The 140,102-nt window shown below is 53.9% G+C and overlaps 2 protein-coding genes across 4 annotated transcripts; one reads left to right on the top strand and one right to left on the bottom strand.

Annotated features, from left to right (window-relative positions):
* Positions 1-50,030: 50,030 nt before the first annotated feature.
* DLGAP4 (DLG associated protein 4) lies at positions 50,031-121,707 on the top strand. 3 transcript variants are annotated; one of them, XM_086474907.1, is made up of 12 exons: positions 50,031-50,981; positions 52,392-52,562; positions 58,267-58,484; positions 61,879-61,993; positions 64,930-64,980; positions 66,121-66,367; positions 114,622-114,983; positions 116,399-116,490; positions 116,942-117,351; positions 118,841-118,932; positions 120,540-120,692; positions 121,463-121,707. In XM_086474907.1, the coding sequence occupies exons 1-12, from the start codon at positions 50,031-50,033 to the stop codon at positions 121,676-121,678; spliced, it is 3,078 nt and encodes a 1,025-aa protein (XP_086331033.1). In that variant the 3' UTR covers positions 121,679-121,707. The 3 variants fall into 3 exon arrangements, with proteins under 3 accessions (XP_086331033.1, XP_086331035.1, XP_009947995.1); XM_086474909.1 differs by lacking the exon at positions 52,392-52,562 and adding an exon at positions 51,611-51,664 and having other exon boundaries at positions 66,121-66,364; XM_009949693.2 differs by lacking the exons at positions 50,031-50,981; positions 52,392-52,562; positions 58,267-58,484; ... (1 more) ...; positions 64,930-64,980; positions 66,121-66,367 and adding exons at positions 106,242-106,267; positions 111,168-111,172.
* Positions 121,708-129,414: 7,707 nt separating this feature from the next.
* TGIF2 (TGFB induced factor homeobox 2) lies at positions 129,415-134,960 on the bottom strand. The gene is made up of 3 exons (XM_086474832.1): positions 134,921-134,960; positions 133,682-133,920; positions 129,415-129,999 (listed from the first exon to the last, which is right to left on the bottom strand). Exons 1-3 carry the CDS (start codon positions 134,958-134,960, stop codon positions 129,415-129,417), a joined length of 864 nt encoding a protein of 287 aa, XP_086330958.1.
* Positions 134,961-140,102: the final 5,142 nt, after the last annotated feature.

Below are 140,102 nucleotides of genomic sequence, written 5' to 3'. Positions count from 1 at the left end.
CATTCTCTCCTAGAGTTGGAGGTAGCAGAGGGCAGGGCAGTGAGGTGGAAGGTGTCCAGCCTGCATTTGGGCAGGGAGCATCTGTAGCCTCCCTTTCATCTCATCCAAGTCACCCCCAGCAGCCACCCCTGGAAGGGCCCTGGGTCCCACACTGTCCCCCAGACTATGACAGGTTTTTCACAAATCTATCATTCTTCATGGAAATCACACTCTTCCTCCTCCAGTGCTGGCAAAGCGGGGCTGAGAGAATGTTTCTGCTCCCTGCTGCACACGTGAGAGCAGCAGGAGCACCAGCAAATTCGGGGCCATGCAGGAAAAGCAGATTTTTAATGACTTGATGGGTCTTTGATTCCAAATTTATATATATAAATATATATAGCATCATGAGTCATGACAGTGCTCTGGGACCACAGGAGGATGGTGAAAAGTGTGTCTGACCATTAGCTAATTTGAAGATCTCCCCTCGTGCCGGATGCTCACCAGTGCTGAGATACTGCTGCCCTAATGGATTGCAGAGAGGTTTGGGAACTCAGCAGATTCCAGGAGTCAGCCTGTGCACTGCACTAATCAAACAGCAACCTGAAAAAGCCCCCAGATGCCCGGGCCATGCCAGGCACTGAAGACTGTCCTGTTGCCTTTCATTGTAAAGCACCACATTAGTTTTATGCTGCAGATACGGGAAATGACACTTCAGAAATGACCAAGCACCTGTTCCCTCCGACTCCTCTCTGTAGAGCGAAATGTCCACCTTGCAGGGGGCTCACACAAGGACCGTGTCCCTCTTTCATCTCATGTTCACCCCTCTGTGTTGTAGACTTTTGGCAAAACCGCAGTGGGTGTAGTGACATTTACTGTAGGCACACCAGTTGATATTCCTCCTGCCCCAGTGGCTTGAAAGCCCAAATGACTTGCCCAGCCGAGGCGTGGCTGTACTCTTGCAGAGACAAATTACAGAGACGTTAAAGCGAGCAGGTGGGAGGAAGGCACACCAATCTGTGCTCCACTGGGAACACGCAGAGAAGTAGGACTTCTTAAGGAAATGTCTGCAGGTGGCTGAATTTAAATTCCCAGGGACTAGGACAAGCAAACAGACCACGGAAGGCATGGTTTAGACATTTATCTTGTATGCAGAAGCAAAGCCAATTGCAAAAGTTGCAAACTGCAGAATTGGCAATGCCGAATAAGCCAATTTCTGCCTTCGGTCAGATGGGTGTGCAGCTGTAGTAAGGCTATGATGGAGGAGGCAGACTTAAACCCAAGCTGAGGTTGCTGCACCTTTGCCTGCCAGATTTCAGCCCACAGCTGACTGCTCCAGTGGGCCCAAATGCTGCAACACCCTACGTGGCAAGCAGGGAGCTTTGTAAGACACGAGCAGTTGGTGCCTCCCTGTGTCTCCTTGCCTCTGCCAGCAGCTGCAAAAGCTCTGTGGAGATTGTCAGCGGAGTATTTCTTGCCATGAGGAAGGTTATTTTCACTCCTAATGGAGACCCAGATGCCACAAGGCTCAGAGCCACCTGGCAGGATGAAAGGCAGCATGTGGGCAGCCCCGGGTGTGCTGGTGCCTCCAAGAGCACCCAGAGAGGTGCAGAAGGCTACTTTGCTCCCATTCAAGGACAAATGAGTGAAGTGGACGAGCTCAGTTACTCACAAGCTATTGCCAGGCAATGCTCAGCATGCTTAGACAAATTGGATTGACGTGTTTGCTAGAGAACAATAATTTGCCCATGTTGCCAGGTCTCTTCCTCTCACTTCTCAGTTAGTACTTTTACAGTGCCCAAAAAGGAAGAATGAGCTCAAGTCTGTCAAGAAACTGCTGAGGAAAGAGGTCTTCTGAAGGTCATAGGTGATAGTTTCCTTTACTGTTTACTAGTTATGTATCTTCCCAAGAGATTCCAGATGATGTTCTTGTCCTTTGTCATCTTTTGGGGTGAAACACTGCGAGGAAGCACAAGCTGCAGTGGCTCCTTTCTCCTTATTAATCATTTCCCTTGCTGCAGCTGATGTATATACAGCACAGGGCAAAGGTTTAGTAGACCATTTGCTGAAGGGCCTGTGACCAGAGAGACCTCTGGGTCTTGCTGACGTGATTGCAAGGTGGATTTCTGTAGGAGACCTGAGGAGGCAAAGCCCGTGGGAGAAATCACCTGGAATAAATTCCTGCCAATAGACAGCAAGACAAAAATAGTGCATTTTCTGAGTTGTTGAAGCAGGAGTTGATTGGCTGTGTAATACAGCGCTATTTAGCAATCTACAACAATGGCACACCCCATTTATTCTAACACAGCGTTGTCCTAATGGCAGGAACAACACAGGGCACACCATCTGCGCCACCTTCAGTGGAGTGTGCAGACTGCATATGCTGTGCTGTGATACCTAACCATCCCTGTGCCTCAGAGGGCTGGGTGCTGCGCGTGCCTGCGACCTGGTGCCATGGGATGAGCTGGGTCCCTGAGACAACTGGCCCCTGCCCTGCTGCTAGCATAAGGCAAGGCTTAACAAATGGCTCCCCTACATGATGAGTTTTCATGGCTCGTCCTGGGCAGGGGGTTATTGCAAAGAGCCCAAGGATATGTGCCATCAGCTGGGGCTTTTAAAGAGGAAGGTCAAGCCAAAGACTCAGCAAAGCTCCAGCATCTCACCCCTGAGGCCGAGCAGGAAGGATGGCCATGGTTGAACTAATGACCATGGTTGAGGCTAATGACATTGGCAAGCTGATCTGAGTGTGCCTGGGTGTCTTGCTAGCATGACCATCACCAAATCTTGAAGAACAGCAGCTTGTGGAGATTGCGCCTTGCCAGGGCAGCTCCATGGCATTTCTTCACAAAGGAGACAACACAGGGCTTCTGTGAGAGCCTCCGGGCTGGGCTGCTCAGTCGTCATTACCGGGTATTTACATCTGTTTGCTGTCTCCTCTTCGCAGTCGCTTTGATTGTGCGAGCCATTAGCAGGTCTGGCGCTAGGAAAAGGTGTTGTGGCGTGCGTGCGCTGCGGGACAGGAGCAGGAGTTATTTTTAGGTCTGTAGAGTTGCTACGGTAGCAGCCCTGTGCTGCACTGCTACCCGAAGCAGCACCCTCCTGTCTGGCTGGATAATGCTCTTCCAACCAGGACAGAGGGCTGAGCCAGCCATCCCAGCACCACTGAGCCACTTCCTGCTTGCGAACGCCCATATCCTGCCGCACAGCTGGCACATGCTGCCACACTCACTTCTTCCCACACCGAAACTGGCAGGCAGGTTGACTTTCAAGGGAACAACCAGGGCCAGCCAGGTAGGTCACTGGAAAAAGGCATGTTCATAGCCAAGGAGCCAAGGAGCAAGTCAGCTGGTTGGTCACCACTGTGAACGTGGAAAGACTACAGCTACATCGGGTGGGGTTTTTTCTTCCCATTTGTAAAAATAGATAGAAGTCTCTGAGCTCCCTGCTGCAAACTCTATGCAAAATTAGACCTCGTGCATCTGAGCCCATAGTTCTGAATGTCAGCAGATGCCCCTGGAGCTGCTGCTGGTTCAGGATCAGAGGTTTGCAAGCCTTCAGCACCTCTCACCCCTGGAGCTGCAGAGTGCATGGCTGCTCAGCTCAGTCTGGTCCAAGCACGTCTCAAGAAGGTGACTCTGAACATGCTTTGACCCGTAGAGCTGGCAGGAGCAATGTGGCATCCTGGGGATGGCTCAGCAGACAGGACCCTCAAGCATGATGTTGGATACGGTCCCAAATGCAGCCAAGCAGTGAGCTGGAGATGACAGCTGTCTGCAGGGGCTGGGGAGCCTCAGTGAAGGAGCCCCTCAGCCATCCAGAGGAACTGTCATCATCCCTGTGGCTTCAGTAGACTCCCACAGCAGCCCTCTCACACTGTGGTAACGATTCACCAGTGATGCCCTGGCCTCCGTTCTGGGTGCTACATGGGATGTGACATGCTACGTTCTGCCCCCAGGACTTGAGCTGGCTTTGCCCTGAGTGCCGAGACTCAGGAATAAAAAAGCAAAACCAGCTGGAGAACACCGGAGACCAAGGACAGGCGTCCCTGTAGGCACAGTGCAAAGCCTTTCCCACTTCCACCAGCTAGTTGTGGCACAGAGGAGCCCAGCTGGGAGCTGGCCCTGCCCCATCCTGCTAATGGCGTGGGCACCCTTTGCCCAGGCAGGGGATTGAGCTGGGGGACATACAGATCACAAACTGTTTGTTAGAACACCTTTATTAATGAACTGGTTATTATTTATGGAATCAAGCTGTTAGTAACAGAGCAGTGTCACTAGCTCACACACCTGCAGTTCCCTGGCTGCAGCCACAGCAGGCTGGCCCTGGAGAGTTGTGGTGATGTGCCCATGGCTTTCAGGCTCAGAAAGTGCTTCGGGGTCCCTACTTTCATCAGATGTATACATAACCTGTAGTCTTGGTCTGCAGCAGCACACATGGCACAGCCCAGAGCAGGCACATGCTGCTAGCCTCTGGGAGAGAAAGGCCTCCGCACCATGCCTGCTCCTCTGACAAGACTGATGGGGCAGCTAAAAGCGTTTGTAGCTGCCTCACAGAAAACAAGGGAGCGTGGCGTCATCTTCTGTGGCTCTCACAGGACCTAAGGACCTGACCTTCCAGCAGTCCCTGCTGCAACTCACACAACATGGGCTTAATTCCTCCTCCCTACATAGGCCCTTGTGTTGCTACTGCTGTGAGTTAGTGGAGTGCTACACTCCCAGATAAACCTCCATACAAGGTGTGATGTGACTCACAAAGTGACCTTGATTCAGGGAGCATGTCATGCGTGCCATCTTCAGGTCGATGGACTGTCCCCTTCTAGGTTGCCGAAATCTGCAACTCTTGCTGCTCCCAGAAGGTTTGAGCCCACCCTGGACTTTTGGGCCAAGTTCTGCCAAATCCAAGGTAAAAGTCAGGCAAGCACACTGCTGAGTTGGAGAGGGGAAAACGAGGCAAATGGTGGAAGCAGCGGTGTCCACAGGGCACCCCAGCACTGCTGCAGGGCAGCCTGCATCGCAGCCAGCCTTGTGCTCCAGCAGGCGAAGGAGCAGCTCTGCTGCAGGAAGGACACAGGGAGTAGTAGACGGAGGGGAAGCAGCAAACATGCCTCTTGGGAAGCAGGCTCCAGGAGTCAGGAGCAAGCATAGCAGTTCCTCTCCCCCACAGTCAACCTAGTTGCATCTGTGAATCAGACTGTCCTGAAGGACATCTGTCATGGCTTCTGGGGGGTCATGCCATTATTTACTTATTTAGCCTTGTACCTCACAAGTCACAAGTATAAGATATCTAGGAAAACCATGCGCCTTTGTGAGCCTGTCAGTTTGATTTTCTAAGGCTGCAGGTCAAAGAACAGCTCTACCTTCCAGGAGGTTGGAGACATCACAATAAAGTAGCCAGAGGTGAGCTGTAGTCAGGAGAACAGGTGAAGAAGGTAAAGGAGAACTGGATATTAAACATCTTGAAGTGAGCCCTTGTTTCTTGCCCACATAAGGCAGGCCCAACAGAGCTTCACATGGAGTTTGGCACCATTGATTTGGACTCCTTGCACCCAGTGATGAAGCAAACCAGAGGTTATGAGGAGAGAGTGGTCTCAGGACCACCTAAGTGGGACTTTGAAAGGAACCATCAACTCTGGGAAAATTAGTGCTGGTGGCCAAACTCCCAGCAGATCAAACCCACAGCCTCAGCAGGGTGTTGGATCTGAGATGACTGGAGGGACTTTTCCCATTTGTTTGATCAGTCCATGCCATGCTAAGGTGGTACAGCGAGTACCACCACCCAGGAGGATGGCAATACAGCGGCAGTTGGGTCAGGATTAGGATTCCTGCAGTCAGTCTGTGGTGGCACAATAGCGATAGTGATGTTCATCGCACTAACGTCAACGCTGAGCTGACGGGACAGCATGCGGCTGATGATGCCAGTGTGAGGGGTCAGGCTGAGCGCTGCTCCAAGGGAAAGCAGGAGCGTGTAGCAGAGGTGCAGGATCAGTGCAGTGCTCCAGCAATACTGCGAGCACAGGGGATAGCCTCCCCCGGTCTGTGTCGATGGCGGGCCCTGCAAAGCCCGCAGTGTGGGTTGACAGCACTGGGACGAGGGTCCCAGCCCTTGCAGGGTGGAGGGAGGGGAGGGACCAGGGCTCCCATCTGCAGGGCTGTGACACAACAGGGTGCCAGCAAGCTGCAGGCGCTCTCTCATCGCATCTGTGCGTTCATGAATGATTGCTGAGGCAGACAGAATGAAGGCTGTGTAGTCCGTGGAGCTCTGCCCCTCTTCTCTCCCTTGCCAGGCAGGCAGAAGACGCGCTGTGCTGCACACATCGCAGGCCTCTGAGCCGCTAAGTCCCTTCTCCCCTGCACAACCTCCCCCAAGTGGTAGATTAAATGATGGCGGAGGGAAAAAATTCCACTTCATCCAGGCAATGCATCTCGGCCAGAGATCTGTCATCTAGGGCCTGACTTTCCTCCTGATTCGCAAGCTGGCCACCTCCCCGTCTCAGCCTGGGCACCAGACTCCTGTCCGCACTGCTCTTTTCCAATGGTCAGACGCTTTAACAGGGATCCAGTGACATTTGCTGACAGAAAAGTGTTTTCTACAGGAAGAAGCTTTTTTAAGCAAATTAAGAGTGAGGCGTTATTTAGCACTGTCAATGCCACAAACTTGCTCTGTGTGTTTCTGTGCAAAAATTGCACAGACAACACCAGGCTTTCCGTCTTCCCCAGCTTTGCCATGCCAGCTGGCCTGCTCCCATCCCGCTCCGCCTCTCAATTCCCCAGCAGACCCAGGGATCCTATGTTGTAAAGGTAGAAGCAGGCTCTGCTGCCATCCCCTCATGCTGCCTGCACTCTTTGGGATGCTGGTCCTCTGCTTCTCAAATGAGGCCAAGGGATCAACTGCACCACTCACCTACCAGTTGGCCAGGTATGTTCTGCTGCTGGCAGGCTGGAGCCCATGCCATGACAGCAGTGGGACCCCAGGAGCCAAACAAACCCTAGCCTTTCTCCACAGGGCCTGTGCCAGTGGCTCTGTTCTGACTGGGCTCACCCAGTCTGCAGTGAGCAGCCAGGGACACCCTGAACTAGTCTGTGTCCCCAGCCCTGGCAGGGAGAAGGGGATGGGTGGGTAGTGTGAGGCTGCCTGGGCACTGGGACAAGGGTCATTGCTGGCACTGGGGAGAGCATCATGGACCCCCTCAGCCCTGATCCCTGGCTCACCCACCAAAGTAGCTCAGAGGTGCTGGATTTTTTCTGCAGGGAAGCGAAACGCCCTGCCTGGTCCATGCTGCCCAGGCCGGAGAGGCTGGCGGCAGAGCTGGGAGCTGACAGTGAGACTGGGGCTGATGGGGACAGGGATGACATCAGGGACAGGGATGATGGCAGTGCTGGGGATGATGGAAGGGCTAAACTGGTGACAGGGACAAAGCTGATGGCAGTGACCGCAGAGAACCTCTTCCCTGGGTCCATGTGCCCTTCTGGGAAATAGCGGACTCTGTGAGCACCAGTAAGCACGGCTTCGCAGAGGGGCTCAGCACCGGTGCTGTGCCAGGTCACTGGGGAGACAGCCAGGACAGCGTGTGCTTCTTTGATGAAGATGAATGAACACGTTTATGCAGCTACAGAAAAGTAACATCTGCATGGGGCCTTAATGAAAAGCCAGGTACCTGGTAATACAATTACCTCCTGGATTGTCAGCAGCAAATTAAACCCTGTTTAGGCTGGGTGCTGCCTTTTCTCTGGGGTGGTTTTCCACAGGTAGGAAATCAGCAGAGCTCTTGGGGCTCAGGGCTTTGTTTTTATTGGGTGGGGTGGAGGTGGGGGGTGTTGTTTACTGTCACAGACCTAAATTTCTCCTGTCCCTGGAGCATTCAGCCTCCCGCTTCTGATGTGGCACACGCACAGGTGTCAGCTTCATCCTCAATGCCCTGTCCTGCAGAGTGATGCTGCTGCAGGGGCAGTCATGCCTCTGTCTTCAAGGGAACAGATTTGCAGATCCAAACCCTGTTCCCAGTCTGGGCAATTGGTCAACTGCAAGAGAGGCCTCAAGGCACATCCCAAGGAATGCTGAACACCTTCAGCCCCTCATGAAGGCAGAGGCTTGGTAGGCACCAGAGCTCAGGCTCTGGGTGCTTACGCAGAGGGTGACTGCTCTGCTGCTTTGCTGCTGGACCCTGCAGAGAGATCTCAAAGCAAAGGAAGGTTTAATGTACCAATTGCGGTTCCAGTAGCTCCTGGGTCATGGTAACACCAAGCCTAGAACGAGCTAAACTCTCTAGGTCCCAGCTTGCTAAGTTAAAGCTGGCATCAGTGTCTCTCTGGAGTGGAGAGGTGCCTAAGCTAGGGCCATACAGGTTCCCAGACAGTGCTGAGCAACATGGCAGGACCATGCCAGCCTTGGGACCTGAGCTTACAGAGGGATGCAGTGTTCCTTGTTCAGGAAAGATAGTCACGGGCTTCCACTGGGCTCAACCTCCCTGGCCCCGTCCACTTCCAACATCAGCATCTTCAAAAAACCCTTCAGCTGATGGGGATCTCAGTGGCCTCCAGCAAGGGACCCTCAAAGCTGGGAGGGATTTGCTGCAGCCGCGCTGCTCAGGGAGGTGGGAGGAGGCGAGCAGGCAGCAAGAAACAGTGTGTCTTTGCCCCTTGCACTCTTCCATGCTCCTCCTTGTGCTGCTGACTCCCTTTTTTGGCCATCCATGACATTGACAGCTGTTCTTAGATAACCACAGATGCACGGGAAGCTGAGGCAGCTGACCACACAAGCATCCTGTTTCTGCCCAGCACTTTTCCTTCCCCTGCTGGATTCTGCTCTCCAGCCCTCTCTGAGGTGAAGGAGACTGGGGAAGTCTGATGTGCACGTGGCCTCCCTGACAAAAAACTATTTTATCCTCTCAGTGGCAAAAAAATGCTTCCAAACATGCCTTCCAGTGAGTTAAGCAATGTTTTTAGAGTGGGATGCAGTCATGGGGTGAACGAGGGGGGCACAGCATAGCCTGTCCCATGTCCTGGCAGTAGAGCACGCGTATCCCCAAGCAGTGTGAGTGGGGTGGCTCTGGTGCTTGTTCATCATGCAGAGTGTGTTCCTTTTGTGTGGTTTTGCTGATCAATCACTGCTGACCACGTTTCCCCAGAGGAGCTGCACTAATAAGTGCCACGGCCTTTGCCTGCATCTCCCACCAGCCCTAGTCCCGAGTGCAGCATGAGGGGTTTCAGCAGGAGCCCAGGCTACAGCAGGTCTGGAAAGAGCAAATCACCATGTCCTGGTGTCCCTTCTGAAGGGCTCAGAAGCACTTTGAGATCTGTGGATCGAAAGAACTTGTGGGGGGGAGGCCAGTCAGGACTGCTGCTGCAGAGCACTCGGAGGTCGGCTGTACATCGTGCTCTCGGAGCAGCTGGCAGAGGCAAGCTAGCGGGCACAGACACCCAGGACCCTACCAAAGGGCTGGAGCATACAGATCAGTGCAGAGCAATGCTGCCAGCTTCCACCCTCCCAGTCCCTCCAGCCACTAGCAGGACACTGACCCTGGGACAGAGCAGCCCCACAGGCTTGATGAGGGGCTGGACTCAGGTTACAGGGGCGTGAATTTGCCCTCCCAAGTCCATCACATGCTTCTCACAGCATCTTGAAGGAGCCACTTACTGCTAAACCTGTGTAAAGCAAGGGTGGAGCATCCCTGCCCCATGGAAGAGCTGAGAAAGAAAAATCCTCGACACTCGAATGCAGTGGGATGGCCATGTCAGCTCCTACAGGGACAGTGCTGTGTGTAGAGCCGCAAGTGGGAGATGGTCAGAAGCCATTTTAGGCTGGTGCTCCATGGCATCCTGATGTTGGCTTGTCCCTGGACGTGTTTGTGACAATAAGGCGGCTCGTCCCGCCTGGCAGCACGTTACACTTACCAGCCGGCAGCACAAGATGCTCTGATGATAAATAGTTTCAAATGCAGAACTAGGTAGGGCTCAATATATTATCATCTTACTATTAACACACCACGTCAGGTGCCAAAAAGCAGCTTTCCTGGCACGCTTTCAGGGCTGTTATGCCAGACCTGCATCCCAGCTGCAACTTCAACAATGACACTCTTGAGCTGTACTTATTCAGGTGCAGCACGCAAACAAACCACAGAGCAACCAAACAATTAATAGAATTCTCAGCCTGTCCTGTCCCAGATGTTATTTCTAAGCATGTCCTTGGCCAGGACTGTTCAGAGGAGGTCAATCCTGAGGACTGAAAGTCCCAGGGATCTGGTGGAGATAAGGAAATGCTTCCTACCACTGTTGCCAGGTCCTGCCAGGAGCAAGGCTGAGCCAGATCCCTGCTGGGCTCATGCTCCGCAGGCACAGCCGGACACAGGCAGACCAGTGCAGAGAGGAGGGCAATGCCCGTGGGGGGATATAGGTAGCATGAACAGCCCCATCCTGTTCCTGAGGCTCACAGCTCAGGGAAAAAAAACCCTCATGAGTCTCCTTGGTATCCGCCTCCCAGGCCCTCAGTCTCTCGGGGATCTGACTCCAGCACTGCCTGTTGCACTCACTGGCTCGTCTGGCTTGAAGTTCACTAGTGGATCTGGATCACATGCACACACAGGGATGCACCACACAGGAAAATAAGAAGGCAGGACAGACTGCCTGCTTGTTCCTCCCTGTTCTGCCTGGATCCTGCTGTTTCCCCACCTTTGACCCTTCTCCAAACCATATTATGACAAGTATTGTACAATGCCCAGATTCCCTGCTTCAGTCCCCAAACTTTCCCTAGGAGCCCCCAGGAAGTCCTGGGCACTTTGTGCAGCAGCCCCATGAGGGTGCACACCTTTCCGGAGAGTTCCTGCTGCTCAGTCCCCATCGGGGGGATGTTGCTAGAGCAGCGAAGTTGTGAATGCTCAGCCGTGATGGTTTTAGGGATGTCTGAGGGTTAGCTGAGGTCGGCACCGCCTCCTTTCCTCTGGTCACTCTCAGTTTATTTGCATCGTGCTTACACAGCTGTCCTTGAGGGACAGGCACAGGGATGCAGCAGGGAAAGTGCGAAAGAAGGATGTTCACCACAGCTTTAGGTGTGCACAACTCTCATTTGAGGTGTTGTGTGAATAAGTGTGAACACACAAGTGCCATAGCAGCCCTGCCTTTGAAGGATATTTGTGACCCGTCCTGACCCCTTAGCAAAGAGGTTGTCAAATAACAGCAGAAGATAAATCGGTGTCAGTGAATGCCTGAGCTGAGACTGCCACACTCATTACATGGGAGTGCAATCTGGAATGACACGGCAGCCTTGGGAGCATGCGTCGTGTCATCCCTGCTAAACTCCCGTCTCTGAGCGCAGGAACAAGCACCCACAGCATCGTGTTTCTCCTCGCTAGACACAGCACAAGTGATCACATTAGTCCCTAATGAGCCCAGGGCCCTGCTGTGCAAGCCAGATGCAAATTCGTATTCAGAGACTTTTCCAGTCCCAAATGGCTTATGAGCTATCCTGGTAAGACAGGCAGAGGAAATATATCATAAGCCTTGCTTTACGGATGGGGAATTGAAGCACCAAAAGGTTTAAGTGACTTAATAGGGATTTGGAGAGGACTATATCCAGAGCCAAAGTGCAGAAGCATCCCTGGAAGAAGGTCTGACCTTTCAGCATTCATCTCATCAAAAATACCATGCGGCACAAAGTGAGAGGTGTCAGCAGCTACGGACGAGCACTTGTGCTGCCAGCCCAGCTCCAGCGTACCCCCAGCTCCTCCCCGCTGCATCAGGCTGGTGGATGCGGGCAGCCCCTGGGGACTGCGCCCTGCCAGAAACCTGTGCCCCCTCCTGCTGTGCTCTGGTGGGATGTCCCCTGCTCCAGGCAGGGCGCACAGATGCCACACACGCTGGCACACAGGACACCAGCAATGCTGGTGCAAGGCTGATGCCTAGGCTGGAAATGTAGTTAACCTACTGACATGAGTGAGGTTCACCAAAGCAGCCCACATCACCACATGCAAGCCTCCGGCACCCATTGGCACATGCAAGGAGAGCTCTGGAGATAGAGAGGCAGTTAGAAGATCCCAGGGAGCCCTTCCTTCAGGGGCTCTGTAATCCTGTTTGCCCCTGTTGTGATAGGACAAGGAGTAATGGTTTAAACTGAAAGAGGGGAGATTTAGACTAGATATAAGGAAGACATTTTTTACCCTGAGGGTGGTGAAACACTGGCACAGTTTGCCCAGAGAGGTGGTGGAAGGCCCATCCCTGGAGACATTCAAGGTCAGGCTGGACGGGCCTCTGAGCAACCTGATCCGGCTAAAGATGTCCCTGCTCATTGCAGGGGGGATGGACCAGATGGCCTTTAAAGGTCCCTTCCAACCCAAACTGTTCTATTATTCTATCATCCTCAGCTTGCCACTGTCACCTGAACACTCCTGGGATCTTCTCAACAGATTTGTCTCCCTCTTCTTTGCTCCTCTTTCTCTCAGGTACTTTCAGTGGCTCTGGCATGTTGTGTTGCAGCCTAGGGAATTGTGAGCACCTGCACACGGGTATGTGTGTGAGTGCCAGCACGTGTGTGCATGCATGTGCGTGCTTGAAAGAGGAGAGGCAATCCTGTAACCTGGCATGACGTCTTACCAGCACTGCTCTTGAGAGTGACTGGGCTTTGGGGAGCGTGGGCATGAGCATCAGTGTGGGCGGGAGTGTCTGGGGTGCATGTGAGGGGGGGTGAGCTGAAGGAAGGGTGCCGAGGGCATACGCTGCCCGTGCTCGCAGCTGGCCGGGGTGAAAGTCAGTGCTCCCAAGCAGGAGCTGTGCACCGCCAGTAGGATCCATCCCTGAGGACGTTCAGGTCAGGGCTGACCCACCAGACTTGCCCGTGGCTCCCTCCATCTTCAGCAGGGAGAGGCACACCTGGAAAGAGTGAGCCATGAGCCCCCTCCAGCACAGCCAGGAGCCTGCGTCCCCCCCAGGGACAGGTCACACAGGGACCCTTGTTAGCCCTGGCTTCCTCCATCCTCACTGACACAGACCAGCCCATGGCCCCAGGTTTCTTGTGCTCTGTAAGACTTTGGGAGGAGGTCTGCTGGGGGGTACTGAAGTAGTTTTAGAAACACCTCGTGTTTCCAGCCGTAGGAGACCAAGACAGTCACGGGTGCTCAGATGTCACGTTTGGCTTTCTCGAAAGCCAGAAGTTGAAGATTTTGAAAACGCCACATGCTGAGATTTATTTGCTTCTTTCTGATTTTCCAGGCTATTTGGCCTTCCGTCATACCGCTGCAATCAGAAGGCCAGAGCTTTGCTACTTAAAATACAGGGAAGCAAGCTGGGTTTTCACATAAGCCCCGTGGCTCCTGGAGCTGCAGTGCGTTAAGCCCACACCGACTCCTGTGAGCTGAGAAGTTCACACGAGCTGGCCAGGTGCTGTGTGTGTCTGTGAAGGAAGAAACCAGCTGCTGAACTCTGAGCTGGGGGAAAAGCTTTGGAAATTCCCTGCAGAAGTGCAAAGTGGCACTGCAGCGTGTGCAGCCTCGGCTGGCCGAGAGGCTCCTGGCTTTGTTCAGGAGCAGGGTGGGGGGAAGCTGTGCTGCCTGTGGGGATCCAGAGGGGCTCTTGCAGGCTCAGGTGCGAATTGCTGTGCGGCAGAACAGCCCCCCCGCCTGCTTCACACCATCCCTAAGTGGGGTGGGAGACTGGCCAGGCTGAAGTGGCCTCAAGGCCCTACAGCTGCAGGGTCGTGGGCCAGTTACCCCATCACACCCAGCAGCAGCAGCAGCTTTGGCTTTGCCAGCCAATATTTGCCAGCAAAAAAGGTCTTTGCTGCTGGGTTGGTTTTTTTTCTTTTCTTTTCTTTTCTTTTTTTCTGAAGGAAAGATGTAAGGTGCTTTGGCAATAGCGGTGAAAAGAGGACTTGAGGAATTGCTTGTGGGAGGAGGTTTGCAGCAGTGTAAATTGTAGCTGTGAATCCCAGTTCTGCAGGCAGTGTTGAGGGGGATTTGAGACACATCTGCTATAAATTTTGGGTAAAAAGGCTTTGGTGTTTATAATCTCCTTCTCCTGCAAGGAGTTTGTGTCTCAGGTTTGTCTCAGTGAAAGTTTGTTGCCCCTGCCCTGTTCGTAGTGAGCCCAGGACTGCTTCCGATAATCCCTTTCTGTCTTGTTCTCTGTGTTTCTTTGGGACTGCGCGAGTGTTTGTCTCCGTGGATCTCCATTAATATTACATACTGTATGCTTTTGAAGCTACTCTGTGGTTTGGCTGAGGGCCTCACTTAATACCCGGCTCATCTCCTGGCTCAGAAAGATCACTGTTAGGTTTGCAGGCATGCAGTACATACTAGCATCATGCTTGGGAGCAGATATCCTGCGTTCAAGGAATGGGATGTCAGAAGTGCTCTGCAGTAGGGTAAAGTCTGAGCCCCCAGACACCACAGGAAGATTTGCCTGAGTGGAACAGATGGCTCCACAACGATCTGAGGCCTTGATGCCCTGGGAGCTAGGGATGGGCGCAAGACGCTTAAAGCCAGGCGTGGCAGAGGCCTGGGTAGCAGCGCTGCCAGGGAACCCCTCTGACGCGACCCCAAGAGGGTGAACCTGAGGCGCAGTCCAGTGGTCAGGAGAGTCGCTCCGCTGGGACTATGCCTAAGCACCCAAAGAGGGAGCATCTCACCGAGCTCCTGCGGCAGGCTGGGTGTCAGGGGTTGCATATCCCCCGTGGTTTACACAGTGAGGGTCTCCTTGCTCTGGGCTGCAGCGAGGAGTCGTTCCCAGGACTGCAGCCATCAGTGCTGCGGGGTTTGGAAAGTGACTGCCCGGTAAGGAGCTGGGTGCATGGTGGGACAGCCGCAGTCCCTCCTGCATCCCACACCCCTGCTCTCCCAGCTGTGGGTCTCCTTCGCCCAGTGGTGTCAGCCAAGGTGCTGTGCCCACCGACTTGTCAGCTCTTGCAGGGCATTAACCCCTGGGGAGCTGGTACGGGAAGATGTGATGTTCATGCAGGGAGTCAGCTGGTGGTGGCTGCACTGGCCCTGTTCACAGATGTCTGCGGGGCACACAAGCCCAGCGCAGCTGTCCGCCTGTCCTGTCCAGTTTTATGTCTCAGAAAGAAGGAAATAAATGACCCAGAATGAGATTTTTAAAGCTGAAGGGCAACCATGTCAGATGCAGTCCTTTCTGAGGCTTTCGTGACATCTGCAGCCTGGAGTGATGGCTTTCGTGCAGGATTTGCTCCAGCTGTACCTGGTGGGTGGCTGTACCCCAATTTCCAAACCAGAGCAGCGTGCCAGGCTGGCTGCCCCACACTTGAGCTGTAGGATGCCCAGGTGGCCCCAGCCTCATCTCTGCTCCAGTATAAATGGCACTCATGCACAGCTCTCCAGGGGCTGCTGGGAAGCCAACAAGGGGGTTCATGAACCTGGTGTTGGTGGACCCCACAACTGCATACTAGGATCAGCGTTCTGGTAGACTTGGGTTTTCCTGTTTCTTGCCATAAAACAGGCTGAAGCAGTTTTCTGGTTTACTGGGGTGACAGTTGAGTTACTCAACCAGGCAGGGGTGGTGAGAGAGCTGGGAAGTTGGACGTCTAGTTGCAGCACTTCAAAGCATGCCTGGGTGTGCTGCTGGGCCTCGGTTTCTCCCTTTGTGAAGGCTGTTCTTAGCTGTTTGCATGAGGCATTGCTGCCAGACATGCACCCAGAGCAGGGTGCTGAGCTCAGCAGAGTACATGGGTGACTTTAGCCACCCAAAGTCCTTGGTAGAGACCTCTGAACAACAGGCCATGCTGGGAAAGGCTCTCATTTTCCTGCATCCCCTTCCAGATGGGACACAGCCGGTGTGAGAGCAGAGGGGAGCCCCAGTGCTGCTCCTGCTGCAGAGACCCCCTTCCGGGGCTGCATCTTGCACCGGGGGATGCAGAGAGGTTGCAATGGGCCCGTGGGCCTGGCTGGTGGCTGGGGAGCGTGGCTGCAGCACGCCGTGCTCACCATTGGTGATGTGTGTGCTTTGTGTTAGGAAATGGCAAGAATGGGATCAAGCTGCTAAAAAGTGACCTGTTAGAGAGAAAGGAAAGCCTACAGCTCCCTCAAAAAGGCCTCGGATGCCTGGAGCCTGTTTGCTTGTCATCAGCGTTAGATATCATTTCTGCTTGGATTTTTCTTTAGAAACAGTGGGGATTTCAGGTTTCATCACACTCTGCTTTGGTGAGGAACTTCTCAGGCTGCTGGAAGATCAGGGCATAGCGTTTATCACCTGGCAGCTAGCTGCCCGTGGAAAGGGCTGCCCTGCCATCCCTGCTCATTTTTATCCTTCTCTTTCCCCTCTTAGTACCCACTGGGCTGGGGAATTCTCATGCTCTACCAGAACAGAGACTTAAGATCCAACCTCATGGGGAAAAACCCAGCATTTTCTGGTAGTCTGGGTCCCAAACCAGCTCCCTGGGGGATCAAGCAGGCTCAGGTTTTATTCTTTCTCCTTGGGCTCCTTCTCCCATTACTTGTATTGGGGTTTTTCCCAGGGCCGCCCAGCAAGGGCAAAGAGACAAGGGAGCCCCATCTCCGCGTGAGCGGTAGCGCAACCCAAAGTGGCACCTGGTCAGAGCAAGGAGCGCGCTTTCCCAGAGGGGGGCTGCACGGCAGCTCCAGCATCACTGAGCTCCGACAGAGGTTTGGCAGGATGGTGGACACCTGCCTTTCCAAAACACAGCCTCGCAAGGCTGCTGTGAGACCCGGTCTGGGTTTGGCAAGGAAGGTGTCCCGGAGCTGTATGCGTGACCATCGCCGAGTTGGCCACAGTTTTTTCCAGACCTCCAGAGGACGATGCCTGGGGAGGGTGGAAAGCCCTGGGCATCGCGCCTGCTTCCATCTCCATCTCGCTCCGGGACGACACTCCCTGCTGCCGGCTCCTGCCGGACCAGCCGGCGCTGCCGCCACGCTCACCTGATGCCGGTGGGCCAGGGCAGCACGGGGGCTGCCGCCAGCCCCTTTCCCCACTGCCGGCCGGTGGGGCTGGGCGGGATGCCCACCACCGGGATCCGGCAGATCCAGCGCCTCATCTCCTGGCAACGATCCTTCCGTAGCAACCGCCGGGGGAGCGGGAGTGGGAGGGCTGCGGCCGGGGAGGAGGAAGAGCGGGAGGCCTTGGCGGACGCCCCCCAGGTACGTGCGGCTCTGGCCGGGCAGCGGCTGTGGCCGGATGCTGGACGGGTCCTGCCGGCACCCTCCAGCCGGTGCGGGGGCACCGGGGCAGCGTGGGGCCAAGTGTGGCCGCTGGGCTGGGAGCAGCTCGCCCCGCAGGCTGGGGGGCAGTTCACCCCATAGGCTGGGGGCAGCTGGGAGCAGGGAGCAGCATGTGCAGGGGCTGCTGGCTCTTGGGCAACAGAGGGTGGGTAGTGGGGCTGGTAGGGGCTCTGGCTTGTGTCCCCCAGGCGTGCCTGGTCAGCCTGCCCCGTGGAGCAGGCACTGGGCTGGTGGAGCTTCCTCCGAGGACATCCTTCCCCTGCCCTTCCCTCAGCTTTGTCCAGGCCAAACTGCCCGCTGTACTGACTGGTGGTGTCAGCACCTGGCCCCACCGGGGTCTTCTCCAGCTGCCCCTCAGGAAGGAAAACCAGCGCCCATGGACCAGCTCTCCCAGCAGCCAGCCAAGCCTGAGCCCCAGTGCATGGGAGCTCCCCACCTGGTGCTTGCCAAGGTCCCTTCAAAACTGGTCCTCCTCGGCCCTTGGCCCATCTTGTTTTTTCAGTTGCATGTGAGTCACAGAGTGAACATCTCTGTGACGTGCCTTTGCCCTTGTTCCTTTTTTTGCTGCCAGCCTGTTCTAAGCTGCTTTGCTTTGCACTCCTGCTTGCCTCCCCTTGGTCTCAGCAGTACCTGTTGACTGCAGCCTGGTGCACTCTGCCGCTGTAGTTTAAGATCAAGCTTTTTGGTGTTCCCCCCACCTCCCCAAGACCTTCCCCATGCACATCCCCTCGACACCATCCTCATGGGTGGCTGCATGACTTGAGCTGGGGACATTCCCCTCCCTGGGACCAGGGGGCTGGGCACCAACGTCTGACTAAGGCTGAGGGCTCGGTTGTAGCATGGGGATGGTGGGGACATGGCCAGGTAACCCATGGGGAACTTTGCACCTCTCTGCAGACCACAGGGATCACACAGAGGACAGAAACCTTTGCTGCTGCTTGCACTTGGGCATACTGCTGCCCTATAGCATCCCCCCCAAAGATTTGCTATAGGAGGTACCTCTTCATTAGGTCTGTGGTTCCCACCCTTTCTGCTACTGCCACTGTTCTTCTGCCATCCCTGACAGCACTGCAGGGCGCAGGAGTGCTCCCCACAGGGCTGCAGGCTCAGGCTGCCCCATCTCGTGCCACAGCCAGCTAAATATGTACGGAGAGCTAGCGTGCGAGCTGCAGTTTGCACTGACATGGGCTGCTGACGTGCCTCTGAGGCAGACAGTGTGCAGGCCCCTGCGGTAGTTGTCATGGCCAGAAATGCTGCTTCTTCTTTTTCCTGTAACAACAAATGGCTTTCACATGAATACAGTGCGCAAATCAGGCACTTGGAGAAGCACGGCCAGAGAGAGCAGGTGCCAGAGGGCATGGGCAGAAAGCGAAGCTGGGGGGGATCCACCCACTGCGGGCAGGTGGAGGGGGAAGGAGTTAAGATGCAACAGGCTCCTGCAGGCATGAGGTGGCTGTGAGCATGGGTCTGGTGGGAGAGCAGGGCTGAGTCAGCTCTCCCCCCTTTCTCCCACCCCTGTGCCTCTCCCCTCTTACAAGAAAAGCCCTGCGGAGCCAAGGTGGAGTGATCGAGGGATGAAGGGTGTAAACAGGCAGTAAGCAATGTCTAGCCATCACTCAGTGCTGCTTTGGGGCTGTTGTGTTTCTGGCCAGCATTTCTGCCAGGAGGGCCCCTGCACTGACTGTTGATGCTTTGTCCCATTGACTGGGGATCACAGGACTTGCCTGTCCCTGCGCCCTGCAGATGCTCACATTCGTCAGACACGGCAAGCCCCCAGAGACCCAAAACCTGAGCCCAGACACCCTGACCATGAGGAGTTTCTTGTCAGGAATTCTGGTGTCATCCTCAAACGACAAATTTGGTCCAGCTCTCCAAACTGGAGATTTCCAAACTCAAAAGTGACTTCTAGGACCCCTCAGATTTCAAGCTCCCTGCCCATCCCAGGTGAACAGAGTTCTTGTGACTCACTTTCGGTTTTGAACTTTGGGTCAGCTCTGCCTGGAGCAGGGAGAGCAGTCAGCTCAGCTTGCAGAATGCAGTCTGCCCCATAAATTCAGCACCTTCCCTCCCTTCCTCATCTTCTGGCCTCTCTGAGTCAGAGTGGCAAGGAGCTGGCTCACCAGAGGCAAAGGCAAAATGGGGCGTTGAGGTCCCATGCCCACAGGGCTCCTCCTTGTAGCTAAATGTTTGCACAGTCCCCTGATGGGGCAGAGCTCTCCAGGCAGGGAGAGCTGGAGACAATCAGATCTGGGGCTGTTGTAGGAAAGACAGCAGAAGAACTAGTGAGGTATCTCTGGGCTAGGGGCAGCTGACCTGAAACCTTCAATTAGTGCTTGATTGGTGCAAGCCCCCTTGGAGGAACAGGAACTAATTATACTGGAATCTGTTTCTGTATGCGGAGGGACCGGGAAAAAACATTCTTCTACCAAGTGCATCTGTGTCTGTAGGAGATGGGTCCAGATCTACCCCAAAAGCACAGCCTGCTCTATGGCAGGTTTTCTCCAGCCTTGTCAAATTGAGCCTCCCAGAACTGCATGTAGCCGTCTCCAGAAAGTCTCCGTGAAGAAACGGCAAGATTTTATGCAGACGGACTGTGTCTTCCCAGACCTGTGGGCAGACGAGTGGGAAGAGCCTCTGATCTCTGTTTTTGGCCTTCGTATGTGGCTGTGTTTAAAAATTTAGCAGCTATAATTTCAGGCACAGCATGTAAGTCTCTCCATGATGTGATTGGACTGGTCCAACTGAACTCAGCTCCCAAGAAAACAGCAGGACCTTGGCTTGACTTTGGAGATCACAGGCCTCTGGGGATCCCCTGAAATAGTTAGGCTGGAGAAGCCCAGGAAGCCAGACGCAGAGAACAGGGAGCAACACCGGCTGTCAGCGCGTGGCCTGGTCCCCCACCAGACCCGGTGGCAAACGTGGCTCGGTTTCACAGATGGATCCGCATCGCTTGGCACGGAGGTTTTGTTGCAGCCCATGTCCTTTCTAACAGCCAGCTGTAAGGAGCGCTGAATGCAGGCCACACTTTACAGGACCAGGGAGTGGTATCTTGGCATGCGGTGATCTCGAAAAGGATTTAGGGATAAAGATAGAGGAAGCATTAAATTCAAGATTGCAATGAGGCCAATCCTAAGGGAGTAGAGTCAACCTGCAAATTCTGAGGATGCCAGGCTTGTTTGGACTGTTGAAAGGAAGGGGATGCGACAGCTGACTATTGATGCATTACTGGGTAAACACTAGAGTACAGAAGAAAGAGAGTTCAGCTAAAGGACACAAGAAATGGTGCAATGTTTGGAGGTGTTCAAGCTGGAAATTCAGACAAAAGCACAGTTCAGCACTGGGGGGAGGTGCTGCAGGGAGAGCAGGGCTGTTATGCCCAGGGGTTCCTTACATCTCCCCCCTGCAATGTGTGAACAGGAATGGAGAGATGGCTGCCTGCTTGTACCAGGCCTCTCAAAACCACTGTTAAAGCAGCTGCATTTCTTTCTGGGCTCCGTGTTGCAGATGGGACACTAAGGAATTGCAAACAGAAGTTGCTTTACAGAGCGAGAATGAAGATGCTTGATCATTTTATTATGTTCCAGGCAGGATAAAGAGTGTCATGATCAGAAATTACAAGAACCAGCGTACAGACAAGGTATTTGGCTCAGGAGCATTGTAGAAGACTGACAGAGGGTGGGAGTTAAGAAGTGAGGCTAAACACGGCCATAGCTAGGGATATGATGGCTTCTTCATGTAACATCCTGGCCCAACCCAGACTGTGGGCTTATAGCAAGTGCAGATGGGTGGCATCCTCCAGCCCAGGTCCCATGGGACCAGGTATGGGAGTAGAAATGGTCCCCTTGCTCCCACTAGGTCTTCAGGCCATGGACACAGAGGCCATGTTGTGTTATTGCTTCATGAATTCATAGTGCCAGGGTAACCATGCTCCAGCAATAATAAACTGCAGCAATAAGGATAGATCATTGCAATTAGAACTACTGTGCTGTAATTAGGGTGTTTGATATTAAATGGCAGAAGAGGCAGTGCCAACAACATGGGTGGATTCAGTCTTGAAGCCACACATGGCAGAAGGGTCTCAAAGGACCAGGAGACTCCCCTCAGCATTCATCAGCCATGGAGAGGGCTTGAGGGCTTGGCAGGCTCTCCAAGATGTGCTGAACACCGATCTTCTGTAGATGTTGGAGAGGCCCAGCCTACGCTACCCTGTCCTGTCACCGATTGGTGACTGTTTCCTCTCCCAACCCTTCCTGCTGGCCTCAAGGAGCAATGCTGCACCCCTTCTCCTGAGCCCAAAGACTTAACACTGGCCTGTCTGCCGTCAAGAGTTGCGGAGCAGTGGGTGACCTGGGGTTTACCAGCCCCGGTCCCCACTGGACCAGCCAGCAGCTTCGAAGAAGGCAGCTGCTCCCGCAGCATTTGCTCACCAGCTCTGCCACGCTGCATTGGCAAGAGCTGGCTGCCTGTCCCCTGCCAGCATGTGGGCAGCAGAGCGTGGGAACGGGCTCCCCTTGCCTTGGCTGGGGCACGCCTGGGTGCCAGCCCCGGGCAGAGCAGAGCCAGCTGCTGGGCTCCTCTGACCCTGTCCCCTGGCCCTTCACTCTTCATCGGCACAGGCAGCTGCCAGTGTGCCTCGGGCTGCCCACTTCGTGCCCTGCAGGCATCACCAGCCTGTGCTGCTGGTGGTGGTGGTGGTGGAGGGTGCCTGGGCTCCACGCAGTCCTTGCTGTCACTGTACAATTCAGGCAGGTGCTGAACAATGTCCCCGTGTCACACCAGGCAGGAGAGCTGTGACAAGGGAGTTTTTCAGCTAAAAGCTTTTTTTGAAGTGGGGAAAAAACCCCAACCTTTTGATTTTTTTAGATCTTCTGGGGAACTCACCTGCCAAACTGAGAAGCTAAAAATCCGTATTTTTTTTTCAGTCAAAATACTTTCTCTCAATATTTCCTCCAGGATGCCTCAGCAGCAGTGTCAGAGTTTCTTTTCACTTTAGCCTAATTTTATGATACTTATAAAGTTGGAACTGAAAGCTCTTGCTTGGGCCCAAATAAAATTGCTTTGGCTTTCCAGGTTGCTTTTAAAATGTTAATTTTAGTGCTGCTCATCTCAAAATTATTTTTTCCCAGTTTCTGTCTGTGCACCTGCCCCCTTGACCTCTCCCACTGCAGGAAGAGCTGCTGGAGTGCCAGGTATCTGTGGGGCAAGCTGCCTGGGTGAGGGGGTCTTCCCAGTGAGCAGCCAAAAGAGACCCTGCACTCGCTGCAGTGCAGTGCCGCCCTGGCGTGCTTCAGCAAGCACCAGCATCTCTCTGCTTCGGTGGTGCATTTTTCCAGGGGAGAAGGGAGGTCACTGGAGACGGATAACTCTGAAGTTCAGGCAGTGCAGACTGAGGAGGGAGGGTCTTTTGGTGACAAAGTGTCAGCCTTGGCTTACCACCTCGCCCCTCAGCTCTAGGGGATGTCCCTTGCATGTGCTCCTGCAGGTCCCCATCTCGCCTGCCTCTTCTTCCAGAGGAGCTGCTGAGCTTCCCATCCTCCAGCATTTGCCCTTGCAGCAGTTTGTCTGTGCAGACAACAGGGCTAATCTTCCTCCTGTTCTGCTCTGGTTTTACTCTCTCTTACGTATTTCTGCAGCACTCCCTGTTCTGCCCTCCACTCCACCTCCTCCGCTTCTGTCCACCCTCCAACACATGAGTACACCGGCTAATTGCCTGGGACACATCCACTGACTCACAAACCCTGCAACATTCAACAGGAAGAACAGAGCAACTGGCATGACCTGCCCGTTTTGCCTGTCTGGTATCTCCTGGCCCATCTATCCTTTGTATTTATTAGGCATCTAAAATAAGAGTCATGTTAATATGTCTCTTCCTCCCAGGAGTGTTATAAGGATTAATTAGTTAATGTTTGTACGGTGCTTTGAAGATAAGTGCCAAGCGGGATGATCATAGGAGTAGAAATGGATTCTTTCATCTTGTCTCCTTCCTTTTTTTCACATGGGCTAATGTGAAGAGCCGACGTGCTCTTCCTTCGCTAGGTCACCTGGTGGGGATAGTGTTACCTCTCATTGCAAACCAGGGTGAGGAGATAGCATGTGAGCAGAAATCACCAGCAGGGAGTAAATAAAAAAGCAGAGAGAAGGTGGCCAGCTGAAGAAAGCAGGGTTCAGCTCTGGTAAGGTCTGGGTACGCAGCTGCATGCCGTAGCCCTGGGAGGTTGCCACCAGCTTAGCTCAGCTCAATGGGTATGAACTGTGCCTGGGATCTCTCTGGACTGGGTGGGAAGCGGGATTGTAGCACTACCCCCTGATATGAAGCCCAGCTCACTGACTGTCACAAATTTACTACTAACAGCTCAGTGGAGGCATCTACCCTTTGGATACAGCAGAGGCAAACCCTCAGGCCAGGAGGGCATTTGACACTTCTCAGACAGTCAAGGAGTTGTCGTCTTACTGTAGATGGACTGGTGCGAGGCCTCACATGACTCTAATTCTCCCCAAACCAAGGGAACGTCCCACTGTCATCCCCATTAGGGAACAAGCCATTCTTGTCGCACTGTGAACGTCCCAACCAAGATGTCTCTGTCTGTCACTGTGCGTCTTACCACCAGGCAGGACGGGTTTTCAGATACCAGCCTCCCTGCTCCACTGGTCAGTCTGGTCTCCTGACTCCTTTCCTGGGCTCTGCAGCTCAAGAGGTTTGGTTTTGCTTTAAGCTTACTTTCCTCATAAAACCCACGTAGCAAAGGTGAGAACAAGGAGCTGAGTGGGAGACATGACCCCACACCTTTTGACTGACACGTTGGGAGGTCTAGTCCAAGGTCAAGTGAGTCCCTTCCCAGGAGCCAGAGATAAGACATGCCCCAAGTGTAGGACAACAGTGTTCTCTGGGCTCCCATGCCTAAGGTGGTGGTTTGGGTCTGATGTGGTGGCAAAGAGGGCTGGTGTAAGAGTGGGGATGCTCCTGGGACAGACCTTCCTGAGCACAGCAGGACAGCATGATGCTCATCCTCCCTTCATGGTGTGACTCGCTCCAGAGACTGCAGGGCAGCGCTGCAACTGAGCCCCACTGCACCGAGGTTGCTGGGACACGGTACCACTTTCACTACTCCTTCCCCCACCTCGGCTGCACCCAGACCCTAAACCATCCTGAGGGCAGGACCGATGCAAGAGCAGCACTCGATTTTCTGCACGCCACGTTGGTGCACGTGCCAGGGCGAGGGACTCCCCTGAGTCTGTGCTCAGAGCGGCTGGGCTGCTGCGCTGCTGCCCCTGCGAGCCCAGGGCTGGTGCTGGGCACCGCGGGTCTGCACTGGGCAGCCAGGAGCTGCCTCGAACCTGGATGACTGGGATGGCACCTCCATCGCACCGGGGAAGAGGAGGCCCTGGGTACCAGCAGACTGCAACGCTCACACCCCAGCACCCACGTGCTGCAGCCCTGCTTCACCGGCTGATACTCATCAGGCGGTGGGGCTTTGGTAGCTGGGATTTGGTGGCTGGGTCTTGTTCAAACTGCTTTTGGACACAGTGGCCATTTTCCATGACAGTTCCAGGATTATTATTGTCATTTTTACCAAAATGTCTCTGGCTAACACTCTTCACTTACCAAAACCACACTTTCTTATGGAAAACTGAGTATGATTTTCTCATGGAAAGAAAGGTATTTTCTTGTGCGGAGTGGTAGCACAGGAAAGTATTTCACCCACAGGGCCCTCTTTTCTTCAACTCCAGTTGTCTCACCAAATTTCTTCCAGTCATCCATGCCAACTGCCCACCCAAAGCAGCCAGCTCTGGGGAAGATCATGGCAGCTATCCCCTTCCTGGAGCAGTACAAGGGAAGATGAGGCAGAGCTTCCCTGCCTGAGCAGGACAAGTCCAGCATATTGGGCAGCCAGACTGAAATTTCAGGACAGAGAATTCCCGCCAGCCATGCCCCAGCCCCAGCTCCATCTTATTGTACATCAATAGTGGATGAGCTCCGGCTTTGTCTGGGCTGGGGAATACATGCTGTAGCTAGTGATGTTAATTAAGCGGTAACTAGACTGATGGAGATTTATTTTCAGGCTGTCTGCTAGAAACTGGTTATACACATCTGGGAAATTGAAAATTGACCTCCTGCTCATTTCCTGTCTTCTCCAAAGCAACAGTTAATTATTGCGGTAGCCTGCAGATGCTGTGGGGTAGGCTCCTCCACGCAGTGCTCTCTCGGGGCTGCCCAGACAGGCCTGGCAGGAAGCATCTCTTCAGCCTGGCTCTGGAGCCTGGTCCTCATCTCCCTTCATCCCAGGCCCAGATCCAGGCCATTAGCCCTGAAGCTGGCTGGGGGTGGCCTGGGGTGGTCTCCTAGCACCCCTTCCTTGCCTTCCTCCCACTCTCAGCCTGCGCAGCCCCGGGGGAAGGGAGAATGCTCATGGGTGTGGAGATCTTTAAGCCTGGAAAACGGGGGATGTGGTCAGCGTGGAGGCAGATAGGGCAGCACTGGGCCCAGCTCAGCACTCAGGGCATGCAACACTACATCCTTGGGTGCTCTTTCCACAGTGGGGGTGACAGGAGCTGGCACTGGGCAGAGTTCAAAAGACTGGTGGTCTATCCCTGTCTCCATGACTGACCTTCCCTATCCTATGCCTCAGTTTCCCCTGAGTGACAGTGACGGTTTGAGTAAGGGTGATGGTTTTTTGTACTGAACAGGGTTCATCCTTTGCTGCATAAGAGGGCAGTAGCCCTCACGCCAGAACCAGTGGCTCCAGTCGGTACAAGATGCTCTGGTTTTCCACATCTGTGAAACATGGACTGCTCCTTGACATGTTCTCCTCCATCTGGCTTTGCACACAGTCTTACTCTCCATCCATGTATTGCGCAGCAGGCTGGAGCCACTGGACTCCGGAGACCTGCTTGCCGGCATGGAGCCAACTGGGCTCCCCTGGGCCACCCTTGGGAATTCCCCTGTCTCCTGGGCTGGGTGGGCTGTGAGCCCCTGTGCCCCACACCGCTCGCTGTTTGCAAGGAGACAGACGATGTCAATGGGGTCCAGCCTTGGGGACATGCAGCAGCTGCCTGGAAAAGCACCAAGGGGCTTTACAGCCTGTCTGTTTAGGGCTGGGGCTACGTGTTCCATCTGCTCCCAGTCCCAGCCAGCAGCCTTGGCCAGCAGCAGAGGGGAGGCCTGCATGGGGAGGGGGGAGAACAAGAGGCACTTCGCTTTTAGGTACCTTTAACCCTTGAGTTTCAGGTGACCTGCAAACAAAGCCCACGGCCCCCACACAATCTCCTGGTTAGTGCCAAAAACCAGCACAGCAGTCACCCATAATGCTTTTATAATCTGCTTTCTTTAAGATGAGTATTCCCACAAGAAATGGAGGCGGAGGCATGATTAATTTTCATTAGCCTTGTAAATAATAAGCTTGTTTCCGCTAGGCTTGCCCAGTAATTAGGGCTCTGGTTCCAGGGCCCTGCAGAAGGAAGCTGAGATTTGCTGGTGACTCACGGGAAGCTGGACCAGCCTGGACATCCCACCCTGGGCCAGGAAAAGGAAAGTGGCTGGGGCCCCCTTGGAGAGACAGAGCTTCCCCTCTCTCTGGAGAGGAAGGGAGCAAGGGACAGCAGTCCTCCGAGGGGAGAGGGAAAAGCCCACCCAAAGGAAGTGTAGGCTGAGGTTTGCACATCTTCGTCATTCAAATGGAAATGAAAGCAAAACTGCTGGTTCAGGGCTGGTGGCATCTGCCCCAACATCTGGATGTTGAATATGGATGTAGGATGACCTCAGGAGGAGTTTGGAGGGGAAGGAGCACCTGGATATCTGCACTGAAGCTGGGGCTGAATGCCCTACAGCTGCCAGCCCCCAAGCACACAGCTTGTGTCCAAAGCACCATGGAAATACCCGCTCTTGAACCATGGAGTGAACAAGCCCCTACAGCTGAGGACAGCACCGTGTCTCTGTGAGAGGGACCACACAATGGTGATGTGTGGTCTTTTGGGTAGCTCAAAGCCTCAGATGAACTAGTAGGGAATTTTTGGATCTGTCATTTCTATTTTGGTGCCTGCTAAGCAAAAACATTGCAGTTTTTAATCTGAAAATCCTGGTTTGATATAGTTTAAAGAAAGAACGATATTTTACAGCAAAAAGATTGAACAGTTAAAAAAACCCAAATCAACCCGCAAACATTATATACCCCAAAAAACGGTCATGCTGATCCCCAAACACTTATGCCTATTCCTTGGGAAAACCAAACAAAACTTTAATTGCAGTCCTTTCCCAAGTTTAGCCAGAAACTGAAAAATTTCTACGCATGCAGCTCCACAGCCCTGGTCTCTGGGAGCTGTACTGTCTGCGGTGTGACCTTCCCAACTCAAAGCTCCTGTGGACAAGGTGGCACTCACCAGAGAAAGAACAGACCTGTCCTATGTGCTCCTCCAAAGAGGCTGTATGTGAGGTAGACCTCAAACCCAGCTCGGCTTTGCCCAAGCTGTGAAGACCAGGGCTGGAGCCTCATCCCAGTCCTGGCACACGTGTGGAGCACATGGCACAGAGGTTTGCATGGAGAAGTGCCTGGCCGTGCCACGTGACACCGCTTGTGCAGGATCACGTCAGACCTGCAGGGAAACAGCCTCGTCCAGTGAAGTTTTCTCTTCTGGAAGCTGCTGCCTTGTTCCTAAGCTGCCTGATCCATGCCCCTATCCCAGGTACCCAGTGCACGGCAAAGAAGCATGGCCTGGGATACAGTGTCCTTCATCACTGTGTCCTCAACTCGACACCTTCTTTTTGACAGGATGAGACTTGCCCCTACACTACCATAAACCCTACGCCGAGCAGTGGTGCCACACTGACCACAAACTCCTCTGTTCTCCACCCTAGGGAACATTTCACTGCCACTCCAATTTTATTTTTCCATACCTTTACCTAGGTTGCGTTATACCCTCCCTTGCTGTAAGCTGGATCCTACACCTCTGTCTGCCCCAAAATACCTACCCACTGGGACGTGTTTGGACACAGGATTTTGGCTTAGTCTGAGATGGAGGTGGCAGGTGAATGACTCTCTCGCAGTATTTGGCAGTGCATGATTCATTCCCTTCACCCAACATACTGATATTGGTTGGCACCAGACCTCACATCCAAGCATCACATTTCCCTGTTCCATAGCTCCCCCAGGGGCCGAGGTTGCAGGATATTAGGCCAGAGCAGAGGTGACACAGCCACCTTAGTAGAGGTGTGCAAGGAACTGTAGTTGGAGAATTTAGCGACTTCTAGGAGAGAGGCATTGGTTTTATTGGAAGGGGTTGGTGGACGATCACTCCCCTCTATGCAGCAGCATTCAGAAAGCACATGGGTGGCAGAGGAGACATTAGTGCTATAGAGGCAGGAGGGCTTTCAGTTGGTCCTGCCCCATGGTGTGGGACAGTGCTCAGCCCATCTCGCCCAGGGCAGCTGCACTCGTGGCTGAGCAGCAGCACTTTGTCCTGGCCCAAAAAATTCACATGGGAAGAAATAAAAAGGGACTCGTGGGGCTGAGACCTGAGAAACAGAGCACACCCCCAAGCAGGGAACCGCTGCTTTGGTTACTTTTCTCCCTAACACAAGGACATCATGGAAACTGATCAAGGTGGGATCCTTTTTCCACAAGCAAAATTCACCTGTGGAACTCACTGCCATGAGACATCAGAAGCACAAAGCTAAGGAAGTTTCAAAAGAGAAAAAACAGTCTGAAAGGGATGTGGATAAGGAGAAGGTCTCTGCCTACAAAAGGGGAAAGCCAGTCTTGGAGTCCTCTGGAAAACGCAATGTCCAGGATACAACTAGCATGGGGCACCCCCAGGAATGCCTCCATCCTGGCAGCATAAACATAATCCCCTCCCTGGGCTTGCAACGTTCTCCATCACCTCTGCGTGCTGCTCAGAGCAGCGTGAGAGTCATACTGTCCGCTCAGGCAGTCTGGGAGGTGAACTGCAAAGCCAGGCAGGAGCCACCAATGAAGGGCACATCTTCTCCAGTTTCAACGTGCAAAAACATGCACAGCTTCAGCAAGGCAACAGCTGGTTGTGGCTAAACACTACTGGGGCCAGGAAAACAGTCATCTTGCATTGGGGTGACCATCTGTTTTATAGCCACCCAAAAGTCTGAGAGCAGCAAGTGGCTTCTCTGCTGGGTGCTCATTCCTGGTGGGGGCCAGGGAAGAGCAGGTCCTATGCCATGCTCCGCACATGAGCCCAGTCCTACAGCCTCCGTGGGAGGAACCTTCTGCCGAAGAACTAAGACACAGTTCCTTCTGGGAACAGCGTTTCCCCAACATAGCAGATGCAGCAAAAACCCTTCTTGAAAGAGCTGTTTGCTAAGGAAAAAACAATTGGCACACTAATTAAAAGTGACTGATTAAAGGCCTGAAAGGGAATTACTCATCTTCTTAAAGGCAGGCACCTGCAGAGCTCTTCTTGCTATTGGAGTGGCAGCACCCTCCGTACCGCAGCGAGGACACTGCTGCGCAGCAGCGGCGGGCGCGCGAAGCAGCCCTGATCAACGTAGCACATCTCTCCCCCAGCACACACCCACAGCCGCCAGCCCGGTGCCTCCCGAGGAGATGCAGCAAATTGTTCCACCGCGAGGCAGTGCTGGTTGGTGGCTGTCGGTGTGACAGCAGGCAGCCCAGCCCAGCCCAGCCCAGCCCAGCCCAGCCCAGCCCAGCCCAGCCCAGCCCAGCCCACCAGAACAGCCGTGGGTCAGGCTGGTCAAACACAGCACCACCCGCTCCCAGCCACGCGACCCGAGCAGCACCACATTCAGAGGGGGGTGTGCACACACACTTGCCCCCTCTGTTTCTGGGCCAGCTGTTCTCTTCTAGCACCAGCGTGGTCTGCCCTGACTTGCGTTTGCCACAGGTGGCTTCTCCATGTGCTTCATCTTTTCCATCCCTTGCAAAGATGCAGCCAGCGGCCACACCAGAACAGGGCTCAGGCAAGAAGCACAGAGCAGTCACCTGCCCCAGCAAGGTCCAAGTGTTTCTGCCTTGGTGGCACCAAGTTAGGTGATGCAGATTATACCAGATGCCGTGCCAGGAGCTTTGCCGAAGCACTCAATAGCACAAGTCAGCCACCAGAGCTACTGAAGGCACAAGGCCAAGGGCTTCTCAGCGAGAGCTATGCAAACATGTGGCCTTCTGACATGAGTGGTTGTGTGGCAGACCTGGTTTAGGGATTTTTGGTTGAGATTTTGAGTGGTCGTATCAGGTTGTGTCCAGCCCCAGAGACAGATGTTGCTCTTTATCTCTTATTAGCCTGAGCAGACAAGCAGTGTCAGGGAGGGAGAGCAAGGAGCAGTGGCAAGGGCACATAGTTCAGGTCTTCTCTGCCACAGGAGAGTAGGTCTTCCTCCCGTGGGACTCAGCGAGTGTGGTCAGGACACAGGCACTTTGCAGCAGGAAACCTCTCCAGACCCCAACCAGAAACAGGTTCTCTGGGTGAGGAGAGCAGTGAGAACAGGCACTGCAGGGCCGCAGGCTGGGAACAGGCTGGGCAGCAGAGGAGGTGGCTCCAAGTCATCTCCTCTGGCCTCCTCTGTACTCTGCAGCCACATTTCAGGTCTGGCTGGCTATCCTACCTGTGCAACCAAACCCTGTGTCCTCTGGCTTCGCATGACCAGCCAAAGGTTAAAATAAGAGCCAGCAGAGACAACAAACACGTGCCAAACCGTGGCTGAATGTATGTGCAGCTGTAGGCACAGGGGAATCTGCATTCTTTGGCTTTAGGTCAATGTGCCTCCGTCCTTTTTCACAGTCATGTGTAGCCTTCTCATAAAACCTATTCCAGGTGCACAACTGCCACTGCAGCCCATGTCCTGCATAGGCTTGGGCTGTAGCCAGCAAATCTGTGATGCCCCAAACCTGCCCTGCAGCCCCCAGAGGGGTTTCACCTTATCCTCTCACCCCTGGCTCAAGCCTGGTCCTGCTGCACTGGTGAGCAGCTAGTGGAGATCCCTTTCTCAGCCTGGTCCATCAGCAAGAGGCTGGAGGCAGCTGTTTGTTTCCCTTGCATGCCTGGCGCTACTGCCGGCAGTGTTCACACCTTCCTTCGAGTTCAGTCAGGTGGCAGCCTGGAAGGAACATGGAGTTTCTTGGAAGAGGTGATGTCCAGGTGCCAGAGTATCACCAGTAGTGTTCTCACACAGAGCGAGACACTCTCTCCCCTGGCCTCAGCTCAAGGCTTTAGGGGAGGAAAAAACCTGCAGGAAGCATAGAAACTATCATGGGAAAGTGTTCATCATGCAAGAGAGGCTGAGAGCCTCCCACTGGCATTGAGGTTCTGTCTGTAGGGTGGACAGGTCAGGTTCCTAGGAGAGAGACAACAGGCTGGGCAAGTGCAGCTCCCTGAGCCGAGCTGTGCCTGGAGCCATGCATTTCCCAGCTGCTCCCAGGCTTTCTCCCATGCTGCTGGCTGCAGCTCAAAGCAGGGAGGCCACTCTAGGACCAGAGAGCAGGGGGATCCCAGACCTCGCCACACCACCTCACTGGAGCAGGGGAGTTCCCCACTGCCTCACCTGACCCAATAGAGGGTCTGCCACCTTCTGTCCATAGGACTGAGTGGTACCGGGATGACTTATCCATCTGATGCTGTTCTGTGCCTGGGGTACTCCCAGTGCTACTTTTAGGAAAAGAAATGCCATAATCTGGTCTGTCTCCTGGAAGGTGTAATCATGAAATCAGGGGCCCTGAACATGTGCAAGTATCCCACTTATCCCAGTGCCCCAAACCAGAGGTTCAGTCACTTTTGGAAAGGTAATAGCAGCTGAGGAAGAAATCCCTGAGTTTGTTTATCCTTGAGGTCTCAGAACTACATTTGAACTAAACATCTTGGGATAAACATCCCAGGCGACTTGAACTTTTACCCATGATGGAGAATGCACCGCTACACTCAGCAGAGCATAGTCCTTTTAACGGCCAATTGCTCTCATCTGTTAAAAATAAAACCTTTCTTTGCTTGTGGTCCAGACAGAACCATCTTTACCTGCCTGCCCATGGATGCACTTGGGGTCCTGGCTGCAGCACTGAAGAGCCCTCCGTAGTCAGCCTTTCAAGGACTGGTGGTCTTCAGTTAAGTTGCTTGTGTTCCTGGTGCCACCTCCAGTGCGAGCCACATCGTGCAGTCCTTGTGGCTCTCCTCTAAACCATCTCCAGTTTATCGACGTCCTCCCAGATATCGAGCTGCCAGAAAGGTACCTCTTTTCTAGTAAGATACTGTCCATGTCGCACATAGGCCCTGCTTCTACCGCGGTGTCCTTCACTGATCGAGGCAGAGTCTCATTTTAACCACCATTTTGTACAGATGTCTTATGTCCAGCTGTTTAGCCCCTATGTGCCTCAAGTGCATCTTGGGGTCATAGTAGGATACAGTTCTGAGCACAAGTCTCTCCAGTTAAGTTCATCATAACAAGGCGACCTCTTTTCCACACCTATCACAAAGATGCTTGCAGAGCAGGCTGTCAGGCTCACCAGGATGAGTTGTGGAAGGTGCCATAGACTCTCCATCTTCTGCTTCCTCTGCTAGGACCCAGATCTGTAAGCTTTACAGGTAGATGTGATTGAAAAAGCTGACCTTGCCTGCCATGACATTCAGTGTCTCTCTTTGCACCCTCATTACTCCTTAAAGGTGTTAATTTTAACATTTGCTGATTTTAACACTCCAATTATGTGATGTTCCTAGCCAGATTTCGGGAGCACAGCTAGGTTGAATTTGTGTCCATATGTTAGCAGAGTGTATTATCCAGGCTTCCTGGCATCACTACGGAGGCAATTAAAGAATTGTGTCTCTTCAAGTCCTGTGCGTCTGGACCAATTTAATTCTCAACATCATGATGCCATGCTAATGAAGGCTTCTCAGTCCCTCCTACTTGCCCTTCTCCATTGTTTCATATCCTACTGGGTCTGTCCCACATCCTCATTGCTCTGCATGCTCTCAGAGGAAGGTCTTCCATCGTGAACAGCGTCTCACAGACCACTGCACCGCAGCAGACCCTGCCAGCTCACACCCTCATGCAGAGCCTCCAGCGTGTCCTGCCCCACCACTGCCCTCTGCACAGGCAGGAGCTCTTGCCTGTGAGGTGCATCACTCATGCAGATGAATGGATCCCTCCTCAGCAATTACAGGCTGACCAGCCTCGTGGACACCCAGTGTATCTGGGTGCTGGGGAGAGAATGTGCCACCTCACTGGTCGGTGGGATCCCTCCGTAAGAGCATCCATCTTCCCTGCTGGGGCTCACTGTGGGCTTGATTATCTCACTACGTGGACTGGAGAGGCTCAGTTCTGCTCCATCCAACTCTGTCTCCTATTACTCTACCAGGAACCTTACAGCTGTGTTCTTCTGTTCCCATACTAAGAATTAGTAATCTCCACCCACAGGGAATTACGTCGCCTCCTCTTCTCTCTGGTGCTCCTGGCCTGCCCAAGCTTCAGTCTCTAGTCAGGCAGAGCAGACCCTAGTTGTTTGTGTTTATTCAGTAAATTAATGAAACAAAATTTAAAATGAGATCTTGCCGAAAGGGAGGGTGGCATTTCTTTCAAATGAAACAGATTTCAGTCACTCAAACTCATTCTCTCCAAAGTCTTTCTCCTTCATGTACTCGCAAGCTCCAAGGCTTATGTCCAGGAGGTCTTGCCAGGTTCACCTGTGTACAAAATTAAAGAGGAGCATTGCTGTCTGGTCCCTACTCTGTCTCTGAGGTTCCTCTTGATTGACAATGATGCGGGTTTTGGATTGGGTCTTTTACACCCTCTAGGAGTCAACAGTCATGATGGGTGATCTTTCGCTTCAGCCTCTTGCTTACTTCAACTTCCACAAATCTTAGGCCAGATTAGTGCGCATTGTCTGTGTGTTGAGGGTACCTTCCTGCTGGGAGAGCAGGAAGAGGAACAGCACATGCAGTGTGCTGTAACCTTGTTTCCCTCCTCCTGTGACCCAAACAGAACTCTTCTGCTGATAGGTCACCTGTGCGGGGACCTTTGCAGAGCACCAACCTTCTGGGCTTGCAGAGGAACACATTCCTCACAGTTCAGCAGGACTTTGCCACTCTTCCCACCTTTGCTGGATTGTTTCCTCTGGTGCTTTCACACACATATTTTTTCCATTCATTCCTCCTTCCGAAGAATGTTAATACTGGCTACAAATCACTTGCCAACAGCCATATCTCATCTGTGCTCTCCACTCTCTTCACAGCATCCTTTTTTCCTTTCTTGAACATAAGGCAGTGATAGCTCTCTAATCAGGCCCCAAGCATCCTTCATATGAAATTTAGTTCTTTCTGGGACACCCAAAGGAGGTAAATGTATTTGTTTTATCCAGACAAATGCTTATAAGATTAGAGGTACAAGAACACACATATACTTATTTTCATTATTTCTGATGATGGATTTGCACAGAATGATGCTATGGACTATTTCATAAAGGAGAGCAGCCAGAGGTTTGTCATGACTATACCTGAACTTACAGTCTGTAAATCTAAGTATTAGAAGGAGCTGATGTTAGGGATAATAGCAGGAGGAGGGGAACACCGCATTCAATAGTGCCTACCATCACTGGGAGCCTGCATGCCTGGCTGTGGTCTTCACCCATTTCTTACTGCCCCTGTGCTGGACCTGGTCATCTCCTCCATCGCTGCAGGCATCCCCACTGTGCTCACAGGATCTTCACTCAGGCTCACAGCCTTTCTCCCATACCAGAGCTCTGGATGCAACATGGGGCTGGCTGCTAAATAGAGAAGCCCAGGCAGATCTTGCTGAACCTTGCTGGTTCCCTGACACAAGGACTTCATTTCTTCTCAGGTTTAACAAGAAGCAGACATGGGCAGTTTGCTGAGGCTCTTTCAGGTTTGGAAGAGAAGCAGAAAGTCCCTGCAGCAGGAGGTGAGGGACTGGCTAGGGAGGGACCTCCCTTTCTCACACACACCCAGCCCAGAATGCTGCTTTTTGAGCCTGTAACATTTCACGTATTTTCACTAAAACTGAATCCCAGCACCACCAGCACCTTCCCAGGAACCCCTACCATGACTGCTCTGCTTGCCTTGCTCTGCTCAGGCTGTGGCCACACTGGTGTGGCCCCAGGAGTGGCCGGCTGGAAGGGAAAGACCATCCTGCCCTTTGTGCCATGCTGCCATGCAAGCAGGCTGTGCTTTCCGCTGCTCAGTCATGACTGAAACCCTGGTTGGCTTCATCTGGAGATCCCAGCGGGCAATAGGATCCTTTACTCAGAGTTGTCTCCTTCTGTCACTTAGCTGCAGTCATCTCTGCAGTGACAATACCAGGAATCACGAACACCAGATCAGCCTCTTCGAGCTCTTCTCCAGCCACACTTCAAGTCCAATAAAACCACATGGGCTACAAAAGGGCAGGCTGTGGCCCTCCTCTCCTAGACCAAGACTCAGAGAAACAATAGTCACGAGCTGATTCTCCAGTGAGGTTTGGCTGCAGAGCATCTGAGGCCCTAGTTCACGAAAAGCGTCTTGAATCATGCAGGGAAGGGACATCAGTTCATCAGCAGGACAGCCCTGAGCAAACAACAGCATGGGATCACGCAGACCACCCTGGAAGGACCCTTGGCTGCTTCCTCTGGCATCCTACACCTTCATTGCCTGGAAGCTCAGGGACCCCAACTTGCCCCCTGCTCCCCACCATTCCCCTTGGTCTGCAATCCACTTGCCTGAGGTTACACCACCTCTTGTAGCAGCGTGTGTCCTTCCACATGTCATCTTCAATCCCACCCCCTTCACACAGCAGCCATGACATAAGAAAGCTGCTCTAGAGAATGGGAGAAAGAAGCAGATGATGGAGGTGGATCTCTGGTAGTTAACAGAATGTAATTGTGCTAGTGGCACAATTGTTCATTCACATTTCCTTGGGGCATTGATGCTGATATTAATTAAAGGTAATTATAGCACTGCTTTCTCAGTGCAACAGTAGCATGCAACAACAAAAACAGCATTACAGACAAAAATGTTTTTTCCTCCAGAGCCTCAATGGCATTTTTTATTTTGAGAAATCTGCTGGGTGAGGGGAGGCCTGGAGCCCAGGCACTGCTCTTCCCACCCACCAGAGTCGCTCTGTACCAAGGGGCCCCAGGACTGGCACCATTCCTAGAGGTGTTCCAGGATACCCTGAGAGTGCTGGTTGACAGACACAGACATGATGGGTGATGGTAGTACTGAACAGATACTTCCAGCACAAGCAGCTACTGGTGGTGATACAGGATGCTGGGCACTAGTGGGATACTTGTGCACCCAGAAGGGGTGCTGAGAGCATTGCTAGCAGATGCTGATGACTTTCATGATGGACATTAGGGGCTCTAGTGATACGCAGTGCTATCCTTTATAACAGTAGTGGTGGCATTACAGCAGGAGAGCAACAGCTCTGCTGCTGGCAGATGGATGCTGATGCTATGGATGGCTGTAGGTAGCACGAGCCATGGATACTGGCTGCGCTAATGGCTATTGCAGGCTCTACGTGTCTACCACTACCTGGTCTTACCATATTCATACAGTGGTTTAGTGCTGGGAGCAGTGGCCTGTTGGCAGCAACCTGCAACCTCATTGACATCTCTGAGCTCAGGAATGTCTGAGTTTGAGAAGCAGAATTGTCCCTTGTCTTCAAGAGCTGATGCCTCCAAAACAGAGGCTTCCTTGGTTAGGCGGAAGCAATGTTTGCTTGTACCTCCTGGATAGAGCGTCTGTCTCTGGTTTTCACAGCTGAGTACCCGTCAGCAGCAAAAAACTCAAAACCCAAGTGTTCTGGTGTAGAAGGCAGGCGAGCTCTGGGGACAGACTGCCCTGTCTAAACAGCGGCTTTCCCAGGGCATGTGCCTTTACTTCAACCATTTCCTTTGTGTTGTTGGGGTTCAAGTGGTATAGAGCTAGTGGGACAGTGAAGAGGGTTTGTACCTGGTTTAGGAGGGCAGTCTTCTGATCTTTCCAGGCTTTCCATCCTGCTGTCTGTTGGGATATCCACCATGAGAGTCTCTGAATGCCTGTCAAACAAGTCCTCTTATTCTCTATCTGCACTGTATCTGTCCATCTATCTAGTCTTTGCTTCCTTGGGACAGATTATGAGGAGGGCTGTTGAGCATATTGGGAAGGAAACAAGGTGCTTGTCATAATCCAGGCATACATTGCAACTGGGATGTCCGTAAAGACCCCCCCAGGCATGAGTTAAACTGGAGAGAAAACCCCTCTTGCTGGGTGGTGGCAGGGTGAGAGAGCAGGATTTCATGGGTGCTGCACTGCCCATCCCTCCTTCCTGGGGACAAAGAGCTGCACCGGTTTGGTCTTCTGCTTCATCAGAGAGGGAGTCAAACCCACCACTCAGATCCAGCTTTCATAGAAAAATCATCAAGGTTTGTATCTTTTCCCCAGCCTTCTATATGTCCTCCCAGTCAAGAAACTGGGGCTCGCCTATTTTAAAGCCCCCTTGAGCTCTAGATAGGCCTTCTCAAGACCTCCTCTGCTCAGTTACGAATGAAAAAAATACTGTCATAGGAAAGCTGACTCCTCACTTTGAGTTACCATGCCATTCCCACCCCTTGCTTCTCAGCAGCAAAAGGCTGAACTCCCCAAATTGTCCCAGCACCGTGCCTGCATCTTCTCGGTGCAGAATAGAAAGCACATGCGCATACATACAAACCTACCTTGGAAATTAATTGATGTGAACCCCAAATAATATTTAATCTCACTGATAAAATAATTCAGGCTGTGTTCTCTGTTGTGGTGCATAGGTTTTTGAGGACATTAAGAAATATTGGGGGGGTTCCCCATGTTTATTTACTTTACTTTTCATACAGTGAGCATTTTTTTCAGTGGTTTGCAGCATAGTTGATGGTGAATAAACAAAGAAGTATGATGCTTTAGCTGCAATACAGTAGCACTTAGTGACCAGATGGAAGAGATTTACAGTGTGAGCCGCTCAAGCAAAAGTTTAATGAGCAGCATTGGTAGGTGAGAGCAAGACACAGATTTTGGCAGGTGTATAGCTAGGACACACCAAAGGTAACTGGCTGCCATCTGCCACCCCAGTCAGGGGGTTTATCCCCAGGATTGTCCTTCCTGCCTTAGCAGACTCTGTTCTCCCATGGATCAGAGAAAAGTGAACAGCCTAGAAGATGAGGCACAGAGGGTTACAGAATCACCCCTGCTCAGAACAGTAAGCTCCTGGCATAGCCAGGAAATGAAGATACAGCCATGGGAAGCAAGGGGGTTCCTTGAGGGATTATTTCATGACAAAGAAACAAGAGAAGGAAAGTCAAAGAGCACTTTCCCACAAAGGGGCTCGCCCCAGCCCTGTGCCCTCAAGCAAGGAGCCTGAGCATTTTGCACGTTCTCCTCCTCACCTAGCTGATTTCCCATCCATCCTTTCAGTTCATGTGCAACACAGAGGGACATGGGACCCGCTTCTGCATCTTCCCCTTCTCCCACGGCTATTGCCTCTGCCTCTTTACATAGGATGCTTTCTCACATTTGCCTTGTGCCTTTGCTAGGACTTAATGAAGACAATTTGGGTGTCAGTCAGAACTGTTGTGTCTTTACAGCATCAGGGTTATGGCCTGGGACACTCAGCATGAAGACACCAGTCTGCTCTTTGTGACCTTAGGATGTTTTCCCTTTTCTCTCTGCCTGGCAGGTCTTCATGAGGGATAGCTCTGGAGCCCAGAGGGACATGAAGTGCACAGGATGCTGAATCTGGCCTAGTCCCCAAGCCCAGCCAGCTGTGAGAGGTACGGTATGGCCCAGGGATGACTTTGAGCCTCTTCAGAAACAGCCAAGGGAGGGATGGGATGGACAGACACAGTTGTGTGTATATGGTACGAGGGGCAGCAGAGCAGGAGGGAGAAGGAGGCTGGGGAGGGGGAGCTGGAGAGGGTGTTTCCGTGACAACCCTCCCTCCATCTAGTAGTGAATCCTGCAACACTCCACTCACTAAAATAAAGTTATGAAATCTAATACTGATTGCTATAGTAACATCACACCTCCGCGCTGACCTAGTTTCAGACAAAGGAAGTGCTCCTGCAGCTTTGAGCACACGGGAGGCTGCAGACAAGCCTCAGTCTGTTCTCTGGAAAGAATGGCAGAGGGAGCTGCTGTTTTTTCCCCTGCCTGCTTGCCCTTGTCCCAGGCAATATGAGCTGCTTTGTCTCTGGCACTGAGCAAATCCACTGCTGGAGAGCATAGACTCATCGAATGTGTTGGGTTGGGAGGGACCTCTAAAGGCCATCTAGTCCAACCTCCCTACAGTAAGCAGGGACATCTCTAACTAGCTCAGGTTGCTCAAAGCCCCATCAAGCCTGACCTTGAAGGTCTCCAGGGATGGGGCTTCCACTGCCTCTCTGGGCAACCTGTTCCAGTGATCCACCATCCTCATATTAAAGAACTTTTTCCTAATGTCCAACCTAAATCTACCCTTTTCTAGCTTAAAACCATTACCCCTCGTCCTATCACTACAAACCCTTGTGAACAGTTCTTCCCCTGCCTTCTTATAGGCCACACTTTAAGCACTGGAAGGCTGCTATAAGGTCCCCCCGGAGCCTTCTCTTCTCCAGGCTGAACAACCCCAACTCTCTCAGCCTGTCTTCATAGGAGAGGTGCTCCAGCCCCATGATCATCTTCATGTCCCTCCTCTGGACCCGCTCCAACAGATCCACGTCCTGCTTGTGTTGGGGGCTCCAGAGCATCTCCATCCTGCATCCCAAAGGCAGGCAGGGCCCTGCCTGGCTTCATCTGGACCCACCTAGCTTCATCTGGGTGTTTAGGAAATGAGAACATCTGCCCTGGACCAAAGGAACGTCCTTGCAAAGCTGCACATACTTGGTGGCACAGCAGCAACAGCCATCGCCGTTCAGAGCACCCTGTTACTGTTGTGCCACAAACACCTTGAGCAAGAAGCCTGTCCTTACCCTCCCAGCTACCCCCACCTCCTCCTCACCTGCTTAGTCCTCCGTATCCCCAGTCCTGAGGCTGCTGCTCGTTCTGGTAGCACAATGAAGCAGGAGGTTTGGGGCAGGGTGGTAGCACAGAAGGCCAAGCAGCATGGCCTGCCTTCTGTGTGCAAGTGTGGATAACCTCCATCCCTGGGAGTCACAGCATAAGCAAGGTCGAGGGCAGCCATGTTAAGTGCTTTTCATCCTCTGCTTGCTCCATGGAGGGCTTTGCAAACACACACACCCCTCTAGGCCTCTTGAACAGCGCTGACCAGAACAAATCAGTGTTGGTCCCAAATGGTCTCATTAGCTGCTCTTCCGGAACACGCACCATGTTGTCACCAGCATGTGCCCAAAGTGCCTTGTAAGAGAGCAGATACTGCAGGTAGGTTTCAAAAGACAGTGACCCTTGCTCACTGCCCTGGTCCTTCCACTCCATCTCATCAGCTCTCCTGCATTCTTCCTGGAAACTCCCCTTTTCTTATCTTGCCTTCATTTGTATCACCTGACGTACTTAATGCTTTGCATTTCCCTCTTCAGAGCAGATCCCATCTTCTGGAGAACTTTGAGAAACTTCTATTTAGGGACAGATAAATAGGCTGTAAATTTTCTGGGGTTTTGTTCCCTTGAGAGTTGATTATATTACCAGTGACATTTGCATGAAGATAAGTTCTCTGTCTTTCTCTGCTCCTCCAGCTTAGTCAACACCTCCAGTCAAAAATCTTTGTCGTATAGCAGCCATTGATTTTCACAGCATTTGGCTGTGCTGCCACCAAAAAGAAAAAAAAAAAAAAAAAGTAGTATCTAGAGCATATAAGGAAGAAAAATTATTCTTTGTCTGTTTTGGGGTGTTTCCAGTCAGACTCCATGCCTCCCCATCACCCCAGTGGGCATCGATTGGCAGTCCCAGCAGAGATATCACTTTGCTTGAAGAACAAGCAGGAGACCACAGGTATGCACCAAGGCTCCCGGTGCTGCGGGGCACTGTTCAGCTACCATGAGGCCTCAGGAGCTGAATGCAGATTCCACATGAAAAAGGCAGAAATCACTTATTCACACATGAAGCGAGATGTGAGGTGATCCTTCCACTGGTGATGTGGGGCTCAGTATCATTGAGAAATCAGTGCTGCACACTTTCTTGAGCTCATACGCCAATGTAGCCTACACTGGGATTTGCTTCATCTAACGTTAGCTGCCTGGAAGTTGGATTTGCAGATAGGCTGGGAAAGCCCCTTGGGAAACCTTCAGGCAATGGGCAGACTGGCCCTCGTAAAGCAATCCACCCATCTCCTAAGGAGGTATCCCAGGTAGATGAGACATGACTCGCTGGAAGCCGTTGTCTCCCCTCCATTGCTGTACAGAGAGTGAGCGGAAAAGGGCGGGTGTGCCTCTATTCTGGTGATGATGTCACACATCTCAGTGGGAAAGTCCAGGTGACACTAACCCCACAGGTGCTGCTCAGGAGATCCTGGCTGAAGTTCTTCATCCTTGCCTGCTACTCAGACCTTGGTCCCCGCACTGCCCCAGGACGAAGCTCCCCAGCAGCAGTGGGAAACTTCCCGGCAAGAAGCGAGCGGCAGAAGGAGGGTGGAGGAAGGTCTGTTGTATAATGAATTGTTCTAAGTAGAAGCCAGCTATTTTTATCCCCTGCGATTAAATTCTGAACTCTTTGAATCATCATTAATGCAACGCCCTGGAAGCCAGCGGCCCCCCTCGCTGAATGCCACATGAAGTGTTCCTGCTAATTCAGGGAACATTTGAATTCACGCGTGTAGGCAGATCAACGTCACCTACACCACAGTATACAATTTTTAAGCTTCTTGCGGCAGGGTGAAGGGAGTCATTTTTCTTCTGCAGGTTGCGAAACATTTATTCCTTATCTAGCTTGTTATTAGCATACTGCTAGGTTTCTATATATAAAAGCCACCCATGTGTTTGCAGCCAGCTTGGATGGCTGGGCTGAGGTTTACGTGGGAGATTATGGTACGTGGAGCCCTGAAAGAGCTGAGCAGCAGAGGGCAGGACTAGTTGACTCCAAATGGTGCCTGCAGCCCTGTGAGGATGGAGGTTTCCTCCTTCTGGAGGACTTGTGACCTGAGCAATCCCATTTTACAGGCTGCTGCTTCCCCTGATGCTTCTACCTGTCTCTCCTGAGCAGCACCTGAATGGCCTCTTAGCTCTTCATGGCCAGCCCTGCCTCAGCAGTACATGTCCCTCCCCAGCCAGGCCTGCTCAGCAAACCCTGCTCTGAAGGCTATGATATCAAGAGATGCCTTCCAACCTAAACAAGTCTGTGATTGTTATACAAAAGCCAACCAAGAAGCCTGGTGAGAGGGTCTCTGGCTTCTTGCTGGCACCAGCACCACCTGGACCAAAGCCTGGTTATATGTCTGGTGCCTGGTGTTTTGCACAAGTGCAGTGATTTTGTGGTGCATTATGTTCTTTAGATGGGACATGACAGAGGCTAGGATGAGAGAGATGAGTTCTCCTGGCAGGTGGTAGATTCCTCCCTCCATTTAGCAAGGACGAGGGCCCCTGTGCTAGCATGCAGCGTGGGGGCAGCAGCTTTGGTGTTTCCACAGGGAACAAACTTAGAAACTGTTGGAAAGCTCTGCTGGTGGGAATAGCAGAAAATCTATGGCTAAGCTGTGAGGGGGAGGCAGAGAAGAGAGGGAAGCAAGGGAAGGGGGGAATGATGCTTTGGGCTGTGATTTTGGGGAGGAAGAAGAGCTCTTCAAGTGCCTGTTTCGTGACCAAGGCACCGATCAGTCAAGGTTTACAGAGGAGGGTGGCCAGGGAGAGGACGTGGACTTCTTGCATGGAAGGTGTGTGCCAAGGGTATGGAAAAAGGGATGGAGGTGGCACAGAGCCTGCACCCACTGCTGAGAGTGGGAGGTAGAATGCAGCCAGGAGGCCAGTGCTTGCAGCGCTGCCGTTTCTATAGGAGCAGAAGCACCCACATGCACATTGCAGTTCCCTGCACCACGAAAGCTGCAGAGGCAGCTCTGACCTCCCTCTTGGCCACCTCCAGCACCTGGCAGGGCAAGCCTGGTCCCTGCACCTGGGTCCTCACCATGCACACCGCTGGCAACAGCACACGAACACGCACAAAAAATCCACAGCCAGACAGACACGTGTGCGTGGTGACACGGAGAGTGGGCTCAGTGCACCCTCAGCCAGTTTGCCAACGACACCAAGCTGGGTGGTGCAGTGGACACACTGGAGGGAAGGGAGGCCATCCAGAGGGACCTGGACAGGCTGGAGAGGTGGTCTTGTGCAAATCTCATGGAGTTCAACAAGTGCAAGGTCCTGCCCCTGGGTCGGGACAGTCCCAAGCACAGATACAGGCTGGGTGATGGGTGGATCGAGAGCAGCCCTGGGGAGAAGGGCTTGGGGTGCTGGTGGGTGAAAAACTGAGTATGACCCAGCAACGTGCGCTCTCAGCCCAGGAAGCCGATCACATCCTGGGCTGCACCCAGAGCAGCGTGGCCAGCAGGTCGAGGGAGGGGATTCTCCCCCCTGTACCCTGCTCTGGTGACAACCCACCTGCAGGGCTGTGTCCAGCTCTGGGGCCCCCAGCACAGGAAGGACATGGAGCTGCTCGAGTGGGTCCAGAGGAGGGACATGAAGATGATCATGGGGCTGGAGCAGCTCCCCTGTGAGGACAGGCTGAGAGAGTTCGGGTCGTTCAGCCTGGAGCAGAGAAGGCTCCGGGGAGACCTTACGGCTGCCTCCCAGTGCTGAAAGGGGCTGCAGGAGAGGTGGGGAGGGACTCTTGGTCAGGGAGGGGAGTGACAGGACGAGGGGTAATGGTTTCAACCTGAAAGAGGGGAGATTTGGGTCAGATATTGGTAAGAAATTCTTGACTGTGAGGGTGGTGAGACCCTGGCACAGGCTGCCCAGAGCAGCTGTGGCTGCCCCCTCCCTGGCAGTGCTCAAGGCCAGGCTGGATGGGGCTGGGAGCAACCTGGTCTGGTGGGAGGTGTCCCTGCCATGGCAGGGGGTGGGAACTAGATGATGCTTAAGCTCCCTTCCAACCCAAACCATTCTATGATCCCATGTGTTTGCCCTCCTGCTACAGTCCCAACATGCACACACAAGGAGCAGAAATCCAGGTGAATGTCAGGGTGCTTTCAAAGCTCCTTGTGCCCTCCCAGGCTTGGTGAGAAGGAGTGAGCCCTGCCCAGTGACCCCCAGCATTGGCTGCCTCTGCCGTACATCAGACTTGTAAACAGGTAATTGCAAAGTGAAATCCTGGAAATGGACTGAAGCAGAAAGCGGCGAGGCAAGGCGAGGCGAGGCTGGCAGGGTAAGGTACAGCTTTTCCTCCTATTGTTCCCTCCTTGCTGAGGGAGGGCAGAGGGTTTGCCCTGTCCTCTGCCCTGACTTCTCCGTGCTCTTGGTACAAGCTGTTTTAAAGTAGGTTTGCAGAATTTAAGTTGGGAATTTGGCCTGCAGGAACTCAGAGACATCAGAAAAAGGGTGGTTTCTCCTGGAGTCCCACCTCCACCCCGAAAGTTAAAACAGAGGCATGGTGGACAGTCGCAGCTGGTCTTCCCAAGTCCCTTGTGGTGCAAAGCCCCAGCACAGAAGCTGATCAAAGCTGGTGGTCCTTGTCATGGTTGGCTTGCAGGAGGTGCGCTGCCTTCTCACAAGCACAGGAGCCTCCCAGGCTTCGTTGTTTTGTGTCTCGGGGCTCAAGCCTGTTCAGAACAGGCAAGGAGCAGCCCCAGTGGAGCAGGACTGCGAAGACAGACAGACATTTCCAGGACAGCTCATTGGACTTCTCATTAACACTTTCTGCTAGGAGTTACAAACTATAATTTCAAGGACTCACCAAACACTGCCTGGCTGGATGACTGGATGGATGGACAGCCATAAGCTGAGCAGGCAAGTGAGAGTCAGGACAGGGCAGACAGCTAGGAAATCATTGCTTTGCTAGTACCTACACTGCATTGCAGCTGTCTCCTCCATCCAGTTCCTTTTGGTTACCTCCTGCTCTGCCCAGAGTTCGGGCCAACTTAATCTCTTTGCTGTCAAAAAGAGAATAGAAAAGCAAATATTTGCAGTCACTGAAGTATCTCTTACAACAATGGAGGCTTTTCAGCTGGCAATGAAGATGTGATTCAATTCTCTGGAAGTGGAGTGAACCATCTCCCACCAGCTCCGGCAGTCCCTGGCCCAGCCCCATCTCCCACTCACAGCAGACAAGCGCAGCAGCTGTGGGTCCTACAGGAAGGAAACAGTGGCAGCGCTCAGCCAGGGGAGAAGAGGAGTCCCTGCTGAGCAGGAAGCTTCTTCAGGCAAGGCTATCATCTCCTCCACAGTTTAAGATTTCATACACTGCTCAGTGTCTGGAGCTGCAGATGTATTTTGCAGGAGGTGCTGCTCTAAGTGAATTCAGTGCAGCTGGTCCGAGCCTTCAAACAGGCAGCTCCAGTGCTGCTGCTGTAAACCATGCCCGAGAGGAAGCTGACTCCAGCCGGGCTTCAGAGTGGTTTGGGACACACAAAACTGCCATAAATCAGAGCAGGTGATTCACTGCACCTCAGAGACCTCTGAGCATCAGCAAAGCCACTGGGAAGAGGAAGGGCAACCCCAAAAAAAGACAACCTGAAGGGAAGGAAGGTAGTGGGGTTATGCAGCAAAACCAGCCCCTTCCCCTGGGCTCAGGGATGCATCCTCTCCACGCCCTGGCAGCCCCTGCTATGACCATCTGCTAACCAGGGTCTTCTCCTGCTGACCACTCTGGGTGCTCTCCAGGTCCATCTCCTTGTCATGGTGCCTGACTCAGGGCAGGGGGACAGAGCAGGGGCACTGGGCAGCTGTCCTGAAAGACAGACCTTGCCCAGTTTGCGAGCTGCAGGATCATGGATTTGGGAGATTTAATTTCAAGCTTTTTCATCCTTCCAAATTAAAAAGATGGCAGGGAAGAGGCTTGTTGGATTTTTCCCTTCCCTGACCCCATGTCTCAAGAAAGTGCCAAGGATTGTAGAGAGTAACTGAAATGTAATGAAAACAGTTTAATCTGTCTGAAAGGGAAAACAGCTCACAGAGGATGCAGCAAACACAGCATAGTGGGCACCAGGGACTGGGGGCATCCTGACTGCCCCACCAGCCCTGACCCGAGACATGCCCAGCAGCCGGACTGGCACCCCATGCTGTGGCTGACCATCACATGAAGGGATGCCCAAGGCAAGCAGGATGGGCAGGATGATTTGGACCTGTTCGCAGCCCTGCAAAGGAGGAAAACAGAGGAATAAACTCTCTGCCATATAGAAGCGAGTGTTCACCCTTAGCAAGAGCACACCTGCCTGGGAGACAGGGAGATCCCTGCCCTCCCCTGCTCTCTGCCTTCCCATTCCTTCTGCTCCTGCTCCTCCAGGTCCCCCCTGAAACTTCACTTTTCCTCCCTTCCCACTTCTCCCCACAGCCCCCCAGTCACTCCTCCCTGCCCCTCTGCTTCTTGAGCTGATGAGCCAGTCCAGCCCCTGGCCCCACTCCTCCCTTGCAAGCCAGGCTTTCATTGCATCTTATTTATTTTAATTTCATTTATTTAATTTCATTTCATTTCCCTATTTATTTTGAGTCCTAAGGCAGTTTTACTTTCTGCTGGAGCCCAGTGATGCTGACGTTCTTTATGGCGAAGCAGTCACAGGGCTGAAGTCTCTCTCAGGAGTGCCTGGGAGATTTCTGCTTCAAATATTCATTGGCCTGTGTAGGAAAAGACGTATTTACCAGCAATATCCATAGACATCCTTCATAATCAAATCAGCACTCTGTTGTCTCCTGAGGGACTGTCTGACTCCTGTAGCGTAATACAACAGGAGAAACACAGCGTCCATCAGAACCAGGATGGCCTTGGGCAGCCGAGCCCAAGTGAAGGACCTTGCTGGGTGTCTGGACCTGGGGTGTGGAAGGAAGGGAGAAAAAGGCCGTGGTGGGCAGAGCTGAGCCTGGGCAGATCAGGGTGGTATTCAGGGAGGATTTGGGCTCCCCGCTACCTGAAGAACTTTCTCTCCAAGTCGGACAGGGTTGAGCTTGCCCATTCATGGCCATCTGGAATTTAAAGGACCAGACAGATGGGTCAGTCTGGAGCCTGTCCTTCTACGCTCTGTCCTTCTCTTCTGCCCAGAGGGTTTCCTTTCAGAACATCTGCTGGGGCTTTTTGTCACCACTCTTTAACTGTGCTGATGCCAGCTTGCACAAAGCAGGAGCAGGGCTGCCTGGCACATCCATGAGTCTCTGTTCTGTGGCACTTCTCCAGCCAGCACTCACTGCTGCTCCACCACCTCGCATGGGTGATGTCCCACAGACAAGGGACTCCAGAAAGGCTGTTGCACCTAGCTGCTGAGGAGCACAACAAGAAAAGGATGGCACCCACAGGGACCATGAGCAGCTGGACACCAGTCAAGGGTGTTTTTGCAAGAAGGGCAGATTTGGTGTCAAAGTTCCCTCAGCTCAGGTCAGGATAACAGCCACGTCCTTGTCCCAAAAACGCATGGACACTGTCCATGTGGTGGAGAGGCCTGAGGGCCAAATCACCTCTCCCACACTGCCAAAGACCAGGTGAAGTGTCAGGGCACCAGGGTGTAGGTGAAGGCAGCTGGACCAGCTGCAAGGCCCAGGTCAGGCAGCAGGTCAAGGCGACCCACCCCATGGGGCCGTGCACCTTCTCCGGTGGGTTTCTGGAGAGGTGGGACGGGACCAAGCAAGCCTTGTGTGGGGCCACAGGATCCCCTGGGGACAAGAGCTGTGCAGGTTCACGTGAGTGTTGGGGGGCAGCTGGCAATTCCCAGAAGTGCACTCGGCTGAGTTCACGGCGGGGCGGCTGGCAGGACCCCCCAGGAGCAGGATTCATGGGAGGGGGAGTGGGAGTCTCTGTCGGAGCAGGGCGGGGAGCCCAGGCTGCACTTACCTGCTGTCTGCAAACCGCTGCTTTAGAGAGCCCAGCTTTGCTTTGCCAACCCGCTGGAAGCAACAGAGTTAGATGGAGACTCATCAAGCTATGGAATACATTGCACTACTTTTTTTTTTTTTTTTTTTTGTGCTTCCAAACAATTATTTAAAGCCCCAGCTGCTTTTCATTATTGATACATTTTTCCCTGTGTGAGGAAGGAAAACAAGCCTGATAATTCCTACCGTCCTTCAGTGATTGCTGACTCCACTCCCTGTACCAGTTCAGTCTTTGCTGCTTTGGCTGATCAGACTGCACGAAGGAAGACAAGCTCCTTGGGGAGACCAGAGTCAAACTTGTGGCTGAATGGGGAGAACCCAGGAGCCCAGACTACCAGCTCTGCTTCTGACAGGGACACACCGTTATCCTACTCGTTCTCTAGGAAAAAGCAAATGATGCTTTTCTTTCTCACAAAATCACTGGAGGCTCTGTGGGTCCAGGTACTATTTCCCCTTCCAGTTGCCTGTTGGGGAACATTGGATCATCCTAGTGTTGGAAAATGGCTCTTCTGCACAGACCTCTGTCGTCCCAGATCCCAGAGCAGCCCCTTCACCTTACCAAAGAGCAGCCATTCAGCTAAGTGTATATGGTTTGGGCCCTGGATTTTGAAAACGTAGTCTAAGAGCTCATTCTCTGGATTTTTACATCCGTAGGTTGCTTCAATGTTTGCTAGTTGCCTTTAAGCAACACTGAAATTAAAACAAAAAGGAAATAAGAAATTAAACTAAAAGATAAAAAGAAAGAAGAATTAGTTTATACACTACATGATTTCAAATAGTTTTTAAGTATGGAAAATTAACTCATTGATTGGCAACTCAACCCATCTATATGTTCATTGATTTTCTTTAAGCAGCCACAAAAAGTTTGTCTTTTTTCCCTGTATAACCCAGTGCAGATGAGGATCCCTCCAAGCCAAACAGGACAGGATACATGCACCAGAGAAACCTTCAGTGAGGTGCTCCCCTGCCCTAAGGGATTGTCTGTGTCAGGCTGCCCCCCTCCATCACCCCACAGGGATGCCAGTACCTTCTGAATGGGCCACAGATGGCCAACCTCCGCCCCTTGCTGTTGCAGAGGAGGACCACAGCAGCAAAGGACAGATAGCTAGGCTTGGAGGGTGACACAGCTCTCTCAGGAGCGATGCAGCAGGAAAGATCAACTGAGCAGCAAACAGCTTCTCAGGTCAGGCTCTGAGTGTTCAGAAACACCTCTGCTCTCATCATAGCTACTGAAACAATTTCCTCCAGGGTAAAACATGCCATAAAACGGGGCACTTGTTGGAGAGGAGACGTTTGACATCACATCGCATTAGCGCAGCTGCATGCAACACACAAAGCAGGGCTGCCAGCCCCCTTCCGAGATCCAGTAACCACAGAAACAGAAAGCATAATGCAGAAGATGGGATGCTCAGCTCCAGACTTCCCCTGGCTCAGGCAAGGCCCGTGTGCAGTGTTTGACAGCAGGTTTTTCTCCAGCCCCCTGAACAAACGGGACAGGAGCAGTGATTTGCTGGCAGCGCCCCTGTTAGCCTTTGTTATGCTGGCTGGGGAAGGGACTCTATTAAACAAACATGTGCAGAGACCAGAAAAATAGCAGCAGCATTATTTAAGCAGCGTGTGCTTGGGCACTGTGACACACAAGCACTTAAATTGCAGCTAGAAAGAATGAAACCTTCCCCTCCTCCTCTCCCGTACCCTGTTCTCTCCAGCCCCTAGTCTCATGCCCCTTCTCCTCCCCTCCTGCCATGTCAGCTCTCTCCCATCCTGCTTCTCTCCTTCGTCCCTTAACGTTGGTGGCATTTGCTTTTAGAGCTAGGACAGCCATCATGAGGATGTCCTGGCGAGGAGTGGGCTGTTAAAGAGGTTCTTGTCAGGCCCTGAGTATCTGTCCTCTTCTTCCAGGTGCAGGGAAGTCTCCGAGGGAGCAGGTTCGGCGCTTCTGCAGGGGCTCTGCAGCACCATCCCTGAGCGATGGTCTAGGAAACACTGGGAACATGAAGGGCTTAGGAGATAACAGAAGCCGCCACCTTTCTGATAACCTGGACTCTCCTCAAGACTCTCTTTATGCCCCCCAGGACAGGAACCCTTACCTCCTCAGCCCCACTGACTCCTTCACCATGGACCCCCGATTCCCAGCCCAGAATACCCTTCATGGCGACTGTCTCCTTCCACTCAACAACCAGATCTCCAACAGCAGCACTTTCCCCCGCATCCATTACAACTCTCACTTCGAGGTCCCAGATGACAACCCTTTTCCGAGCCATGCCCAAGCCACTAAAATCAACCGCCTGCCTGCAAACCTCCTTGACCAGTTTGAGAAGCAGCTGCCTATCCACAGAGACGGCTTCAGCACCCTCCAGTTTCAGAGGAGTGATGCAAAGCACCGGAGCGAGAGCCCTGGGCGGATCCGGCACCTCGTCCACTCTGTCCAGAAGCTGTTTGCCAAGTCCCAGTCTCTGGAGGGCCCCACCAAAGGCAACGTGAATGGCAAGAAGGGTGCAGATGACCCCAAGCAAAACCGGAGGAGCAAGAGCAAAGACCGAGCAAAGACCTCCGAGCCCAAGCGCAGGACCAGATCCAACATATCAGGCTGGTGGAGCTCAGATGACAACTTAGACAGCGATACCTGCAGTTACCGCAACCCAATGGGCCTCATGACGCTGGGCCGGCAGCCGGACCACAGCCAGCCAAAGTATTTCATGCATGCTTACAATACCATCAGCGAGCACATGCTGAAATCCTCCAAGAGCAATAACGACCTCAAGGTCACCCCTTGCACCAATATCCCCATCAACAATGACTCCAACTACATTAAGAGGGGCTCCTGGTCCACACTGACACTCAGCCATGCCCGTGAAGTGTGCCAGAAGGCCTCCGCCACGATCGACAAAGCCTTGCTGAAATCCAAGTCCTGCCATCAAGACTTGGCCTACCACTACCTGCAGGTGGGTGCAGCGGGGGGTTGTAGCTTGCTCCATGCAGGGAGAGCGCAGGAAGACAGGGGACATCCTCTTGGTAGGCGCCCTATTGCCCAGTAGCCCTTGTCAAACAGCTCCAGATGGTTCAGCTGCCACCTCAAGTCACATTGACAGAAGACAGCTGGGGGGACTTAAATCCACCAGAGCCCCGGGGACAGACCATGACACCTCCTTCAGGGACACTGGTGCTGATGGGGTCCAGCTCCCCCAGCTGAAGTGCTGCCCCAGGACCTCCCAGCCCCTGGGCTGGACCATGGCAGCATGGGGAGGAGGCGAAGTGCCCACACCACAGCCTCAGCGCCCTCTGCTGTGATCCTCACCTGCTGCGGGACCCCAGCACGCCCCCACTGCCCACCCAGACCCTGTAGGTGCTGCAGTGGGGTGGACTCTTGGGCTCTTGGGCAGCCGGGCACGTACTTGCCCACACGTAGCTGTTTCCACTCGGTGCCCAGGCAGCTGGGCGTGCTGAGGGGCCGCGGCTCATATCCCACCCAGACACAGCTCCCCGGCCTCTGGCCAAGCACCACCACCATCCCACGGTCTGAAGGTCACCAGCAATAACTAATGCTTAACCCCTTATATCCACGCGTCGCAAGGATGTGCCGGCGTGCCCAGTAAGCCCCGCCCTACAGAGCTTCCCTGGAGCACTGGTAGGACCTGCAGCTCTGCAGGACGTGGCTGCCTTTCCTGCTTACCCACCCACAGGGCAGGGCTGTGGGGCGAGGAGGGCAGTGCCAGCTGCCCCGCTTGCATGGCAGAAGCCTGCATGGCTAATGCTGGCTTGAACACCACCCACCCCACCCCCATCACCAGGTCACTGTGACAGTTTCAAAAAGCAGCGCTTGAAGAACATCAACCTGGTTGTGCCCTAGAGAGAGGAATGAAGATAAATAAGCCAGGCCTGGATGGGGGGGAGGAGGGGACTAGTCTATGTATGTAAATCTCCAGCATCCTTTTTAATGCAAAGGTGTCAAGGGCTCCCCTGGCTGTGGCCAGCGGGCTTACAAGCTTTAAAGAGCAATGAATTATTGAAGCACACTCTGCTTCCAATACCTTGCTGGCCATGGCTGCAAATCAAATTTCAGAGGGACTTATTGCATCAGGAACGTCATCAGAAAAAAATGTTCTTGGCCTGGTTTCTTTTTCTTTGCCCCCCTCCTTTCAGTTAAACGTTAGGAGGTTAAAGAGCTGCAGAGAAAATATCTGCTGGCACTGTTCTCTCTCTGGGTGCCGCAGCAGAGCCCAGCACAGGCAGCCCCGGGTGCCGAATGTGACCCCAGCAGCCCCTCACGTCCTGGGGTTTAGCCATGGCTGGGGGTACAAGACTGCCCTGCTCGTTATTCCCCACCCATGTAATGAGCCTCCGTTTCTCGACAGCCTGACGGAGGGCTGTGGGCACAGCTGGGTGGCATGAGCCCAGCCAGCAGCTGGGCAGAGCCACCGCTCGGCTGGGAGGACACGGGTGCCGCCCTGCTGCAGCCGAGTGAGCCCCCGCGGAGGTGGGACCAGCCCCTCAGCCCTGGGCCGACCGACGCAGGCAGCGGCCAGGTAGGGATCTTGTTTTGAGGGGAAGCTTTTGCCCAGCTCCCTCCCTGCCCTGACCCTCCTGGGACCATCAGACAGGGTCAGCAGCCTGTGCCACCAGACTCGGAGCGGGAGCAGCCTGGGTAGGGAGCATCCATCGGCCACTGTCGGCATGGCTGGAGGGGCACTTGGGGACGCTGGGCTGTCACTGGCATCCTGAGCACCTGGGGCAGTCCCCATGGCCAGCAGCATCTCACCAGCAAAGCCAAGACCCCAGGCACACCCCGTCCAGAAAACACAATGTTCAGTGACCCCGCAGGGTGACAGGTCGCGCGTGCTTGGGCTGGCCTTGCCCCCGGACACCAGCTGTGAGCCCCAGAGGGCAGAGCACAGGACTCGGGGCTCTCAGGGTAGGATGGGGCAACTGTATCCAGACAGGAAGGGGACTAAGCTCGTGATGAAGAAGTCACCTCTGGAGCCCAGCATGTGGGAAATGTCCTTTTGCAAGGCAACATGCCCCCTTGCCACTTGCTCATCCCTGGAGCCGGACGAGCCCCCTTCCTGCTTGTGCCATGGTGAGGGACCGCGCACTTCTGCCTGCCCGCAGAGCCTGGCGCTTGGGGAGCATGGAGGCCCCACGCTGCTGCAGACAGGGCTGTTGCAAGGCAGAAATGCCCAGTTGGTCCCAGAGGGGGAGAAGTGCCCTTCTGACATGAGGGAGGGCAGGAGGAGTGGGATGGGGATGAACAGGAACCCCCAGGCTCCAGGCTGAGGTAAGCTCCCAAGGCTATTCACCCCCCCTGCCCCATTCGCAGGCTCTGGGTAGTCTTGGGGCTCACCGGGGACTATTGGGGTCCATGTGTTGTTTCCAGACCCAGACATTGGAGCTGAGAGTGGGTGATCACCCAGCTCCTGGTCCAGCCCTGTCCTGTCAGGGTGGGGGGTTTCTCCAAGGCGACACAGCACTGTCCTTACAGCAAAGTCCCCAGGGAGGGAGGCTGAGGGGTCAGGATCCCAATGGCCAAGAAGATCCTGGGAGTGAGAGATGCCCCAGGCAGGGGGTGAGCAGGAGCAGGCAGGACTGAGCAGCCTTTCTGCACCAGACACAGACTCAGACCTATGTCCGTGGATGCCAAGACCACATTGAAGGGATGGCTGGTGTCGGGGCTCCCGGGGGACAGAGTCATACCACAGGCGCCATCAGCCCGATGCATCCTCCAGATTAGCCCCCCCAACCCCACTTACAGTCAGGCCGCACCGAAGCTTCCTTAACCCCCAGCAGCCCAAAACATAAATTCATAATCCAGAGTGGGTGGCCCATTCAGTGCCAGCCACTACACAGATGCTGGCTGCCCTCACATCAGCCCCATAAAGATCCCATGGGGCAGAAAAATGGCCCAGGTCCTTCCCAGAGGGTGCCCTGCCAAAAGGACAGATGGGGACGGTAGGCAGGCTGGGCTCCAGCTTTCTTCCTTGAGGACATGCCTGAGACCACGCGTAGCCCTCGGGACACCACGAGGGATCTGGTCCTGGAGGGAGCAGCGGCGTACCTGCGTTGGGCTCAGTCTCTCTGCATCGGAGCCTGGCTGCATGGCACATGCATCCCTGCACACTGCGTCCAGCCCCGCAGGTGCCTCGGCGGGTGCGTTCGTGTGTGGTGCATGTCGGTGTGTGCCGGGGCTGGGCTGCATGTCAGAACTGGCACACGTGTAAATAGAAACCGTGTTTGCTCTGCGAGTCTCTACCCCCAGACCTCACCAAAGCCACGGGAGCAGTGCAACTCTTTCACCCCTGTCCAGCACCCAGGACTAGAGTTTTCCCCTTCCCTTCTCGCTCCCCACTGTTAGTGCTCCAGGTGACTGGAGAATGGCCCAGGCAGAATTACGGTAGGGGGAAACCTCTGTGTGGCCCCTTCTTTCCTTTTCCCTCCACACTCAGCTCGTGACACAGACAGCAGAAGAGCCAGAAGGTGCTGCTGCTTTGCAACATGCGGTATTGTGGCAGGATGGTGTCAGTGGAGCCCAGCTCCTGGGGACGGGCGTGTGCCTGAATCCCACAGGCCTGCAACAAACACGGGGCACTGCACAGACCAAGGGCAGAAAGGAGGATCTGCATCCTGAAGCCTGGCGGAGCATCTGCTGTCCGCTCCTCCCCTCCTGTGCAGCCACTGGGCAGGGTGGATCCCCAAGCCCTCTGTGCCAGCAGCCACCTACAAAGGCTCTCGACCTGGGCATCCTCTTAACTCCCACTCCTTTCACACCGAACAAATCATCGTGGGCAGAACCAAGCCTACACCTGGGAGAGCAGCATGAAGAGCAGCAAGGCTGCCACAGCCTGTGAGGGGCCTCCTGAGCTTCTCTGTGCCAGGCCTCGGTGCACCATGAGGCTGCCCTCATTTCCACTTCATCCTTTCTGTGTTCAGAGCCCAGGGTCTCAGCTGCCAGGAAAGCTGCTGCCATGGAGGTTCTGCACTGGCCACCGTGAGGTCTGTCCCTTGACAACAGGAGGTGCTCTGGGCTCTTCACTCCCATTGCAGAGCTTCAGAGACTGTGGGACAGGATCCTCACATCCTCAGGTGCCTGAAGGTGCAGAGAAGCACCCTGAACAGCACCTCAAGTACCTGCACTGTTTTTGAAGATCCCCAAGGACACTTACTTGTCTTTTCAGGTGTGGCACTTTTGAAACACTTGTCCTGCTCTCTGTCCCATGGGAGCAAGATCTGTGGGAGTCCCTGTGGGCTCTGAGCAGGCAGAGGCAGGACATGTTCCAAACTGGGGCACCAGATTCAAAGGCTGTCCTGCCAAGCATCTTCCTTCCCCTTGACACTGCTAAACTGGAATGTGGAGCACCTTGAGAGCAGTTTTGTTTCTTGCTGCCTTGCCAAGGTGCAAAGTAGAGGAGAGGCAAGGGAAAGGAGAAATAAGGAAGCTCAGTTAGGACCAACAGGCTGTCGCAGTGTGACGGGAAAGCTAGTGGAGAGGGACAGGGTCCACATGGGGCAGGCAGTGCTGTGGGATGCTTGGCTTACGCTGCTGTAGACAAGCCGCACCAGTGCAGACATACTGAAAACGCTGTCTATGTTTTGCTTTGCCGAGAGTGCCCAAAGCCAGGAGGCAGATGCACAAGCCCAGGCAGAGCTGAGCAACACACAGACCCTGCCCCCAAGCAGCAGAATCAAAGTGGCCACAGGAGCCTGAGGTCCTAATGGCCCCTCTGTCCTTGGGCTCACTGGGCTGAGCCCAGCACCTCTCACTGCCCCACAAAATACAGCATTTGCCCCTGTGTATGGGGTGGCTGTGTAGTCCCCTGGCCCCTGTTTGGCATGGCTGTGTAGTCCCCTGGCCCCTGTTTGGCATGCCTGGCTGCTAGCAAGCTCTCACCTCCTTAGCCAGGGGTTAGAGGATCCAGCCCTGCCTGCCCCCTCGCCCCAGCCCCTTGGTGGCCCAAGACCCTTGCAGGCAGGAGGCTGTGATTCATCCTGAGGAGAAGACAGGCAGCAAAATGCAGGCTCAAGTCAGACCTGATGCCAAGGTAATGGGTATAAAAGGGCTTCTTAGGGCCCCTGTCTCCTTTAGAACAGGTCAGAGCCAGCCACTCCAGCGACCTGTGGGATCTCTCCGGTGGCAGGACTCAGCTAGAGCCAGCAGGTCCCTCCTGGCTGGCCTCAGGGCCACCCAGTGCAGGCAGCTGGGCTGGGGCAGAGGGAGCACACACACCCAGGAGACAAAGGGCTCTTACTTTTGTAGGAACCTGCTGGATGACACTCAGTAGCTCCTGAGCTGGGCAGCCTTGCAAGCAGCCAGCCCAGAAGCCATTGCCAAGCACAAAGCTTGCAAGAGGCAGAGTGGAAAGAGCTGGGAAACGCTGCAGCAGCAGTGACCGGGGCCAGGGAGGCCTGGCCAGGCTTGAGTCTCACGTGTGAGACTCACTCCACATCAGTCCCCACCCTGGATCTCGCACACAGGCAACACAATGCCCCTGGCTCTCTGCTCCATGTCCCCCAGTAATGTGTCCTGGCTCATGGGCGCACATCATGGTAGGAGCCCCATTACCAAAGTGGTCCCACAGGCTGTTTGGGTTCTGCTCCACATAGCGCTGGGGTCACCCCTTGCCTTCCCCCCGATGCACACAGCAAGCAGCAGGCCAGCAGGACATGAGCTGAACCCCTGGCTCCTTTAGGCAGAAGAAAGCCCTCGGAGTGAGCTAAGCTGCTGTATGTGGATTGAGCCTGCCTCTGGCACACCCCAGGTCCTCTCAGAAGAACCAGAAGCCACTACCTGCAGATCTGAAGCTCATCTGAAGATGTTGCACCCCAGCAGCAGCAGACGGCAGCCTCAAGCCCGCTCTGGTTCCCACAGAACATGCCTGCTGTGAACAAGGAGGGGAAGAGGATCCACGCAGTGCTTAATGGCTCTGGCTCACCACAGTTAGCTGTCACACGGCTCTGTGCATCCCCAAAGCACCATATGAACACTGGCTGATTAATCCCACAGCCCCCTGGGGAGCTGGGCAAATCCAACTGCTCCATGCAGCAGAGGCAATGTGGATGCTCTCAGCAGGATGAGCTGCACTCAGCACAAGACCCTTCGCTGCTCCCCATGGTGTTCCCCAACCAGCCTGCTTCCCACAGCGGATGGGGCCTTGGGCTGCCCCGGTGTCAGCGTGGTTTGTGTATCGCTGCATTCCTCACATCTTCCCTTGCTTCTCCTTGACCACATCTTCGCAGCTCACGGACAGGTCAAAGGTCAGCTAAAAACCAAGTTAGCCACGAAACCAAGGCTTGCTCCTGGCAACACAGACTGCCCCATCTTTCTCCTGGCCTGTCCCACACCATGTGTGGCTCTTGGCCTGATCAGTCCTGGGCTGACATCTGGCTCTGCTGCTGGCCAAGCAGCTCGGCTATGCCTCCACTCACCTACACAAACCCTTCGCAGGACAAGCAGGCAGTGGTGTCGGTTACTTCAGTTGCTCTGTGCTTCAGGCCTCTAGTGGAACCAGCTTGCCCGTCTGTGATGAGGAAACAAGAGATCATGTCTGCCTTAAATTAACTGCAGGGTTGTCATCTCAGTGAAGTTAGAAGTGCTTTTCTTGCACAAGGTACTACTTGTCTCTGTGCAGAGCGGCCAGCACAAGGTCTATGTGCCCGAGCTGCTTTAGAGGGACTTGTGAAGGCCTGGCTTGGCTTCAGAAATTAATTTCAGCCACTAAGAGTCACATTCAACCCAGAAACCTTAAAGGGTCTTGGGCCTAATGGAAGGTCTGGGCTCTGATCCATAGGCCCCAGTCTACAAGAGCTCTTGATTGCCTTGGCCTGAACAGTATGTGCACTTTACACTAAATGAGCGTGGGCTTTGCGTTGAACAGCCATGTGCCACTCCTGTCCCGATGCCCAGCACAAATCTGGTGAGACTGTTCCCATCCTGTTATGTCTGGCGTTGTGCAGCTTGTATCAACTGTGTAAGCATGGTCCAGTGTGAAGGTGGTCTGCAGTGGCGGTGGGGCGAATGGCTGTGGGTAGATGTGCTAAAACAGAGGCAATCAAACATAGGGCTGCCTGGCATGAACTGGTAAGGGAGGGTTGGAAAGGAATTGTGTTGCCCATTCCTACTACGCTTCAGCAGAGGGTTCAAGAGTTGTCCTTGCCACCAATCCCCCCATATCCCCATGATCCTGCTGGTCCCAAAGGTGCCGTCCCTCACATCTGTTTATGCACCCCTTACTCTTGCAGGTGCCTCAGGGGGAGTGGAACAACACGCTGTCTCGGGACAAAGACAGTGAGATCCCGTGCCGGCGCATGCGGAGCGGGAGTTACATCAAAGCCATGGGGGATGATGACAGTGAAGACTCAGAAACCAGCCCCAAACCATCCCCGAAAACTGCAGCTCGGAGGCAGAGTTACCTCAAGGCCACCCAACAGTCCCTGAGTGAGCAGAGCACCACACAAAGGTAACACTGGAGCTCCTCTGGGAGCTCTGCACAGGCCCACAGGGGCCACCCCAGAAGCAGTCCTTGGGGTCCAGCCAGCAGCACCCACGTGGAGACCCTGTGTGGGGATCAGAGCCCAGCAGGGATTCTGCACACCAGCTCAGACTGCCCACAGGGCAGGCAGATGAGGAGAATGATAGCAGAGGAATGGAGAGAGCTTTCCATCCAGGTGACTCCAAAGAGCCCTGGTGTTAGGAGCCTGCTCCAGGTCCCTGTCCCGTCCCCCCCCCCCCCCCCCCCAGTGATGGGGAGGGCACTTTGATGGAGCTATGTGGATTTCCTCTCTAAGCATCTACTCCTCCAAGGGAGTGCAGAGATCCCAACCCCATGATGCTATTTAGACATGGAAGATGCTCAGCCAGCATGGCTGAGGACAAGTGGCACGCAGCCCACAGGCTGCTGGGACTGTGCCATCTGCTTTGCTCCACAGGTGTCCCAGGGACTCTGGGACCAGGCAGAAAGTGTCCCACTGGCACACTGGGCTGGGTAATGTGCTGAGGCCAGGAGACATGAGCTAAGAGGTCTGGGACCAGGTACTGAGGGAGGAAGACCCAGAGTGGCTTGAGCCAGATAGGCAGCAGAGCAACGGGAACACAGCAAAAGCTTGCTGGGCAGGAGGCTGGTCCTTGCAGGATGGGGTCTGTGTGGACCACTTTACCGTGGGTGATGCTGTGCAGTATCTTCACTGGCTGCTCTGCTTCCCAGGACAAGGCACCCAGAGGCTATACCAGACTGTCAGTGTTTCAGATGCTGCGGCTCGGGAGGATCTGCTGCTCCACCTGAGCAGCACAGAGATGCAGGAGAAGGCGGGAGCCATGGCAGATGAACTGCTGATGTTCAGCAAACAGAGGCAGAAGGAAGTGAGGGTGTAGCAGGCAGTGTGGAGACCCCTCATGGTGGCTTCAGATTGCAGACCAGATGCTGCTTTCTGCTGAGAGACGGTGACAAAATTAACTGTGGGAGCCCTGGAAATGCCTGCTCTGAATCCATCCCTGCTTCCTGCCTTCATATCCGCTTCAGGGGGAGCAGAGCTGGGTCCAGGGGTCTCTGATACAAAATACCCAAGTCGAGAGACTGAGGTTCTTCCTCTCTTGGATTCATTGTCCATTCAGGTCATGTCCATCAGGGCATGACCTCACCCGTGCTGCTGGGGTCCAGCCAGAGCCCACGCACAGGCAGCTTTGAGGAAGGGGCTAAGTCAGGGCAGGGTGTTTGAGCAGAAGAGGCAGAGCTGGCTGAGCCGTGGATGCAGCTACGTGGGAGAGGAGGGCAGGGCTGGGCTGGATGCGGCCATTGCTGCGAGTGCTTGGTCCCCCGCAGGAGACTTGCTGGAGGGAAGGATCCTGCCTGGGAAAGAGAGGACTCCGCTGCTCTCCAGCAAGGGACATCACATCCCGGCCTGCCCGTCCCCGCCGCCCCGCGCTGGCCAGGGCTTGTGGGTGGCACGGGACAGGCCAAGCGCCAGCCAAGCCGGCACCGGAGCACAAGCACGGCTGCCATCTGCTGACCACCCCCTTGCCTCTCCCCCCCTCACCAAGGAGCTTTTGGGACGCTGTGGCTGCTTTGGTTGTTGTAGGGCCTCCCTGGGGTGCCTGGCCAGCCTGGCGCACCCTTGGGACAGCAGCAGGGGCATCATGTCCTGGCACAGCCCCATGCCAGCTCTTGCCAAGATCCTTGGTCTCTTTGGTCAGAGCTGCTGGGGCCATCTCTGGGCTCCACCAGCCGAGGGACACCGGACCTGTGGTTTGGGACAGGAGGGCCTGCAGGGTGGACAGCTGCAGCCTTAGCTGGGGCAAGGCACAGAGGTGTGAGATACCACCTGTCCCTCTGAGAGGGTCTCTGCCCTTCCAAATCTGCTTTGTGACTCGGTTTCCCCATGGGCAGGCTGTGAGAATAGTCCAATGGGGTGGGCACAGGAAGGCTGGAAGGGACACCGCCTGCCCCAGCACACAACTGACTCACACCATGGGTGCATGGTGAGCTCACAGACAAAACCCTCTCAGGCCGAGGGAAATCAAGGCAATAAATGGATAGCCCAGGACTTGGGGCACCATGTTGCCCTTGGCCACTCATCAGTGGGTGCCCTGGGTGTCTCCTCCATCACCCTTGGCAGAACAGACTACTCCCTGCTCTCATCATGCGCCAGGATGAGGACTCAGGAGGTGCCACGGTCCTTCCTGGAGGTCCACACGCTGCACAGGGCTGCCGCCCAGCTCTGAGGTACCCTGCCCACAGCTTCACTGTCCCCTGGGCTGGTGAAGGACAGACCTCTGCACCCATGGGCCTGCCAGACGCCGTGGAAGCAGCACCACAAGGGTCCTCTGTAGGGGCCATGGGCAATTCAAGAGGGAGAGTCCCCACAGCTTGCCCCGGTTGGCATGGCTAACCGTGTCTGCTACCAGGTGTCCCCACCTGATCTATGACAAGGACCCCTTCATGTAGGGTCTCATGGTGGAACAGAAGAATGGGGAAGCTCCATCCTTCCCACACCACTCATCTTCCTCCCGCACCCCCCCCCCATCCTTCCACATCCCTCCTGACCCCTGGCTCTCAGCAGAGACAGCAGCTATGGTCTTGGCTGGGTCGGGCTCAGTGACAGACTTGCTCTTCTCCTGCTGCAGGGGCTGCTGCTGAGCCCTGGGGCATGGGGACAGTGCTTCTCCCAGAGCCTGCAGCAAAAGCTGCTCTGGAAATACGGACCCACCCTGCTCCTGCAGCACTGTCACTCAGGCTTGGGTCCCCTTGAACTTCTTCCACATAATCTTTTGGGTTCCTCAACACAAACAAAAAAATAAAAAATCCTGTGGATGTTTCCAGTTGCAAAGTCCACAAAATACCATTTAAAAGTCATTTGTCAGCCCACCTCTCACACCTCATTCCCACCAGTCCAGGCAGGGAAGAGCTTGCTTCCCTGACCCCCCGACCCCAGCAGCAGCCTGTGCAAGAGCTGGTCTGTCACCAGGGCTGTGACTCTGGGGGCTGGCACAGATCCCATGTGCTCCCTGGGGTTCAGCTGGACTAACCTGGCATCGGCAGTACATTCCTGGGGGCAGCAGGAGCTGAGGTCTTGTCCCCTCTCCTTCCCCTGCATCCGACAAACCTTCACCCGTGTACAAGACTCGATAGCTCAAGCCAGGGGCTGGCAAGGTGAGAAGGTGCTTCCTTCTATTCCAGGGGCCGAGCAGTGGAGCTGGTGCCCAACATCATCTCCATCCTGCCACGTGTGCCTGTGCCTTGCAAAAGGTGCCACGGGCAGGGGTGGTCTGGCTCTCCTGGCAGCGCGGCAGCTCCAGCACAGCCCCAGCACTGCCCCTGCTGTGGGGACACCCCTCACCCCCTCTCTCTCTGCTCGCAGGAGCCTGGACCGCCTGGACTCTGTCGAGATCCTCCTACCTCCGAAGTTCCCAACCTGGGAGGAAGAATACAACCAGATCTCTGACAGCATCAACGAGTCCAGTTGCATCACCCAGGTGAGATGCTGAAGCGCTGAGCCCCGCTGCACCAGCACACCCCAGTGAGAAAGGAGGCCAGCTGAGGGGAAAGAGGAACATCTTTTTCCCCCTTCAAAATAAGTCACTGGCTGCGTTCCAGAAAGTGCACGCACACAATTCCCCGGCAGCTTTGCCAAAGTATCAAGGCCAGGTCCTTAATTCTGACTCATACTAGACCCCCCTTCCTCTAGCTTTGCCTCCTCTCAGCACTGCTGGTGCAGCTGAAGTCACTCTGCCATGGCCATTGGTATGGCAGCCCAGAGCGATGCTTCGCAGCGATGGGTGAAGCTCAGAGCAACTCTGAGGACACTGTGTCACCATCCAGAAGCCACGTGCAAGGCTGCTCACTCCTCACACCCAGAGCCCAGGCCAGCCTCACCTGTGCAAAAGGTGGCATCCAGTCTGGGACCCTGCAGTGGGTCACCAGGGACAGTAACCCTGCTTAGCTCCGAGGACTTTGTGCCTCATGCAGCAGACTGGATCCAGGAACAAGGTGCCCGTAATTTGGGAGACTGTCCTGCCAGCTAGCTGGGGATGTCTCCCTTGAATATGCCTGATCCCCGGGGAAGGGCAAAGCCAAGGACGCCAATGAGGCGCTGATGGTGGGTGGCAAACCCCTTGCCACAGGATGGGCTCATGCCCTGACCCCGGCCTCTGCAGTGCAGTCGGTGCAAACTGGGTTTAACTCCCTGTCCCACACTATGCCTCCCCTTGAGATTACTCTGGAGCAGCTCGGGGCTTGGGTGGCTATAAACCAGCTGCCTCATGGGCCAGGAAATAATCCAATCCAGGCCTTTGCAGAGGTCCTGTGTGCTTATCTCAGCCCCGGTTTGGGGACCCATCCTTTCAGTATGCAGGTGGAGGTCCCCAGGGTAGCAATGGCTTGACAAGCTTCGGCCAGCCATTTTACTGTCACCCTGGGCCTCTGTCCTGTCCCATCTCTGTTCACACATGTCTGCATGGGAACACGTGCACACACGTGCCCCTTCTGTGCTGCTCTGCTCTGTCCGTGCACGATGATCAAGGGCAGCAGCGCGAGGCAAGGGTTAAAGCAGCAGGATGGGTATCATGAACCAGCGCATGGAGGAGGATGAGCGTGTGTGCCAGCGTTCCCCTCCAAGCGTGTGGGGCTCTGAGCCCTTCGCCGGCCCAGCTCAGTCTCTCCGGCCGCATGGCTGGTTTCTCCTGCTGTCATGGAGCGGCTGGAGCCCTCAGTGGAGAGCTTTGGGGAAGGGCACAGGGCATTGCTCGCGAGCATACGTGTTCCTTGTGGTCAGTCTCGTTCCTTGTACATCAACAGCAATGTGCTGGGTGTCTCACTGCACAGAGAGGGGGTCAGGACCGTCGCATTCTTGTCCTGTGCGTGTAAATCCGTGTCTGAAGCCAGGTCTCTGCATGAAGACAATGGGTGGGCTGAACCTGTAGTCTCTCCCTGTCTAAAGCTGGCATTTAGCAGCTGAGTGCAGCACCCCCATGAAGACATCAGCAGGGCCTTGGAGCTGGACAGTCTGAGCAGCCCACAATGTGCCAGGAGCTGCCCAGGCAAATGCCCCAGACCCAGACTGGTAGCACTGTGACTCTGGGAGCACGCCGACTGCCACATCACCCGCTCAAGCATGGGGCTGCTGTCATCACATGCATTCTGCGCGCTTTCCTCCAAATCAGAGAGTTCAGTGGCAGCTGGACTGGGATTTAGAGGCCTCCCACAAACTGTGTATCTGTTGATCCAGGGTGGAGCTGGTACAGCCACCAGTGTGTGCTGGTCTCATCCTCTGGCAGGTCTGACCTGCCCTTCCATCCAGTGTCAGAGGCAGTTCCTCCCCTGCCCTCGCTTTTGTGTGACCTCCAACACCGTCCAGCAAGACCCTAGTGTCCTCTCACACAGGAGCATCCCCAGCTCTGAAAGACAAGTTCCACTCTGCTTGGTGTTGTCCCAACTGACGTCCACCTTGCAAACCTTTTTAAGTCCAGGGTTCACTGGGTGTGCATGTCAGCATCTACCTGTCACACCAAGGGGACCAGTGGCCAGAGAGAGCCAGCTGGTGACCCCCAAGACTGCTTATCCAGACTTTGCGCTGTGTCCTATGTAGAAGGGCCAGCCCCAGCGCCCAGAGTCAAGCCTCTTCCCTTGGGTACATTTTGAACCCGGATTCTTCCCAAGATGGGTTGTCTTGGGCAGCTCACGCTCTGCAGATCAGGGATGGAGAGGAGGAGAAGGCATTCCTCCCCACAGGCAGCATAGTGTCTGTTGGGCGTCTGTCCTTATGCCGAGTGTGTGCCATGGCTTTGCAATGGAGAGAAGGCAGTATCGCTTGTGTGTGGCTTCTTCCTGGTGGAGGGACAGGAGCGATAGCAGGGAGGTGGCCAGTCCGACCCCATCAGGGAACCCATGACCCCCAGTCAATTTCCCCGATGTGGAGCACTCAGACTGCCCATCCACCCCGGCTCTGCGAGCTGCAGAGGCCCATTGCTCCTCCCGGCCACGTTGTGAGGTGCTGGCCAATGCTGGGGGCTTCGCAGAGGTGACAACTGGAAGCCCCGCCAGCCCTTGTCCAGCAGCCACAGGCAACCCATGTGTGCCAGGGCGTGTCCCAGCATTGTGTGTTCCGAGTGTACCCTGTGTATATATATCAATATATGGTGCATACAACAGGCTGAATGCATCAGCAGCTTCTCTCCGTCTGGGAGGCGTTCTGTGGAGCTTTGCCATGCCGTGTTTGTGCCGCTGTCTGAGGGCCTGTGCGGCATCTTGCTTGGAATCTTATGAGCTCTGAAGTTTGTACTGAAGTGTCAGCAGCAGTGGCCCCAGGGGACAGGCCGTCCGCTCCCCTCGTCCTCAGACCCTGTGCAATGGTTGTCTATGTGAGGGGCTCCCCAGTTCTTGGCCTTTAACCTTCTCCAACTCTTTCTTCCAGATCTTTGGACCCCCCTCACTTATCCCTCAGATATTTACCCATGGAGAGCAGGTACCGTCCCGCTGGTGTTTCCCTCTTCCTTCCTCACAGAGCTTTCTCGGGACACCCATGGCAGTGTGCAAGGCAGGCTGTGGGGTCAGCACATGGCCGGGGCAAGTGGCAGCAGGAGGAGGAAAAGGAGAAGGAGGAGGCAGCACTCCTGACCTGGGCACTGTGGGGCAGCTGTAGAGCTTGGTTCCCCAGCCCTGGCAGGGGGTTAGGGACCATCACTTTTAGAGGGAAATCTGACAAACTTTTTGAGCCAAACCTTGTGGAGCTCAGATGCCAATGCTGGGCAGAAATACTGTCCTTGAGGCCAAAGAAAGGTTCAGGAGATGGAAGTGGGCAACACAGCCAATCTCAGCATCTTTCATCTGTATTTCAGAATGCTCAGCTTTAGGCTGGCTCTGCTTTAACCCAGGTGAGCCTCTCCTGAGTCCAAGTTTGACCAGCCACTGTTACTGGAGAGTAGGGCAGGGCCACGGGCATGGGTGGGAGGGAGGTGGGGGCATCAGGAGAAGCAGGGAGCAAAGCTGCCCCTGCTCGGCTCACCCCTCACTGCAGCCTGCCACCGAGCCCTCTCCTGGTCCCCCAACGCAGATGGAGCTAGGATGGGTTCCCAACGGTGCCACTCAGAACCAGGCAGCCTGTCCCTGGTCAAGCGTGGAGGCTGTCCCCCCAGCCCACACCTCCCCACCTTCTCTCTCCACGCTGCACCCTGCTGTAGGCCAGGCCATCACCCCACATTGAGGAGCACACCTGCCCTGGCAGGGTCTCGCGGCTGAGGCTGGGGTCTCCCAGCTGCATTGGTGGGGCAGGGGGACCCGTCAGAGGCTGGACAAGGATTTTAGCCTCATGTGCTCTCAGCCTCTCCATCAGAGACTGAGGGGTGTTTCACAGGCACTGTGGTGGTAAGTCTCTCCTACTCCACAAGAAGGGACCCTCTCACCTCCAGGGAGGGTCCCCTCTTCCCTCTCTCTCAGCAGAGAGCCCAGGCATCCTGCACCCCACCCACACTGACCGCTGCATCTCCCAGTCTCATCTGCCGTAAGCAGGACCACGCAGGAGTGGCAGCAGGGAGAGGAGCAGGAGGGGAAGGGAAAGGGCTGCCTGCAGGCAGTGGCTGACTGGTTTGCCCCTCTTCCCGTGCAGGCGCCAGAGCCGGAGCTGGGGGAGCAGTACGAGGCAGTCTGCGACTCTACCTACAGCGAGGCCGAGTCGGCTGCCGCCGAAGTGCTGGACCTGCCTCTGCCCAGCTACTTTCGCTCCCGGAGCCACAGCTACCTCCGAGCCATCCAGGCGGGCTGCTCCCAGGAAGAGGACACAGGCTCCGTCCACTCCATCTCCCCCCCGCCAGCAGGCAGCCTCAGCGGCAGCAGGACCCTACCCACCAACAGCAGTGAGTGCCAGCGGCGCGCGGCGCGGAGGGGAAGGGACGCGAGGCCAGCGGGGCAGGGGGTACGCTGCCGGCCGCCGGGGAGGTGACAAGCATGCGAGGCACTGGCCTCAGATACACGTATCGCCAGCCACGGTTGTCCAAGACTTTTGCCGGCTTATGGGGGCTTGCTCGGTGCTGGAGTGGGAGGCCGGGCATGCCGCTAGGATGGCTGGGCCTGGATCTCCGGATGCGCGGGCTGAAATGGCAGGCAGGCTGCGATCGCTGGGATCTGGCCGGCACAGCTGATGCGGCCTGCCAAGGACCGGGAGAGCTCAAAGTCTTCACTCAGCCAAGCCAAACCCAAGCCACACTATCAATAGCTTCCATCTTCCTCCTCTCCACTGTGCACCTTTTATTACCTCAATCCAGGCTACAGTTGACAAGTTTGACCTTCCTCTGAAACTCTCGGGAACAAAAATGTCTATCAGGGACCTGCACAGGCTTCCCCAGGGTCTGAACACATTCTGATCTCTGCAGCCTCTTCAGCCAGAGGTAGAAGTTGGGGCTGAAGGAAGGAGGGAGGGCAGAAGGCATCTGCCTTCGTCCCTCAGTGATGGAGGTGTGACAAGGCTTTAGGGTTCACCATGAACTTCTTCGCAGCTTCCCACAGGGGGATTGGATGTGGGGGGAAAGGCAAACGGTGAGAATTTGCCCCCTCCAGATCCACAGGGCTTGTGATTTTACCCAGCAGAGTGGCAGGCAGATCTGACCCTGCCCAGCCAGGGACCTGAGCCACAGCCGGTGAGGGCAGGACCCCGGCCAGCCCAGACCTAAGAAGCGCAGTCCAGGCCGCAGCGTGACGAACGTGGGGCTCCTGTGCCATCCAGGTGACACCCCAGCTCCATGCAGAGGTGGAGCGGTGCTGTTTGTCCAGCTCACAGCACTCACATCCCGGTCTCTTCCCCTGCACGTGGGGCAGAAGAGGTAACGGGCAGACAGCATCACCCTGGTGCACCCAGCCCTCAGGCTGCTGCTTAGAGACTAGTCATAGAATCATAGAATCATTAGGTTGGAATAGACCTCTGAGATCATCAAGTCCCATCGTTGACCTAACACCACCATGCCCACTAAAGCATGTCTACAAGTGCCACATCTACATGTTTTTTTGAACACCTCCAGGGATGGTGACTCTATCACTGTAACCTCCCCTGGTGCAACTTGAGGCCCTTCCCTCTTGTTCTATCGCTTGTTACGTGGAAGAACAGACCGACCCCCACCTCTTTACAACCTCCTTTCAGGTAGCTGTAGAGAGCGATAAGCCTCCCCTCAGCCTCCTCTTCTCCAGACTAAACCACCCCAGCTCCCTCAGCCGCTCCTCACCAGACCTGTTCTCCAGACCCTTCACCAGCTTTGTTGCCCTTCTCTGGACATGCTCCAGCACCTCAGTGTCTTTCCAATACTGTGGCACCCAAAACTGGACACAGCACTCGAGGTGCGCCCTCACCAAAGCTGAGTACAGGGGAATGATCACCTCCCTGCACCTGCTGACAGCATCATTCCTGACACAGGCCAGGATGCTGTTGGGCTTCTTGCCCACCTGGGCACACCACTGGCTCACGTTCAGCCGGCTGTCAATCAACACCCCCAGGTCCATCTCTGCCGGGCAGCTCTCCAGCCACCCCTCCCCAAGCCTGTAGCACTGTTGGGGGTTGTTGTGGCCCAAGTGCAGGACCTGGCACTTGGCCTTGTTGAACCTCAGCCCATCGATCCAGCCTGTCCAGGTCCCTCTGCAGAGCCTTCCTGCCCTCCAGCAGATCAACACTCTCACCCAATTTAGTGTCATCTGCAAACGTACTGAGAGAGCACTCAACCCCCTCATCCAGAGGTGCTGGGAGTTCATCCTTTGGCTGGACTGGCTCCAGCTGCTTTCTCTCCCAGAGACAGAATTGCAGCAGCCACATAGGTGTCTTAACACACCATGTCCTATTTGCCCCTCTCCATCCGGTGTACATACACTAGAGACCCCAACATCCCTGGTGTGGGGTAAAAACAGGTCTTTCTCTGAGTTTCAAGGCACTAACAAGCCTTCCCAAGCCCCAGAGCACCCTGCAGCCTCGGTGCACTGAGCGATCGGCAGCATTAGACCCAGCTCCAGATGCCCCGCCTGGCGCTAGATGCAGGCATTATTCATTCCAGGCCCTTCTCTTTTGATTAGTAATTATTGTACCGGACCAGAGCCTGGCTTCTCCCTCCAATGTTAGTCAGGATTGACTCTATTCCCCAGAGCAGGGGTGAGGCTGCAGGCAGCCCCGTTCAGCTGGTGTTTCTCACCAGCTGGACCATCTCTCCCAGGAAGCAGGTCCCAGCATCGCAGCAGAGCGGGTCTCTTTGCCAAACATCTGGCCAGAGCTGGCGCTCCCACGCGTCAAGCGCTCCCTTCCCCACCAGAGCACCCAGCACCTCCGGGATGTCGGGGCTGCCTGCGCTCCCTGGCAGGACTGCCATGCCCACCCGCAGTGGTGCTGGAGGAGGCTCCTGCAAATGTCCCAGCATTCAGCACCTGGGTGCAAAGCAAGGAAGGCAAGCGCTTTGCCCCAGGATGTAGTTTTATCAGGATGCCGGGATCACTGGCTCAAGACAGCAAGGAATGGAGAGGGCTGCTCAGACCTTGCAGCGCTGGGAAAGTCCAGGAGGAAAGAAATGCAAGAGCTGGTTTTCTGTCTCATCTAAAAATGAGCTGGTGCTGGCTCCCTGCTGCAGAGACCAGCACCGCCCTGGCCCAGGGACATGTTTGGTGCAGCCAGGCCCCGCCTGTGCCTGCCCTTCCCAAAGCACGATCTGCAGCAGTGGCTTCGCTCCACGGTGGTTTGCGCCACTCCTGGAAAACACGTGCAAGGGCTGTGGGCGGCAGGGAGGAGCATTGCTCTGAGGATGCTGCTTCTGCAAATTGCTCCTGAAGGCCTGAGAGGAGACAACAGGTTCAGCTGTGCGAAGCTGCAGTGTGAGGAGCAGTTCTGCTCTCACAGCAGCATTTTGGGTGGTGTGAGGCCCTCCCAGGGCACTGGCAGGTGGGAGCAGGCTCTGGAGAGATGCTCAGGGAAGTTGGCAGGCCCTTGCCAGAAGAGAAACCTGTTACCTTCCCATGATGCTTCAATTCACTTGTTCTGTATCACTTTTGCATCATTTTCTTCAAGGCAGCCTGTGTCCTTGGCTCCTGGCCCACCCCAGTGCTCCGGGTGAGGCTCAGCCATAACACAGGGCACAAGGAGCTGAGGGGTCCCATCCAGGGAACAGTTTTGAGAACTGAGTAGAAAAGGTGATGCCTTGGTGCTCCCAGACAAGCTGGTGCCTGCACATTGTGCCAGGCAGACACCAAAGTGGGCAGGAGGAATCCGGCATCTCACCAGCGTTGTACAGTGCTGTCGGCAGCGTGGGGGCAGACAACAAGCCCTGCCATCCACGGGGATGCTGGGGTCAGGTCCAGCAGGGCAGGCTGCTCTTGGCACAAGCTCTGGCACTGAACCACAGAACTATGGAGGGGTTTCAGAGCAGGCTCAGCATACCTGGTGCGGGCAAAGCTGCCAGAGTGCAGGAGTGGGCTGCTGGTGGGAGCCAGGTCAGAACCCTGTCCCAGCAGTGGGCAGAGGGGGGAGCAGGAAGGGGAGCACTGGCAGCCTTCATGCCTGGCTCCAGGCCTTCCCACCCAGAGACATGCCCATGCCCTCACATCTCCCCTTCAGTGGTCTGACCTCCAGAATCATCACAGTCAAAGTCCACAGGATGAAGCAGGGACTGGAAGAGAACCCCCAGGAGGAACGGGACGCTTGCTCATCCCTGTCCCTCCTTCCTACCACCCTCTCTGCTCTGCTTCTGTCCCACGCTCTTCGCACCCTCTCTCACCCCACTCCCTGCTCCTTGATGGCTGTACAACCGATGCTGAGCTCAGCGCTGCTGCAAAACCAGGCTAACACCGGGAAGCAACAGTAGGCGTAGCACAGAAGGGGGCTTTCAAAATGACTGGTTGCCACCGCTCTCTGATGTGACCCAGCAGAGATCTGCTGATTTCCAGAACATCCTTCAGCTCTTTGCATTGGCTGCTGGGGCTTGGGGAAGGAAACATTCGTGATGGAGGGGGTGGGGAGCAGAGAGGAGCATCTGTGTTTGGGCATATGCATGATAGGGAAGGCAGGAGGTATATCTGGATGGCAGTCACACCTTTAATCAGCCACCCGGGCTCAGTTCCCCCTGCAAATGTGCATCACTGAGGCTTTAATTGGTTGGTGTTGCATGAGAAGGGCCTCTCAAGCAGCAGATTGATACCTCTCAGCTTGACGGCATCAGTCTGGACCAACAGAGACAAGTGGGTGCACCATACCATCATCTGCAGGTCTAATGGTCACTCATGGCCTCTGCTCCATGCAGGACTCTGGGGAGAAACAACGGAGAGCCCTCACCCATTCCCTTCCCACAGGCACCCTCCTGCACCAGCATCCATGCACTGGCCCAGAGGAACTGTTCCCATCACGTGCCCAGTCCCTGAGAGGGACACAAAGAGGCACCAGCAGTGGCAATGCTGGGGCTGACACAGGCTTCTCATTCTTTGAGGACAGCGCGGGGGTTGAATAGTAAAGCAAAGGGATTCAGCCACCAGCTGAGGGCACAAGGAGGTGCAGTGAGCTCCATTTCACAGAGGGCTGCCAGCCTCGGGGTCTGTGTGGGGAGCACGGCCAGGTGGGAGAGCTTTGACAGCCGTCACACCTCTGACAAGCCAGTTCCACCCCACAAATGCCTGCGCCACTCGCGCATTACAAGGCAATTAGCTCCCATTTGACAGCCAGCAAGACAGATGATGAGCTGCCCTTGATCAGCCTTAAACAAAGCTTTGTGCCTTGGAAGCCGGAGACTCAAGAGCCCCAGTGAAACCTATTCATCTAATTGCCAGGCGCTCAGCCGACAGCCACGCCGGCTCCTGAGCATCACAAAGGGCTCCCCAGCCCCAGCTCCTTCTTATTAGAGGCAGCACTGGGAATTGCTTGCTTAATAGACTGCTTGCAATACAGAGCTGAATATTTGATGTCCAGGGGAAACGGGAAAGCAGAAGTGAACAAAGCACAGCAAAAGGAGGTGAGAATCCCCAGTGTGGAGACCCCAGCCCAGCCTCTCCCCAATGTACCAGGGACAGCAGGGAAGGCTCACACCAAGCCAGTTCCTACTCAGGCTCTTCCCAGTCCTCCCTGTGCTGTCTGGTAATGCCACCCTTGCTCAGAGCATCCTGCCCTGGGATTCAGCAGCCTGTTCCCAGAAAGCCCAGGTGTCCAGCTCCTTATCCTGTGTGCAAATCTCTTCCAGGGAGGCCAGGGAATCCAGCTCTGCCTCCTCTCCCAGGACTGGGCTGTCTCTGTTGACCTGTCTTATCAATGGTTAAGATGTCCCTGAGAGTGTGAGCTCTGGAGGACAGCGACCCTCCAGTTCTCCCTTTCTGCTGACCCCCTGGCGGCAGCTCTGGCTGCAGGCCCCCAGCCCAGCACAGGAACTACAGCAGTAGGAGCAGAAGGAGCTCGAGAAAGTCTAGCCCTTCAGGCCAGCCTCACCTTGACCCCAGCCAGAGCCAGGCGTGAGGCTTGTCCTTGAGAGCTGCCAGCACCGGCAGAGACAACTGCCAGGGCTGCACACACCTGGTGCCCATCCATATGCCAGAGCTTTGCCAAGCCCAGGCTGGGCATGAGAGCACTGCCTGGGAGAGACGACAGAATAGCCGCTCTTCTGCCTCCAACCTGCTTTCTGTCTTCTTTGTATTGCTGGGGGTTTTTTTTGTCTTTTCATCACCAAATTAGAGATGGCTCCCAGGACCATTGCTGTGCTGGGAACCCTGCCCTGCCCCAGGAGACGGCAGATCCCAGCCCAGTCACCTGGCACTGACTTTCTCGCAGGGGGAGCGTGGTTGTGCTCAGTGCAGGAGAGACGAGGTGCCTGCACACCTCCGTGTGGTGTCACAGCACAAAGCAGCATCGTGCTGACCAAATCCCCAAGGGCTTGTTCACTGTGGGACGAGTTTCCACGGCTGCTGGGAAAGTCACGTAGCGCTGGCTTGTGAGGGATGGGTACAGACACCCTTCCTCCTCCTCCTCCTCCTCCTCCTCCTCTGTGCGCGGTGATCACCTGGTCTCTGGGTAGGAAGGCAAGTTCTGCTCCTCTCCTCTCTTGGCTGTCATGGCCTTCTCTTCTTTGTGGGGAAAGAGCAATGGTGTGAAGGCAAAGGAGAAACCAACCCAGGCCCAGATGCATTGTTCACCCTGTGTGTGAGCGGCCGCAGCTGAGGAGCAAAGCACTACTGCGGCCCCTTTGCTAATCGTATCAGCCAGAGCTGACCCCGTATGGCCTTTGAGGAGAGAGACTGTTATCATTCCCTTCAGATTTTCTCCTTCTTTTTGACCTAGATTTCATGTTCTAGAAATAGCTTTCTCTGACATACCAGCAGGAAAGGATTAGAAAGAGAGAGAGAGAATGTGTGTGTGTGTGTGCACCAGGGAAGGATTTCTGTTGCATGCTCCATCACTGTTTGTAAGGGGAAAAAAAGGGTACACGTACATGTTCCATGATCTATTCATATGCCTGTAGGACACAAAGACATTTACGACAACTGTTTCTCTCCACACTTGCCTGTTCGTTTTTCACCTCCAATCTTTTCCTTGTTATTACGGAAACTCCACTACCAAGCCCTGCCCCCAGACAGGGCTCCCTTTTTCCCCAGGAAGCCTGTACCACAGCTACAACCCCATTTTCCAACTCCACCGCCAAAACCAAATATCTCTGTTCTTCTACCTCAGCAAAGCTGCGCTTGGTGCTCTTTGCTGCCAGGTTTCAGCTCTACCACAGGCAGCACCCGGCACAGCAAGCTCTCTTCTGCTGCCTGCTGCGTGCACACGTCTCTCTGACACCCAGGGATGGCCACAATGGGTTTAAGCCCCATGAAAGTGTCACTTGCCCAGATCCACAAGAGCTGCCATCCCCACGTGATGCTGTGGCTACACAAGCACACGCAGAGGACGTGGAAGCAGCTGCCCATAGACCTAATGCTGGGAAGCAAGCACGGCTCCAAGGTCCTGGCCGAGCCTGCAGGGCCATCTACAAAGGAGTAGAAAGAAAGGCAGCTGCCAGCATTTTCCTTTGGTAATATGGTCAGGAAGCCAAGTCCTTCTTGTTGCTTGCTTTTATCAGCCTTGATGGCTTTTGTCAGCCTTGATGGCAGGAAAGCGAGTCAGTAGTGCTGTCCTCATGGGAGAGAAGGAGAAGCCAAAGCACAAAGGGGAGCCTCAGCTTGCTCAGAGCCTCTGGGAGAGCAGCAGCAGGGAGCCCACGCATGGTGTAGTGCTCTGCCCATGAGGCCATGCCTGTTGGAGAGCAATGTGCCGCATACGGCAGACACCCAAGGGCTCTTCCTAGGCTGAGGGGCCTGGTAGCATCCCAGCACATGGGCCCTGCTGCCATCCACGTGAGCATGGAGCTGCCCTGGCGCCAGGCAATCACAGATGCCGCTTAGGGTCCCTGCTGTCAGCAAGGCTCGGCACCCCTCTGCATCCCCCTCCACGGCCGCGGGGCTCATGCCATCACTGTCCAGCAGCGACCGGTGGCGGTTGGAGCTAAGGCACACAGTGTGCCAGGACAGCAGGACTGGATGAGGTTGAGTAAGGCCAGGCACCACGCGTGCAAATGAGGATTTCTTTGTGCGCATTCCTCTTGTTCTGGGTTGCTCTTCCTCTCCTTTATGCTTTTTCCATCTACCGAGCCACAACGCGGGTATTCCTAAGGATTCAGGAAGAGATTGGCTCAGAGCTTAGCTGAGCCACCCACAGCCTGTGTGGATGAGGGGCTCTCCATCCAGAGCTGCTCACCACTCCCAAGCCTGGAACTAGGTGACATGAGAACAAGTTTTCTTGTTTTCCTCGGTAGGCAGCAGAGGGGAGAGGCCCTGGGCTGCAGGTCCCAAGGCTCAGAGCTGGCTCTGGCAAGTTCCTCCTTCAGCCTCACTTTGCTGCTCTGTGTCCAAGAGCAGTCTCATCCACAGCAACTCTATCGCTGAAGGTTGAGGGCGGCGGTGGCTGAGCCCTGCCTGCCGGAGCTGGCAGCACATGAGCTGGTGTTTCCTCAAGGCATTTTGAGCTCTCCTTGCTGCAGACCAGCCCCTCTCCACTGAGCGCTGTGAACCCAGCGAGTCATAAATAAATCAGAGCATCCAAGGGCCGATGGGAACAGCGAGGAGCCGGGGTGGCACACCGGCAAAGCCACGAGCCCTGCCCAAGGCATCCGTGCCACGCTGGGCTTGTGGACGCCCGCTAACCCGTCTCGCAGCTGACCGCCACGTGGCGTGGCTCTGGCCTCACGGAGGTGTCCCCTTGCCCCGCCGTCTGGGCGAGCCTCACGCCCAGCTCCGGGGGTCTCAACGCGGGAGAGGAGGGACGGAGCCGGCCGCCGCTGCAGCACCCAGCACGGCTGTGCCCAGGGCGTCCAGGCCGGCCCGGCGCTGCCCAGGCAGGCTCTCCCTGCCGCCCGCAAGCTGCGCCGGCCTGGCTGCCCCCCGCACCTCCGTCCTCCACCGCCCGCCGTCCCCTCTCAGGCACAAAGCACAGGCCGCAAGCGCGGCAGCAGCCCCCGGCGGAGTGCGGTTCGGCTGCCCCTCCCCGTGACCAGCGGGATGCAGCTCGGCTGGCACATCTGTCGCCGGCGGGAAGCCCCCACCCAGGGCCACATCCCCTTCCCCACGCTTTGCCTTTCCGCGCGTTCGTCTCCGCGCTGGGACTCTCCTCCCGCTGACCCCGCGCTCCGGCGGGAGCGATCCTGCGGCGGGAGCCGGCAGCGGCGCGGCTGCACCGGGCTGGGCCCCGCGGAGCATCGCCCCAGCGCGGGGTCGCACCGGCGCACGGTGCCGGGGGCCGGCGGGCGGCGGCGGGAGGGGAGGTCTTTCAGCTAAGCCCGCTTTGCGCGGGGGTGGGAGCCGGGGCCGCGCTGGGGAGAACGTCACCGCGGCTCCCGCGGCCATGACACGGGGACAAAGCTCCCGCGGGAGGTGGCAGAGGCGCCCGCTCCGTGCAGCAGCGTTTGGCTCCGCCGCTCCTGCCACGCACGGGGCTGCCGCCCGCAGCAGTGCCGGTGCGGGAACGGCAGCCGCCGCCTCTGTCCCCGTCCTGCAGCGGAGCGGGACGCGGGGGTCCCGGTTACCGCTTGGGCCGCGCCCCGTCGCCTTGTTACCGGCGAGCGACCGGGGTCGGCGGGCGGCGGCGGGGCGACACCGCGCGCGGCGGAGGCGGGGGCGCGCCCGCCCGGGCCCCCGACGGGACGGACGCGCGCGTGACCGAGACCGCCCGTGGGAGCTCCCCGGGGCGGGGGTGGGCGGGGCGGGGCCGCGCCTGCGCGGGGCGGGGCGGTGACGCGCGGGGCGGGGCGGGGAGGTTTAAGGCGCGGCCCCGCCCGCGGCGCGCAGCCGGAGCGGCGGGCGGGCGCGGTGAGTGCGGCGGTGGTCTCTGCGCGTCTCCTCCCTCCTCGCGGCCGCAGGAGCAGCCGGCGCGGCCCCAGCTCCGCGGCCCGTTCTCCTCCCGCCGGGCACGGCCCATCCTCCCCTCGGCGGGATCTCGGCCGGGCGGAGCGCCCCCGCCCCGCGCTCCCCCCCCGTCTCTCCGGTCCCCTCCGCCCCTCCTTTGTGTCTCCCATGGCTTTGTGTCTGGAGCTCCTCAAGCAATGTGAGTGACTGCCCGGGGCGCGGCGGGCGGGCGGGTGGCCGAGCCGGGCCGGGCCCTGCATGGCTCCGCGGCGGGGGTGCCGCGCCCTGCCTGCCTGCCTGCTGCTGCCGCCGCCGCTTGCCGGGCCCGCCGCCCCGCCGGGATCGCAGGTGGCGCTTCCGCTTCCCACGCGCGTCCAGACCCTCGGGGGGGGGGGGGGGGGCGAGCGGGCTCTTGCTGCCTCCACGCTCCTCTCTGGGGTGGGGGGGGCTGCTCCATCTTCCGCCGCTTGCCGCCTTCGCTGCGTGGGGGTCCGCGTCCCCGCGGGGAGAGCCGGGCCCTGTGCTGGCGGGGCGGAGGGGAGCCCTCTGCCTTCACCGGGAGCTGCCCGCCGCGGGGGACCGCCCCCCCGGCAGCGCGGAGCCCCGCTGTCCCCGTCGCTCCGGAGCGAGGCCGGGTCGCGGCGGGTCAAGCTGAGTGCCCAGGCCGGTGCTTAAGGCCTTTAAGGAGTCCCCAGATGCCGGAGGAAATGAAATAGCGCTTCGCTAAGTGTATTCGCCCCCAGGGACGCTGACCCTTTTTTTTTAAGGTGGTGTTTGGATGCTCCCCCCTCGAGAAGAAAAGGGTATTGTCTGGGTGAGGCACAAGCTTCGGTGCCCGTCGCTGCTGAAGGCTGACATGTAGCAGCACAGCAAGCTGGCACCTCCTGGCCAGAGCAGGCTTTGAAAAGTCTCTTTTTTTAAAATTATTTTTTAGCCTGGGATAACAGGTCCTGGCTGAGGCTACCTGGGCTGGGACCCTAGCATTGAGCCGCCCTACCCAGCCTGAGCGTTTAGGCTGAACCCCTCTGAATTTGACTGCAGGTGTAGCTTAGGTGTCAGTGTGCCCTGTCGGAGGGTGGGGATGTGACAGTTGGCTTTGAGCAGTAAGTGGTGTAGCTCTTAATTTCTTCATTAAGAACTTCGGAAAGGAGGATTATGTCCAGGAATCTGTTGATAGGACTAATATTACTTATTCTACAAAGGTATAGACCTTGACCCCAGGTTGTGCAGGAAATGCGTGTTGGATACAGGAATGGAATTAGGATCTCTGAATCTTGGGCTGTAACTTGCCACTTGGGGGAGGAAAAGGGGGGGGAGGGGAGAAGCAACCCCACAGCATGTGGCATTGGATCCTAAAATAAATTCCAATCATGTGGGATGATAACAAGCCAGATTGCCAAGTTGTGTAAGTTGGCAGACTTGACTCCAGAGGGTCCAAATTACTTAGCTGGTAATTGCTCTTCCAAGAGGAATTTGGTGCTATGAAGTTACACATTCTTGAACGTGTAGAGAGAAGTACGCCTAGCTAGTGATCAAATCTAGCCTGCTGGTCTTTAGGCTAAGATAATTTATCTGTGCGTGGTCTGCAGTGGTATTCAGAAGGCTATCTGCGGAATTTGTCTGATGTGGTACAGTTGCGGAAAAACTAAAAGCTCATCTTTAAGGTGCGAGTGCCAAAGTGCCATACGCTGTTTTTCACATCTGTAGCTTGCTACTCCTATTCCGCTTTGGTAGTGGCAGTGTAAGAGTTTTTGGTGTAGCCCAGGGCCCCGGCTCTTGAAGTGCTGGGGCATAACTACTGTGCAGTGTGCTGGTTCTGAAAGGACAAGATGACCCTGTGCAGCCCCTGCCAGATCCTGGTCAGCAAAGGTGATAACGGAAGAACTTGTGTGGATTGACTGTCTGGAGAATACTGAGAATACGATGGGATTTGGTAAACCATGGAGCACTCTGAGGCCAACAGGTACCTTTGTGGAACATGATCGGCTGAAGCTGGTGTCCCAGCCTTCTAGCTGACGGGGCAAACATTGTCAGCTGCTGGGGAGAGCTTGCATTTTGCTTCGCAGCTGTGTGTGAGTCAGTAGTTGGATACTCAGTTGCTTAATCTGTGCATGCAGTTTAGATTTGTGGACACTTCTGACTACTTAGCTCAAGGTTATTCATCTGCTGCTCCAGCCTAATGTGTAATGCATGAGAGACCTGCTGTTCTGTGAGCTCATTTGTAGCTGTGCATGCTGCCAGAGCAATATAATTTGAAAAGCTTTTAATGGATAACTAATAACTGCCAGGCACTTACACATACTGTGTGTCAGTTCTTGTCTCCCATATAGATTTTTCTGTTGTTTGAGTGCAGACTCAAATAGTTTGGAGTGAACTATTCACCGGACCCTGTAAAAGTCACTCTGTGGCACTTAATTTTCCTAATAATGCAGTCCGTGCCTGCCTGAGAAGTGAGACTGTGAAGCCATGCTGCAGCAGGGCTTGTTTTTGTCTCCTCACCTGATACTTCTCCTCTGTGCAACAGCCTCAAATATTTTTTAGTGGATTGAGGAGGCACAATTGGATTCAGTACAGTGCAAGTTACAGTAACATATGTGAGCTGGAAGGATTAAGGCTGTGCAGGCAGGTGGCCTTGTTCAAGAAAAATCCACTTTAATTTCTGCAGTGAAAAGTTGTCAGTGTGTTTCCTATCAGAGCAGATTTAAAAAGGGAGGGGAGAAGTACTAAGTATGATTGCTGTTTGCCTTGAAAGGCGATTAAGAGTTCAGGCTGTCAGATCAAGTTCCGTGAAGGCTGTAGTTGCGCTTGGGGATGAGGATGGTGAGTTCGGGTCCCTCTGTAAGAGTTCACAAAAGAGTGTGTTTATCCTTCCCTTCTCTCCATGCCAGCCTGCCACCTGGAGAGAGGGAGAGGTGAGGGACAGAATGACACCAGGGTGTTTGACATCAGCTGCCTTTAAACAAGTGGAAGTTAAACTTTGCAGGTGGGCTAGTTAATGAGAAGAGTGGAAATTCTGTCTGCTTTGAGTTACCTTGCAAAATTAATGCATTGCTGGTCCTTTGGTGCAGATGGGTGCGCTAAGTCAGCTGCCTGTCACTGGGAGAAGCACTGGGCAAGAGGAACAGCAGCCCCACAGGGGAAGTCCTGACCTGGGCCTTAGCCCTGGGCTTCACTCTGGTCTGCCAGGGTATGGCTAGTAAATCCAAAAGGCACCGTTTCAAAAGCGTTTGCAATTCCCACTGAAAACAGGGAGGTAACTGCTCAGATACATCTGCCCACGGGAGTCTGGTCTCTGATTTTATGGGCACAATAAGGTCGGGCAGTACCAGTGTCTCATACTGCTCTGAGGGCTGCTAGTCTGCTGTCGGGGACAGGTGACGAGCAGTCCTGGGGGAAATAATGATCCCCCAGGACCAGGGACTGTTTGATTTCTATAGAGGACAGGGCTGTGCCTTATGCACTGCCAGGCCTCTTCCCGAATTTCCTTGCAGTATTTAAATACTCTGAAGGAAGACAGCAGAGTTCTGATTCTCTCCTGCTTTCCCCTTGGATTCTTGGTGGTGGTCTTGGTCTTGCACTGTGAAATGGCCAGTAAAGGCACAGAGGGGCACGTACACATACTGGGGTGCAAGGAGGATGTCTGATCCCTACCTGAGCACTGCAGCCTGCCCACTGCTGCTTCATCTGGGCACACAGGAGCTTGGTTATCCTCACTGCTGCATGGGCTCTCTGGGGGTTAAGTTTGTCAGCTCTTCTAGCAACACCAAGAAAATGAAAACAGTGTCTTTAAAAGGGACTCACCTGAGACAGGCTGTAGGTTGCTGAATCAGACAGCAGCGCTCAAAAGGGGATCAGTGTAAAGATGCATAAATTTTAAACATTAGCACCAGTATTTACATCGAGGACATGTTGACTGTCAGTCTTGTGTATCTTATTTAGTACTCTTCATTAAGCCATCCAGGTTTTGCCAGGATAGATCTTTTCTTCTGAACCTGGTTCTAAGAGATCAAAGCTTAAGCCTTTGTGTTGTCTCTCCAGTTTGAAGCTGACCAAGAAACTTGAGTGATGAATGTTTCAAAGGTAAATTCTTCCTTGTGGTGCAAGTCTGTCAGAGCTGGCATTAAAGCAAAGATTAGAGGTTGCATATGCCTTTCTGCTGATGCACTGTCACTGTGCAAGGTGGTATTTGATGAAAGCTGAAAGGTATTTAAGGGTTGATAAAAGGGAATTTTTATTGCAAGTTGTCATAAGATTAGTCAAACTTCTAAGAATTATTTTTCTTGGTTTTTTGTGTTCTGGAAGTGGTTGAGGATCTAGCTGAACAGAGCCCCAGCAGGGCATTTGCTGTGCTCAGGAGGGATCTCCAAGCCTAAAACTTCCTACCCATGGTGGGCATATCTACAGCTGCATTAAATTGAAAGTTAAAATTGGGAAGTTAAAGCATGGATATTACCTCCCTCTTAGGCCTTACACATAAGACAACTATCTGTGTCTGAAGCTAGAGAAAGTGTCCCAAAGGCTGCTGTGGAGTTGTCCCTAAGGGGGGTTGTGGGCTTACTCCTGAAGGCCCTTGTTAGGAGCCGTGGCACTGCCTGCTCAGTCAGTGCTGCTCCTGTGGAGCACAGCGTGTCAGGGCGGCTCAGGAGCCAGCGCAGAGCTGGTCTCCTCTGCCTCTTGTAAGGTCACTCGAGTAACTGTTTTGTTGGGAAGCCTTCTCTTCCTCGTTTGAACCCTCAGGCTTTTCTCAGTCTCTCAGCTTGGCCCAAACATGGGGTCCCGAGTCGTGACATTTCTGTCCAGGAACTCTTCCGGGTTTTAGTGTGCTCTGTTGAACAGCTACCAGTGCTTTCTTGTCTGACCTGCCACTCCAGCAGCAGTCCTGGACTGGGAAGTTTGGCCTCTTAGCACTGCTGCTCTGAGCAAAGCAAGCTCCCTGGCAATGCGGAGCTGGTGCAGTGCCCAGCCTTGTACAGTGTGGGCTGGGACCTTCCAGGGGAGAAGGTGGGTTTGCAGAGATGGGTACTAGTAGAATAGAGCTGGAGAAATTTTCCCAGTGCCTGACCAGCTGCTTATTCTGATGCCTTGGAAGGAAAATGGTGTTGGACAGTGCTTGCACCTCCTGAGCTCTGGTCCTGGGCAAAGTAGCTGCTTTGATTTGGAAGCACTGAGTTTCGGTGACCCTCAAGTTTGCAGGGTGCAGAGAGCAAGGCCTTGAGCAGGGAAATCCTGGATGCTGGGAAGCAGAGATCTGTTCGCCAGCAGCCTGTTGCCTTGGTCACGGCACTGCTGCTGTTGCCCTTTGCCCTTGGCACCAGGCTCCAGTGTCTGCATCTCACTGTCACCCTGCAATCTTCTAGGGCATTCTGGAGGCTGCCACTAATAATGGTATTACGCCGCACATTAGCTTTTATCGCTGCTCTGTTAACGTGCTTTCTGGAGATGAGTGCTGCAGAATGCTCCGGGTTGCTACGGGGAGGCTGCCAAAGCAGACTCACAGCCCTGCTCTCTCACAGGAGTCGTTCTTGCTCAAGTGAAATGCTGGATCAGGCTGATTGGGGGAAATCGGGACTTTGGGGGAAGGGAAACCAAAAGCTTACAGAGATACCTGCCTTTAGTTGTCATGCCTGTGTAACTGCTGGTGAAAATGCTGTTCCCTGTCCGGATTGTGCACAGTTGTGCGTGTTTTCAGTGGACATGCTTGTCTGTGACAGGCCTCTTTCACCTGAGCCAGTTGAATGCTGTGCAGGCACCGGCTGGGAAGTATCCCCCATTTTTGGCTGTTCATCTGTGTGATGCTTTAATTCCTCTTCATAGTGCTTCAGTGGGACAATGTCCATGTGACAGCAGGACTGAAGAGATCTGCAAGCTTAGAAAAAGGGAGGCAGTGCACTTGGAGGGTGAAGATCCTCAGGGCAGGCAGGGTGAGGACCGCAGCGCAGCAGCGAGCAGGACGCTCCAGGCTCCCCAGCAGCCGTGGGCCGAGGCTGGGAGATGCCCGGAGCTTGCGGGAATCCCTCGAAGCGGGTTTCTCACGGCTGCATAAATTGGGGACGGACCGTCGCGCTCCTGTGGCCTCTGCGGAGGCCTCTGGGGTGCCTTGGTGGGGTCGCCGGTGCTGCGCGGCTCCAGCATCGCTGGCTCTGCCCGGGGGCCTGCGCTGCCCCGGGCCCTGGAGGGCGGGGGGGCGCCGGGCTCCGCCGCGGGGCCTCTCCTCGCCCACCGAGCGCCGCAGCGGGCCGTGCCCGGCGGGGGCGGCCCCGGGCAGCCGGCGGGGGGGTGGGGGGGCGGCGGGCGGCCGCAGACCCGAGGGCCCGGCCCGGCCCGGCGCGCGCCGCCCGCGCTTTCCGGCCGCCGCTCTTTGCAGCAGGCCGTAGGGCGAGGTAAGCGGCCGGGCGGCGCCGCGCTCCCCGTAGCGGGCCCGGGGCGGGCGGCCGGGCCCGGGGAGGCGGGTCCTGGGCCCGCTGCAGGGCGGCCGCCGCCGGGCGGCGGGGAGCGCTGGGCCAGAGGCGCTCCGGCCTTCGCCGGTTTTTTTCCGGTTCCTGACACGGAGCTCTGAGCGCTTGCGCTGAGCCCCGCTGGGCCGCAGCTTGCGCGGGTGCGGTGTGAGGGGGACGCGCCGGCCAGCGCCAGCCCCGCTCCGGTGGGTTCCGCCGGCGCCCGGTGCGGGCGGGCCCCGTCTGTCCGGCGGCTGAGCCGCGCAGGCGGCGGGCTGCCGGGCGTGCGGGGGAAGCGCTCCCTAAGCTGTCATCCTGGGCGTTCCGCAACAGCAGGCTTTAAAAAGCGAGGATGAAAGTGCCTGACTGACTGTTGTCCCCCTCTTTAAAGCGCCGTGCTCAGCCCTGTCCGACCGCAGGGTGACAGCCGTCCTGCCGCGGGCACCGAGCAGCGCTCGGGGTTGCCCCCAGCACACATGGGGCGCGACTCCAGCGGAGCCGGTGCAGTTCCTGTGAGCTTGCTGTGGTAGAGCAAAGCAGAGCTCAGGCTAATGAGGCCTCCTGGAATCAAAGGACAGAACTGGGCCAGCCATTTCAGCTGCTGGTGTCGTGACAGCAGTAAACTTTGAAGCACTGTCTGCTTTCTTCTGGCACTGCTATTTGTGCACGTACCTTTGATTTATTTTTTCAAGGGCCCTGAATATCTTGGGTGCTGGGACAGGCAGCTCTAAAAATAACTTTAGAGGCTGGTTATTTCCAGAGTCATTATTTCTGCTTCTCTCGAGTTTCTTTCCCTTTTGTAGCTAATGCCTTTTTCTAGTGCTGCAAGGCCTCGTTCCTACAGAAAATCTTGTTTTCTGCTCTCATCTAGTTCTTGCTCTGTTAGCAAACATGCTTTGGGTATGGGTGATGGTCTGTGTTCAGACAGCAGGTGGATGTGTGCAGTTCTAGGTGAACACGTTCATGTACCAGGAACACTGAGGCCAGAAGGAACTGAAACCTTTTTGAAGGGTATAACTCTCACTCGTGCAACCTGGAGCTGCTCAGAAGGGAGCATGCAGAAATGTGTGCATCTGCTGTTTGAACCGACTGTGTTCACAGGTGGCAGTGGCTTGAAGAAATCCCATTGTCCCGTTTCTCAGAAGTATGCCACAGGATGGCTCATTTTTAATGGCTGGGTGAATCCCAGCAGGAATCCTGGTCACTGTTATTAACTCAAGTCCTGCTGTTGCCTATGAAATAACTTTACTGGGCTGAGGTAGGAGCTAGTAAAAGTGTTGTGGACAAAGACTCTCACTGGGATGGATTATGGATGAGAACTGCTTCTGCTGCGGTTGTTGTTAAGGGTACCGGTTAAATCTGTTTTATGTTTAATTCTTATGGTGTGATGCTTTTCAGCATCACTTTTTTTAAGATGGCTCAATTAGAGTTTTAGCCAGCTGTGCCCCTTGCCACAAAACAGCTGCAAACCTGGTTACTGCCCAGCTCCACGTGCCATGAGCTTGCTGGTACTAGGGACCCGTGTGCTCTGCTTCCCCTGCCAAGAGTGACATGCCTCTTTCCCATCAAATGCAGGAGGGGAACGGAATGGATCTGCTCGCTGCAGCTCTGGGAAGCAGCACTGCCCCTGAAGGTTTAACTACCAGTCTGGAGGGTGTTCAGGATCGCTGTGTTCCAGCTGCTGTGCTGGGTGCAGCTCTCCTCACTCCAGATGGTCTGACTTCATTCTGTGGCTTACACCTTCAAGCTTGCTTTCTGGGGAAGTACACCCCAAGCTTATTCATGGACTGCTGCAGCTTGCAGGCTTGCTTGAGAAAAGAAAAATGCTGTGAATGTACTCCTGAAGGTAGCTAGTATTTAATGGGCTGAATCTGTAGACAAAGTAGAGGTGCCTAAGGCTTAAAGCCTGATCGTGGTGCACTAACAGCTGCTCTGCCTGGGGACTTCCTGCTGGCTTAGCGTTGCTCCTGGCCACTCTGGAGCAAGACAGCAGTTGCGTTATCTCTGGGACTGCAGCAAGTGCTTCCTGATTAACATGCACTGTAGGGTGAGAGTGGAAATCAGTCAGGGAGTCGGATTTGGCCTAACATGCCCCCAACAGCACTGTAACAATTTAAGTTAGGCTAGCAGAGATTGCTCCTGTATGTCTCTTATTGATTCGGAGGTTGAAAACAACACGATGCGGATACCTAGAGGCTTCAGATCTCATTCCTATCACCTGTTTCAAATCCCAAGTGTGCTTCATCCTTGAAGGTGCAGTCTTAGCTGGCATGAGTCACTATGGATTGGCGGCCTTGGGTTGGCTTCTTTTGTGTGTTCCCCCCACACTCACGCGTGCATGCTAATTGTAGCAAGTCAAAAGGCACTTGGGAGGCTTTGCTTGAGCATGATGGGCTGAGAAGCCTCCTAAGCATGTGGGCAGGCTACAATGGAAAGGAGAACTTGATGTGAGGGGAGAGGAAAAATGATCTCTCTGATCCAGGCTGTGCTCAGTATTCTTTATTGCTGGGAAACAAGCTAATGATATCATGGGTTTTCCAGATTTTTTGTACTTAACCATGGTTTGGGGGTTTTAGGTTCACCTGGCAAACTAGAAGCAAGATTTTTATTGTTGGAATGATGTACTTCTATAACAGCTTCTCTTATTTCTGTCAATTACTGTGGTTCCAACCACAAAAGGGCTTTCTTGTTCCAATTGGCCTCCTCCTGTTTGGATTCAGTTGTGTTGCTGTGTCACCATGGAGACAATCATGATGTCACAAGCTGTGGCATCACTGAAAAGTGGCTGGGGGCGGTTGTTAATACTCCCCCTCACCCCATCCACCCCAGTAGTCAATAGCTGGGAGGAGAAAGCGGAACAGCTCAATAGGTTTCAGGGAAGCTACAGAGCTTTTAAATGAGCCTGAATTACAGCTGCGACTTTAAGGCTGTTGCTTGAGTAGCAATGGCCGAAGAGGTGTAATGTAGCCACTGTCTCGAAACTACTTTCATTGCTGTCTGTTGTTGAGCTCACTTAAAATAAGTAAATAAATGGCAGGAAGCCCAAAATCTCCAGCTATTGCTGCGCTGCTTCGCTTGAGCCCTGTTAACAAACATTGGTGATGCTAAAAACCCAAGTACCCACTAGGCTGCATTCCAGTCACAGCATGAGGGGCTTGGTGCCTCTTGTGGCTGGATAACAGGTATGCTGAGCTTGCTTAGCCAGCTCTGACATCAGACAGAAAAGCTGATGTATCACCAGGGTGGCAGTTTGGGGTCTCTTGCCTTTCAGGGTCTGGTTGAAGCTGTGAAGGTTGAGGGCAGCCTTGGCTGCAGCGACCATGAGATGGTGGAGTTCAGGATCTTGTGCAGTAAGAACAGAACACCAAGCAGGATCACAACCCTGGACTTTGAGGGCCGACCTTGGCCTTTTCAAGCAATTGCTAGGGGAAATTCCACAAGACAGGGTACTAGAAGGTAAAGGGGCCCAAGAGAGTTGGTTTATACTCAAGGACCACTTTTTCCAAGCTCAAGATCAGAGCATCCCGGTGGGTAGGAAATCAAGAAAGGGAGCCAGGAGACCCGCATGGTTAAACAGGGAACTAATGGGCAAACTCAAGTGGAAGAAGAGAGTCTATAGATCATGGAAAGAGGGGATGGCCACTTGGGAGGACTAGAAGACTGTTGTCAGAGGATGTAGGGAGGCAACTAGGAAAGCTAAGGCCTCCTTGGAGTTCAGCCTTGCAAGGGAGGTCAAGGACAACAGAAAAGGCTTCTTCAAATACACTGCAGACAAAACTAACATTAGAGGAAACGTAGGCCCACTGTTGAATGAGGTGGGTGCCCTGGTGACAGAGGATACAATCAAGGTGGAGTTACTGAATGTCTTCTTTGCCTCTGTCTATACTGCTGGGGACTGTCCTCAGGAGCCCCAGACCTCTGAGGCCCCAGAGGAAGTCGGAATAAAGGACTTTGCCTTGGTTGATGAGGACTGGGTTAGGGGACAGTTAAGCAAGCTGGACATACACAAATCCATGGGCCCTGATGGGATGCACCCACGGGTGTTGAGGGAGCTGGTGGAAGTCGTTGCCAGACTACTCTCCATCATCTCTGGTAAGTCGTGGGGGACAGGAGAGGTACCTGAGGACTGGAGGAATGCAGATGTCACTCCAGTCTTCAGAAAGGGCAAGGAGGAGGACCTGGGTAACTACAGACCGGTCAGCCTCACCTCCATCCCTGGAAAGGTGATGGAACAACTTATCCTCAGCACAGTCTCTAGGCATATCAAGGATAAGAAGGTCATTAGGAGCAGTCAACATGGCTTCACCAAGGGAAGGTCATGTCTGACCAACCTGATAGCCTTTTATGAAGACACAACTGGGCAGATAGATGGTGGTAGTGCAGTGGATGTGGTTTACCTTGATTTCAGTAAAGCATCTGACACCGTCTCCCACAGCATCCTCGCAGCTAAACTGAGGAAGTGTGGTCTGGATGATGGGGTAGTGAGGTGGACTGTGGATTGGTTAAATGAAAGAAGTCAGAGAGTTGTGGTCAATGGGACAGAGTCTAGTTGGAGGCCTGTATCTAGTGGAGTCCCTCAGGGGTCGGTATTGGGACCGGCACTATTCAATATATTCATCAATGACCTGGACGAGGGAACAGAGTGCACTGTCAGCAAGTTTGCTGATGGCACAAAACTGGGAGGAGTGGCTGACACCCCAGCAGGCTGTGCTGCCATTCAGCGAGACCTGGACAGGCTGGAGAGCTGGGCAGGGAGACATTCGATGAGATACAAGGGCAAGTGCAGAGTCTGGCATCTGGGAAAGAACAACCCCATGTCCCAGTCTAGGCTGGGACTCAGCTGTTAGAGAGCAGCGTAGGGGAAAGGGAGCTGGGGGTCCTGGTGGGCAGCAGGGTGACCCTGAGCCAGCAATGTGCCCTCGTGGCCAAGAAGGCCAATGGCACCCTGGGGTGTATTAGAAGGGCTGTGGTCAGTAGGTCGAGAGACGTTCTCCTCCCCCTCTGCTCTGCCCCGGTGAGACCCCATCTGGAATAGTGTGTCCAGTTCTGGGCCCCTCAGTTCCAGAAGGACAGGGAACTGCTGGGAAGAGTCCAGCACAGAGCCACAAAGGTGATGAAGGGGGTGGAACATCTCCCTCATGATGAAAGGCTGAGGGAGCTGGGTCTCTTGAGCTTGGAGAAGAGGAGGCTGAGGGGTGACCTCATCAATGGTTATAAATACGTAAAGGGCGAGTGTCAGGAGGATGGAGCCGGGCTCTTCTTGGTGATGGCCGGTGACAGGACAAGGGGCAACGGGTGCAAGCTGGAGCACAGGAGGTTCCACATGAACATAAGGAAAAACTTTTTCACTGTGAGGGTGACAGAGCCCTGGAACAGGCTGCCCAGGGAGGCTGTGGAGTCTCCTTCTCTGGAGACATTCAAAACCTGCCTGGACGTGTTCCTGTGTGACCTGCTCTGGGTGGTCCTGCTCTGGCAGGGGGGGTGGACTAGATGATCTCCAGAGGTCCCTTCCAACCCCTGATGTCCTGTGATTCTGTGACTTCCAACACTTGAGACAGCTGTTTCCACTACGGGAAGCTGGGCTGCTGAGATCTATGTGATGAGATCATGAAAGCCAACAGGATTTGTGTGAGCTCTGTGGAGATGGTAACATAGCAAACTGGGCTTCTTTCATGGCTTAATTCTGCTCTTTGCCAAAAATGCTGGGAAATTTCTTCTCATTTCCTGAAATGCCATGACTTGTCACTGCAAAGACTGTGTGAGGATGTGTTCTGCCCTGTACAATCTCTTCTGTGCATTTGTCCTCAGCTTTATCCATTTTCTTGTGGGGGTCTGGTTGAGAGCATGGCACAGTGTACCTGATACTGTGTCTTGAGCTGTAATGGCCTACTCAAATAGTAACTAATCTCCTCCTGATTAACGGGAGGCAGGATGCTCCTTCGGTGCCTGACCTGGCAAGCAAGCAGCTAACGCTTTCCAATTATTTGTCATTCCTGATAAAGGGGCTTTGTCACAGCTATCAGAGTCATGTTATCTGTAACTTTTCTGTCTGATATTAGGGAGGGGGCATGCAGATGTTCCCTGTATGTGAGGTGTATCTGGAGCCCTGGGGTGAGATTGGGGTGCTCTCATACTGCTGGGTGCTGGTCCCTGCTGCTCAGCAGGGACCCTGTGCACTGCACCTGCACAGTTTGGCTTGGGCTGCTCTGAGTTGTGATCTGTCGGGGCTGGCACTTGCTTGGCAAGCACGCTAGTACATCTTCTCCCTTGCATTTTGCTTGTTTTAAGCAGCCTTGTATTCAGACAAAAGAGATAAAATTTCATGTAAGATAGAAGCTGAAACAAGTTGACTTTTTCAGGGTGAGAGAAATTTCTGGCTGTTTTCCTGAAAGGATCAAAACTGTTTTCCAGCAGTTCTGCTGACAGACTCCTCTTCTTTTTCTAATTTATCTTCTGAATTGCTGGATTTTTAAGATGAAAGGATAGAGCAGCTCATAGGAGGAAGACAGCGTTTTTCACCTTGTCTGTTCCCTTGAAGCCCTTGATAAGTGTCCTGTTTAGGGAGAAAATGCGACTGAAAGGCCAATTGCATTTGAATTATGTTAATTTGTAATGCTGTTGATCTTAAAATAGCTAGCTGTCTAGCCAAAGGTGCTAAAACCTGCTTTTTAACCAACATTGGTTAAAAACTGTAGAGGGTAGGAAATATTTTAGTTCTCTCCTGACACTGGTCTCGTCTGTCCAGATTGCTACAAGGGTTGTGGTGTGACCCACACCAAGGCTACTTGACTGTTAAGACTTCTAGCACTGTAGTTACTATAGAGGAGAAAATGAATGCATAAAGGTTTAAGATTGGAATTGTTTAGGACTAGGGTTTGCAGACAGATGTCATTCAGGAAAAGAGTTAAAAGCTCACCTAGAAATTATACGTGGTTTTAAGTTTAGCTGTATTTTTAGCATGCTTTCAGTTTTCAGTGTGTGTAGAGAACTGCCTCATCTATGGGAAGGGTAAGATGAAGTTTCCCTTAATACAGCAAAACAGTGAATTCCAAAGTATTTGGAGATTTCCATTAAAGGCTACGAATAGATTGCTTCCGAGAAGGAAACTAGTCCTTCTGTCCTTAGTCATAGGCTTGTCTTAACACAGTTAACCCCGACAAATTTCTTTACTACATGAGCAAGATGCTGTGAAATGGCTGTGTTCTTATGCCAGTGATGACTTTTGGCAGACTTCAATGCCAAGTACGCATCAGATAATCAGACCACCATACCTCCACTGCTCAGTTCTGAATAACCCATCATATATAGTGAGTTTGTTAAAAGATGCTGTGTAGGCCGCTTTTGTACCTCTCAAAAATATGAAGAACCTGGCTGAATTAATGATCCTCGGTGGGGGAGCCTGGTTGCTCTTCTTTCCCTGTTGCTTCTAACAGGTAACTTGCTGATGAGGAATGAGCTCATCCAGCTCTGGAATGGGCTGAACAGGAGCAGCTCTCCCAAGTGACAAATCTCTGGGCATCACTTGCATTCTGCTTGCTTCTTCCATGGCTGCTGCTGCAAAGCTGAAGGAAAACTAGGTCTGTGCTGTGCCACTTTGGGGAGCAAGAGGTCAGCAGGAGAGGCAGGGACCCCCTCTGTCGCAGCTGTGCAAATGTCGGTGCACCGGGTTCCCTTGCTTCTGGTCTGCAGCCTCTTACCTGCTTCCACTGGCAGGGCTCCGTTGACCACCTTGGACTTCAGTGCAGATGCTTTAACCTTGCAGTTGCTTTGTGTGATATCCTCTTCCCCTGTGCCAAGCCCCTTCCCTCACTACTTGCAGGTTTGTTGAATCCCTCAGAGTGGCTTGGCTGGCATCTGTAACGATGCACTCGCAGAAGGAAAAACTGAGGTTCTGGCCAAGGCAGGCTCAGTACTTGAGGATGGGAACAGAAGCATAAAACCTAATCCTGCAAATTCATGTGTTCTACTGAGTTCTCTGAAACTTAGACATAAGGGCACATACCTGTTGTTCAAACAAGTTTTAAAGGATATCTTTCTAGAAGATGGTCACCTACAGGATGGTAAGCAGTATCCAAACTTGAAAGGGAAGAGTGACAATTTTTACAGATTAACTCTGCAAAACATATCTGAGATATTAAGGGAAATGGCATTCCTGCCTGAAAGATAAGGTAGTGAAAATTGCTACCAGTTCATCTGGGCATCTTTCCAGCACTGGAGTTTCAGACATTCTTTCAGCAGCAGTTGCAAGGGTTGTGACACCAAGTGCTTGTTCAGATTGTAAGGCAACAGATTGCATACTGCAAGCCAGGACCTGGAGACAAAAATCAAGTTGTTTTGTGTGATCTCAGATAAAGACTTCGAAACTAGGGCTGCCTGATCCTGTAGCAGCAATGGCCATGTATGCTTGTTCTAAGGTAAACAGAGCTCCTGCAAACATCACCCAGAGATGGAGGTTAACAAAATATGGTTGTGTGCTCACAGCAGACTTAGAGAGAAGTAGATGATGCAGAGCTGGCAAGTGCTCCTTAAGTAGATGACTAAAAGTGAAGTTACTTAATGTCTGGAAACCTCAGGTTCCCATCTAGCTAAGCTGCCATGCTTCAGAGTGATAGAGCGGGACTTTTTTCTTGGTGTCTCTTCACCTCTTAGTAACTGCTGGTCAGTGAGTGGCAAAAGATCTTTAACGGCGTCCTTCCCTTTGCTTTAAAGAAAAATGCATTTACTCTTTAAGTCTTGTCCATTCTTTTCTAACCCCTCAGCAAAGGGAAGTTACCTTAGTGAACCGAGGTGTGTGCTTGCCTGGGCTCTTTACACTGACACTGAGCACTGCTTACTGATGTGGTGTCACATGCAGGGCAAACAGAAAGTGGACAAGGGTGGCACTTGTCTGCTTTCAGTCTTAAAGATCTCCTTGTCTGGCCAGTAGTGACACACTTCATGTGAATCACTTCTGTGTCAGTGGTATTTGCATGTTTTAGGCAGACTAGCTGCACTGTGGCTTATGCAATGCTGAAAAACTTTAAAGATCGAAGGGAAGCATAGCTGAATAATACTGTCAGATGCATTTCTTGATCTGACCTTCTCCTGGTGCTGAAAGCTGAACTGTCAGTTTAACTTTGACAGTGTTAAGACTGGCTGGTGCTTAATCCTGTTTGCAGGATTGCAAGAAGCTTGTAAGTAGCTAGTAAGCTTGAAAATCTGTGTACCTGGGCACAGAGGCAGTGTAACCTCCTGCAGTAAGTGTTCCCAGAAGCCACAACTTGTGCATAAGCCCTTGCCCAGGTTTTCCAAGTCCTTGGAGGTTTTAATGGAGAGGATGTGTGCAGGAGGAAGCTGGTCTGTGCTGGTTTAGGAAATACCTGTGCAGCCGTGCTGTGACATGGGCAGAGCTATGGTTGTACATTCTGTTTGTGCTCTCCACGCAGTTGGCTTCGAGTTCCTAACAGCCTTTGTTATTTGAAGGGGCAGTGCATGCTGTTCAGTTGGCCTCTGGTACTGAGGTTCTCCGAGCCTGATCCGTGCCAAACTCAGCGCTGCTCTACATTGAGTGTAGCTGCTTGTGGCTGTGTTGACTTGGAGCTTGTCTTGTGTAATGCGTTGGGGTCCAGTGAACAGGGTTGGTAGGCTGCCAGTGGAGTCTCCCTTGCTGGGAAGCTCTGACTGCAGCTCTCAGCTCTGTGGGCTGATCCTTTGGATGGTGTTTTCCTGCATCTCTAAGTGGTGAAGATCAGAGCTAGGGTTTTCACATAGCTGCAATCATAAGGAAGGAAATAGTTCCGCAGTATCTGCTGAAGGGGGCACTTTGCATGTTCTGCAGTGGAACTTGTGCGTGTGGGAACTCCGGTCTCTGCACAGTTTCTGCATGTTCCAGCATCTTTAGTTTTAAGGTAGAGGTCCTTTATTTCCTCTTATGGGTGAGATTCATGAATAAATTTCTTATCTGGCTTTATGATGAAGTCTTATTGATAAAACAAGTGAATTTCCTTAGCAAGGAGTCTCTGATTAGGAGGTCTAATTTTTCTAATATTGATAAATACTTCCAGAAAGCAGGATGCTTAATACATCTGAAATGGTACTTAGTAGCCCATTAGGTACCAGGGCATGAAAATCTGGGCCACTGGAACTTACTAAGTTGAATTGTTGTGATTCCAGCTCTGCACATGGTCCTTCGAGTGCAGTTGCTTAACTGTGTGACTGTATTTCTTGCCTCGAGAGGCAGCAAGTGCTTGTTGCTCACCTTGTTAGGCTGCACAGTGTCATCTGCAGCACTCACTAGCAAAGCGGAACAGTGATGGGAAGGGGGGCGGCTGGGTAGGGAAACTTATGCTTAGTTATAGTTTGGGGTTTTTTGAAGCGTAATCTCCCTCCAGAGTTTTGGGTTGTGCCTTCTGTTTTGCTCTTGGGTTCAGTTTGTCACCGTGTTCCCTGGCACTTTCAGAGAGCCAACAGGTCAACCTCCCTCTCTTACGGGACTGAACACAAAATGACAGTGGGACATTGCAGGATGGAGTCTGACATACCACCTACCACAACCACACTGATAGCTTTAAAACTTCAGAAGCAATTACTGTTCTGTGCCATTGCTTTTAGCACCATGTTGCTCTCTCACATACATACCTGATAGAAACTGACTGCTCTGATACTAATGCATAGAGGATATACATTGTGTATGTGAAATCTAAAGGAAATGTCAAATAAATGTTTTGAAGCTTCCTGCACCTAATGTGCGAGAACCAAAGCCTGAGGCAGATTTGTTCGTTCTGGCAGGGGCTGCTGAATTAAACCATAAAGCAGTTCTCTCCTTAGTCAGATTCCCGAGAGCATTCTCCGGTAACAACCTGGACTTGGGAACCGCAAGGTCGCTTGCGTACCGGAACCCATCTGTAGCTTTAAATGCTCTTGTGCTTTTCTCTGTGTTCCGAGTGCTACATGTAGTATTGGGGAGGGCTACTGCTGCAATCTGGCTGGACAGGCAAAGGACAGAACATCCTAGAATGTAACTTCCTGATGAAAAAAAGTAGCTATCTGGTAATGTGAGGCTTCCAATGAGTGTGTGAATTCATACTGCATTAAAATTCCCTTTAAATCCTGCTCATATGTCAAGATCACTGCAGAAGTGAGCAAAGAGAAAGATGAGGCTACCTTTAAAACAATAAATTGAAGAGTTGTTTTAGTTTGGATGGTGGTACTCAACTTCCCAACGCGTTCTTGACTACTTCCTGAAATTATGCATGTGCATATGCATCCAAGTGTCTGCAGAACTCGGGCATAGTGATGCCTTTGTGCAAAATGTACCAGCTCATTCAAAACACCTGAAATGGCTGTATCTAGGCATTCTGTACTGCTATAGCATAGGAACGCTCTCTCTTAATTTTGAGGAGGGAGCACTTCTAAAACTGTCTCTAACTGAATAGTTCTGGGGGAGAGATGGTGCTGTCCCAGAGACACCTGTGTCCCATTGGACAGCTGTTTTGAGGGGTGTGCTGTATTTCAGTTAGATATGATCCTGGCTCTTGGGAAAGGTGGTACTTAATTTACCGGAATATTAATATTGGTACTGCAAATTGTAACATGCTTGGTTTCCTGACCTAGAGAAATCACAAATTATGTGGATCTTCTGTCCTCTGCTTCATGAGTTGAATGTTAATGAGCCTCAGATCCTGCAGTTGCAGGCTGCTCAGCACTGAGTGTGGTGGAGAATGGTGAACTGCTGTCAGGGTGAGGGTGGGAGGAAAAGGGCTTTGGCTCTCTGGCCTGCTTCTGTAGCTCTGCTTTTTCTGTTCCCCAGCTCTGAGCTCTGCTGCTATCCCTTGGCTCTGTTGCTGTAACACCTGTGTTGCAGTGGGGAGCATGACCCCAGTTTGAGTTATTCTCTGTTGTGCTGCCCATCTAATACTGTGCTTCTATATTCAGAGTTTCTTTTGATCTCCAGGTGTTGATCGTGGTCTTCTGTCCATGGATCTCTCGCACTGATGCTTGCTTGCTATGTTAACTTGTGCAGTTGCGACTTCAATGTTGCTCAGATTCCTTGTTTTCATGTCTTGTTTGCTGGTGCCTGAGAGAGCTGTAGGCAGCTTTTTGAAGCACTCAAGTTAATGACTCCCTGGTATGAAGCCTGCCAGGGTAGACAGATCATACTGAAATCAGTAGGCTGTCCTGGCGTAAATTGTGTCAAAGTGGTGGCCTGCTGTGTGTGTAAGGTGACTCACTTCTGTTGTTACACCCTTTCCCCAAGGATAAGGCACCGCTGCTACGGAGAGCAGGAAGCCCAGCTTGCACCAGGCTCTACAGCAGTTGTCAGATCTCTTGTCAATTAATGTAATTAACAGTTAGCTGTAGAAATACCTCCTCTAACTGTCCTCGTGGTTGTGTCTGTTAGTGGCTGGAGTAGGAGGGGACAGTCCTGGGGTACCCAAGGGAGATGGCACTTCACAAATTCTTCCAGGTATCTTGCAGTGTAAGCTGCTGGTGTTGCAGACTCATGGAAATTTACTGATGCAGATGATGCAAGCTGCTCAAAGCTTGCAGTTAAATAACCTTGTGAGTGCTCTGCTGCTCCCTCTTAGAGCCTGCTCATATTAATGTTCCCACGGTTAGATAACTGGCCACGCATCTGTTTACAAAACAGTATCCAAAATAACTTGTTACTGTTTTGTCTCCTCAGCTGTACTATGCATCTTGGTTACAACTAGAAAAATAGAAGAACTGAATCTGTTGCTGAAAGGGGGTTGGACTTTCTCCTATCACTGCTTTAGTGCAAAGTTGTTTTCACCATCTCGGGACTTTGTCTTGCTGGTATGAAGCTTGTCTGCTGTCATCTCATAGGCATCCTATGTCTTCTGGATGTCTGGGACAGTAATAGAAACAGAGCAGCTTTACATCCCCCTCTGAAGATTAGGTTCATTCTTGGTCTGATGATCGTGCCAAAGATGCTAGTCCTAGCACGTGGGGAATGGTCGCTGGTGTAGGAAGGGCTGTCCTGGCCACTCCTCACTTGCCTCCCTGGAAGCCAGCAAGAGGACAGTCCCTGGGCAGCTGGCCGCCTCCAGCCGGGTGCTCAGCTGCTGGTTGGAGCAGGCAGAGCAGCCAGCCCCTCAGGCAGCGTGAGGGGGGCCTGGGGCGGCCCCTCTGTGGGTTGCTGCGAGGCAGCAGCTGTTTGGGTCCCGCTCATTTCTGGGAACGTACCAGCCCCCTCTGACTTGGGGTTAATGCACAGTCAGAGCTGGAGCAAGCAGGAGAGCTTCCAGCTCTTCACTAGGTTTGTGTGACTGGAGGACAATAAAAATGGGACACTTGAAAATTAAAGGCGCTTGTTTAGTATTGTCCCACCTCTTCACTTGCCACGGGACCATTAATTTATCTTCAAAAGCACTTCTGGTTGGTTTTGGCCTTTGAAAGGCTGTTAGGGGCTTTTTTTTCAGCTCTGTCACTGTACCACAGCAAGAGAATGTAGTTCTTTCTCTAGGTATATTGAGGAGGAAAATTAATTTCTGCAGCATGCACTCTAGGTCTCCATTAACCTGTGCTGTAATGGGAGCAGTTTCAGCACTCCATTTTTTGAGCTTGCTGACAGCACTTCTCCCTGCTCTGTCATTTTCCTGCTGATAGCAAGTTCACAGTGTTTCTTCTGCCTGGGTGCCAGAAGCTGTACAGAGGAGACCTCTGGTAGAGTCATCCCATTCCACTGACCTTCATCTAAACCCTGGCTGAGACTTCTGAGCAGCTTTCTTCTCCTGAGGGATGGATCTTTGTGGTGTTTTTAGTCCCTTACTGTGACTGTGAAGCATCTTCAGTCAGTATCTAGTACTTCTGGCATGACCTAGATCCAAGAAACTTGACTGGGTATTTCTTTGTCTGAAAGTGTGGCTCTGGTACATAAACAGCCTGAATGTTTTCTGGAAAGTGCTTTCTAGGAAAATGAGAAGGGATTGGTTTTGTTTATTTCCCAGTCTGGTATCACAGACATCAGGAGTGACCCTGAGCCACTCAAGTGCACTGTCCCCTTACAGGCAATGCGGGGACCGATGTGGTGTGTATGTGCTGAGAGTCTGTGCTTGGGTGCAGTTCTGCGGTTCAGACCGAAGTGACAAGGGCAGAGCAGTCTCCCTCCCCGCTGTGTCCCTCTCTTGGAGGCACTGTTTCCTGGTGTATCTTGCCATACTCTTCCTCTCAACTGATGGAGGGTCCTTCTGGCAAATGAACCCATGGAGCAGGTAGCTGGAGACCTGCTGCTGCATAAGCTTTCCTTGACCCCAGACTTACTGTCCCCCACCGCTTAAATGCTGCTCTAGGTTTGTGTCTACATGATCACAGTTTGGTTACTTCTGTCTGGTGGTAAGCGTTTGCTGGGCTAACCCCCGAGTGGCTGACATACTGTCAGTCTGTGCTGGGTAGGCAGCGTAGCTATGTTCTCAGCCATCCCTTTGAGCTCAACACGGCAAAGGCTGAGTTGGTGACTGCTCTGGAAAGCACTGCGTCGGGAAGATTGGTATTTAGTTTGGAAGGGTAAGCTGCTCTTACCGTGAATTTCATCCTACAGCTGGTCTTGGTGTTGGACAACTGGCATGACAAGGAGTGGCTGCTTGAATGCAGTAATTCGTTCCAAGCCTAAAATTGTTCCCTGGCCAAGCGTGGGGAGAAGGCGAAGTGGAGAAATGACTCCAGCCTTGGGCAATCTTCAAAGTGTCTGGTTTGGCTGGGATTTTCAGAGAAAGGTAGATAAAGGTGGGATTTTTCACAAGCCACTATGGAAAGCCTGCTCACAACACGCGTTTACAACTCTGGACTAAAGAATAGCTGGGGTGGTGTGTCTTTCAGCAGTCTCTCCTGGAGGCCCATCCAGCTCTGGGACATGAAGTGAACGCTGTTTTTCAGGAAGGTCAGATAGCTGCACTTCAAAAAGTGGCTTCTTCCAAAAACACCTCTGGTAAATGTCTCTTGCTGGAATAACTTCAAAACAGTTTGACTCGAGATCGTTCTCATCACCTTCCTCCAGCTGCTCTAAGTCAGTGGTTGTTACCTCCTTCCCACCCTGTCAGACTAATTCAGTGTCGTGGAACAGATCAGGAAAAGCAGAAGTGCCAGTGCTGAAAGCTCTGTTTCATCTGCTTGTTGGTATTTAGTGTTTACAGGTGGAGTCCTGGGAGGAGGCTTTTTGGAATATACTGCAGAACAATACTAGGATTTCTCAGTTCAATTTGGATGGTGCTTTTTGTAGCTGGAGCTATACAACTGGTAAATTGAAAGCAGCAGAGGGAGAGGAGATCGCTCATTTGAAAACAGGAATAAATATAAGCAAGGTTGGAAATGAAGCCAAGAAGTCTTCTGGCATCTAGCTTTCAAGGCAGGAAAATAAAGTAGTCTGTTCTGCAGTTGAGCAGGTTCCTGAAAGCAGCAGGGGATGTGCCAGTGACATTTAACACTTTTGCTGGAGACTGAGTTTTACTGTTAACCCTTTTGGAAGGCCAAGGAGTCATCGTGTCAACTACAGAATTCAGGACAGCAGACAGGAAGGAGTAGGTCCCGAGTGCCGTGGCAGACAAAATGGCAAGAGCACAGCGTAACTGAGACAGTGCCTTTAGTTTTGTTGCCTAGAAACTGAATCTGTTAATGGATGTGGTAGGGCTCTTCACTAGCCTCTCCCTTGTGTGCCTTTTCTAGTTAATAGTCTTAGATCTTCAAAGTGTCTTTATGGCAGGTTCTGCAAGCTGGAGGGCCAGACGAAGGGTGGTGTGGGTGAACAGGTACTGCACACATGAATCCAGACCTGCTACCCAGATTGGTGGCTGAAAAGTGATGGTCTGGGCTCTTAGCTTGAAAGATTGCAGGGACTCTTCAGGCCTGTGAACCAGGACCTTGGTGTTTTGGAGCCTCCAGTAAAAGCAAATGGAGCTGTAAAGATAAAGACTTGGTGGTGGCTTGAAACTATTTAGGTCACAGATATTAGAGCTTCAGATGTGCTTGGAGAAGGTGCTTGGGATTTGTTGTGCTCTTTTCATTTCAGAGCTGGAGCCTGCACAGTGGCTCCTTTGTCAAATGGCCTGCTTGATTCCCAAAATTATTCCATTAAGTGCTGGGTTTGCGCTGGATAACCCCTCGCTTGGGAGGATGGGAGAAGGGACCATTGTTATGGAAGTGCTTGTGATGTTTGAAATTCTTAAGAAATCAAAGCTGAGGACTCCTGGCCTCTGGAAGAACAGTGTGAGCAGCACTGCTGGGGACATGCTACTGTTTCTCTGCATATCTCTTTGTGCTTAGCTAGTGAGAAAGAAGAAAGTCAGCTTGGCTTTGCAGTGTACATAGGTTAGCTCATACGGGAGCATTCAGAAATCCAAGCAGTGATAACAGCTATGCTTTTGAAAGCTTTCTAGTTCCCTACCCAAAAGGATTAGAAGGCTGGGATATTTGCTTAATTGCCTGCTCTGACTCTAAGGACTTACCTTGCCTCGTCAGATCAGACAAGAGGTTTGCAGCGTTGTCTGTACTGGTTGGTGCAACAGCAAAACCACTGTCAAATTTAATGCTAATGAAGAGAGGGAGCAACCTGCTACAGCCTTTTCTGTGTTTGTTCATGTGATACTTTTTTAATCTTCTAAGTAATGCCATGTTAAATTGTGAATTAGAATATGGAACAGCTTTCTCTAACATGCAAAGCTTATTCTGTGCCGCAGCGAACGGAAGTTTCCCAGCAATTTTGACTTTGATTCTTCAGTATTAGCATAATGTTGTCACATCTTGGTTTGTGTGTACTTAAGGGAGGAAATCGCTTCAATTGAATCTAACTATTAAAACCTCTTGATGATTGTAGCTTCAAAGATGTAAATCTTGGGTGCTGGCTGCCTGACAGTAAATGTCCAAGTGGAAAGACTTGACTAAGGGTAAGATTTTTTTTCACAGGCTGGGTAAGCGCAGGGGAGATGTATATTCAGGCTGATGCTTTCCCCATCTCCCTTGAGCGGAGGCTGTGTTGCATTGTTGTCTCCTCCTCTGCTGACACATGTGCTTTCTCTGGCCCTGTGGGTACAGGGTGTGGTTTGTTTTTAGCTTACGAAGAATATCTAGTCATCTGGGTGTGGCAAGGATTTTTTATAATGTTCTGGCAAAACCATCTCAGCTGCTCCTGGTGGCATCACTGAATGCTTGCCCTTGCCTAGAACAGCTGGACTCTCCTCCTGTTGCCTAGAACAGCTGGACTCTTGTCCTGTGAGCAAGTGAGAATAGCAGATGCCAGCAATTCCCTGTCTGGCTTGGGTAAAATTTGGGATACAGTATCCAAAAAGTGATGAAAACCTTGATGCTGAATGAAGTGGTGGAGAAATTCTTCTCTTGCCTTGAGGTTTTTCAGCAGCAATGGTGGTGATTTCAAGATCTTCTAGGTAGGCTAGAGAATTGCTGGCTCTGTCTCTTCTTGAGAATGAAGCAATCCCCTAGGAGCCCTGTTTAAACTGGGGGAACTCGGCTATTGCTGACACCAGTGCAGCCCTGTTCCTGTTATCACAGTCTGTTGACAAGCTGCTGGCTGCTGTCAGTGTTTTCAGCACCCTCTTGGCCAGCTCTTCTGTGAACAGTGTTTAAATGGTACACTTAAAATAATGGTAACCCATCCACACTTGCTTCCGCCACTGTCTGTTAGGGGGAACATGCCAGTATTGCCTCAGCAACTGTGCAGCTTCTGCAAAACCTTCCTGCCCCTTCCCCAAGCACCATGGACCAAACTAGTGTCAGCGGGCTTGGTTGCCCAAAAGCTTTAGCTGTGATTCTGCTGTACTGGAGCTTTTCATGTTCCTGCAACTATAAAAAGGTCCTGGACAAAGAGCGAGATGGGTTGCTGGTGAGCCTAGAGGGTGGTCACTGAGCTGAAAGGGAGGTGTGTGGGGAAGTACTGCAGAATAACTGTGCTGTTTGTATTGTGCTGAGCGGGCAAATTCCCCTTTCTGAGAGGGCAAGTGGTTGGGTTGTTGCCCTTGTTTTGTGCTCAAGATGCAGCTTACTGCCTGTACATTTGAAGCTTGCAATGTGTCTCCTTTGACACGTGAGCCAAATGCTTGGGAATGACTTGATTTTGTGTGTTGGTGGTCAGCATATCCTAAAATATTAAGTTTGAGCTGTTGAGCTTTGACATGGGCGAGAACAGGCTTGGTTTACCAAGCGGTGCTGCGTGGTTCCCAGCCATATGTTTTTCGACTGGGTGCGACTTTGAGGAGGTGTGTTAAGATTCCCTGGACTTCAGCAGTAGCAGAGAAGTGAGTTATAAGCATCTGCGTATGCTGTCCTCTGAGTGATGTGGCATTGCATAAAGTGAAGTGATGGCAAATGGAAAGGATACTTCATGCAGTGCGTAATTAGCTGGTGGAACTTATTTCTGCAGGACATTCTATAAACTGTTAGCTTGGAGAAAAACTAGGAAGACCTGCCTAATTAAACTAGCTTTCCTAAACACTTTGAAGATTAAAGCTAATACCATCAGTGCACTCAGAAGTGGCTATAGTAGTGGAAAAATGGAGGATTCTCAGTCATTCTTTGTATTGGTGTCCCCTCTAGATGCCTAACCCTGGTCCACACTGTTTGCAGAGCAGCAGCAGGTTAACATCCAGTGGGGAAGGGAGAGGGGAAGCAGCCTGTGACCTAGAGGCACTGGCTAATTTGCGTCTGGATCACATTTATGCCTTAAATTCATGTGTGTGCTTCCATAATCCTAAGAAAAACTGGCAGAGTGGCATTGAACAGGGAGAGTACAGAGACTGGTCACTGTTGTGTGACAGTAATACTGTGGCAGCCAGTTCAGACCAGTGCTCCCTTCACTGCCTCTCTGTATGTTATCCATGGCCTGGGATGTCCTGTGCAGTTCTTGCTCTTTGACAAGGCCTTTCTAATACAGACACTTGGGGCTGCAGAGCCAAAACTGGCCTGGACAAAAAGCTTGTGTGCAGTCGGCAGTAACAGACTCCCCAGCTCGTTAGTGAAGAAATCGTTATTTTGAGACTGCCACAGTGTGTATTTAAAAGCAAGGACGAATGGGGCCTGCAATAAGTGCTGTTCCTGAAAAATACTCTGTGGAATGCAAATCTCCAGATATCTTTAGTTGCCTTTTCTCTCTCCTGTTCTGCTAGCAGATCAGTCTTGTCTCTCTAATCTGGGTGACAGTTCTACTGGATTAGAGCTACCCTGAGTGCTGTGCGTTTGTGCTGCTGCGCTGACAGCCAGCGCGTGGTCAAAGGCCAGTAGACAGCTCCTTGTGCTGGGACTGCTGCTGTGGCCGGGTGAGCTGTTTGCCACCCGTGGTGAGACTGCTGCAAGCACAGCTCTGAGGATGAAGTGGATGATGTTTTGGTGCATTAGCAGAAAGGGTTGTTGCTCTCCTGTTGTGGCAGCATCTTTGCAGCTTATCTTGCTGTCTGAGGAGCTTTTGAAGGTCACTAAGCTGTGATTCATGTACTGCTGAAGTGGTCCTCGTCTCCCGGAGCCCTGTGAGCGATGGTGTGCTGAGCTGGAGACCAGCTGTGCTGGAGGGAGAGGCTGTGCCCTGGGTGGGCTCTGCGAGGTGGCGTGTGCTCCAGTCTGTCGAGTCTCATTTTCTCTTGCCAGATGCGAGATCTGGCACTGTCTGCAGGGAAGTCCATGTGGCCTGTCCCAGTGGCAGGGCCTCGTGGATATGGCTGCTGTCTAGAAATCCTCTGCCTCTGTGGCACGGAGGGCTCAGAGCTCAGTCTCTTCCTGATGACCTCTGGAGAGGAGTAGCTGCCATGTGGCCCAGATGTGTAGGCAGGGTCTCGGCAGGGCCCCCCTGCCTTCTCCAGGGGCAGGAAAAGCTGCAGCATAGGTTCCCTGCGACTGTTGCTGTAGGCACAGAAAGCTTCAGGCTCCCTCCCGGGGATCCTCGCTGTGTCGCAGCCAGCGACTTGCTTCCTCCCCCTGTGCCCGCTGTGACTCACGCCTGGGGCAGAGCCAGCGTGGTGCTGTGTGAATGAAAGGATCCCAAGGCGAGGAGGGGGCTCGGGGGGAGCTGTCTGTGCAGCCGTGTAGTAAACAGGCTGTGGGTGATGCAATGAGCCCTGCTCGGTCTGCCCTCAGCCTCGCAGGGGGGCTCCTTAGCACTATTGATACCCCCGCTTGGGTTTGCTCACCTGCTATTTCTGCATCCCTTGGAGAAAGGCAAACAGGAAGAAATGGTGTATCTGAGTGTGGCTTTAAAGTCAAGCTGGTTTCCTCTCACTGAGAGCTTTCCACACTTGTAAAAACCTGCCGTGGGGTTAGGATTATGCTGGCACTTCTCTGACAGCCTCTACTTGCTCTTCCATGCCGCAGGGGTGCTGTGTGGCCAGGGCTTTGGCTGGGGAATGGTTGCGTGTGGTCATAGGAAGGAGGCCGCTCTGTCTTCAAGCCTGCCTGTGTAGGCTCAGGGAGGTGGACTTGGCTGGTTTGGTGGCTCTGCAGCCCTGGTTGTGCTGGTGTAGCCATGTCAACAGGTCTGCTGGGGCCAAGGCAAGAGCCAGCAGCAGAAGGAATCAGTTGGTGTCTCTGCTGCCCAACCTGTCAGACAGGTGCTGGCAGTCCATGTGGTGCTGGGGTATGCTGGGGACTCTGCTGCTGTGACGGCTGAGTTCCTCAGAGCCTGCAGGAGCTTGGTGGAGACTGCAGGAGCACGGATGATGACCAGAGACCTCAGGGCTCTGTGGACTTGGGCTCCCTTTACCTGTGCTGCTTCACATCTCTTAGTGTATTAAGCTAATTGTTAGCCATCATTAGTGAGAGTGCTGAGAGGATAAGCACACCTAACTCCCAGTACAGAGCAAAGGCACACTGACCTGAAGGACTGTTCCCTTCCCTTCATCCCCTTTGTGGAGAAGTGTGTGTGCCATGACTAAATGGGCAATGAGTTAGCAGGTAAGAGGCAGGGAGCCCTGTTGCTGGGGATCAGGCACCCCCACCCCATCAGAGCTGCCATTCTGTTTCTCCTGGGACCATGCTCATGGCTTTTCCCAGTTGTTATGGGTTGAGGCTGGGCCGGCCACTAATGAATGACAGACTCTCTCTATTAACCCCTCTCCCCTCCCAAAAGGGAAAAGGAGAGAGAGAACAAGAGAGAGACTTTACGATTTGGAAAACAAAACTAAAACAGCTTTAATGAAACAATAACAATAAAATAAAAGATAATAATAAGGAAATAATGAAATATGTACAATATGTACAAATAGATACAACAGCAATACCGACCCCAGCTCTCCCCACCCTGATGACGATACGTCACTGCTGGGGCTGCAGGGCTGGCACTGGGGCAGTCCCAGGCTGGACTGGGCAGCAGACAGGGACGGGCTGCAGGAGCTGGACTCAGGCCCTGGATTCAGGGACGCACGGGTCGGGATCGACAACAGAAGGACAGACAGAGTCCTCCTCAGATGTCGCCATCGAAGAAGAGAGATTGACCCTCGTGATCCCTCAGCTTGACACTGACCATGACGTCTATGGGATGGAACACTCTGTGGGTCAGGTTTGGGTCACCTGTCCGGTTCGCTCCTCCCTGCAGGGGCGGCCTTTTTCGTGCTTGTGACCCTTTTCACTCCCCCACCCCAACACGGGGTACAAGACTCAGCAGTGACCTTGGTCGCTGTAAGAACAAGTCTAAGCCAGGGCCCCTCTGCATCCCATTCCTTGGTCCGGACTGTGACCATCAGGGGCTGTCACTGCTGGGAGCAGTCACTGTCTGGAAAAACATGCTGCTGCTTCAGAAAGTGCCGTTAGTTAGAGGAGGCTTGACTGAAAAGTGAAAGCACTAAACCAGAATTAGTTCTGGTTCAGCCCAAACCAGGACACCAGTGACTTCTTGAGGCAGGATGGTTGGGGTTTGGGACCTTGATTCTTGTTACTGAATTAACACCTTGGGCAGGGAGAAGGAGGGAATGCTTCCTTATGCTGCTGCCCTGTGCTAGCTGGATTGGAGACCTGCCCATGTCCCACAGGACAGATGGACAGCTTGCTGGGTGTGCGTCTGTGGAGCAGGGTGGAGTTGCCTATCACTGCTCCAACTTGCTTTAAAACCTATGCTGAAAATTACTTGGGGGAGGGTGGGGAGAAATTACAATGTCCTTTTCTAATACAAATAGAAGCCCCAGTAATAGTTGCTGCAGATGGGTTTGGGAGTGGCTGTGGCTGGCGTTCTCTGGAGCATCTGCTGTGTCCTCACTGTAAGGCGGACTCTGCTGTAGCAGCCTGGGCTGAAAGGGGGAGATGACCAAATCGGTCAGCAGGCCAGCAGTGCAAGATACCATATTTTTAAATCCCAGTATTCTTGGGTGGTGTCATTTGATGCTTCGTGCCTCAATTTTGTGCCCTTCTGCAAGTGGCTTTTTCTTTTAAAAAAAAAAAAAAAAGGCAAGCTGCCTTGCCTTCCCAGCGTAGTAGTTTTCAGTCTGTAAGCACCTATTATAATTTCTCTGCTCAAACACTGCTATGAATTCTAAATCAGAGCATCTCCAAGAAGCTCAAACTTCTGGTACACTGAAAAATCCAAAGTCTCTCATGTAAAGAGATCGCAGCCCACTTAGTCTTTCCTTCACTGGTTAAACATTTCTGCTCCCCCCCAAAGTATAGGGACTAGGTTTCTAATCAGAAGTGGCTGCTCAATCTTCTGCAGTCCTGAGTGGAGTATGGCATCCCTTGCCCTCTTGCCTGCCCTGTACAGTCCCCAGTCCACCCAGCATAATTAATCAATGCTATTAACTAGTGCCACAGTTCACCCTAAAGGCATCTCAGTCATGGATGACAGAACACAACTGGTTGTACAGAGTGTGGTGTATTTCTGGATGAAAGCTGTACTGTGTCTAAACACACACAGCTGATGTTCAAGAAAGAGCCCTTTGCTTTTGCATTTGCATTGGGGGGGGCTCTTTGTAACATTTGAGAGATGCTCCCTTGAGTTTGAGATCCTTTTCCTGCAGATATGTCAAATTCTTTTGTTTCAGTAACATGCAGGAACTTACTGTACTTGGCGGTGGTCAAACAAATGCAGGGCAGTCACATGTTTCTTAACAGGTAGCAGATGACTACATAGGTGATAAATACTATCCTGCCAGCGTAGCCTTGGAGATCTGCAAGAGTGCTGTGAGGTGGGTACTGAACCTGAACAGGAGCAACAGGTCTGTAAGCACCTATTATAATTTCTCTGCTCAAACACTGCTTAAACAGTTTAAACTCAAAAACTCCTTAACAGCTCTGTGCTTGCTTGACCAGCACTTGAAGGTGATTTCCCAGCTGGGAAGTGAAGACCTGTTTGCACAGGTCTTTGGTTAATACTGTAGCCTTTCCACACATGGAAGCACTTGCTGCTCTGTGGTAAGGGGGCAGCTGTGTGTGTTAGCTTCTCTGGCTGGATTGTGGTGGGGCTTCAGGGAAGTGGGTGTTTCTCTTGAAGCTAAGAAGTTATTTCTTTTCTTTCTACAGCGAAATGCCAGATGGCTGAAATGTAGTCTACAAACCTGGTACGGGCTGTACCAACAGGGAGCTGGAGTATGGGTCAAGCATGTGTGTGGGTTGGATGGTGGGTGCTCCCAGAGGAAGCCAGGGTGCCTGTGTAGGAAGAATGGTACTCCTTAGTAAGGGCATCTCCCCTCGATGTGCTCATCTCACAGGTGAGTTGATGCTGTTCATTCAAGCGGAAAGGGCCCCTTCCCATAGCTGTTTGGGTCAGGAGGAGTGACTTGGGTACAACTCCACGTGAGGTCTGATCATCTTCAATAGCTGCTGGTAGGAACAGTGTCATCTCTCCTTGGTCTCTGCTGCAGACCCACCTTCCCTCAGTGTGGCCTCTGGTGTGTCACCTGATGTTGCTGTGATGCTCTTGCTTCTGGCTGGGAGTCTGGTGTGAGGAGGTTCCCCATTGCCCATGGAGAAGGATGGGTGCAGAGAGCCCAAGGCCTTGTCTGTCCTGGAAATGAGCATCTGTCTGCAGCTGGTTGTGTGGTGGGAGAAGCAACAGCTCGCAGGCAGGGGTGTGGCAGTGGTCCCCTTGTCCCAGCCGTCACTCCAGCCATGCCCAAGCAGGCTGCAGCGCTTGCTGCTCTACCTACATAGCCTGGCTTGTGTTTCAGTCCATGATTATCAAGAAACAGAAGGTACAGCAAGCAAAGCAGAGGGCTGTGGGGAGCTGGTGAAGTGCTAACAATGTTCTTGTGCCTCCTCTCTTCTTGAGAGCTTCAGAAGGGCTTTGCTGTGTTGGTCACTCTGTAGGTCTCTATGGGCATGTTCAGCCTCCACAGGAGGCGGTGCACAGTTCAGACTAAGGTGGGCAAGCTGCTCTCTCTGGGATGCTGCTGCTCTTGGGGGTTTAGGCTGCAGCTTGGTGGAGTGAGGACAGTGGCAGGAGAGTCCACAGCCCATCCCCAACCCCCCAGCTTAGTCACGGTCAGCAACATTTCCCTGTCACACCTGTTTTGCGCTCTCTAGTATCAAGGTGAGATTTTTTTCCTTCTTTCAAAGATCAGCACCACTAAGGCTTAGAAAGGGAAAACACTGAGGGAGTAGGTATTTATAGCATTTCCATAAACAGCCTCTTTAAATGAACGCAGTCACTTTGCTTTCCAGGAGTGTGGTTTTGTTTAACCAGTGTAAGACTTTAAAATTTCTCCAGCACTCTAAAGACAGTCATTCTTTCAGAGCAAGGGATGGCACCTTCACATGGATTCCCCATCTTGTCCAGATGGAAATATATTCCTGTTAACTAATAGAATTTGGGTAGGTTTCTCATCTGTGCCTCTAACCGATGCAGGTATCTTGACCTTGAATCTGCAGAATACTCAAAACCAGCTTCTGTACAGGCCAAATACAGATTTGAGGAGGCCTGTGTGCTGTGGCCATGGCTGTAAAGGCTAAAAACACTGGTTTAGCAGCAAAATAAGGTCTGAAGTGATTGCTGTGAACTGTAAAATCAACAAAGATCTGTATTGTCTTCAGTAGCAATTGTAACTGGGGATGGTTCTTACTTGGACTCTGTACAAATAAAACATCCTGCGGTTCATTGTAGTTTCAACCTTGAAGTGTTCTTCACCTGATGAAAATCAGAGGTCAGGCTGCTTGGAATGTGGCTGTTCCAGTTCCCTTTGCTGTTGAAAACTGCCTCTAGATGCAGTTTATTCCATCTGTGAGACCCTGTGGCAAACACAGGCCTGAAGACATGTGACCAAAATCTCCAAGGGGATATGTGACTGATGGTGGTTCTCATTTGCTGCAAGATTATTGGGTTGTTTCATTTAAAAGACAAATGAGCCTGTCTTGTAGTAGGAGAGATTATTTTGGGGCATGTTGCTTTACGCATAAGGAAATGAGGTCATTTCTTCAGATCCTCCCATGGAGAAAGGGGGGATGCATGGAGCAGGAAAGGGATAGCAGTGTGAGCCCTGCTAATGTGTTTGAGGGCAGTCTAACTTGCCTTCACAACTGATGGTGGCTTGGAGCCTTTGAGATAATTCAACAACAATAAGAATGGCTTGAATAGGTCCTTGAAGTCACTGGAATGATTAGAAATATCACCGGGCTGTATTGAATCAGCAACAGCAACAAAATAGCTGGGCACTTCATGCTAGATGCACACTTGAGGGCAATTATGATATTTAAACCTGAAACCAAATACCTTGGCTATGATCTTGGAGGTGCTGCCAGGTACTGATCAGGCAAGCACAGCCTGGTGGTGTGTGAAGAGGGGCCTCTTAAGGCAGTGCTGGATTTAATGTTCTTTTATGACTCCTATGTTTAGACTTTCAAGAAGCAAATGCCTAGTTCTCTGGAAGGAGAGGGAGAGGATCACAGCATGCCCAGCTGGTTTGGGGGTCAGGGGGGCTCTCCAGGCTAAGGCTCTGAAAACACAGCTCTTCTGTCTGGGGCTGCATCACTGGGTATTGCTCAAGCCCCTGAGAGCAGCAGGTAATGTCATGTGGAAGATACTAATTTGGAAACATGCTGCTTTCTAAAAATAATTAAGCAAGGAAGACTATAAACAGACATCCCTCCCCCCAAAAATCAATCATCCCCAGCACAGTTGTGAATTCTAACAGCTTGCTTAAATAAGCCTTAGAAGATCCTATGAGCAGGAAGAGTCTAGTGCTGCAAAGCTGGAAGCTTAAGCAAAACTTCCATGTTTTCTTGTTCTTCCACAGCTTTTTGGAGCCTGACTGATGTTCACAAGCAAATTTAGCTGATGGTGCTGCAGAATACCATGTGTACCTGATCCAGTGCCCATGTGGATTGTAGTCCCACATTATAGCACAAGCTGATTTTAAAATATAATAGGCTATGACCTGCAGCAATTCAAGAGCAGATTCATACCGGGTTGAGCTGTAGCCCTTTGGATGGGGTAAGTCAGCAACTGGAACGCTCCTAACTGGTGGGACTGATCTCTGAGCTGTGAGGGCATGCGGCCTGCTCAGTTGGTCCAGTAACATCTCTCCTTCAGAAATACTGGGATGCCTTTGGCTCTCTCAGGATCCTGTCTCTTCCCACAGATGCAAAAACCACTGAAACTTAGTTCAGAGTTGTGCTGAGGGAGAAGGGCAGACTGTTCTAGAGGGGCTTACTCTGACTTCTGTTTTTGAAACCCATTTTAGGTAAGGTGTGGTTTCTGGGTTTGCTGCACAATCAAAAGTCCCTGCTTTATGGTTGCAGAGGGCTTCAGTGGGGTTGATTTGCAATTGCACTAATCAAAGCATACTCAGTTCAAGGCTCCTGATCTTTTTGTGTTTCTTTAATTTGCAATGTTTTAGAGCTGTAAACTTGTTTTTATAGCTCACATAGTCAAAGCTTTGACCACATGTATGTTAACAGGGGCGGTTTTTAATTGGTACTATGTGATTCCCTTCTAGCAAAATCTGTGATGCTCTTCAGCTGAGCTGGATGGCGTGAAGGGATCCCCAGGAACAAGACAAGGGGATGCTGCAGTTTCCCCCCCCTATGTAGAGCAGCACAAACGGTATTCATACTGTCAGTAGGTGGAAGGATGAATTTGGATCTAGTATTTTGACCCTTAGCACCCCTGATCTTCCCCAGGAAACTACCGCCTGAATGTGTTGGTGTGCTGCCCTCCCCTTGTTTTGCATGGCTGCTGTGTTCGATATCAGATAGCGATTGATTTACTTTTCCCAATTACATTACAGCCCTGTGGGTGTAAACAGCAGCTGGGAAACTTGAGCTGTGCTCCTGGTAAACATGCCAGCAAACCACTGCACCCCTCCTGTCAGTTTGGCCACTGCCAGGTGGCGGGGAACCCCGGGCAGCTGGTGTGCTGGGGCTGGGCACTCTCCCTGGGGAGGAGCAGAGGCCATGTGAAGTGGAGAGGCGAGGTGTTTAACTGGAGGCCATATGGACGTGCTTTCTTCACTGCCCATTTGGGCGGCTCTTGCTCGTCCTAGATAAAAGCCGCTGTAGCCCCCGGTACAGTAATGGAAGGCAGCACGAGCGTCCTGTGTTTTGGTGGTGTAGCCATGGCTTATCAAGGGGTACTTCTGTGATTGCTCTGTTCAGGCTGCTCCTACACTGCTCTGGGTTGGGCTGAACAAGACTGGGCATAAAGCTTGGCCTAGAAATTGCTGTAGCTAGTGACGATGGTGCTCCCTGGCCAGGCAGCCCTGGCAGAGTGACTGTGTGGGCAGTCCTCATCCATGGGGTGCTCAATGGCTTCCTTCTCTGCAACTGGCAGGGCTCCGGCAGCATGTGCCTGTGCAGCTTCGCTCAGGAGGGCAGTGACAAGTGCCTGAGCAGCCAAAGACCTGGGCTGCTCTCGCGCTCTCTAGTGCGTGTCCGTGGCTGAACGTTTTCCTCGGTCTTCAGCAGTGGTGTCCTGCCTGAGCAGGTGTTGGTGGCAGAAGAGCTATTTCAGCGTGCACCCAAGAAGCCGTTCAGCTGTACGGCCAGGGGAGCTTTCTGTGATGGGGCAAAGCTCCCATAGCTGTGCTCCGGTGAGGAATGTTTTACCTCTCTAGCATGCTGTGCTCTGTGTCGCATAGGTGTAGTCAAGATTTCTGCTGCAAGGGCAGAGTAGGTAGACATCTGTAACAAGGCAAGTTTTAGCTTGACCAAATCTGCACTACACCTAAGGAGACTTTTGGGGATGTCCAGCAGAGAATATGGGAAAAGAGAGGGAGCAATCATGCAGTGACTGTTGTTTTAGCACTTCTATGCCTCCTGCTGTGCTGGTGGCTTGTACATTTGCACAATGAACTACATCCTGTAAAGCAACATCCGTGGGCAAAGGACTGCTCCGGGGTACAGTTCAACATGTGCTTCCACATATGGTGCCATCTAATCTGGGACCTCTGGAAGAGGCATCCCAGTGGCGAGCTTGCCTTACCTGGAGATGCTGAACACTTCTGAGCTGGGGCTGCTCGAGCATCTGTAGCGGGTCCTGCTGCTGTCCTGAGTGTAGGAGCTTCCACTCTGCATGGGAAGGGTGATGAAGTGGGACTGCCAGGTAGGAAGCAAATGCCAGTGCCCTTTTGGTCACGTTAGCGATGAACTTGCAGTGCAGCTGCACACTATTTACATGACCAACTAAGTGTTGGCTAAAGGATGTGTGTAGCTGTGTTTTGGCATGTAAATATGACAAGTTGAAGCACTTGCATCTGACCTTTTAGGAAATTATTGTAGGTGGTTTTTCAAGTGTGTAATAAGTTCCTGTCCCTGGCTGGAGACACGGCAGCTGTGGGCTCAGGCTGCCCTAAGCAGTTTACGTGGCATATGCCAGCACTAGGGACGGAGCAAGCTGGAAAAATAACCCAGTCCCCAGACGTAGCAGCCTGTCCCGGTTATTTTTCAGCTATGTGGTTCCCTACTGCAAGTCCCTCTTGCAGATGGGCAGGCTGTGTGTCAGAAGGCAGTGTGAGGGCTGGGGTGAGCAGTCAGGATAGGTCCTACTCTTTTGGCCCTCGGGACACTACTCAATTTGTGCTGGACTTGGTGTACTGAGGGACCAGGGGAGCTGGTATGGGTCTCGTGCCTGCCTGAGCCCCTCTCCAGATTCACACTGAAAGGCAGTTTGGTGGGCAGCCCTGTCGTAGGCTCCTTAGTTCTCCTGCAGCAGTAGCACCATTACGGTGCTTCTCGGCATCTTTGGGCATGTAAATGCTTTTGGAAACATAGATCTCCTCTGTGACCCCTCCCTTTTAGTTCCTTCTTTGAATTGTAACTTTAGCTGTTAATATGGTAAATACTGGGATGTATAAATACAGACATGTGTAAATACTGTCAATAAGGCTCATGGTGTAGCTGTGTGATCTTCCCGCAGGGAATATGGCTGGGCTCCCAGGGGTGCTTGGGGCTGGCTCTGACCCCACTAAAGACTGAGGCAGCTGGGACACCTCTCCTGAGTGCCTCACAAGCATGGTCGGCCTCCACTGCAGGCAGAGGGACCTGTCTGGGGAGGAAAAGGAGCTGCCAGGAGGCTCATGTCACCTGCAACACCCCTTCCCGTACCTGTAATCAATTCGGATCGGGTTCATTCGATACTTCTCTGTTAATAGTGTTAAAATTATGCAGGGAACAGAAGACACCCTGTGATGGGCTGAGCCAGGATTGATTGTGTCCAATTGTCCTGAAGGATCAAAACATCTCTTAAGTGCCCTGTCATGAGCTCCCTGGGGCATGCAGGCAGTGTTCAGCTTGGGGATGGAAGGTAACATTGTGAAGCAGCAGGTACGTCTGCCTGCGCTCACGGTCCCAAAGTAGTCAAAGGATTCCCGACAGAGGACTGGTCTCTAATCTGGTTAAATTTGTTAATATGTTGGTGGCTACTTGGGGATGGAAATAGTAAAGTTAACTGCCTATCTGTATTGTTCAGTGAACATGGTCTCTATCTGCATATACATCTATCACTGTTTCAGCAGGTTTGGGGAGGTTATGTCTGGGGCTAGGCAGTGCAGTGGGGAGTAGGAGCTTGCAGTTTCAGGTGCAGAACTTTACTGCCATCAGGGAATGTGGGTTGGAGCAGGGAGCCCAAGGGAATGATAGCACCTGCAGTCATCAGAGCTGCGCTGGGAAGGCACGCAGAAACTGGTTTGTTCAGCCCATCTGTATTGTTGGCTGGGTGACCTGGGAGGTATATGGGTCTCTGCTGGTATCTGTCAACATCTGTGTGTCAAGGGCCAAGGGGAAGGTGCGCATGGAACAGGACGGTACATGGGGTTTCAGTTTGAAGGACAGAATCCCTTTGCTGGAGTCCAAGGACTGTGGGTTGTAGCAGGCAACCAAGAAGAGTGACAGCCCTGCCACCACTGGAGCTTCCCACACCACTGTACTGTAGTGACTTACACAGGGACACCTGGTTTGTCACTGATGTGGGAAAGGGACTGCCCTGCAAACACACCTTGGTAACATGCTGACTCACCAAGTCCAGGAGCACAGACCTGTCTCCTCCTAATACGTAAGGTACAATTTGGGCAGGCTGGCCTGACCCACCATGATCCGCAGTGGTGATGGAGCTGATCTGCTCACAGTTTGGAGCAGCAAAGCTCCCTACACAGCCTGCAGGACCAAGCACAGCTGTGCACCACCACCGAGACACCAAGGCAAGAGGAGGATAATCCCTGCAGGCACTGCCCGGGTTACCCTGAAACCTGCAGCACCCCTGATCCTGCAGCCCCCTCCCAGGGCAGTGGGGCTGTAGGGCTCAGCACGCTGCAGCCATGCAGACCTACGAGCCCCTCGGGAGGAACCGGGCAGCAGCACTAAGTTTCCCACTTCAGGAGCGTGGCCCTCCCAGGAGGTGGAACGGGTGGCTGGGCAGCGCTGTGCAGGGAGAGAGGATGGTGTGAGCCTCTCTGGTTATGCCTTGGAGCAGCGCAGTGTTATGTGGGATAAAGCTCCTCTGCACAGCCATGAAGGGGCTCCGACAGTAGCAGGAGGGTGAGCCCAAGTCACACCCTGCTGGGCTACTCCCAGGTCCATCCCAGAAGCCGTCAGCCCACCACAGGCCCATCTGCACCAGCCCAGAGCAGGGACAAGCAGGTACGCACAATGTCAGGTGGGACCCCAGCCAAGAGCCCCTGAGCACTGAACACTCTGCCCAGGCCCCTCCTGGGGCTGTCCCAGCAGAGCCTCAGCCCTGTTTCTAGGCCATCCCCATGAGCCATGGGGAGCAGCTCTCCAGATCTCCTTTCAGACTGAGGAGGTTGCTGCCAAGGGCTGGGACACATTATGGGGCTGCAGGGGAAAAGCCGTTTGGGATTGCCCAGGACTTAATGGGGTATTTAGGGGAGGAACAAAAGGTGGCACAGGAAAGGGGTTTTGGTGATTTGGGGAGGAACAAGAGTGGAGAATACAGGGGTAAGGGGATAAAAGGCATCAGCCATGCCGAGGTAGGTGGCCGGTCAGTGCACTTGTCTGGCCATGCCCTGCCCAGTGTGGTCTGTCCTGTCTGGACAGCAGCTGGAGTAGGACTTCGGCCTCAGGGGCTTGTATGTCCAGGGGCCAGGAACTGGGCAGACTGAGTGCCTAAGTGCAGCTGCTGCAGGATCCACCTGGTGTTTTCACAAATGGACTTCCATTCCAGAGACAGGAGCAGGATGAGGCCATTGCTGCTGTCTGTGTTCATATGGGTGCTCTTCTGTGATCTGTGGGGCCAGCCATGCGTATGTACGTACGCCCATTGGGTATGTGTGCTCTGTGTGCCTGCTGGGAGCACGTCTTCTGCCTCACTACTGGTTGGGTCTGGTGATAGAGCAGCAGCAGCCGCCTCGCCACTCTCGGGCTGTTGCATCCAGATGATGTATTTTCCTCTAACACGTAGCAGCTACGTTTTTAAGGTACTTCACAAATGTTTGTTCCTACCATCAGCATCTAACAAACTTTATGGCTTCTTTCCGTTTTTATAGGAAAAAACACCACCCTGGTCCCGACACTGAAACCTGTCAACTGATGGGACAAAGAGCTGAGACACTTGGCTGTACTAGGACACTAAAACATAGGGTTTAGCCACAGAAAATTTCCCCAACGTGGAGGCTTACACCTGCCAAACCCCGTAGCATTCTTGGGAGGCTTTTCTATACCTCTTCTCCATTTCCAGCCTTTCACATATCATGGTATTCCTTTTGACTTCTTTTGCAAGCTAGCTCTGGCTCTGCCTTCTGCTTCCCCTTATGCTTTGGTTTGGGTTACCCAGTGTGAGCTGCTGGCTGTAGGCTGTTTCTGCATTTCTGCCTCCAGCTTCTACTTGGAGGCTCCTTTTGGATGTTGTGACTGACCTTGCTTTTTCTTTCTCTTTTACTGTATCTCTCTCTCTCTCCCCAATCTGTCTTTTGCATTCTCCATTCTTCCCACCTCCATTGCTGCAGGTTCATCATGCCTAGTGGCATATAAAAAGACTCCACCTCCTGTCCCACCTCGGACCACATCAAAGCCGTTCATCTCTGTCACTGTGCAGAGCAGCACTGAATCGGCACAGGACACCTACCTGGACAGCCAGGACCACAAGAGCGAGGTGACCAGCCAGTCGGGACTCAGCAATTCTTCGGACAGCTTGGACAGCACCAGGACACCCAGTGTGACGAGGGGAAGTGTTGTGACTCCAGCAAGAGAGACTCCAGAGTTACCCCAGAAAAATGCAACTTTGAAAAGTGACAAAGGGACTCTGACTAGTGAAGAGCCTAAAGTGGAGAATATCCCCAAAAGAAAGCTGTCGTCTATAGGAATACAAGTATGGAATAGTTTGTTCTCCTTTGTCCTAAGGAATGTCCTTAACCCATCCATTTAGCGTGTGCATTTTGTGTGACCAGGTGTGCATCTGAACTCGCTAAGAATAGCAAGAGAAACTAACTGCCTTGTCAGACTAACTTCCTGTGTTCCAAGGAGCGTGAAATACAGCAGAGGCTTTCCATAAGAGACCAGAAAGGACTAAGTTCTTTTAGTACAAAACTAAAATGTTTCATAAAGCAGTGGGACAGTGTTAACTGCTTGGGTCCCTCTAAAGAGGCCTTCTGCTGATGGTATGCCTGAGCTGAGCCTGTGCTCTGTACTATGTACTACTTAACATCAGTCTGCTCCTTGTCCATCCTGGTTCTAGGGACTCCTTTCTCCTGAGAGGTGGGCCCTTCTACTTGACATCCACGTAGTATGGGCTGCTGCAGTGTGAAATGGTCCCAGGGCTGTAGGCAGGAGGGAGCGATTCCAGCAGGTAGTGCCCTCCCTTGCTGGAAGCATTTAACTCTGTGGAAATCAATGGAAATGAGCTGTTGATTATATAGTCAAATGAGAATCCCATGCAGTAGCGTAAACCCATGCTTTATTCAGTAAAACTTAGGTCGTCTGCGATCTGCTCTTGTGGACAGATTTCCCAGTTACAGATGGCTGACTGCTGCCAGCATTTGTTCTGGCTGTTACCTGCAGATAGGAACTTGAGCACTTGCAAGTCCAAATGCAGGATTTGGGCTTTCAGCCACGGTGTGTGTGTGCTGAACAAGGTCTCCGTCGGCTTTACAGTAAGACTAGCTCGCCAGTTAGGTACATGTGATAGTGAAGGCTTTTCTGCGGGGCTAGTGGGGCAAAACACATGCTGGAAGGGCAGCAAGGCAAGAGAACTCACATTGAAGAGGCTGACTGCCGCCTTCTCCTCTTCCTTTTCTGAGCTGGTTCCCAAGTCACCTGCTCCACGGCCTGGATTTCCTCCCTAAAACCTTCCAGCCCTCTTTATCCAGAGCTATGGAGGGTGTCAGTCCCTGGGAGAGAGGAAGCTGGGCTTTGCTGTCCCTCTTAATCAGATCACTGCCCTCTCTTGAATCTCTTTGCCCCTGTCAGATGCCACACACAGAGCTGCTCCCTCACTCAGGGACACGCAGCCCTTCACCAGCATCCCGCAACCACGCAAACCACAGAGGATGGCAGAGCCCGGTGCTTGTAGAGCAGATACATGGCAGCAGCCCAGCAGGGTACAGTCCTGATGCTCAAGTGGAGGCAGACCTGGGCGGTAGCCTCGTGCCTCTCCTAAGACAACCCTCCAGTTGGTGTGTGGTGTCAGCATGCTGTGTGTGTGCGCAGCCCTCCTGGTCTACTAATGTGAATTCCAGCAGCAAGTTCTTGTGTCTGTTTTTGTCTGTATTTTTTTTGTTTAATAAGGTTGACTGCCTTCAGCCAGTGGCAAAAGAGGAGCCTCCTCCACCAGCCACCAAATTCCAGTCCATCGGGGTACAGGTAGAGGACGAGTGGCGGTAAGTGAAAGACGCAAGCTTTTGTAGTTTCCTTTCTTTTAAATTGCGCTTCCCCCACTTTCGCTTAGACCTTCTCTCCTTCTTTGTTCCAATGTGAGTGGTGTTGAATGGGGGCCATGGAGAGCTCTTCCTCCACAGCACACACCCGCTGCAAAACCCCACTTTTCTGTAAACAGCCAAATCAATGGGAGTTTGAAATTAAAAATAAAAAGTACAAGATGTAATTATAGATGTGCGTCAGTCCTCTCGTCTGAACGGCCTATTGCAGTAAGCAGGCAACCTTATAATTTTGTCTGTCTGAATGTGTGGTGTGTGTTTGTGTGTGAGGAGGGGCAGGGCGGGCAGGGTGAGGCTCATCTGCAGGCATAACAAACCAATGCATTTCAGTGTCAGTGTGTGAGGCCAGCCAGGTAGAGTTCTGCTGTTTAATGTTTGCTTTTGATCTCTCTAGAAACAGCCACTCTCGCAGCATGTCCTCCAAACAGGACACAGACTCTGACACACAGGAACCTAATAACTCTAGCTGTAAATCATCTGAGAGAAGCCTTGCTGAGTGCCCCCAACACAACAACTCTGTTGGTGTTGATGCCACTACCAGGCAACCAGCCAAGCCCTCACAGATTAAAAGAAACCTCTCCTATGGAGAAAACAATGACCCAGCCCTGGAGCCTTCCTCTCTCCCTCCTCCTGACCCCTGGCTTGAGACATCCTCCACCTCGCCATCAGAACCCACACAGCCAGGAGCCTGCCGGCGGGATGGGTACTGGTTTCTGAAGCTGCTGCAGGCAGAAACAGAGCGGTTAGAAGGCTGGTGCCGCCAGATGAACCAGGAGACCAAAGAGAACAATCTCTCTGAAGAAGGTAGGTCTTGTCAGCCTCTGGACACTAGACTGGAGCAGCCTAGGAGCTCTTCGCTTGAGAAAGAGTTGTAACTGAGTATTGGATCAGCTTTCTGCAGTTAAATTGCTGATCGCCCACAGAGAAACAGAACATGGAGATGACTATGGGATAAGGAGCACTGTTGCTTTGGAAAGGATAAGGTAACTTCCTTTAGCGGATGGGATAAGAAATAATACTGTGATGCAGCATATTTGACTTCCAGGGGACAGTGCAGCTTCTGACCATTCCGAACGGCTAAAAGCTGATATGGATTGCTTTCAAGGCGGCTGTGGGATCATTCTCCCTGCCTAGCCCATTGTACTCAAGCAGGCAGGTGAAAGTTTTAGTTGCCAGTGGGGCAGAAAGAACATGACTTCTGAGCTTGTTTGGTCTCTGCAATCGGTGGACTTGTCTTCACAGCAAAGAGGAAGTTTTTTTGTATGGGAAAGTGTCACTGAATTTGTGCTAAGTACCTGAGAAAGATGAAATACCAGTGAGACTCAGGTATAGCTCCCTGTGACTGCTAGGGCTTGGGGGAGCTAATCTCTAATCCTGTTGTGCTAAGATGTGCGCTGGCTGCCGCGCTGGACAGGCAGTGCCCGGGCTCTCCCTGCCTCAGGGGATGCCCTTGTTTTGTCTGTGGCAAGAGTGCTCTGGCAAGAAAAGACACCAAGACTAGTGTGACATTATATCTGTGTCCTCCAAGAGCAGTCTCCTAGTAGATTCTGTAACCAAGAACTTGGTGGCTATGGAGAGAGCCCGGCTTACGTTTGTCCCACCAAGATCTATAAACATTCAGAACTGATTCAGTAGGTGCAGCAGCAGACCAGGGAGGAGAAGGGGAATCAGTTCATCCCTGTTCATGGTGCAGTTGTGTGCACGGTGGGTGTCTCAGCTGTGCCTTTGGAAGGGAAAAGCCCAGTTTTCTATTAATGTGCAGAGGAATGTTGCCATGCCCAGAGGCTTCTTGGAAAACTCACTAAAAGCAGCATAAAGTTCTGGGTATTAAAAGCCCTAGACTGCCAGTATTTTAATCCCTTCTGGTACATAGAGGTTGGAGACAGTTCTCCTGCCCCTTGATACCTTCACCTCATGCATGGGTGGAAGAGCAGGTTGTGATCTGCAAGCAGGTGCCAGCAGATCTGCTTGCTGAGATGGTGCTGGTGGCTTGTCTGATGGGCTGATCGCAGTTTAAGGTACTTTCTGCCAACTCTGATGTAATGCTCTCACTCTGGCCTGCGTTTGACCTGCTCTAGAAGGAGCAATAATAGATGGCAAAGACAGATGTAGATTAGATTCAATACATCCTCTTTACCTGAGAGCAGTTAGTTCCTTGGGGATCTCTGAAACTCCTTCTCTAATGAATCAAGAGTGTTTCTTTGCTTCAGAAACACTCGAGTTCATTGTTGCATTTAATAGTCTGCTCAACTGAGATCTTTGTCTCTTTTTTTTTTTTTTTTCTCCCCCATAGTCTTAGGAAAAGTCCTGAGTGCAGTGGGCAGTGCACAGTTACTAATGTCACAGAAGTTCCAGCAATTCCACGGCCTCTGTGAACAAAACTTGGTGAGTCTGGGTCTGTTTCTCCTGGTTTTTGAGGAGGATGTATCGGTTTCAGCAGCACTACAGGAACATGATCAGGTGTTAACAGGCTACTGTCACTGTGAAAACAAAGCCAGTGCAGCTGTAGCCTACAACCCGAGCACCACGCCACGATGGATGAGTGCCAGTTTGAAACAGCGGCTGAGCAGTGGGAGGCTGATCGCCCCAGCCTCCCTTCTGAACAGGCAGTTCTTGGGCTGGGCTCTGCTCAGGGATGAGTGTTTGCAATTCCTTTTGGTGCTTACGTGAGCACAGGGGAATTTTTCTGAACTGCTGATCAGGGCATGCTGAATACACTGAGTCTCTCTGTGGGTCTGAACTGTCAGCTAGCCATACTGCTGTGTCCTGGGAACTACCTCTCTCTTCTTACTTCTAACGGGCTTTTTGAGGTGTATCACTGAGGCTTTGCCAAATAGGGAGGAATGTTTGAAAAGTCTGCTGCTGTTCTCCAAACACGCTTGCTTTGCATGTAGATTGTGGGTGGTAAAACTGTCCCAACAGGACTGACTCTCATTGGTCACAAAGCACGGTTTGAATAGATCTCTTCGAATGTAATGCAAGGGTTTGCCCTTGCTGAGAGCTGAACAAGGCTGATGTGGGGATGGATGGGAATCTGTGTTTTGTTTTTCCCCTCAAGCTTTATTGTGGTATGGACTTTGCAAACTTCCTCAGAGGTTAATTCCCCTTTACTGGCAAAAAACACTTAGAGAAACTCGGGAAGGAGAAGGAGGGGGTGAAGTGCTGAGCATCTGCTTGCTGATCTCTGGCTGATCACAGCTGAGAGATGAGCAGCCACACCACTTGCTGCCAGGCTTTTGACAGAGCTTTGTGCTGAGGTCTCCCTTTGGCACTTTGTGCTGAGTTGTTCAGATCTGATCCCATGCTTTCCCGAGACAATCCAGGCCTATGATGGCAGTTCAGATGTCTCAGAACTGGGAAAATTCTGGTCTTGGAAGAAACTTAAGCTACTTAAAATTTTCCAGCCTAGCCTGAGAAATACTGATACTTGCAGATTGTTTTGTGGGGAGTTGTAGCAAAATAATTTTGCTCGTGAAAGCTGTATTGGCTTCTTTGGGTTGCTGTACACTGGGATGCAAGTTCTGCAGGTGTCAGAGCTGTGCTTTGTATCGTGTTGTGTCCATTTCCATTATTACCCACCCTGAAATCAGGATCTCTGCGTAAGAAACCAGTGTTCTAGCTCTGAATCACGTGCTGGGGACCTTCAGTTGGAGGTTACTGCTGTGGGATTAGTGCTAGCTCAGGAAGCTTTGGGGAGAATGGGAGCTATTGCTTTCTGCTACAGAGAGTGTTTCCTTCAGGATTCTTCTTCAGGCTCCTGTAGGAGAAATACAGTCGGTATCTCTGCTTCCTGATCTTTGCAGAAATAGTTTTGACTGTAAATGATGGAATTGTGTCTCTGCCTATTTAGGGCTGCTGTCTCCTGTGGGTTCTTGATGTTTCAGTTGTCAGGCTCAAGGCATGAATATGTAAGCTCTGCAGGCTGCTCTGCTTGTCAGGAGGGTATATTCTTTCTGAAAGGGTTTTTTTTTTTTTAATGCTTTCCCTTTTAGAACCCTAATGCCAATCCCAGACCCACAGCCCAGGACCTAGCTGGGTTTTGGGATCTCCTGCAGTTGTCCATTGAAGACATCAGCATGAAGTTTGATGAGCTGTACCACCTGAAAGCTAATAGCTGGCAATTGGCAGAGACACCGGAGAGAAAGGTGAGTGTGGGGCAGTTGCGCGTGGCCAGAGCACCTCACGGGTATTTCGGGTATCTGAGGTCTATTTCTGTCTGCCAACAGAAGATCTCTAGGGCTTTTCCCATCTTGCACTTGTGCAGTGTAATCTCACAGCCTTGCAATGCACTGAGACCATTCCTCTTGAGTAACAGTGGAAACAATTTTGTACAAGGGGAAAAAGTGTCACAATGGCGAGAGACCAGAGCAATGAGTGGTGATGTATGCTTAAAGCAGTGATACAGAGGCCTCTAGTGTTACAAGCACTGTATGAATAGGTTTCACCTATTACTGGTGTCTGAGTAGCATAAAAAGCACCTACTGGAACCTTTTAAAAATGCAGCACAGGCTGTGTCCCTGGACCAGGCTGCCTGACTACACATGAGGGCAGGAAGGAGGACTATGGCTCTGGGCAGGGTGGCATCTTAAAATTTTGCAGTTCCAGATCAAGTTGACTCTTCATGCTGCCTGTGCTGTGCTCTGACCCATAGCTGGGCCAGACATAGTCTGCAAACTCTAATCTACTTCACAGAAGGCCTCTATACCATGAAATGGGAACTGGCATGTTTCTAGAAATTGGGGAAGCTGGTTTGGATGAGTGTCTTGCTCGAGAACTGCTCCTGCTTCTTTCAGCTGACACTCGATTTCATTGCTTAGTCGCTCAAGCCATAAGAGTCCCCACCATATCAGAGAGCAAGCTTCTGTATGTGCATTTTTATTTTATGTTTGGGTTTTTCCTTACTGTCTCCCTAAAGGAAGAGAAGAAACCACCCCCTCCAGTGCCAAAGAAGCCAGCCAAGTCCAAATCCCAGCTGAACCGGGACAAAGCCTCTGATTCAGACAAGCAGCGCCAGGAAGCTCGCAAGCGTCTCATGGCGGCCAAGCGAGCTGCCTCTGTCCGGCAGAACTCGGCCACGGAGAGCGCAGATAGCATCGAGATCTACGTCCCTGAGGCACAGACCCGCCTTTGAGCAGAGGGGCAGAGGAAGGCACCGCGTGGTTTTTATAAGTCATTAAAAAGGAAAAAAAAAAAAGGTTCTCTAAACTAGTGTGATTTATTCAGTCTAGAGACAATGAGCCATCCTTGAAAAGGGCTCCTGAGTTGGCTTTTTTCTCTCAGCTTTAAGTAATGAAGATTTTAAAAAAAAAAAAAAAAAACCCACAAACAAAAAAATACCCCTTGTTTTCTCACTGGCTGTGGTGTTGCTGAATGGACTGAACAGACTCCTGGAAACTCCAGCCCCTCGACTTGGAACTTCAGTCTTTTTACTTGTTCTATCTAATGAGAATTATTAGCTTGTTTACAAGAAGAGGACAAGACAACACGAAGCCTTGAGCACTTGCCATGCTGTGTTCTTCCTCCTCCTCAGTTCTGTTCTTCCTTCTCATCCTTTATTTTTTCCTCCTTCGGCTTCCTTTCTCCCACCCTTTGCATGGCTTCGTTTACCGTGTTAGAAATAACCTCTCTTCCACAGAGCTCCCGAAGAGAACACCCATTCAGTGTGTACTACTGTTGCACTCTGCTAGCAAGCAGCCTTTCTTGGGGTGGGTTTTTTTTGTTTTCCTTTTGATGGGGATATTGGGGTGGGGGGAGGACGGGTGGGCAGGGACAGGGCAGTGGGTTTGTATTCCTCTGTTATATTGAAGTGAGAGGATGACAGGGTCTGTGGAATGTAATGCAGAGTTGTTGAAATGCAACCCAGAAGCAAATGTGCAATAAGCTGGCGAAGGGGGAAGGGACAGTGCTTGGCTGTACCCTACTCTAGGCCCAGGAGGGGAGCTGAAGGACCACAGAGCAACTATGGCCATGATCCACACAAGCTTTACTTTGATTTTTCTCCTCTTCCCTTTACAAAATTGTTTTCCTTGAATGGCTTGTTGAGAAAGAAGCTGCTACCCTGGGGGACCTGTTTCAAAGTGGGCCGGGGAAGGGAGGGAGGGCTGGGGAGAGTGTAACAGTATTTCAGGGTGGGAGGACTGGGTTTTGTACAAAGAGGAAGGCACAGGTAGCTGGTGGTAGGCTGCCTGCCTGTATGATGTGTACATATGCACATATACACTTAGTAGTACCTGTACATTTAATTCATACACACATATACATGCCCATATGCACAGTGCAGATGGTGCACTAAAAGCACCTTGGTGAGAATGGGCATATGTATAGCATATATTTTTACATGTACTATATCTAGATGTGTGTAAAAGTGTGTGTAAAAATATATACCCTGTGTGTAATCAGATTACTATTTTTTCCTTACTCCCTGCTCTCTGGGTAGAGGAAGGATTGCTAAATATTTTTTAGCCCATTTTCTCCTTTGTAGGTCTCCTTTTCAGTCTGGCTTCTTGAAGCCAGAGCTGCCACCACCCAATTCTTTGCCACCCCCTCAAAATAAGCATTTAGCCCCATTCTGAGTGATCTTGCTGGGGATTTTTTTTTTTTCCCCCCTCTTCAATTGCTTGAACAAGTTGGGAGATTGTGTGCTACTTTCGTGGGGGTAGAATCCCAGAGGAGTCTCAATGAGGGTGTTGATGATCCAGAAGGCAAAAAATAAATAAAAGTGAAATCCTGAATGCTGTCTGAGTGACTTGTATACTGCCCAGTGTTGTCCATGCCTAGGTGCTCTTAAGAGGTTTCTGCCCACCTACCATAAACTGTCAAACATGGAATTAGATTTCCATCAAAGCGTGGTCATAATGTAACTTGAATTGAGCGTTGGTGGTTGTAGAGACACTGACTTGTTGGGTTGCACTGTCAGGCTTTTGGGGAGGATTGTAAAGATGCAGCTTTAGATACCTGTAGTATTGAAATTGGGAACACCAAGGAAAGGTGATTTTGGTTTGTGGATTGTTTTTTGGTTGGTTGATTGTTTTGGTTTTGGTTTGTTTGCTTGTTTGGGTTTTTTTTAATTTATTCTTCCAAAAGTGGCTGAGGCTGCTGCTGTGGAGCTGGCCTGCTTTTTGCGGGGCTGGCAGGCTCTGGGCAGCAGCAGCAGCAGCCCATCTTGCCAAGTCATCAAATGATCTTCACTCCCCGGGGCTGAGATCACTCCTCATCCTTGGGCAGCCGCACCGGGGCAGCAGCGTGGGCAGCCAGGGCAGCTGGAGCGGGGCGCCGGGGCCGGCCGGCCTGCGGGCGGGTCGCGGGGGTGCGCCTGGGTGGCGGAGGTGAGCGCGTGTGCCTGCCTGACTCCCCTTTTGTTTCCTGCCACCTTGGAGGAGAAGAACTGGCAGCAGCAAGGACAGCTGGCTGACTGACCGTAAAAAAATCCTAAATAAACAAATGCCATCTGAATTCATAGCTGCCTCTGGCCTCTCTCCCTCTTTCTTCCCTGGCCTGCGGCGGGTTGTGTCCCGGGGGCTGGGGCCAAGCTCAAAGCTGGTCCCCAGGGCAGTGTTGGCTTTGGGGCGCCAGCAAGATGGCCGACACGTGGGGGGGTGGGGCAGTGCAGGGACTGCTGCTTCTGGCAAAAGTCCCACCCCCTGCTGTTGCTTCATAGGCCACTTACCCAGGAAGTCCCGCCCAGTACCAGGCATGTGGTCTGTGGTGATTGGCCCAGCCCTGCAGTGGTTTACCTGGAAGTACATTGGACCAGAGGGCCCTTCCCCTGCATTTATACCAATTTTATAGCTGTGGGGTTATGTAGTTATATAAATAATATATATAAATATATATATTTATATTATTTATAATTATATAATATAAATTTATATATTTAATCTCTCCAGCTTTATGAATGTACATATAGATATTAAAATATAGACGCATGTATATGAATATAGAAGTATGTACCTGAAAAATATGTATTTATGCGTATTTATACACACCTTATATAAATCTATATTTATACATACGTTGTATATACATGTATCAATTTTTATAGCTGAGCACTTCTGGGACCAAAGGAAGTGGGCAGCCAATCACAGGATTGCCTGAGAACACGTGGGTATGATGGTGTCAAGAAACGGCTGTCAGCCAATCACAGAGCTGTATGACGTTTAATAAAATGGCTGCTCCCTGCCGTAAAATGGTGGGTGAAACAAAATGGCCGCCCCCTGCGTATAAAGGGCGGGGGGGTGGGGGGGTGAGCCCTCTGTGTCCAATGTACTTTCGGGTAAACCAGTAGGCGGGGTGGCTGGTCCTGCCAGCCAATCACAACACACGGTGTGACTTCTGGGGCAAATGGCTGCTGGGAGGGGGTGGGACTCCCGGTGGAAGCAGGAGGCGGGGCACCTGCCAGTCCCGCCCCCGCAGCCCCGGGGCGGTGTGAGGGTGGGGTAGGCCCCGCCCGAGGCCGGGGGCACCGGGCGGCTGCACCCCGGGGCCGCCCTGCCCGCTCCGGGCCTGGGGCCGGGGCGCACCGACTCCCCGGCCCAGCTTCTCAGCGCCCGCCGGGGCGGGGAGGGACGGGGCCACCTGCGCCTCACGCCTCTGGCCCTCAGAGTTCCCCTCGGGCCAACACGAACGGGCTGGGCCTGCCCCATGGGGGAGGCCCCGGCGAGGCAGAGAGCCCCTGGTACCCATCCCGGCGCTCTGTCAGGTTCATGTCCTGGCTGAGGGCTGCAGCAGGGGGGGTCTCCCCGGCTGGATGGGAGCCCCTGCCCCACCAGCTCTGCTTCCCCTGGGCTTCTCTGGGGACAGCTTCCCCCCCTGCAGCGCCCGTTGTCCTGTGAACACGACGGGGGCCGCCTGAATGTCTGCGGGACTCCTGCGACACCAGCGCAGCATCCCGGGCCGCACTGAAAACAGCGGGGGGGCCGTGCTGACCCCGTGTCCCTGGAAGCTCGGAGACCCTTGCGAGGCATAACTTTACCTTCAGGTTGTGCTGTGTCGGGGCGCAGTGTGGTACCCTGCACGGCCTCCTTACCCCAGCGATGGGGGATGCAGCTGCCAGGGAGGGTCTCCTGGAGCCTCACCCCCCACGTGGGTGTTTTTGGAGCAGTGTTGCCTGTAGCCTGAGATGTATGAAAGCACCATGTTAACGAGGTTTTTTCTGTGCTCAACGCAATGGCTGAGCATGCCCAGGGAGAGCACAGGGTAGAGGCTGGGGGGCTGCGGGGCTGGGACGGGGCTGGTGGTGGTTGTCAGCTGGCAGGGGGAGCAGAGCCATGCCTCACCCCAGTAACAAGTGCTGTGCTGGAGGGTGAGGATGCAGCTGTCCCCTCCAGCGCTCTGCTTGTGCCTGTGGGAAAGGTTTGCCCATCACCCCCACCCCCCCCCATCGCAGGGGGTGCCTGAGCCCTGCTGGGGACCAGTGGCCCCTTCCCCATGGAGGGGAGTGCAGGTCCCTGAGGCTCTGCCCGACCTGCCTGAGGGGTCCCCAGGGCCTGGCCAGGGCAAAGGCACCTCTGCGCAGCTCGGGAACACTGAGGTGCTACTTGAGGCTGCAGGAGGGGGCAGACAGAGCGGGGGGGGGGGGCACTGACTGTGGTTTACCCAGCCATGACACCCTATTGTGCTGCAGACCACCACCCCCAAATGGGGCTGGCAGACCCCTGAACTGGCTGAGTCCTGGCTCCAGCCCCCCCGAAGGCATCCTAGCCCCCCTGGGTGCCCCAACCCACATTCCTCACCAAAGTGCCAGCAGCTCATGCAGGAGCCGGACACCCTGTTGCTATTCCTGTCACCAGAGCTGCCTGGGGGGCAGGGGGGTCCCTGGATCTGCATGAGTGAGGCCTGGCTGGAGGCTGGGCACCTCCATCCTTCCACAGCCCCTGCCCAGTGCCAGGGGCCACGCAGAGCCCCTGGGGTCACCCTACGCCACAAGAAGCCAGGGTGAGGGGGGGGGGCTGCAAAGGGCTTGAACTGGTGCTAGCCCCCCCCCTCCAGCCCCTGCTACGGTAGAGAGCAGGGACCCATCTCAAGGGAGGCAGGGATCAAGGGGGCACCGAGGCTCAGCCCTGAGCTGGCGCCCGCGGAGGGCAGTCGCAGATGATGTAGCGGAGCTGCCCGAGCCCTCGGGGCAGCTCTGAGCCCAGCCTGCCTGCGGCACCCCTGCTGCCAGCACCCGTGCCTTTGGGTCCATGCCCCCGAGCTGCTCCAGGAACAGCTCTGCCAGGCCCCTGCCCACCGCCCTGGGTTCCTGACCCAGGAAAACTCGGCAGAGGAGCCCCACTGAGGTTCTTTTTTCCTTTGCCAAGGGGCCAGCAGTGCTGCTGTCTCGCTTTCCTGCTGCTGGCCAGGAAGGAAGACACAAATGCATCAGCCCTCTGCTGCTGCCAAATGCTTTCTGGCTCCCAGACACCAGGATCAAATGCTGCGGGAAGCGAGCACGCAGGGTCAGACCAGCCGAGGATGGGGTAGGTGCAGGCCTGTGCCAGGCACTGGCCCTGTTTTTTCTACACCCAGGAGTGTTCCTTAGAGCTCTTAAGCCGCTTTGGCTGAGTGTCAGGAGGTGGGGGCTGGTGGCAAGGGAGGGGCAAGTGAGCCACCCCCAACTGACAGTCCAGTCTCACACAGCTCATATTAAAAAAAAAAAAAAAAGCCAAACAAACAACAACAACAAAAAACAAGAAACAAAACTAAAAAACTTTTATTTGACAACAGAAGAACAAACAAAAAGATATTTACAGTAGTTTTTTTGCTCCGTAAATTTAATTCCAATAACCCCTACCCTCCCCACTCTTTCTGGTCCATCCCCAGGGCAGCTGCACCAGTCCATGGCACAGGCACAGCTGTAGCACTCCTGCCCTGGGGGAAGGAAACCACTTTGGTTTGACTGGGGCAAAATAAGGGGAGGAGACTGAAAAGCCTCTCCCTCCCCTGGGGGAGGAAACAGAACCGCAGGGGGTGACAGGGGGAAGGGCTACCTAGAAATAAGGGAGGGAGTCCTAAACTTCAGGGCTTTCCCGGGAACAGAGGCAGAAGGCAAAGGCTGGACATAAAATGGAGCTGGGGGAGATGAGGCAGGGGATGTTCGAAGTGGTGCCCTCCGCCCAGCCAGGCAGTGCTGGGGCTGGAGCCATCCCTGCACAAGGGCACCCGCCCCGTGCAATATACTCCTGGAAAGCCTTCCCACAGCCCCGGCTAGCGCTCAGGAACTCCTCTCCCCGTCACCTTCTCCCTGAAGAAAAGGCAGGGGGAAACACTAGTCCCCAAAATCAGTGCTTTTCCCTTCCAGGTCCCATCATCCCACAGTGTGCTGCTCCCCCAGCACCGCTGGCTCCAACCACTGCAGAGCACCAGATCCTGTGGACGTTATCTCTAGTCATGCAACTTAATAATCAGGCTAATTACCTAGGATTAGTGTTTCTCAGGATAGATAACAGAGGTGCGTACGTATCGCTATTTAACTTACATTTTACAGCAACATCTGAGTCCCAGGACCAGCGCAGCACCCAGGCTCCCGCTCAGTGACAGCAAGCGATGCCCATCCAGGAACTGCCCCAGAGCCCGAAAACCACCCCCAGGCCGGGCTGGGGGGGCCCAGCCAGCTCCCAGCAGACACCAGCTTGTCACTAGAGGTCACCAGCAGCGCACAGCCGGGCACAGCCATGCTCAGCCCTGGAGAGCAAGAGCAGGAGGGGACGGGGGAGCAACAGGACTCGATCCCTCCATGTTCCCAGGGTAGTTCATCAGCACTTGGCTGATGAGAGAATTCTGCTTTCCAGGAACCATCGTCTGCAGGCTGTGAGAGCTGCACTTGAAGCAGAACACACACGCCCGTGCCCGCAACACACCCCTTTCCAAATATTTAAAAAAAAAAAAAAAAAAGAAAATAAAGAAGTTCGATACAAAATTTTCACAGTCTCAGTTTTGCGTCCACCCCCAGCAGCAGCCTGCTGTCAGCGTCTCGCAGGCTCCGCCACGCGCTCTCTGTTCCAGGACACGCTGGGTACACTTATTCAGCAGGAACGCAAGAGAAACACGGGGAAGTTGTGGAAAAGCTTATAGAAGAAAAAAAAATAATCATATAATAAATCACAATTAAAGGGAAAACGTTTCAACAAAAAATTGCTAAACAGCACCATAGAGATTTCTACTGGCAGCATCGGTAACACCCTAAAGCAGAAGAGGGTCCCATGTTTTCTGTGCGAAATAATGCCACAGACTTCAGGTTTCCAGTTCATCTGTCCTTTGCCCCTCCCTGGGCAAGGCAGGGCTCCTGGCCAGCACATGGTACCAGAAAGGCCCTCCACACACAAAAGGAAAAAAAAAAAAAAAAAAAAAGAAAAAAAAAAAAAAGGAGGGCCCGGTGGGGGGAAAGAGATTTGGGAGAAAAAGCTTTTCATCCATATTTCATCCATAGTCCTTAAAACAGACACCAACTTTAAAAAAATAAATTCTCTCTTTCTCTCCCTGAAGAAACGGTGTTGGCTGGACCCTTGTTTACAGGAGAGAGAAAAAGAAGTCAGCAGGTTTTCCAAGGGGACTCCACAGTATCCGTCGGTCACGGCAGGGGGAGGTCAGTAAAGCTGCAAAGGTCTTTTCGCAAGGGCTGGACTGCAGCGGCCGCATCCTCCCGTGCACCCAGGTCACCGTCCTCGGCAGCAAGGGCAGCGGGCGGAGGGCATCTCCCCAGCGAGAGGATGGTGGGATGGGACAGTCCTTCCTCTCCCCCCTTGGCTGACAGAGACCAGAGCCCCCCGGAAGGCAGGAGTCCGCTTCTGAGATGAGCTGGTCAGGGGGTGCAGGCAAACGGGTGGCACGAGGCCAGGAGGGTCAGGCACCCCCCAAGGAAGGGCACCCTGCAGGACCTGGCCCAGGGGGTTATTTGGAGACGGAGGCTCCCAGGGGCTCAGGCTGGGGCGAGAGGGGCAGCTGCCCGCCCTGCCGCTGCGACTCCAGCTCAGCCGCCTTCTGCAGTGCCACTTCCACCAGCAGCTGGAAGCTGCTGAAGTCGTCACCGAAGAGCTCGGGGGGCGTGGGGGGCGGCGTGTTGAAGAGTCCGCTGGTGGGGCTGGCCGCCTCGGCCCGGGCCAGCAAGGTCATGGTGCTGCCAGTGGCACCCAGCGGCGCTTTGGGGACAGGGTCCAGCTCCGCTCGCTGCGGGCCAGAGGGCTTCTCCCACTCGGGGCCAGGGGCACTCACCACCGTCAGGTTGCTGCCCAGTGCCTGGGCGGGGTGGCACAGTACCTGCGGGCACACGGACATCGACAGCACCTTGGAGGCCCCCGCAGCCGTCACGGGAGGTACCACCAGCACCCCGGAGCTGGCGGCAGCCCCCCGCGGCAGGGCCACGTCACCAGCTTTGCCCCCTCGGCGGGAGATGGTGAACTGGTTGGGGTCCTTCCCGTCCTTGCGCAGCATGTCGGGGAGCAGCCGCCTCCTGGCATTGATGAACCAGTTGCAGATCTGGGAAGAGAGAGGGGTGCGGCGCTGTCAGCCCGGGGCTGCCACGCATGCACAGCACTGGCCGGGGGGCGGCAGCCCAAAGCCAAGCCAACAGAAAACCCCCCCCGGACCCAGCAAGTAGCCACCACAGGTCTCCCCCTGCACCCCACACCTCCTTCCCGTGGGACTCCAGAGAGGCAGAGCTGCTCCTGGCAGGGGTGCCCAGCCACCCACGGAAACCCCAGCGCCGGCTGCTTCCTGCCCCGGCACCTCCTGCCTGCGGTGGCCCCTTCCTCCCTGCACCCCTGTCCCGGCTGCCCCCGGTGCAACACTCCTGCTCAGCCCTGCCAGCAATCCCTGGTGGGGACTGTGCGGGGGTGCCAGCCCCCCACGGCACCGTCGGCACCTGCTCACCACGCCGGCACACTGAACAACCAGAGCACGGGCAGCTTTGGGGCCGAGCTGCCCTGCGAGCCAGAGCAAGGCTGCACAGAGCCCCTGGAACTGCAGCGGCTCCAGGGAAGGATGGGCTCGGTGCAGACCCCCACCACAGCCCCGAAGTTCCAGCGACTGACTGTGCCCAGCCACACACCAGTAAAGCAGGGTGCAGCTCCCAGCGCCCTCCCGGGGGCTCCTGCCGTTCCCCCAACCGGAGGCTGGGGCATTGCACAGAGCCAGCTCAGAGCAAAGTGGCCTCCAGCAGGTCCCCGGTCTGGGGGAAGTTTTCCCTTCTCCAGGCGACCCACCCCGAGGTCAGTGTGCCCGGCCACGCTTCGCACGCTGATGCCGGTGCCAGCATGCTGCCGCCTTGGACACCGGACAGCCCGGAGCAGGCAGACAGCAGCATGGGATAGAAAACCCTAAAAACCCCTCAGCTCGCAGAGCTCCAGCCCCCCATCCCCTAACAGGGCAGCAGGAATTGCGGCAGGACACGGACACCTTCCCATGCCTCCTGCCAACGAGCGAGGTTCTAACTTTAAAGACTCTTCCAAACATCTGCACACCAAAGAGGCAGCGCTCTGCAGCTACACCTCTGGAAGCCCTTCAGAAACACAGCGGCCATGTATTCAGTCTCGGCCATGTATTGTTTCGGTATCTTCATATAAAATGCTACATTAAAATAACTGCCTTCTTCCTACAAAACAATTAGAAGAGAATAAAACGGGGGGGTGCGGGGAATGACTGATCTTCCCTAAATCAACAGCTACGTAAAATATTTCCCCCGGGGAGAGAGAACTTACCACAACTTTGATTGCAGCAGGATCTCAGTTGTCCCTTTTTTGTCTTAAAGACAATATTTGGCATTTAACACCCTTCCAAACACCCTCCCTTGCAAGCCTTAGCCTGGTCCCCTTGACATGATCCTGCGATCCCATGGCCATCAACGGCTGTGTAATCCCCAACCAGAGGGCTGGACTCCCAACAAAAAGGCCAACCAACTCCGCAGTGCTGAGAAACCCCCCAAAATCCTGCCGGTCCCCCCACCACACTCCTTCCGACACTCAGCTCCCTCTGTAGAGCACAGCACGGGGACGGGCACACGACCTGTGACACCACAGGTCACTGCGCAGCGTCACCCGCCTGGGGAGCTGCGATATGGCTCGGCTTTGAAGCAAGCAGCTTACTTTTTACCTTTTTTTTTTATTTTTTTAAACACAGCCATTGCTTGGCCCCACCACCAGCGCACCCCTTGGGCAGCTTCCATCCCCATCGCCGCCGCGAGAGTGGCATCCCCTCTGCAGGGAGGAAAAGCCCATCCTCACAGGTGGGCACGGGCTTGGAAACCTGCTGCTGGGGGGGGGGGCCTCGCCAGGAGCTGGCACCGCTTTGTTACCTCCCGACTTTCTGCAAGGGAGAGGCACGGCCGCCTGGTCTGCCTGGAGACCCAGGGCTGCTGCCCTCCTGATCCCTGGCCCTCAGTGCCTGGCTCCAGCTCCCCAGACCACTGGACCGGGCGGGGGGATGCACAAAGGAACAGCCAGGGGTTGTTCAGCCAGCGGCTGCAGCAGAGCCCTGTGCTCAAGAGGCTCCTGGAGGGGTCAGATCGGCACGGATGGATTGAACCCCGCAGCCACTCCAACCTCACCATAGAGCGTCCCACACCTCCACCCCAATATGCTTCTCCTGTCAGATGGAGCAGCCCCCATGGGGTCCTGTTCCATCACCTCAGACTGACAGAAATCCCGGTGACAGCCCTCAGCTGGCCCTGGGAAATGCCACCAGGCTGGGACCCCCTGCCTGGGGGTTACAGGGCAGCCTCCTCCCCAGGCACACGCTGGCTGCAGGGGGTCCCACAGGGCAGGCAATGGCCAGCACACAGCAAGGCCACACCTCGACACCAGCCCCCGTGCCTGCCAGCACCCTCCTTGGTCCCAAAGAGCTCAGGACACCAATGGCCGGGCACATGCTGGTCCCACTGCCGTAAGCCCTGGGGTAAACCCCCTCGTGCCAGGCACTGCCATGCCAACCCCGCACCAGGACAAGCCCAGACTCCCACAGCCCCAAACCCATTGCTGCTCCCCCCACCACTCTGACTCAAGCCCTCCCAGGACCACCAGCCGCCCCTTGGAGCGGCTGCCCAGACACAAATCTGCTGCGCCGCCAGCATTTAAAGAAATACATTAAAATGAAAGTTGGCCTTGCTGGCCAGGAAGAAAAAAACCAGCCAGCCACTGCCCACACACCGGTGTCTGGGCCGTGGCCGGGACTGCTGGCCAGGACGGTGCTGAGCCACAGGGAAAGGAGCCAGAGGCGCAGAGGAAGCCCCAAGGAGAGGAGCTCAGCTGCAAACCCCTTGGGCCCTGCGTGCTCCCCTGCACACAAGAGCTGTTTCCCACCCTGCTGCGCCCCCAGAACCAGAGAACAGAGCAAAGCCCCTGTTCATCTCCCACCCTGCCAGGCTGGGGGGGGCGGCGGGGGGACAGGGCCCTGGGCACACAAAGGTCCCCCTGCCCAGAGACTGCTGGCTGTCACGTGGATGAAAAGGGCAGGCAGCCACAGGCAGGCTCTCCCTGCCACCCTTACAGCAGGCAGGGTGAAAGTCAAAGCTGGAAGGAAAAGCTCTAGCTCACCCCCACAGGGCTCCTGGCTAGGCATCCATCACAGGACAACTCATCCCAAAACCTGGAGTGGGGCGGGGGACTCCTGCCCTAGAGCCCTCAGCAGGGCTGGGCTCCCCTTAATGCAACTGCTGTAACTGGGCCCAGGTGGGCCAGTCAGTGCTGCTCATGGCCCACCTGGGGTCAACACCCAGCCAGCCAGCCTCTCTCCCCTCAGCCGGTTGTCCCCTGCCCACCTTTGAGTGCAGGGGGGTGGCAGCCCTGGCCCCTTTGCTGGGGGGGTGCCCAGGGGAAGAGGCTAGAGCAGCCCCCCTGACACACACCCCCCCACCACCTGTGGCAGCTTTTGCTAACAACAGGGTATTGCTTAGTTTGTCCCCATCCCTCCATCTTCTGGCTGGCCAAAAAGCTTTGTGCCTCACTGCCATAAACTGGTCCCTGGGGCTCAGACCTCTCCCAAAAAACGGGCTGCCCACATGCAGGTGGCTTTGCTTCCCCGCCGTGCCCTTCAGAGGCAAGTGGCTCCAACCATGCCAAGTCCTTCGGGACCTTCGTGGGGGGTGGTTCTCCTGGTCCAGCCCATCCCAAGCACCGTGGCGGAGGATCCAGCAGCACCCCCAGTGTGTGGGGGGACTGGCTCCTACCTGCAGCACAGAGAGGCTGGTCTGCCCCGAGAGGCTGAGCTTCTCCTGCTCGGAGGGGTAGGCATTGAAGCGGTGCTCGTACAGCCAGTCCCGGAGGATCTTCACGGACTCCTTGGGGAGATTGCCCCTTCTCTTCCTCTTGTTGGCCTGCGAGGGGTCCGGCGATGTGGCGCTGTCGTCCTCCCCGAGGTCGCTATCCGACATGGTGGAGCTGCCCGCAGAGCTCTCCTGGTTCAAGCCTGGCAAGGTGGAAACCAAAGAGCAGGCATCAGGCGGCCCGCGGAGTGGAGGGGGGGGAAGGCAGCTACAGACCCCCCCCAACCGCTTCGAACGTGGGGGGAGGCTCACCTCCTCCTCGCCCGGCCGGGGTGGGGGATGATGCAGCGGGAGAGGCCCCCCCGGGGGGAGGAGAAGCTCCCGGCACCGCCGGAGACAACAGCCCGCCCCGCGGCACTGGCTCTGCCCGCACAGAGCCCGGGGGCTGCGGAGCCTGCCCGGGCGTGAGCGCGGGGGGAGCCGCTCCCGGGGGCAAGAAACAATCGAGCATTTGGGGCGGGGGGGGGGGGGGGGGGATAAAATTTAAAAAAAAAAAAAAATCTCAGCAGGAGAAAAAAGCCCGGGCTAGAAAGTCGGGAGTTGCTCCGGGCAGCAGGAACCACGCGGGGTCATTGTGCGGCGGAGATGGAGGCGGGGGGGGCGGCGGGGGCGACTTCCCCGCGCTGCTGTCACGGCCCGGGGGTCTCCGCTCGGCCGTGCGGGCCCCGCCGCCCCTCCGGCCGCAACAGGTAGCGCCGCGCCGGGGCCCTCCCCGCCCGCCGCGGACACAAAGCCGGGGGAAGCGGCCGGCCCGGCCCCCCCCCCCCCGCCGCCGGGGGAGGCGAAGGAGAAAGAAAGAGAAGCCGGAGACCGGCCCGCGGCCCCGCAAAGGGCCAAAACCGGCCCCAAACTACCCCCGAGCACACAAACAAACATCGGCCAAGTTCGAAACGACGCGCACAGGGAACAAAACCCACCCGAGCGCGCCCGCCCGCGGCTCCCACAAACTTTTCACGCCGGGGGCGGCTCCCGGCCCGGCCCGGCCCGCACAAAGGCGGCGGGGCCGCACTCCGCTCCGCGCCGCCCCGCGCTCCGCTCCGCGCGCCGCTCCGCTCCGCTCCCCGGCCCGGCCCGGCCCGGCCCGCCGCGCCCGCAGCCCGGCCCGGACTCCATGTTTGCCGCCCGCCCCGGCTGCGCTCTTACCCCCGGGCCGCCGCCGCCGCCGCCGCCTCGGCCCTTGCATGGGCCGCGCCGGGGTCGAGGCGCCGCCGCCGCCGCTCCGGTGCCGGTGCCGGGGATGCGGCGGGACCCTCCCGCGGCGGCGGGGCGGGCGGCCGAGACGCAGCGAAAAGTTTTGGGTGGGCGGCGGTGACAGATGCCGAGACAGAGTTCCCTTTGTTCCCGAGGAGGCAGGAACTCGGCCGGGCCCCCCGCCCCCGGCCCCGGCCCGCCCGCCCCCGGCTGTCACCGCCGCGGCACCGGGCAGCGGGGCACCCCGAGCCCCCGCCCCGCCGAGCTCCCGGCCCTGGTACCTGGCGGCGGCGGCACCCCCGCCCGGAGCGGCCCCGCGGCGGGGATGGGGCTCTGCCCCCGCTCCCGGACACGGTGCCCGGCGGGAGGGAGTCCCGCACCCGCCAGGTCCCGCGGGCTGCAGGAATGCGGCGGGGACCCCCCCTCCCCGCGGAGCTGCACCCCGGCACCCGCCCGGGGGCACCTGCCCGGGGGCACCTGCCCGGGGGCACCCACGCAGTGGCACCCGCGCAGGGACACGCACCCAGGGGCTCCCACCCAGGGGAACCCACCCAGGGATACTCATGCAGTGGCACCTGCGCAAGGACACCCACACAGGGACACTCACCCAGGGGCTCCCACCCAGGGGTACCCACCCAGGGGAACCCACACAAGGCACTGCACAAGCTCGTTCCACACCCCCCCCGGCCATGTTAGGTCTGAACCCTGTAACTGAGCACCGAGGGGTTACTGGTGTCTGCGGGCAGGGAACAGGCAGGCACTGGTTGGAGGGCCAGGCCTGGGAACAGGAACTGCTGGGGCAGGGGTGGGTGGCAGCCCCAGGGACCCTCAGACCACCCTGAGGCACCACCAGAGCTTCGTCTGCTGGCTTTTTGACTCACTAAATAGCAAATCAGAAGCTCAGCACATAACTGCTCCCATGAAAGTGGAAGGTGTTTCAAAGGGTGGGGGTTGAGGAGGCACCAGGTGGGACCTTTGCCGTACCCATTGCCAACAGGCTGGGTGAGGTCTTTGGAGGCCTTACTGGGCTGCCCCTGCTCTCCCTGCACCTCTCCACTGCAACCACTTAGCCCAAGGTGACCTTTTGAGTTTTGGAGACCGAATCGCTCCATTTACGCGCAAGCACACTGCTGCTCCAGGATGTGGCTCCCGCCGATTCCCCCCCCACTGCTCCATGCCCTTCTGTGATGTGGGGCTGGGTCACAACTTCACCCTCTGCCAGATGCTCAGGACAGGCAGGTGAGCAGTGCCGAGCCCAGAAGGGGATGCGTCCATCATGTCCGCGCTGGGGTGGTACCTTTCGTGGGTGGGAAGCAGAAGGAAGAGCTGCTCTGAGCAGCGATGCCGCACCCCGTCGGTCAGGCACGCTCTGGGCTGTATGCACGGCACGGTAAGAAACCCAGGCTGATCCCTTCCAGCTCCTGCGATGGAGAAGGTGGTGCCACGGGAAGCCAAGATGAGCCTGTCCAGCAGCCAGCCCAGAGGGGTGCCAGCAGAGAGACTCCCCTCTTGGGGATGTCCATACCCCCTCTCGGGGATGTCCACGCCCATCCTTGCCAAGCCAAGCACAGCACACGTGTGTGCATCCCCCCAGGGACCCGTGTGCTCGTGGGGCACAGCAGCCCCGAGGGACACTGGGTCCTGCTCTGTCTTTCTCCACACAGAGCTTGTTTGCCGTGGGTGTTCAATGGCACCCTGGTGTAGGAGCCGGCATTGGGGCAGCTCTCCCCTCCCAGGCTCCACCACCTTTGCAGGCTGTGCTGCAGCTCCCCTCCCTCCCCTTTTCCACTTGCAGGGGAAAAGATGCATCCATTTGGGTATTGAGAAAAGCTGCAAAAAAACTTCTTTTATGGCAGGTTTTTGGCCTGTGCAAAGCAGATTGCGTGGTGCAGTAAAGGATTAAATAGCAAAAAAAAAAAAAAAAAAGGTAATTCCTTAAAGTATTTGTTTAGTTGCTGCAAAATCTTCAATGTCCTGAGTGAAACTGTACCCCCAAATTGCTAGTGCTTTGTTAGTGCAAATGCAGTACGGGCTGGTGAGCCACAGGCGAGGTGTGGGGCCAGCCCTGGGTGCAAATCCCATCTGCTGCAAGTTTGCACCCACGCACGGTGCATCCCCTGCCCCAGCCAGCCCTCTCACACCAGGCTCGCTCCTGCCTGCCAACCAGGGCCCTTACCAGGCAGGGCGCATCCATCCAGCCTGCTCTGCTCCCTGTCCGGGCACCCAGCCTGTTCCTGGTGGGTGACACCACAGAGTCCCCCTGGCCACCCCACCGGAGTCTGCGTCAGCACCGTGCCCAGGCAGGACTGTTCTCCCCAGCACTCTGCTTCTGCTCCCACCCAAAGGCTGAATTAGTCTTCTGCCTAATTGAGGCAACGGGGAAATGGTCCCTGGGGTCAAATACCTGCCCAGGGCTGGACCATGAGCCCTCCCGCGCTCCTCCTGCTCTCCCTGGGTGGCAGATACAGGGAGTGTGGAAGCAGCTTTGGAAAAATCCCACTGGGTGCAGGAGTGCAGCATCTGGGGAGCCTAAACCCCTGGGCAAAGCCAGCCTGGAGCAGGAGCCAGCCCAGCTGATGGGGAATTAGGAGCCTTGCGGGGTAAGGGGCCAGGGCAGGGGCTGCGGGGCATCTCCCTGCCTGCTCTCGCTAAGGGCTTGTCCAGGCTGAGTCCCCGGCGCTGCAAAGTCTGGCCAGGCCCATTGACATGATAATACTATTAAACTTCGGCAATTTGAAAAACAATCAGCCAGCGAGAGCCCAAAGGGGGATTCTGGGAACCCCAGGCCGCCTCTGAAGGCGTTGACCTGTCCCAGGCAGGGCTCCCTCCACCCTTTGCCCACCCTCTGATAGTTAATCTGGATTTTTGGCAAGGAAAATGGGATTCGTGGTCAGCTGTGCCCGCTGTTGGCTGCAGCCTTGCCCTTGGGGCGCGGCTCTGGCTCCCCAGCAGTGGGGGTCCTGCTGGTCCTGCTCCCTGCTCAGGGCCACCAGTCTCCCCGCAGGCTGAGGTTCCCCCAGTAGGACTGGTCCTGGGAGCGGTGCTAACAGGGCTTTTTGCCTAGTTCACAGCCTGCCTTTGCTCTGTGAAAGCCAAGGCTCGATGGCCTTGGGTTGGCGTCGTGGTGGTGTGCCTTAGGAGGGAAATGACTGCTGGGTTCGTCCTCCCCCTGCTCGGGGATGGAGTGGGAGCTTCAGGCTGGTGCGCTCCTTCACCCACCTCCATCAGAGCTTTAAAGGTGGGTTTAAAAGCGATGGCCGCCTGCCTGGCGACGAGACCAACAGTGAGAGTGCTGGTAAGGGCTGGTGTGTGCTGGCTGGGCACTGACTGGGAACAACCAGCACCGCAAAACCCCCCAGTGTCTGGCTGCCTGTGCCACGGTGCCAGGCTCAGCCCAAGCCAGCTGTGGCACGAGCTGCTTCACCACCTCCAGCACCACGTGGCTCTGCCCAGCTCCAGCACCAGAGCCCCACGCTTGGGTGCTGCCCTCCATCTCGTCCTGTCCTTTCCCGTGGGGCAGCTCTGCCGTTCATGTTGCCCTTCCCAGACAGCGTAGGGCAGGGCAGACCCTCTCTCAGTGGGTACTGCCATATCCTTGCCTTTCTGATATTCCCATAACCTGTCTTATTGGACGTGGAAGGAGGAGCCGTGGTGCTTTCAGGACATTGGGATGGAGCTCACAGTGCTGGAGAACGACACTCTTAGGTCAGGGTTTGGAGGAAGCCTCCCTGGGCTCCATACATAGCTCTTGTTCAGGCTAGAGGAGGGAATGATTCCCATGGGGAGAACTCAGACAACATGAGCTGCTGCTCAGAGCACCCGGGGATGCTCCTGGGCCCCTGGCTGGGCTGCGTGTAAGAACAGGAGCAAGAGCTGAAGAAATGGGCCAACAGGAACCTCACGAAGTTCAACAAGGAGAAGCACAATGTCTTGCCCCTGGGGAGGAACAACCCCAGGCACCAGTATACACTGGGGGCCACCCAGCTGGAAAGCTAAAGCTTGACAGAAAAGGCCCTGGGGGTCCTGGGGGACACCAGTCTGACCACGAGCCGGCAATGTGCCCTCCCGGCAAAGGCGGCGAACGATGTCCTGGGCTGCATTAGGAGCAGCGCCACAGCAGGCGGAGGGAGGCGATCCTTCCCCTCTGCTCTGTACTGGTGGGGCCACCCCTGGAGTGCTGGGCCCAGTGCTGGGCTCCCCAGTGCAAGAGAGACAGGGACATACTGGAGAGAGGCCAGAAAAGGCCATGAAGGTGATGAAGGGGCTGGAGCATCTCTGCTCCGAGGAGAGGCTGAGAGCTGGGACTGTTCAGCCTGGAGCAGAGCAGGCGCAGGGGGTCTCACCAGGGTGTCTGAACACCTGGGGAGGGTGCGGAGAGGACAGCGCCAGGCTCTTCTCGGTGGTGCCCAGGGACAGGACCAGAGGCCACGGGCACAAACTGACACCCAGGAGGGTCCCTCTGAACGTCAGGAAACACTTTTCTGCTGTAAGCAGCTCTTCTAGATTGACCCAAAAGGATGGTTATTTTCATAACTTGGTGCCCCCCTGCCCCAAGCAAACACTTCTGAAATTAAATGTCTCGCTTTATTTTGGTGCTATTTAATACCTTTGAAATGACTGAGTCAGGTCAGGTCGACCTGCTGGCCGTGGTTCTTGTGATGTGGCTCAGGATATGGTTGGCTTTCTTGGCTGTGAGCACACATTGCCGGCTCATGTCCAGTTTGTCACCCACCAGTATCCCCAGGCCCTTCTCTGCAAGGCTGCTCTCAAGCCATCCAGCCCGCAGCATGTGCTGGTGCTGGGCACTGCCCCGACCCAGGTGCAGGACCTTGCACTAGGCCTGGTTGAACTTCATGAGGTTCACATTGGCCTAAATAGTTTGGGGGTTTGCTGATGTTTCCTTCTCCCGCTTTGGACGAGGTGGTTGACCAAAGTGGATGAAGTGTTTTTGGGGAACGCACAGATGATGGCACAGACCTGCCCCATCTGCCTGTGTTGGTGGCACCATGGGCCTCCCAAGGGCATCAGCTGATGGACAGTGTGAGCTGCTGATGGGAGAGGCTGCCCGCTGGCCTCTGCACCACTGGAAAAGCTGGGAAGCCAACAGCTGAGCAAAACCAGGGGAGGGGGCCCA

Source organism: Leptosomus discolor, chromosome 17 (assembly GCF_034619465.1).
Source record: "Leptosomus discolor isolate bLepDis1 chromosome 17, bLepDis1.hap2, whole genome shotgun sequence".
In the NCBI taxonomy this organism is placed as follows: Eukaryota; Metazoa; Chordata; class Aves; order Leptosomiformes; family Leptosomidae; genus Leptosomus; species Leptosomus discolor.
This window is presented reverse-complemented; position numbering and strand designations above follow the sequence as displayed.

Excerpts from the sequence above, each read along its gene's own strand:
- DLGAP4 (XM_086474907.1), top strand. The coding sequence starts at position 50,031 with ATGAAGGGCTTAGGAGATAACAGAAGCCGCCACCTTTCTGATAACCTG. Across the intron at positions 58,485-61,878 it reads GAGCAGAGCACCACACAAAG|GAGCCTGGACCGCCTGGACT; the intron begins GTAACACTGGAG and ends CTCTGCTCGCAG. Across the intron at positions 118,933-120,539 it reads GCCTCTGTGAACAAAACTTG|AACCCTAATGCCAATCCCAG; the intron begins GTGAGTCTGGGT and ends TTTCCCTTTTAG.
- TGIF2 (XM_086474832.1), bottom strand. The coding sequence starts at position 134,960 with ATGCAAGGGCCGAGGCGGCGGCGGCGGCGGCGGCCCGGGG. Across the intron at positions 133,921-134,920 it reads GCGGCGGCGGCGGCCCGGGG|GCTTGAACCAGGAGAGCTCT; the intron begins GTAAGAGCGCAG and ends CCACCTTGCCAG. Across the intron at positions 130,000-133,681 it reads CCAGCCTCTCTGTGCTGCAG|ATCTGCAACTGGTTCATCAA; the intron begins GTAGGAGCCAGT and ends CTCTCTTCCCAG.